General features: G+C 39.8%; 4 protein-coding genes across 6 annotated transcripts; 1 reads left to right on the top strand and 3 right to left on the bottom strand.

The window, feature by feature from the left end:
• The first annotated feature begins 37,586 nt into the window (after positions 1 to 37,586).
• GADD45GIP1 (GADD45G interacting protein 1) lies at positions 37,587 to 41,422 on the top strand. Its single transcript, XM_070938256.1, has 2 exons — positions 37,587 to 37,945; positions 39,611 to 41,422. The coding sequence occupies exons 1-2, from the start codon at positions 37,623 to 37,625 to the stop codon at positions 39,942 to 39,944; spliced, it is 657 nt and encodes a 218-aa protein (XP_070794357.1). The 5' UTR covers positions 37,587 to 37,622; the 3' UTR covers positions 39,945 to 41,422.
• A 4,626-nt stretch (positions 41,423 to 46,048) lies between these two features.
• On the bottom strand, positions 46,049 to 87,767 carry LOC139310300 (tetratricopeptide repeat protein 39A-like). Its single transcript, XM_070934459.1, has 18 exons — positions 87,640 to 87,767; positions 84,686 to 84,781; positions 81,502 to 81,633; positions 79,628 to 79,695; positions 78,461 to 78,528; positions 77,297 to 77,361; positions 69,379 to 69,478; positions 57,965 to 58,030; positions 57,150 to 57,258; positions 56,278 to 56,345; positions 54,777 to 54,836; positions 52,937 to 53,098; positions 51,422 to 51,513; positions 50,869 to 50,989; positions 49,017 to 49,128; positions 47,550 to 47,664; positions 47,252 to 47,368; positions 46,049 to 46,166 (listed from the first exon to the last, which is right to left on the bottom strand). Exons 1-18 carry the CDS (start codon positions 87,765 to 87,767, stop codon positions 46,049 to 46,051), a joined length of 1,797 nt encoding a protein of 598 aa, XP_070790560.1.
• A 14,643-nt stretch (positions 87,768 to 102,410) lies between these two features.
• On the bottom strand, positions 102,411 to 116,316 carry RAD23A (RAD23 homolog A, nucleotide excision repair protein). 3 transcript variants are annotated; one of them, XM_070938255.1, is made up of 9 exons: positions 116,118 to 116,316; positions 112,493 to 112,654; positions 112,003 to 112,181; positions 111,537 to 111,592; positions 109,869 to 109,996; positions 108,462 to 108,537; positions 108,106 to 108,236; positions 106,973 to 107,137; positions 102,411 to 105,637 (listed from the first exon to the last, which is right to left on the bottom strand). In XM_070938255.1, exons 1-9 carry the CDS (start codon positions 116,187 to 116,189, stop codon positions 105,524 to 105,526), a joined length of 1,083 nt encoding a protein of 360 aa, XP_070794356.1. In that variant the 5' UTR covers positions 116,190 to 116,316; the 3' UTR covers positions 102,411 to 105,523. The 3 variants fall into 3 exon arrangements, with proteins under 3 accessions (XP_070794356.1, XP_070794354.1, XP_070794355.1); XM_070938253.1 differs by having other exon boundaries at positions 111,537 to 111,571; positions 116,118 to 116,281; XM_070938254.1 differs by lacking the exon at positions 112,493 to 112,654 and having other exon boundaries at positions 116,118 to 116,281.
• Positions 116,317 to 117,366: 1,050 nt separating this feature from the next.
• On the bottom strand, positions 117,367 to 128,308 carry CALR (calreticulin). Its single transcript, XM_070938252.1, has 9 exons — positions 128,119 to 128,308; positions 125,138 to 125,239; positions 124,566 to 124,769; positions 122,842 to 122,936; positions 122,271 to 122,480; positions 121,966 to 122,079; positions 120,746 to 120,889; positions 119,220 to 119,312; positions 117,367 to 118,429 (listed from the first exon to the last, which is right to left on the bottom strand). Exons 1-9 carry the CDS (start codon positions 128,204 to 128,206, stop codon positions 118,229 to 118,231), a joined length of 1,251 nt encoding a protein of 416 aa, XP_070794353.1. The 5' UTR covers positions 128,207 to 128,308; the 3' UTR covers positions 117,367 to 118,228.
• Between the last annotated feature and the right edge of the window lie 15,871 nt (positions 128,309 to 144,179).

Raw genomic sequence — 144,179 nt, 5'->3', positions numbered from 1 at the left:
CACCCTACCAGGCTTCCCTGCCTTCCAGCATCAAGGAGCCAAGGCCTATGCTAGCTAAATAACAACCCACAAAGACTCCATTGTTATTTTAGGGAGAAGCTGTCCACATGCAGCGCCTGGAAAGCCTCATTCAGAGTACTGGGCAAAGATAAAGAAGAAAAACAACCTGATCTGAATCAAGGCTGTGAGGAACATCAGACGGGTCCTGGTATTGCCGCAGACTTTTGTCTGGTATTCTCTTCTCAGAATGGCACAGGAGGCCTCGATGCAGGTCGGGGAAGATGAGCACAGCTGCCTGCCCACATTCCCACCAACTGGAATGGACAGCTTCAAACAGGGACACTGTTGCTGGTAGCCTTGGATAACCTTATCCTGCATGGATTTGTCTCACTCCCTTTTAAAGCTGCCCTGAGAGCGTTGCTTTAGCTCTCAGCAGGAAATTTGATAGCTTAACAATATATGATAGGAAGAAATATTTCCTTTCATCTGTCCTGGCTCTCAGATCTGTGATGAGAATAGGAGGAAAATCTCTCCCTTTTTCTTGCACTGTGTCTTCTTTCATTATGTGTCTGGGTCACGCTCCTCCCCACAGCCCGGCAAGAAATACAAGATGGGGCAGGCAGCCCTTCTGATTCCAAGGGAAGGATTACCCATCCTTATTCCTCCCTTGTTCCTGGAAACCATCACAGTGGCTTATTGTGCCAGGAGAAAAGAGTGAAGAAGGAAGTGTACAGGAGAAGAATGATTTCTGCAGTCTTGGCTGTGTTAGGTTGAGAAAGAATATGGACAAAATCACAACATGCTCTTGCTCTTCTCACCAGAGCCTGTCGGAGACACCAAGCAGGCTGATCAACAGCCAGATTCAAATCTCCTTTTGATTTCTGGTGGGGAGCTCTTTTTGAGCAAAGGCAGATCAGCTCCCTTCACTAGCAACTCATCCAGGTGCAAGTACTACACTACACACCTGCTGCTCTCCCTCCTTCCCTCCCTCTCCCCCTCCACTGTACAGAGAGACACCAATAGAAATACACCCCTGCACATTTGTTTGGGGTGGGGGAGGAAGCAACAAAAATCTCACAAAGCACAAGAGAAATACCATCTGTGCTGGGAGGGATAAGCAAAGCACGCAGCGTTCCTCCAAAAACCTGGAGCTGTGATTCGGTCATGCAGGGAAAGGGGGAGACAGGCTGAACGTATGAAAAGAGGTAAGAGAAGAACCTTTGGCAGTTGTGAATCAGTGAATTATTAAGATCAAATTAGTTCCATTTATCAACTCGTCCAGCTGAGATATTGCTCACAAACGGTGTTTTTCCCTGGCCAGGCATCCTCGCTGCATCTGTGGCTGGTCGTGGTTTAATACAGATGCCAAACTCGTAATTCTAACGAAGGGTGACAGGGTCACCTTGAATCCCAGATGCTCACATTCTGACAGATGGTGCTGGCAAACCTGATTAGCTGCCACTGTGCCAGCGCCAATGCCACCTGCATCCCTCCCCAGCTTCAGCATCCTCTACCTCCATCACATGGCTCACACCCCACCCACTTTGTGCTTTTCCCAGAGTAGTCATTATCTAGCCACTTCAAAGGTAGAGCATTTGACTGGGAAGCAGAGGCTCTCTGTGAATGGAAGTCTTCCAAGGCCATGGGCGAGAAGTGGCTGGGGTAAGTGAAGGAGAAGGCCAGAACCAAAGGCCTCGAATAAAGAAGAGAGATGGACACTGGGAGATTGATAAACCTGAATCACCGAATGAAGAAAAGATCACAAATACATGTAGCGATTTGAGCCACAGGGACACGTCCAAGCAATCTAAAATGAACATTTATTTTGAAAAGCAAACAAAAAGGGACCAAATTATTTTAAAAGTTGCACCTTTACATACACCTATTGCCTATCATAAATTATCAGAAATTTCCCTTCTATGTGGTGCCCTTAGAGAAGGCACAGCAGTAACTAATGAATAATTTGCATAGCAGACTTTCTAAAACAATAAGACAATAGGATTTTAAATCTCCTTTCCCCCAGACATGCACACTATTTCTTCTTCAAAATCTCAATTTATTTCTTCTTTGTGAACATACACATATGATACCAGATCCTTGTGATAGAAATATGTATCTGAAGCCTGGCAAGAGCAGGGAGCAAATGAGGACAAATGATTACAAGTCTATAATATGTGAATTTTCCAACTCTCATTTTTATTTAAAGTAAAAATGGTCTAATTTTATATATAACAAATAGTTACTGCAAATATCAGAAATACTACTGAAATGTTTTTATTCGTAATGTCTGTTTTTTTACTTTGTTTAGGATACAGAAAAGGAAGAAAGAAAATAATGAATTCATAAATCACAAATAAATATTTTACTAATTTACTAATTTAAAATATCAAACAATAATGAATAATCCATAAAGGAATGTTGATAGTGGCATCTAGATTGGGTTGCTTAGTATAGCATCTTTTGGTTTTTATGGCATCATTTTAATATATTGGGTTCATTCTGACTTTTAACATGTGGAATACAGGCTTTTCAGTGGATGCCAAAATCTTCTTCCCATGTTTATGTATGTACATTCATACGTGAGCCTGTCTTGTCTGTCTGTCTGTCTGTCTAGCTATCTAGCTGTTATCACCTATAAGCCGTGGTGGCGCAGTGGTTAGAATACAGTACTGCAGACTACTTCTGCTGACTGCCGGCTGCAGTTCAATTCTCACTGGCTCAAGATTGACTCAGCCTTCCATCCTTCCGAGGTTGGTAGAATGAGGACCCAGATTGTTGAAGTCAATATGCTGACCCTGTAAGCCGCTTAGAGAGGGCTGTAAAGCACTGTGAAGCAGTATATAAGTACTATTGTTACTGCCATTACTATTTATCTATCTCTATAGCTATCTATTTAATCTATCATCTGTCTATCTATCTCTATCACTATCGGATAGCCTGGGGTTTTGAGCTGACCCACAAAGTTCTTTGGTATGACACCTAGTGACTAGCACTGTGGTTAGGAGCATGAGCTATGTGCTCTTGCAGTAGGGCCCGTATACTTCCAGTTAGTTTTACATGAACTTCTAATTCCATAATATGAAGCCAGTGTCCCACTTCATAGTTGGCTTTAAGAATTATTGTGGTTATTCAGATTTAGAATTTTATAATGTGCAATACTTACTTAGGTTTTTTTACATTGCTTTTCTTGTTGTGTGCTAATTTAACAGTATGCATTCGATTTATGTATAATATACAGTCAGCCATGTCAACACAAAGTTTGGCAAAAAGTCTACAATGCTAGTAAAATGTCAAAGATGCAATACAAGGAAGGAAAGCATACAAGAACATAGAATAACAGAGTTGGAAGGGACCTTGGAGGTCTTCTAGTCCAACCCCCTACACAAGCAGGAGACCCTGTGTATCAATCCAGACAAATGGCTGTTCAGTCTCTACTTGAAAACTTCCAGTGAAGGGAACAGCATCTTGGCCAGAATGTGATGGCACAAGAAAGATGTGACAAAAAGAAATATAATGCTATCACGGGTAAGCTGTGTTTCATGCCACTTCAGTCCCAAGTCGCAACCTACTTGTCAGCCTAGGTTTATATCATTTTGAGAACTGGAGCAGAGCAATTTTTCATAGTGATTGACTTTGGGTACACAGTTTTAAAAAGCTGCCTCTCTTATCACCAAGAATTTTATAATTCAGTCCCATCTCGCACATTTGCATTAAGGAAATAGTGACCCTTACCATGCAAAAGGGACCCATACTTCCAATAGGGAGATGGGCAGTGTGATTCAGTTCTCTGGGCTTAGATTATAGTGCTGGGGGGGGGATTGGTTGATGAGAACAACAGCCAAATGACACTGTGCAAAACCAACCTGAGTTCCCATGATATACAGAACCAGAATTGTTGTAATGCCTAAACTTCTTTGCCTAGGACTTTCAAAGGCACTTTGTCTCGGGATACAAACAGCCAAAAGCCTCCTGTAATCCAACATGAGTCCCATAGGCATCAATAGAAGACCTGTCATCCATTATCTCCACTTCATCTTGTTACAATGAGATAGTATCAACATCACGTGAAGAGTTAGTACCACTTTATACTGCTTTGGCAAGACCCCTCTTGGAATACTGCATCTGTTGTGGCCCACCAGCAGCCAGCAGAGCTGGCAGCAGAGTCGGACAGTGAGGAGCTTGGGAAGGAGCTTGGGCCAGTCTTGGGGGCTGGGTAAACTCGGACGAGGGCTCTTCGTCGGAGGCAAAGAGGGAGCTAGACAGCAGTGAGACAGAGGAACAGCTGGAGCCTGTTTCCAGTGTGCGCATGTGCAGAGATGCCAGAAGACAAGAACAACTCAGAAAGCAGGGTTGACTTGGGAGTAAAGCCACACCTTGGAGGTGATTCGCCCTTCCCTTAGGAAACAAAAGAGGAGCGAACAGGGAGTGGGCTTTTGCAGAAAACATTTTGTTCATTCCGTGACTCTGAGAGACTCTGTGCCAAGTTTTGCCTTGTACTGCGTTTGGAAACACATAGTGTTTCATGGCAGCTTGCCAAGTGAGATAAGGTGTGTTGATAAATATTCCTCTGAAAGACTGTTTGGACAGGACTCTACTGACTCTGAATGAAAGTAATTCACAGTTGTGTAAAGCGACCAAGACTCTGCTTCCTGCTTTAAGGGAGCCTAGGTCAGAACAGCATCCAGTTTTGCTCACCATAATACAAAAAGAAGTTGAGACTGTAGAAAGAGTGCAGAGAAAAGCAACAAAGATGATTAGGGGGTTGGAGGCCAAAATAGATGAAGAACAGTTGCAGGAATTGGATATGTCTAGTCTAGTAAAAAGAAAAACTGGGATTACATGATAGCAGTGTTCCAATATTTGAGGGGCTGTCACAAAGAAGAGGGCAAAGACTCTGCTCCAAAGACTCTGATGGCAGGATAAAAAGCAATAGGTGGAAACTTATCAAGGAGAGAGCCAATCTAGAACTAAGGACAAATCACCTAACAGTGAGAACAATTATTTAATGGAACAGCTTGCTTTCCAGAAGTTGTGGGAGTTCAATCACTGGAATTTTTAAGATGGGATTGGACAGCCATTTGTCCAGAAGAGAACAGAGTGTCCAGCTCAAGCAGGAGGTTGGACTAGAAGATCTCCAAGGTCCCTTTTAACTTTGTTATTGTTTGTTGCAGGTAACTGTGATGACTTGTTGCATGGTGTTGATGTCTGCAGGGAGCAATTGATATTGGGAAGGGATAAACTTTCTTCTGCAGGCAAGTTGTGGCTGGCAAAAGTTGGAAACTATTCCATCTTATGTCAAAGATTCAGGCCATGGCACTTCTGCTTTGCTTAGTGCAGACAGGAGAACAAGCTATGTCATGATAACTGCAGGTTTTTCCACTTCTCCAGTAGGAGTCCAGATTCAGCAGGCATCTCAGAAGTCTTCATAATCTGTTCCGTCTCTCACAAATCTGCACCCATCTAGCCATGGCAGAGTCATCCCACACTTCGTGTCACACTTTAATTTTAATTATTAGGTTCACCTGAGTTTGTATGGAGATACTCTAACCCCCAGAACCCACAGGAATTAAATATATTGCAATCTATTTAATTCCTGCCTCTTGTGGATGAATGCTCTGTTCACAATAGTGGACCCTTGGTATTAACTGTTCATTAAAAGATCTATTTTCCCCCAGATGGGCCTTGAATTCATTTCAGGTGATGGGTGCTTTCTACAGACCTTCAGCCAAGTGAGCTATGTGGTTGCTGTTTTGTTTGCATGGGCTGTTCCTTGTCTCTTCCGTGCGTTGCATTCCAAAGCAGGATTTGTGAAAGGTACAAAGAGGTTCTAATCCCTGCCTGCTCTTGGGAAGGATTGGCAATGCACTGGGCTCTTGATATCTGAGCCACCAGGGCTGATGGACTGGGAAGCTCTGACTTTGCTGTGCCAACTGTCAGACAGGGTTCTCCCTGTGGTTCTGAGATCATTGCTCCCTTCCATCTTTGGGCTGCATTGGGGTGTTAGCACTGGCATAATCCTTGACTGATTCATGGGTGAAATGTTTCATATTTCATATTTCTGCTGAGTTCAATTCTTATTCAGGCTGAAAATTCACAGATAATGTTGGCAGTTTCATTGGCCTAGTAGTTATGTATCTCCCTACCTCCCTAGTGAAACCAGAGAATTTGCCTATACATACAAAAATCCATACATCCATAAAAATCAATTCTTCATCTCAGTAGTTTCGTAGCCAGGATAACCAAGATACCCATGAACTGAAGTTAGCATATCAGTTTATCTGGCTAGAATCCTTTGGATTATGAGGCTGAGTTTCCACCTGTGGTGCTTAGCTGAAATAGAACTTTTTTTCAGAATACACACAGTGGTTGACTCCTATACTATGATCATGTGCATTAATCTTCATTGGCTTCTGTACTGAAGCCATGCTCAGAGAAGGGCCTCCGGGTCCACCATCAGACTGGAAAAGAAAGTATAATCCTCTGCCACCAAAATAGTCTGTTGAAAGAAAGACCAGCTGCTTTACTCCTAGATTGGCAAAGGTTTCCTGGTCCATCTCCGAAAACATCTCATTATATGATAGGGGATGAGATGGGAACAGGAGCAGGTTTTGGCTCCCTGGCATCACTTAGCAGATGTCTTACATGCAACATTATTATTAGTAGACATCAAAGCTAGCACTCAGGGAGATTAATGGATCAAACAGTCACATCAGCTGCTACTCCAAACAGTTGGCTTCACTGGGTGGAGTTGTGGGACGTGGCAAGCCTGAGAATGCTTCCAAAGGGCAACTTATGGCCTGAATGGAGCCAGACACCCACCTTTGCTACAATGACTTAACAACTGCCAGGAGTCTTGGGCAAAACAGAAAAGTTACTGTTTTCTCCTGGGTGCAGATCAAACCTTGTTCTTGGTGCACTCATAAACAGAAATAATATTATTTACAACTTGGCTATGCATAGGATTATATAATACCTTTCAGTTTTGTCTTCTTATATCAAGGATGTTAAGCATTCATCTTTATAGGTAAAAGCAGTCTTTACCTATATAGCCAGTCTGGCTATATAGTCAGTCTTTATAGCCAGTCTGACCACCGGAATCCACATTTCCATCAAAGTAATCAACTTTCAAATAAAACAGAAAATGGCATCTTCCAAACGTTTAAGAAACCGCACAGCTTCCTAATCTCTTTCTTTTTCAGACAAAATGTAACATGTGTTTAGGAGTAAATATTTTGAAATATTTGTGAGCTCCTAGATCCAGCTTCTTACTAAAATACCATTAAACATGTAGAATCCAATTCATGAAGAATACTTTAGATAGTATGAGAGCTTTAAATAATATTGCTAAGCAGCATCACTGAATGAATTTTGGACTTCTTTATGTCACCTTCTACAATAAAAAAAAGTTATTTGTATAAATACTTCACGTATGGTGGGGAATTTTTTTAAAAAATCTCAAGTAGCTCAGTAGTGCCCCCTTGAGTATCTGATGAATTGACACTACAACTATGAAAACTGAATAAACCAAGTCGCTACAGAATACAGAACAACAGAGTTGAAAGGGACTTTGGAGGTCTTCTAGTCCAACCCCCTGCTCAAGCAGGAGACCCTATACCATTTCAGACAAATGGCTGTCCAGTCTTTTCTTTAAACCCTCCAGTGATGGAACACCCACAAATTTTGGAAGCCAGCCATTCCACTGGTTGATTGTTCTCATTGTCAGGAAATTTCTCCTTAGTTCTAGGCTGGATCTCTCTTTGATAGGTTTCCATCCATTCTTGTCTTGTCCTCAGATGTAAATAGGTTGTTCCCCGCCTCTCAAATATTGGAAGACTGCTATCATACTCCTTCTGTCACCTGACACCTTCTCTTTGTTAGACTAGACATATCTAGTTCCTGCAACCCATTCATATGTTTAACCGTTGCACTCCTTCTATAGTCTCAACATTTTTTTGTATCATGGTGACCAGAATTGGATCAGTATTCCAAATGTGGTTTCACCAAGACAATGTAAAGCAGTACTAGTACTTCATGTGATCTTGATACTATTCCTCTATTGATGCAGCCCAAGACCGCATTGGCTATTTTGGCACCTGCAACACACTGCTGGCTCATATTTAAGTGGTTGTCCACTTAGACTCTTAGATCTCTTAGACTCTCACAGTTACTGTTGTTGAACCAGGTACCAACTAGTCTATAACTGTGCATTTAGTTTTTCATGACTTAAGTGTAAAACCTTACTTTTATCTACATTGAATTTCATTTTGTTGCTAGGGCCCAGTGCTCGTCAAGATCTTTCTGGATCTTGAGTATCTTCCAAAATGTTGCCTATCCCCCCCCCAGGTTGATGCCATCTGCAAATTTCATGACTTTCCCTTCTATCCCCTCATCTAAATCGTTTATGAAGAGATTGAAGAGTCCTGGGCCTAAGACGGAATCTCGGGGGTACCCCACTGGTTACTTCCGTAGCTCCATTGAGGACTATACACTGAGTGCAGTTTGTCAGCTAGGTAGAAATCCATCCAGTGGTGATGCGTCCATCCCATATTTTTCTAGCTTACCAAGAAGTTGTGGTCTTTTATAGTCCAGTAGAAATCTCCAAATTCTTTGCTAATTTTTACATGAAATCACATAACTTTTTATCATTCCAGTGCAGAATAATTAAGAAAATGAGCTTAACTATTAAGTAATTTTTTTTTAAGTATCATAAATCCTGATCTAGAAATGACATGTATTTACAGCTAGACAAAATTCAGCCTTCATTAGCATTCTTGGCTGTCAGGTCAGAAGTACTCCCAGGGAATTCCACTGTAAGGTAAAAGTAAAGGTTCCCCTTGCACATATGTGCTAATTGTTCCCGACTCCAGGGGGTGGTGCTCATCTGATTTGAACCGCTGAACTGCCAACCTTTCTATCAACAAGCTCAGTATCTTAGCCACTGAGCCCCCCTAACAACTGAGCCACGGTGGCGCAATGGTTAGAGTGCAGTACTGCAGGCTACTTCTGCTGATCACCAGTTGCCAGCAGTTTGGCAGATCAAATCTCACCAGGTTCAAGGTTGACTCAGCCTTCCATCCTTCCAAGGTCGGTAAAATGAGGACCCAGATTGTTGGGGGCAATAGGTTGACTCTATAAACCACTTAGAGAGGGCTGGAAAGTACTATGAAGTGGTATATAAGTCTAAGTGCTATTGCTAATCGCTAAATGACCTAAGGAGTACCTGCCTAGACTAAGCCATGGCCCACTCTGCTTTCATGCTGCTTGATCTCCTCCAGACAGCTCCAGTTTGCATTTATTTCACTTCCCAGTTGCTGAATCTACTACAAATCACTGAATCTTGGTGGCAAGATTTTTAAGGCATTTTGAAAAATAAGGGCTATAAGAAATGATCTTCAAGGAGGGTGGTAGCCCCATATTTGCTGAAAAAGTTCATATCTCTCCAAAAGACATTTTTCTAATGAAAACCTCTCTCTCTTTACACGCACGCACACACACACACACTTATTCACACCCCTATTAAAGCTTTCAAAATCAAGCAAATCTTTCTTCTTCCTCCGATTCAACAATTATGGGCGCCATCATTTCAAGAACTTTTATTGAACTTTTTTTTTTTCACTTTCCTTGCCAACTGCATATTCTTTCACATGTCCAGACACTTAAAAAGAAACCATCTGTAGTTCTGCTCCATCATCAGTCAGTTATATGGGGCAAATATAAAAAAGAACATAACTGTAAATCACAATCCAGTAAGTCCAGGAGAAACAACACAGATGCCAGACAAAGAGCAAAAGTAAAACATTAGCCTTTCTTGGAATTGCAGATCCCATGTAACTTTAAATCAGAATTACAGAGTTGGAAGTGACTCTGGAGGTCTTCTAGTCCAAGCTCCTGCTCACGCAGGAGACCCTATACCATTTCAGACAAATGGTTGTCCAATCTCTTCTTAAAAGCTTCCAGTGTTGCAGCACCCACAACTTCTGAGGCATGTCATTGCACTGATTAATTGTTCCATCTATCAGGAAATTTCTCCTTAGTTCTAGGTTGCTTCTCTCAGTTTTCCATCCTTTGTTTCTTGTCTTCTCTCCTGGTGCTTTGAAAAATAGGTAGACCCCCTCTTCTTTGTGGCAGCCTCTCAAATATTGGAACACTGCTATCATGTCACCCCTAGTCCTGCAACCATTCTTCATATGTTTTAGTCTCCATGCCTTTAATCATCTTTGCTGCTCTTCTCTGCACTCTGCACTCTTTCTAGACTCTCAAAATCTTTTTTATATTGACCAAAACTGGATGCAACATTCCAAATGTGGACTTACCAAGGCTTTATAAAGTGGTATTAACATTTCACATGATCTTGATTCTATCCTTCTATTAATGCAGCCTAGGACTACGTTGGCTTTTTGGCAGCTGCAACACACTTCTGGCTCATTTTTAATTGATTCTCCTATAGGACTCCAAGATCCCTCTTGCAATTACTGCTATTGAGCCAAGTACCACCTATTCTATACCTGTGCATTTGTTTTTTCTTGCATTAATGTAAAACCTTACTTTTTTCACCACTGAATTTCATTTTCTTAGATAGGGCCCAGTGTTCAAATCTGTTGAGATCCTTCTGGATCTTGAAACTATCTTCTGGGGTGTTGGTTATTCCTGTCAGTTTAGTGTCATCAGCAAATCTGATTTCCCTTCTAGCCCCTCATCTAAGTCTATCCCCATCATCTAAATCTTTCAAAAACCTACTAGCTTCTTCACAGAAGGTCTTAGCATTGACAAAACTAAATCCTCCTGTACTGTATAAAGAGGGATCCTCACTGAACCCTGGCCTAGTTCTAAGGATTTCATTAGAACTTTTTATTAATTGCTTTTAAAATGAGAACAGTAAAGAGGGGAAAAACAAAAGGAACAAAATACCATGATACATACATACATTGTCAAAAAAGACATAACAAGTGCTTCAAAAAACTAAGGAAAAATAAGGGTGAAAATAATATATAAAGCATAATATGTTGTTCCAACAGTAGACAGTTACAATTATATATAATTATCAAACACAAGCATTATGCAAGTAGAGATAGATGAATAGATATATATATAGATGATAGATGGATACATCATCATTATTATTTTAGCCATTGCCTATCCACTATAGAATGAAGGCCTCTTCTACATGTTTTCAACCAATACAGTCCTGAGCTTTCTTTTGCCAATTGAGCCCACAATACTTGCCATCTTGTTTTAGGTCTCTTTCGTGTATGCTTTTTATCAAGTGGGATCCATTCTATGACTGTCTTGGTCCACCTGCCATCACTTCCTTTTGCTATGTGACCAGCCCATTTCCACTTCAATTCTTTTACTCTCTTGATGATATTGTATACTTTCGTTTGTTCTCTAATCTATGTGCAGGTCTTTCTCTCTTGTCTTGTACAGCCAAGCATGTATCTTTCCATGGCTCTTCGTGCCACTTGTAGTTTTTGTATCGATTGTGAGGTTAGTGTGCATGTTTCACTGGTATATCTTAGAGGAGGGAGCATACACTAATCAAAAACTTTACTCTTCAGGCATAGGGAGAGGTTGTTCTTGAAAATTATGCTTAGCTTGCCAAATGCCTGCCAACCACATTTAACCAGCCATTCAGTTTCCTTTATTGTATCACCTACCATTGAGATCTGTTGGCCAAGATGGACTTCCGTGAAGATGGCCAACTGAATCACGGTCAGGGAGGGATGCAATTTGTTCATGGTTGAAGAAGCCGCCGTTTCAAAATTTATCTTTCAAATGGACAGTAAGTTGTGCCTTTCACTTCTTTTCTACGTTAAATTAAAAGAGGCTCTCTTTAGTCACAGCTTGTTATGCCTTTTTGAAGACTTGCACGATTTTAGGGATTTCTTTTCTGTTAAATAACATAGAAGAAGGCTCCTAAGGCAAGCCAAACTAAGTAAGTATAGAGCAAAAAAAAAAAAAAGCTGACAGAGAAACATAAAAACTGAAAGCTGTGATTTTAGTTTATTATTGTAGTAACTTGTAGCTTGGTCTTCTTTGCTGTGGGTGGCTAAAATATTCTGATCCTGATTAAAGATGAAGCCAAGATGGAGGAGCAAAATATTAGAGATATATTTGAAAGGTCTCTAAATAAAGTCCATCAATTTGTTGACCAGCTGTGCTCCAAGGATGATATGTATATATATGTAGGTATGTAGGTATGTATGTTTTTCTTTCTTTTTCATAGGTTTTATGTGTATTTCTCTTTAGCCAGGTTCTACCTACGTAAACCAAGATATTATGCAGCCCTAGTTCAGTGAAATCACAATTCACTAATTTCTGGGCTTTTTTTCTTCTGGCAGCCAGCAGCAGCCAGTCTCCCAATGGGCAGCAAAGGGTCTGCTGGCTGCCAGAAGAAAAAAAGCCCAGAAACTAGTGAATTGTGATTTCATTGAATTAGGGCTGCATAATATCTTGGTTTACGTAGGTAGAACCTGGCTAAAGAGAAATACATACATACATACATATATTTATGTAAGTTTTCACGGGTATATATGTGTGTACGGTTAATATCTCGGGTTTCTTCCTGTGTAATTGTAAACATATCCTTAAAAGGGTAGTAGCAACATTTCGACAAAATCACATTCGTCATCTTCTGGCTGAACTTCTCAGTTTGGTGCTTATGGGCAAAATAACATTTTATTAACATTTTATTTAAATAACATTTGCACACTTTAAGAATTACCTTTATATATATATACATATACACACACACACATACACACACACACGTGTGTATTGTTTAAGTAATTCTTAAAATGTGCAAATGTTATTGAAAATGTATTTGAGAGTACCTGTATTAAGAGAAAGTTAAAGAAAATGATGTACTAGTTGAAAGAAAAAGTTTGTGTTTTAAAAAGGATGTTTATAAAAGAAAATATATATTATTCTATAAGGATAGTTTGGAGGGAGGGATCTGAATTTAATACTGAAGTTGAAAGCCTGTATGTTAAGAAGTTAAAGAAGAAGATGCATTAGAAAGTTTAGTTTAGCATTTTTTTTAAAGGGGGGAGGTGAAAAAAAGTTTTTTTTTCCCTGGTAAGGTCAAAGAATTTGAAAGAAGACAATGAATCTTATAAATAAAAATGGCAACAGTTCACAAAGATTACTAGGTGCAAATAGAAATATATACTATTTCCATAGCAAGGACGATAAAGCAGGAATGGTTAAATTGATTATTTTATTCAAAGAAGAAAATATACTGTATTTAAGTACGTTTTTCACTTGGATATCACTTTTGGATTTTGTGCTTGTGATGAAAAAAAAATGAAACTTTGACTTTGGTTTTGATAGATTTGTCGTTCTGATCTGATAGATTTGTCGTTCTAGAAATGGCTAGTTATATATTAATGTGTAAAAGCAAAAAGTTGAGGTTGGAATATTTTTATCTTGTACTGCGCTAAGAAGAGCTGGAAGTCAATGGCTTTTTTCCTTTGTATCTCACATCTTCTTTTCCCTCTTCTTTTCCTTCCCTTAATTTCCTATTTCTTTGTATTTTGTATAATCAATCAAATAAATAAATAAATAAATAAATAAATAAATAAATAAATATTGACATCTGTTGGCCAAGGTACTATATGTAGTGCTCTACCACGTCTAGTTCTAGTGAGAGAGGGGGGAGGGAGATATGATAGGTAGATAAATAATTGGTATTATACTTACATAACTATTGTTCCCTTTCATGGATCACTGCCTTGTCGTGGCGAAGAGGCTTGTTCAGTGCAATGAAGCTATGAGCTATGCATTGCAGGCAGTGGTGGGATTCAGCCAGTTTGCACCACTTCAGGAGAACCGGTTGTTAACTTTCTGAGCAGTTTGGCAAACTGTTTGTTGGAAGAAATCATTAGGGCAGAGAACCGGTTGTTAAATTGCTTGAATCCCACCACTGCGTCCACCCAAGATGGACAGGTCATAGCAGAGAGCTCTGACAAAATGTGATCCTCTAGAGAAGGAAATGGCAACCCACTCCAGTATCTTTGCCATGAAAACCCCATGGACAATACCAAAAGGCAAAAAGAAATGACGCTGGAAGATGAGCTTGTCAGCGTTCCAGAAAACCCCAACTCCAATTAAAAACTCAGAAGCAAGCATTTTCTCAAAGTTCCATTTTATTGAAGTAGGTATACTGGCACATCTGGGAAAACCCGAATCTGAGCATTCCGGGTTTTCCCTCAGTAAAATTGAAATTGATTGGTTCTATGAAGACCTACAAATCTTCTAGAATTAACACCAAAAAATGATGTCCTTATCATCATGGTGGATTGGAATGCTAAAGTAGGAAGCCAAAAGATAACAGGAATAACAGGCAGGTTTGGTCTTGGAGTACAAAATGAGGCAGGGCACAGGCTGGTAGAATTCTGTCAAGAGAATATGATGGTCAGAGCAAACACTGTTTTCCAACAACCCAAGAGACGACTCTACATATGGACATCACCAGACGGTCAACACAGAAATCAGATTGACTATGTGCTCTGCGGCCAAAGATGGAGAAGCTCTATACAGTCAGTAAAAACAAGACCAGGAGCTGACTGTGGCTCAGATCATGAGTTTCTCGTGGCAAAATTTAGGCTTAAATTGAAGAAAGTAGGGAAAAGCACTAGGCCATTCAGGTATGAACTAAATCATATCCCTGATGAATATACAGTAGAGATGACAAATAGATTTAAGGAATTAAATCTGATAGACAGAATGCCTGAAGAACTATGGATGGAGGTTCGCAACATTGTACAAGAGGTAACAACTAAAATCATCCCAAAAGGAAAAAATGCAAGCAAAATGGCTGTCTGAGGAAGCCTTACAAATAGCTGAGGAAAGAAGGGAAGTGAAAGGCAAGGGAGAAAGAGAAAGATACACCCAATTAAATGCAGAATTCCAGAGAATAGCTAGGAGAGATAAGAATGCCTTCTTAAATGAACAGTGCAAAGAAATAGAAGAAAACAATAGAATAGGGAGGACCAGAGATCTCTTCAAGAAAATTGGAGATATGAAGGGAACTTTTTTTGCAAAGATGGGCATGATAAAGAACCAAAATGGCAGGGACCTAACAGAGGCAGAAGAGATTAAGAAGAGGTGGCAAAATTACACAGAAGAACTATACAAAAAGGAGCTTAATGTCCCTGATAAATACGATGGGGTGGCCACTGACCTGGAATGCGAAGTCAAATGGGCCTTAGGAAGTCTGAGCAACAACACTGCTAGTGGAGGTGACAGTATTCCAGCTGAGCTATTCAAAATCTCAAAAGACGATGCAGTAAAAGTACTATACTCAATATGCCAGCAAATTTTGAAAACTCAACAGTGGCCACAGGATTGGAAAAGTTCCATTTACATTCCAATTCCAAAGAAGGGCAATGCCAAAGAATGCTCAAATTACTGCACCATTGCACTCATTTCACATGCTAGCAAAGTTATGTTTAAAGTCCTACAAGCTAGGCTCCAGCAGCATGTGGACTGAGAACTACCAGAGGGGCAGGCAAGGTTTCGAAGAGGCAGAGGAACTAGAGATCAAATTGCCAACATATATTGGATCATGGAGAAAGCTAGGGAATTCCAGAAAAACATCTACTTCTGCTTCATTGACTATGCTAAAGTCTTTGATTGTGTGGATCACAATAAATTGTGGCAAGTTCTCAAAGAGATGGGAGTACCAAACCATCTTATTTGTCTCTTGAGAAACCTATACATGGGTCAAGAAGCAACAGTGAGAACTGGACACGGAACCACTGATTGTTTCAAAACAGGAGTAGGTTCTACTTACCTTTACTACCGGTTTGCAACGCGGCATGCGCATAAGCGTTCTGATGATGTCGGGGTCGGTGGGCAGAGCCTCCCGCTGGTTTTACTACCAGTTCTATAGAACCGGTGCGAACCGGGGGCAACCCACCACTGGTTCAAAGTTGAGAAAGGAGTTCGACAAGGCTGTATACTGTCACCCTATCTATTTAATTTATATGCAGACCACATCATGAGAAATGTGGGGCTAGATGAATCACAAATTGGAATTAAGATTGCCAGGAGAAATATCAGCAACCTCAGATATGCAGATGATACTACTCTAATGGCCTGCCAACAAAAGTGCGTATAGTCAAGGCTATGGTTCTCCTAGTTGCAATGTTTGGCTGTGAAAGTTGGACAATAGGAAGGCTGAGTGTCAAAGAATTGAGGCCTTTGAACTATGGTGCTGGAGAAGACTCCTGCAAGTTGCTTGGACTGCAAGGTGATTAAACCGGTCAGTCCTAGAGGAGATCAACTCTGACTGCTCTTTAGAAGGCCAGATCCTGAAGATGAAACTGAAATACTTTGGCCACTTAATGAGAAGGAAGGACTCACTGGAGAAGAGCCTAATGCTGGGAACTATTGAGGGCAAAAGAAGAACGGGACGACAGAGAACGAGGTGGCTGGATGGAGTCACTGAAGCAGTCAGCATGAGCTTAAATGGTCTCTGGAGGATGGCAGAGGACAGGAAGGCCTGGAAGAAAGTTGTCCATGGGATCGCGATCAGTGGTGGGTTCCTCCCGGTTCCACCCGGTTCCACCAAGCCAGTAGCGGTGACAATATGATGTCACCGAACTGGTTCTCTTTGTTCGGGAGCTGGGCCCTCCCGCCCCACCCGTGTTCTTACCTTTTATTTGGCCCCGCCCCCAATCTATTCGCTGCCTCCCAAGTCCCAGCTGATGGCTAGAAGGAAAAAAACTGTTTACACTCTTGCCTCGGGGCTTCAAAGGGCCGCCCTACAGCTGATCAGTGTTAAAAGGCAGTGTGATGGTAGACCGGTGCCTCCAAAAACAAATGGGTAGACCGGGACACTCGAAAAACAAATGGGTAGACCAGGACGCTCCAAGAACAAATGGGTAGACCAGGATGCTCCAAAAACAAATGGCTAGACCAATACAGCTCTGCAAGCAGTTAAAAGCCTGGTAGACCAGTACCTCTGCTAAATCCTAAAGAATTGTCACATGACCATCAAGCCACACCCACAACATAAGCCACACCCACAGAACTGATAGTAAAAAATTTTAGAACCCACCCCTGGTCACAATGGGTCGGACACGACGTCGCAACTAACAACAACAACTATCGTTATGAGTCGTGGTGGCGCAGTGGTTAGAATGCAGTACTGTAGGCTACCTCCACTGACTGCCGGCTGCCAGCAGTTCAGCAGTTCAAGTCTCACAATTAACTTAGCCTTCCATCCTTCTGAGGTTGGTAAAATGAGAACCCAGATTGTTGGGGGCAATATGCTGACTTTGTAAGCTGCTTAGAAGGGGATGTAAAGCACTGTGAAGTGATATATAAGTCTAAGTGCTATTGCTATCATGCTTATTACTTACTTACTTTCTTAACTTATTTACTTACTTACAATAATTACTTACTTATTGCTATTGCTATCATGCTTATTTATTTTGTATGTGTCCCATATTTTATTATACTTATCCATTCAAAGTTTACACATACACAGGCAATCCACCAGTCATTTCAAGAAAAAGATGGGTGGCATATAAATTTAACAAATAAATAAGAAAATCTACTCACAAATATAAATGTAAGAAGGTCTTCAATCCATAAAGTAAACAGGACTTACATTTACCTTTCCAATCCTGCAGTGTGTCAGTATTTTGGCTATTGTAAGGGCACAGAGAATCCATTTACATTATCCAGTTGTCAAATTCCATGTACTTGGTATGTAATTCAAAAGAATATTACCCTTTGAAAATTGTAGTTTTTGTCACATAGTTACATTTATATAGTTCAGTACAAAAATTTGTAAGTATAGATTATAAAACAGAGGTTTTAAAGAACCGTTGTTCTTATTAGATTTCTAGTAAAATGCTATCCCTAGACAATCATTTCTGTACAAATATAATGGAGTCCAATAAATTCTAAATACTACTTTTTGTTGTATAAATCAGGATTGCATTAGAACTTGATAATGTAATCATTTTGATGGAAAGAGGCAAAGTCGGAGGACTAAGTCCTATAAGACACAAGCCCTGGCATTGCCCTCTGCAAGAGAATGTATGGGGAGCCATAGGCCTTTAACAATTCAATGAATTGCTTTCCTGTGTCACATTAACTCCTCTCATTCATATTGCATGCTTTTCATCCATTCTTTCAGACTGAGTGGGTCTGCATAATTGAGAGAAGGGTAAGTATGGCTTTGTCCTTGCAGAATGAAAGGTCTGCTGGTACCCATGGCAGATTTTGCAACAGCCATCAGAATTACAGAGTTAGATATTCTAAGACACCAGAAGTTTCCCTGATTCTGTTTGTTGTTGACAGAGAGAAATGTACTGCAAATGTTGACTATTTTCATTCTTATCATTTCCATGTATCTTAATCTGGAATTTATAGCCAACCCTAGTTTGTTATAGCTTACAAATTCAATGATAACAACCATCAGTTTTTCTGATGGCCCCACTTTTACGTTTACATGGAAAAGCCAGGATCCTCACTATACATACTATTGCAGTGAAAGTGATGCATGAATGGAACAATGGAACATGCCAACCTCTTCCCACTACTGGCCCACTGAAATGCATCCTACAACCATGTTTTCCAGCTTCAGTTCAGGGCCATGGCTGGGAGGGGAGATCAAAATGTGTGTGCATCAGGCGCAATGGCATAGCTCCATGACACCGTTTGAAGGATGAAGGTTAGACTCCTATGTACCTACACTGCAGTCACGATCACACATCGCCAAACAGGCCCTCCCCATATGCCTCTCTGCCCGCCCCAATACATCTCTTCATTCAGAAACCACCCCTCCTTTTATTTTCCACATCCCAAACATCTCTTGCACTTATTTTTCCTTGTGCTGTGAAGTTCTTTGCGTATGGGGCTGGGGGGATCTTGAAAGCTGCCTTGAAAAAAGGGGTGAAGAGTAAGGTGCTGGATCTCCATCCCAAATTTTTTTCTTCTTGCCCCCAACCCAACAAAACTTCACAAGACAAACAAGCATGCAAAGCTAAATGCATCATTATTTAAAGACACAGCATAGGTGCCAAATGAGAGAGATCTATAGACCTCAGGAAGCCGGGACAAGCATTTCCATGATTCTTTGATACTGCCCAGGTAGAAGAAGAAGAAAAAATGCATTTGAGAAGTGGCAAGGAAGGGGGGGAGAAAGAGGGGACCAATTGACAGGGCACCCTTGTGCTAAATCACTCCGTTAAAAGCAGAGTGGGGTGGCATCAGCAGGAAGGCAGCCACAGCTCAAAAAATCTGAGGAGCCTTGGTAGTACAGTGGTCTAAAGCACCCTGTTATTAAGACCAGCTGCCAGCAATTACTGCAGGTTCGAATCTCGCCAGGCTCAAGGTTGACTCAGCCTTCCATCCTTTCTAAGGTAGGTAAATTGAGGACCCAGTTGTGGGGGCAATAAGCTGACTTTGTATAAATATACAAAAGGATGAAGGCTATTGCTTAGCGCACTGTAAGCCGCCCTAAGTCTCCGGAGAAGGGCGGCATATAAATCAAATTAAAAAAAAAAAAAAGGAGTGGTGGTGTCCATCCCAGTTGCTTGGCTACCAGCATCCAACAGATTGACGTTGTCACAGTTGCTGAACCTTTGACAAAAAGAAAGCTAGAAAGGGGAAAAAATGGGAAATTGGAAATAATTTTAAAGTAAGCCAGCAACAACCTGAAACCTACCTTTCCAGCAAGAGACGCACACACCCCTTCTGTGGCCAACCCCAAAGTTCATCCCAGCCGAACCAATGAATTAAGACATGATTAAACCTTAACGTTATTTTTTCTAAGATAGTTAATGTTTAATCGTCTTTCAGTTCATTGGTTCAGCTGGAATGAATTTTGGAGTTGGCCACAAAAGGGATGCGCATGTTTGTGCATGTCTCTTTCTGGAAAGGTAGGTTACAGATCCTGGTAATAAGAACAATACATTTCAGCCACTCCTTTTGCCTTCCCCCTCCCCCAGTCCTCAAATGCTGCTGGCCAAGCCGGCCTGTCATCCCACCCCTTGCCATCCAAATGCTGCTGGGGAATGTGACACCGAGGGGGCCCCACTGCCACCTATACCGCCGCTGCCAGAAGCACCAGAGGTGTGTTTAATCATGCCACAGAGGGAATCATCTGTGAAGATGTGGGTCGTGATGCATTGGTCACCACAGCAGCCTCTGAGAAGCAGCGTAGCAGCAGTATATCACCATTGGAGGACCAGCCATGGACAAAGGCCCCTGTGGGTTAGCCAGGCTGAAATGGGCAAGGTCATGTGGCTGTGATGAATTGCCCTAGACCCCTAACACTTCTTTTAAGTAAGATAACTGTACAAACGTAGCCCATAATTTTTCAAACTTAAACTATTTAGTTCATATTCTCCATATTCTGTCCTGTCTCTTGCTTCCTCATCCTACAAATTCTTCAACAGGCAGATCAGGTGTACCAATATACCCATGTTTTTAAGAGTTACCCACAATTTGCTATAGTCTACAAAATCTTAATAAAATCAATAAAGCAAAAAGAGTTATTTGGGGACATGGACACCTTTGCCCTTTCCATTATCCTCCAAATAATAACCCTAGCACCCACTCTGTAGGCTGTAACTGCCTTGACTCAGTGACCAAACCTTTGTACGTGCCATTGATTTGGGGGTCCTTTTGTAGAGTTCTTCTGTATACTTGTGTCATGTTTTCTTTACATCTTCTTTCTCCAGAAGATCTTTGCCTTTTTTATCTTTTAGCATGCTCATCTTTGTATAGAGGTTTTCCTTGGTTTCTATGATTTTCTTAAATAAATATCTTGATTGTTGCTTTGACTTTCTATGTACATGATGCAAGAGTATTGGCAATGACAGTGGCACAAGAGGTACCTTTTATATTTAATGTTACTCATCTGGGTCCAATCCTACCCCAAATTGTCATCTCAAATGGTTTGGGTTGTGCCATTTTGTTTGAGGGCATCTCCCATGTCTGCCTGTCCTGCTTGCAAAAGCTATGCTATATTAGATCAAATTGTTTGGCAAGGGGATTTTCATTCTGCCAAATCTGGATGGGGGGTATGAAGGACCTTTTAAAGAAAACTAAACAAAAAAGCCAAAACTGGTTAAACCAGAGACAAGTGAGTTGTGCTGTCTAGAAAGGGATTCCAGTGCCACTAATATTGCCCAACTAAAATATAGCAACTCTGCAGTGGTCCAGAATCCAAGCTGGCGAGAGCTACAATTTTGTAACTGTTCCAGTTTCCCAACTATTGTTCTCAGCTGCCTTCCCTAGCCTTAATCAATGCATGTTGGGTTTAATACAAGTCAGTAAAAATACTGTCTGGTGAATGGACAGTGAGCAAGAATTGACCAGTCAAAGAGACAGAGTTTCTCCCTGGGTCTATCTTCTCAAAGCCAGAAATTCTTCCTCCAGCACTTCTCAGGCATCAAGGTCAGGGAAGCTGTTGCTACAATTTTCCCTGGTGGTTGAAGCCAACGTATGCCTGCCCAGCAAGTGCAAGATTGCAAAACTGGCCCTGTCTTTGGGAATGACTAGGGAACAGCGGGATTGCCCCCAAAGTCAGTGTGAGTAACAGGTCCCCAGGGGACAAAGGCTTCCTCGCCTTTCTGGAAACGTTAGCGAGGAACAGAGATCAGAGGAGATTGGCTGGTTATTGCAAGTCAGATGGGTTTAGGGTATTTAAGCACCTGAGTCTCATGTCTGTAGCAAATGGGAAGCCAAGCAAGTTGTAATATAAAAGAAGGCCGACATCTTCACCAGATGGGTGCAAACAGATTGCATGTAAATATGGATCTATCTTCCAGCCAGATCTTTAGAGAGTGGCAGCCAAGGCAGGAGGGGGAATAAGGAGAAGGAGTCCTTTAGTATTGTGCCCTCTTTATAAAAAGCTTTAATTCTGGGAGAGAAAATGCTTCGGAATTAATGCTGGAGGGAGCACAATCCCTTCGATGGTTGATATGAGATAAACAACGGAGAAAAAGGTGGCGAGGGGCCAAGTCCCATCTTTTAAAACAGGCAAGTTTTGTTTACTGGGAATTCGACTCTTGCATTCCCTCTGGCAGAAAAGCACACAGATGCACAGCCCTGAAGAGGTTACCCCAGACTTCTCAAAGAATGACACCCTCACCAGTGATAGTGCACCAGGTCAGCAATGATAAAGTTGGAAGATCTTCTGAGGGTACTTCTCAATGGACAGCAGTTTCTAGGGGAAAGGGACCGACCGTTGCTCTTGTTTTGAGGCCAATGAATGGCTACCACATTGGAGCCCTTATCGAAGGGGCTGCATTTCAGCCCATCTGCCTCTCCCATTGCAACTTGTTCTGCTAACACGCAACTCCCAAGTGACATCCAGCGGCCAATTCCATGCATTGCAAGATACCCTCCCCAGAATGGTTGTTCCCAGGGGACCTCGCTCCTCTTTGTGCATCTGTGGTGTCTCTTGCCTCCTTTTCTGCCAGGGTGTCAGCAGGGATGCAGGGTAGGAAGCTGAAAAGGGCAGGAGCAGCATGGCAGAGAGGATGAGCGGGTTGATGGTTGTCCTTTGGACAAAGAGGGATCCCTGGGAAGGAGGAGTGATGTCACTGAAAAAGGACTTCTTCCAGGTAAGCCAACTTATTTCCCTTTTAGCATGGGATTAACTAGAAGGGTGCCTTAATATGAGAAAGATTTTTATAAGAAGAAAGGAAGGAAAAGTCATACTTATTCTTAGTTATGCTCATTACAAAATAAAACAAATCCACTCTTGCTATAAAACATACAGACGTCTCTGCTTCAAACTGTTAGTTCACACTTATAAGTGTCGGGATGCTGTAAAAAAATCACATTCCGGTGCACTTAAATACATACATATAGATAACTTGTTGGGTGACAACAGGGAGGGATAGAAAAATTAGGAGGAATATTATCTGGATCTTAGATCTGGCCAAAACATTGCCAAAATATCACTGCCAGTATCAGGAAAATTCAAGAAATAGTTGATTGATTTGATTTGATTTGATTTGATTTGATTTGATTTGATTTGATTTGATTTGATTTGATTTGATTTATATATGTGCCCATCTTGAACAACAAAATTCTGGGCAGCTCACAACAACAATAAAACCAGAAAACAATAACACCAAAAGCTGGCATCTCTACTCTCCTTCTCCAATGCATCTACTGAGGCTCCAACATTATCCTATCCTAAAGTTTGGAATTCATTAAGTCCCAGATGGACTTAAACTTCTAGAAGAGTAAAGAGCAGGAACAGACTCCTAGGAATGGAAAAATGGAGGTAGATAATTCTGTACCCACCTTTCTGTTGATGTCATTAGTAGCCTTATTTTAGCTCTCAAACATAAAATCACAGCCAACATACAGTAGTTTATGACACCCCCCACCCCCCCAGCAGCTTAACAGTTGCCCACCCACCTGTGTATTTCTAGAAAGAAATGTAGCTGTGGTTAAGCAGAGATGGACTGGTCAATCGTTTAAATTTAGAAATCCCTATGAACCATGAAGAAAATCAGAACGTAAGCCCAATAAACAAGTATAAACTTAAAATGAGAAAAAGTAAAGATTGTCTTCACGTAGCAAACACAACTGGGACCAACAACCTGGTCATTAAGCAAAGCAGTCAATAAGTGAAACCACTTATTGGTTTTCTATTGGGGGCAAAACCTTTGAATGTTAAATCAGATATATGGTTCTTGTTGATTCACATTATTACTGCAGCAAGATTAGCATATGCGCAGGAGTGGAAAAATCAATACTTACTGATGGATTTGAAAATAATATATAAAATTAATGAGTGTGCGGAATCAGATAGATTAACTAGATTGATCAATGGTAAAAAAGATTCAGAATTTTATAACAGTTGGAAACTATGGTACGATTGGGTCCAGAAAAGGTGGGATAGAATAGATATATGATGATGTATATATATGATGGCAAACATGTATGTATAAAGGAATGACTTTATATTTATGGACAATGTAATCACATTATACCATGGTGGCAGGATTGTATATTTTATTTGTGTATTGGTGTATAGAATATATTAATAAAAATTATAATAAAAAAAAATAAGTGAAACCACTTGTGTTTATGATCTTACTTCAGCTTTCTTCTGCTTTATAAAGATTATAAATCTGAGGACTGGTTGTAAGTTTACTTTTTCATCTCCACCATAACTGCAAGCAGTTGCTAAGCAAGGGAGTTGCTAAATGAGGCATACTTTTTTTTTTTTAATTTGATTTATATGCCGCCCTTCTCCGGAGACTCAGGGCGGCTTACAATGCGTTAAGCAATAGCCTTCATACTTTTGTATATTTATACAAAGTCAGCTTATTGCCCCCACAAACTGAGTCCTCAATATACCTACCTTAGAAAGGATGGAAGGCTGAGTCAACCTTGAGCCTGGTGAGATTCGAACTTACAGTAATTGCAGGCAGCTGGTGTTAATCACAATGTTATCAGTCTGCTGAGCCACCAGGCTCAGAATTCAAATACTTTAGACTTAATTAAGAGAGATCACCTAGATCAGTGGTGGGTTGCCCCTGGTTTGGACCAGTTCTACAGAACCGGTAGTAAAATTGGTGGGAGGCTCCGCCCACTGACCCTGACGTCATCAGAAGCAATCTACGCATGCGTTTGCTCGCGCAATCCCGTTGCAAACCGGTAGTAAAGGTAAATAGAACCCACCCCTGGCCTAGATCATTTGGAAATCAACAGAGGAAACCTATTGGACAATATGAATCCTTGGCCATGGCATCATGTTCTTCTTGCACTCAAATGCCAGAGGGCAACCATTAAAAGGTCGAGAAGAGTGATCTCCTGTTTTCCAGGTAGTAAATCCACACATGAGAAATTAAACCATTAGAGTTTAAAACTGAGCTAAGTACACCGTGGGATTGCTGCTGAAAACCCAGGACATTGGGTCTCCCAGATTTTGGCTTCCCAACAAAACTCAACAAGGCTGTAAATCGAGTTTGGAAGATCAGAATGAAAATAAAATACCATACAAGAGAGTCTGCAGCTGAGAAAACCTATAAAGGTCTTTCCAAAGAAGCAGGAGAAACCCTTCCCTTTCCCTGTCTACCATTCCAGACATTCAGAAGCCAAGGGTGCTGCAACCCTATTCACCTCCGTCCCACACCCACCTTGGACAGTAGGAGAGAGCTAGCACCCATGTGCAAGCACAGTGGCAGCTTGGCTGGGCCATGCCAGCCTCCTGTTTTCAAGGCTGACCCGAGGACTCTCTATCCTGTAGGACAAGATGAAAGTGCCCAGGTAACAGAGTGCCAGCTTGTGCCATCTGCCATGGTGGCAGACGTAGAGAGGATTCCACCCATCTGTTCCCCCACTTGGATTGCACAGGAGGCAGCCTTGGACCTGCTTTGGAGATGAGCTCTCTGGGTGGAATCAGCCCACCCTTCTTTCCTCAAAGAAAGAGGCCTCAGAAATGACTTAACCCACCCTGCTTGACTGGACTCAAAAGGGAAAAAAATGCAGTTGCAGAACAGGCTGGGGCAGCAAGGAAATTAACAAGAGTCACACATTTCCCTGCTTTGTGGGGTGGGCGTGGGGGGTAGTGGGAGGAGGAGGAGGGTTGGGCCTACTTCTCATGTTTCCGTCTGGCAGCCCCAGTTCCAGACTGCAAAGCAGCACGTGCCACCAACAGGGAGCAGAAGGGCAGAGGGAAATTATTACACACAGACACACACACACACCACTCCAAGGAGTCTGGGATTATGCCACTTTTCTAGGGCACTATAAATCCTCTCTCATCTTGGCAGCTTCAAGGCTTCATCATCTGAAGTGCAAAGGGCAGCTGTTTGTGTTCCAGAGATGAGGGGGCAGGTTGACCATGGAGCCTCCCCCACCCAGCTCCCAGCCTAGCTTTTCCCCCATGGCATTGGAAATGCCTGTGCCCTTCCTCCCCTGAGGGTCCTGGGCCAGCAGAGCAGCTCCCACTCCCCAGATGCCTCACAAAACTAAAGCCATCTCCACTTGGAACTCAGTATCCATCTTTCCAGGCCACTGGCACTTGTGAAAAAGGTCTCTGAACAGCTGGCGCACACCCGTCCTTCAACGCTGCTCTGCCTGCCACGCTAAATGGCACAGAAGAACCCAGCCCTCCTTTTTTTCCTTTCAACAATTGTGCAGGCAGGCAGCCTCTTAAAAACTTCATGGGGAGGAAATGAAGGCTGCAGGGTTGGTTAAAAGAGAAATACAAAAACTTGGCATAAGAACTGGTTGCTATTCTTAAGGCCCAATTTCTTCTTCCTCCCTAATCAATTCCCAGATGTGCAGCTGTAATAATTCTTACCCCCCCCCAAATTCCCCAGTTTTGGTTCCATCTCCTCCTTCTGTCACCCAAGTTGAACCAAAGTTATTTAATTCAGGTGCTCAGAGGCGACGCCCAAATCCTTTGGAGGATTACCAGCTTTCTTCATATATCTTGTTTTCCATAACGTAAGATGTTTCAAATATGCAGCTAAGAGGTCAATGGTGACTATTGGGATCAAAGTCTGTACCAAAGGTCACAGTTTGCCTCCATGGATATGTCAGTTTATCCATAAAACCAGAGTAAATGCTATGTTGAGCCGTGTCTGACTGAACTGCACTAACTACAGCTGCTGTGGGGCAGCTACAAACCCATTGTTCCCTTTCCTCCAATAGGTTAGTGCAAACAAAATAGAACAGAGCAGACAACTTCAGCACACTAGCAAAGGGCGAATGTGTGGGGCCAATGAGCCAGCCGTTCTGCTCAGGGCAGCATCAGCTGGACAACCTTAGTCAGGCCAAAAATGAGATCCATCCTTCCACACTAAATCAGTCCTCCTCACTTCCCAACCAGTAGAACAAATCAGGCTAGTTCCAGGAAGAAGCGGATGGCCCATTGTCCTGGGCTGCCTTTGTGTGCACCTCATGGGTAGGGAGGAGACTCAGCCAATGTTCCCCTGTGACCAAGCTTGCTGGCCAATTCCCACACTGCCCACAGCCCCTTAGTGACCTGCAGTCATCTCTGTTTGGTGGCCTCCTGACATCTGACTAGCAAGAACTCACGGAATGGGAGGTATTCATAATTAGTCATACTTGTGTAATGAGTGATCTACCTTTCTACATTCAGTGTAAACACCTCAGACATTGGGAATGGAGGCCTACAAGTAAACAAACTGGGCTTGCATCCCATTTATGAGCTGAATTGAGCAAATGATGCCGACCCTCTGCATGGAAAGATTTGTCTACTTCTAACGAGGCCAAGAGGATGCATTCACCAACAGGGACAAAGATAGTAGTACATTGTTAATGGTGCAGGCAGGATGCCATAATGCCCAGCACATATTCCCTCCCCCCTCCAATGTACACTGAATTCTGTGTTCCACAGTGAACAGTCATGATAATCCAGAAAAGGCAGCAGCATGACAAATCCATTCTAGTTCTGTGTACTTGGCAAATGAAGACTGGGCCTGCTCTGATGCCATTTCTTTTTTTGGGACTTCAGATTCCTACCTACACAGATGTTCTTTCCCTTTGTTACCCTTCCATTGATTGCTTTGGAAACTGCATTTCCTTCTTGTGTTTGGGGGAAGCTGATCTAAGTGCACTCATTTGACGTTAGCTTACTGCTGAATTACAGTTCAGTGGGGGGAAGGGGTCAAGTCTTAATGGACTCCACAAGCTCAGTTTGCTTTGATGTGATTAAGGATTTTTCAGCTGAATGTTTTTCCTAGGCGTACACAGGTCAGAAAACCTCTCTCCCTATTTTCAGTCCGGCTAGTAAACTGGACTCCGAAAATAAACAGCTGGCTGCTTTCTATCCATGACTGAGCTGCAGGCTTAGAAAATAAATCCTCTCAGTGGGATCTCTGTGCCCATTCTCAAGCTACTCTTTATGGAGGACCACCAGATGCTCTCTGAACTTGGTGGCATCAATTAGCCTGGGTAGACCCAGACTAGAGATTTCCTTCAAGTAAAGCATGAAAATAAAGTAGCTGCTTAGTGGCAGGTCAAGTGGAAGGAAGGAAATCTGTCCTCCTGCTGCCAAGTACAATTTACTATGTGGAAGAACACATACCACTCTATCCTGGACTGTACTATCGGTCTTTCCTATCAGTTTTCTCAAAGCCTGCTGGATATCATTGCAGTCTCCATGCATCTGGAAGTCTCCAGGTTGGGGAAGAAAACTTTAAATTATTGGATGGATGGCCCAAAGCTCCTTCTGTCAAGGATCTCACCATCTGTTCTCACAGATGTATCCTGCATGAAAAAAAGAAAATGCAGCTATTTTGGATGCTGTTAAGGACAGCATAGGAGGCGGCACAAGAACTGACCCTGGTGTGCAGTGCTGCTTCTCAAAAGCCTATTTGTTTCAATGGGGACTTTCATGGGAAAATGTCCTTACTGGTTGCACTTTCCTTGCAACTCTCACTCAAACACCAAGGATGTGGCTCACCTTGACCCTGACACCATAATCCACTGTAGGTCAGGTAGCTCTGACCTTCAGCATGTATGTCTGCCAGGGGTGGGTGAGGTGGAGAAAGTGTGTGCGCGCACTGGTGCAAATTTGTCTAAATCAGTCCTGCTTTCTCTTGCTCAAAATCTATTTCCTTTCCATAATTTTGCTGGTGAGATACAAAAACAGGTGGAAGAGTCCATTTCCACTGGTCCCATTTCTGTTGGCAGAGGCATCTGTCAGATGTCCAAGTTATACAAAACAACTTGACAGACTGAATTTAAAAGAGACAGGTGAAGATGATCGTTCTCCTGCAGGGGGGAGTCTTTCTACCATAGATTTGGGGCAGACAGTAACCTGCCCCCTTGCTATGGATGTTAACAGTCTTGCCCATCTTCAGGATGCAAGTCAATTCAGGTCCTACCAAACTACTTCCAAAGCAGGCATTCTGGGTGTGGAGTGACACATTTTTTGGAGCTGCCCCTCTTCAGAAAAGTAATGCTCCTTTTCCCTCCATCTCTTGGGAGGACCTCAGTATGTCTAGATAGCAGCAGCTGGATAGGTTGAGAAGATGGTGTTCTTCTGCATGGCTGGAGGACATGAGGACAACGCCGTGTATGTGTGCATGTAGCACAGCCCAAAAACAGCAATATTACCAAATGGCCAGGCTAAGATGCCAGACTTAACCATCTGTCATGCCTGGGTCTGTTCTCCACCTGGCAGAATTAGCAGCTCCCACTCAGCTTCAGCCTTGCCAAAGCCTCTGAATATAACATATAAAGCAAGAATTAGGAGAGAGAAAGAAGTCCCTTAATTAAAAAGGGAGGGAGAAAAAACCCTCTGCAAGCAACTATAAATGACTCTGTAACCTCTACATCTATTACAAATGGCAACATAACATAAAGGCTGTCTTATTCCTTCATATAGCACACACCTTGGTCCAGCCTTCCTTTTATTATCTGAGCTTAAGAACTGGGGAAGTAGGAACTGGGAGCCCTGAATTTCTATAAGTCATGATGTTTGTAAGTTCAGGCACCCATGTGATCGGATCTAACTTTATATCTTGTTTTGTTTGTTAAGCAAATTAACCGAATTCATATATTCCTACAGGCATTTTTGGTTGGAAACCAGCAAATATATATATATAAATCACAATAATATATATATATGTATATGTGTGTGTGTGTGTGTATATATATATATATATATATAGGGCATTATATACCAAAATAACTACCATAGACAGAGTTTATTCCCTTGTGCCATCACTCTGCTGAACACCTAATTCTCACAGTGCTGCTGCCTAATGTCTATGTATGCTTACACATGTAGTGTGCATTAATTATCCTTATTATCTTCTTTACTCACCATCTTTTATTGATATTATTATTCTGTTGCTTTGCATGTACACTGAAAGCCTCTATACCAGACACAAATTCCTTGTGTGTCTAATCACACTTGGCCAAATATTCAGTTCAATTCAGTTCAACATTGTAAATTGTGGTTCATGTGACTGTGCAACATTACCACCAGCCATAAAGATGAGCCAAGCACCCAAAATGCAGTAATATAACGGGGTGGGGTGGGGGGAGCCATTGGAACTCTGGAAATGGGTTATAAGTAACTTTTGGGGGTGTTCATTGTAACTTCAAACAGACACCAAGTGATGAGTCATTAAGTGAGGACCATCTCTATCATTGGGATGATGCATGGAAAGCTCTTAACGGGCCCCACATAAAAGTGCTAAACATACATTTCTAAGCCTTATTCACTTTATTCATATGTTTTCATCTTAAAAACATTCCAAACAAGGACCAGGGCACTAAAATTATGCAGAATTCTGATCTACTCCCTGAATAAAGGGAGATAAAACTTGTTATCATTCTTATCTTCCATCATTCACTGTCAGTACTTCAGTACTGCATCATGGCACCAGTTGAGATATTTTCAAATAAAGTTGGATGGAAGCAGAACACCAGGTACAAGAAGTTGGCTAACTGACTGATTTACCTCAAGCCAAGTAGTTGTTTTTAGATTTTTGGCCCTATTTTGCCAAATGAAATTACTAAGAGCTAAAAAGTGGCAAGTGAATTCCTTTTAACCACATTGGTTCAGGCAGAGGCTGGTCAGCCCTCTTTGGGGGAAATTCTCATTGGATTCCTGTCCTGAAGAATGGGCTGGGTGTGATGCTAAATGTTATATGGTGGGGTCAGGGATCCAGAGTGGGTAGGAATCTCTCACTTAGGCAAAGAGGGCTAAGTTAAGCTGTAAAGGAATACATCCTTCAGTTCATTACTTGTTCTCTGGTGATAGAAATCATGAAGACACTGAAGAAAGTGAAGGGTGTTGTCTCCAAAGAGAAATATTAATGACAAACTAATAGGCTTACAGAGAAAGAGGAAAATCAAGAGATGAGACAATGAGGTGTGGGAGAGGAAATCCTAGCCAGTTGTGTTCTCGCCATTGACTAATTTGTTCAGCTGAACTGAAGCATTTAATTAGCTTTTTTTTTTAAAGGAAAGTTGGATTCCCTTAAATTAGACTGGCTGGGCTGACTTTGGGGGTGTTGAGATGGGAAGAGTGGAGAGGATGATGTGAGCTGGTAATGGTGAAGAAGTAAAGAAAAGCCATTTGCCCTCCTTTTTCCTCCCTCGCCAGCAATTCCCCAGGGGACCGCAGGTTATTAGTAAGGCTTTTAAGCTTTCCTATCTCACTCCCTCTTTGGGGAACAGGAAAGGAGATGCCAGCTAAACAATTAAGTAAAAGGCAGTTTAAAGTTGGCGAATGCTACTAGGGGAAATGCTGCTTTTTAGACTGCAAATTCTGGCTGATGTGAAGCTACTGCCAATGGCTGGCAGCTGAAGGAAAGACAGAGACAAGGATCGTGAATGACAAAGCAAAGAAAACGGATTGCAATAAAAATGATGATGGGCAGTATTGAAGTTGGTGGGAAGTGTGAGTTCTACAGTATTCAGCACTAGGTTCAAGAGAAGTACTGCAAGGCCTGAAATAAGCAAAACTCTAGATTAGTTTCACAATATTCACTTCAGTGACTGAACAGCCTCCAAACAGTGATAGGGTTTCTTGCCTCCAACCACAGGGAAAACATTTCATTTATTTCATTTCATTTATTCGAATTTCTATATCGCCCTTCTCCTTTCGGACTCAGGGCGGTGAACAGCCAGATAAAAAACATCTATACAAACATCACAGTTAAAAAATAAAGTTAAAATAATTTATAAATTTGTTTATAAACATGTTTATAAACATGTTCTGGCACTTCTCTTTTAGTTTGGTCTCCATGACTTGATTTCATCTCATCCCCAGGTCATAAATAAGAAAAGCTTAAGCTGCCCTTTGTGGAATGCTGGCTGGGGAATTCTGGGAGTTGACGTCCATGGTGCTTAAAGCTGCCAAGGTTAAGAAACATAGATCTAAATACCTACTTTTTATAGATGAGACAGTGATTCCTACTGTGTTAACCAAGTAAGCTTTATTTAAAGTCCAGTAAGGATGGTTGTTTCTTATGTTCTATAATCTAAGAACATCATGAACTTTATAGAAAATATAAGCCATTATTATTATTATTATAACAACTATATTTACTATATTATTAAGCCATCTGTTTAACTTGGATTAGGACTATATTAGAATTGTGATTGGACGACTAGATTCATTGAAATAACAAAAAAAATTGCTAGAAAATGTGGATAGAACAAGACTCTCAGAAAGTTGGTGTAAGTACCTTTGATAAAAAGAGGATAATCTATAACAGATTAATCATTTATAAACAACATACTATAAATATGAGAAAAATATAGAAAAAGATTAAAACCAAATTATCATTCCTTGCTTCAATATTAAACATCTATTTTTATAGCGTACAAAAAATTTGATCAATGGAAAAATAACAATTCATATAGCCTGCAAGACTAAGTTTATATATTTTATTGTTAAGGATTAAAACAAAGATGAAATCTCTGAAATAAAATCTCTGAAATAAGCAGCTTAGTTAAAAAGAGATTACAAAACTAAAACTTAATACTTGGGTTTAAGCAAATTTTGAGGGAAAAAAGTTATAATAATACAAAATTCAGAACATCAGCCTTATCCACAAGCTGTTACTGAAGTATGATTTAGAATCCAAATAAGTTAAAAACCGTATGATTGAATGGATGCAAAATCCAAACAGAACAATTTATATACCACAATGGGAATATCAATGGACGATAAAATATTCAATTTACTGTTAATATTATACTTAGAGAAGACAAATACAGAACATCTTGCTGTATATATTGTTTCATTGCTGTCAGCCTTACAGGTAGACGAGACCAAAAAACAGATGCTGTGTGGACCTAAAACTACTTTGATTCAGATTTACTATAGTACAGAATCTTAGGTCTGCACATTTCCCCTTTCCTCTTTTATGTATCATGGGAAGGGCGGCATGTGCCTGTCCGAGATGTTCTTGTAACCTTCCCCTCTCATCTGAGTTTAAGCAATGTTTATCTACATATTACCCTGGTAACAAATCTTCCTCTCTCCATAAAAGTCACCCTCTTTATTTTCCACAACTGCTGATTGTCAAAATGGACAATTCATATTCCATCTGGAAACACAATAATTAGGCCAGATCATTATTAAAGGTAAAGGTTCCCCCGCACATGCGTGCTAGTCGTTTCCGGCTCTAAAGGCAGTGCTCATCTCCATTTCTAAGCCAAGGAGCCAGCGCTGTCTGAAGAAATCTCCGTGGTCATGTGGCCGGCATGACTAAATGCCGAAGACACACGGAGTACTGTAGCTTCCCACCAAAGGTGGTCCCTATTTTTCTACTTGCATTTTTTTACCTGCTTTCGAACTGCAAGGCTGGCAGAACATTGGAAAAGTATCAGCGCACTCCGTTACACGACGCTAGGGATTTGAACCGCTGAACTGCCGACCTGATCGACCAGCTCAGTGTCTTACCCACTGAGCCACCACAGAAATAAGGAAGTTACTTATTTGCAAATTCAAATTTAATTTTGCATGTGTTTACATTTCTTTCAACTTGATTTTTAATGTCAATTCCCAATTTGCTTTTTTTACACATAGGAGTTTATTCTCTACCATTTTGCTGTCGTAAAATGACCTTTTTTAGCCATAAAAATATACATTGTGCAACTCCTTCCCTGTTATTAGGCCTACCTTATTAATGATTTATTCTGACTGATAAGTCTTATTATATTGCCTTATGCTAATAACTAGAAACTGACTTGATCAAGAATGTTTCTAAAATGCCAAACTGATTTGAAAAACTACCTGATAAGTAAAACATTATCCCAAAATAAAAGAAAAACCAACTGGTAAAGAACTTAAAAAATAAGAAACAAATGACAAAAAACTAAGTAAGAATTTGTTCAAAAGAAAGTTGTAAACAGATCATGTATTTGGAATATTAGGACTTTTGCTAAGATTTTTGAAGAATTAAGAAAATAATTGTTCCACAGGAACATAAATTGTTTAGTCTATCAGGAAAGACATTACTGACTGAAAGTTGAAAACAAAGCAACAAAGAAACTGAGACTTTTTGAGTATAGAATTATGCCACTAGAGGGGACTCAAGTTCCAGGCAGGAAAAGCGAAATTTATAAAATGACAGATAAAAGTATGGCATTTCAAAGGTTTTTGAAGAATTGGGACAAATCTGCCAGCAATAATCTCTGCACCTGTAAATGTATTTTTTAAAGAAGAGATGAAAAATGTGAGTAATGACAATGTGGAAAAATTTATGTAAAACAGGATGGTATCCAATACCATAGACAGCAAAACAAAAAAAAAACAAAAAAAACCCCACCAAATAGATCTGTGATGGCGAACCTATGGCACGGAAAACCATCACTCCAGGCACGCCAGCCGTCAGCCATTGCTCTTCCAGGTTCTGGTGTGCATGTGCACTGGCCAGCTGGTATTTGCGCGCATGGAAACACAGGAAACCGGAAGAGCAGCTCCCTGGCAAACAGGCAGGCGCCAAGAAGCTGAGCTTCCTGTTTCAGCGCATGCATGCGCACATATCAGCTGGTCTTCACACACATGCGCGCCAGAAACTGGAAGACCAGGTGACTGGAGCGCATATGCATGCTGGAAACTGGAAGTTCAGCTTCCCGGCCTGGGCATGTGTACCAGGGAACTGCTCTTTTGATTTCCGGCGCTCCCACCCACACCCACGCTTTTTAAAAAGTTTTTCTGTCCTTTTTTTTACTTTTTTCTGCTATTATTTTTATAAGAATGTTTTTTCAAATATTTAATAAAAGGAAAAGAAAAAAGTGGGTTCTAAGCACTTAGAAAGGAACAGGAATTACTGGAAGATAAAAAAGTTTATACTAGACACTTTTTTTTTGACAAGTGACTAGAAGACCAAGGAACTTTTATTAGATGCATGTAGTGTACCTAGATTTCAGTGGAGGCATTTAATAAATTTGACCACTTACTTGATAAAAGAGAACAATGAGGAATGGATTCTGTTAATGGGCAGGTTTGCAGTTGATTGTAACAGTCATATCCACTGGCCCTTAATGCATCTAGGTGTGCATAGAGGGTGGGAGAGAGGAGGCACACACCTCAGGATATTGTTCTAAGTGAACTGTTCTCTTCAACATTTTCATAAATGATTTAGATGAGGGAAAAGAAAAAATGCTTAACAAAAATGCAGGTGATAATTGTGAATGCAGAATAGATTTAACCTGTAATCCCGAAGACAATTAGACTTTGTTTTTCCTTGAAGACGTTTCACTTCTCATCCAAGAAGCTTCTTCAGTTCCGACTGAACGGTGGACAATGGAAGGATTTATATTTCTTGCAATCTGGTTGTTAGAACTCATTTCTGAGAGTCATTGAGGCCACTTGGAGGTTTATCTGTGCCCTCAGGATCTCCTGAATAGTTCCACACCACCCATTTGCCCTATTTAGGTAACCCTGAGGGCACTAGATTCCAATTCATTCAATTTTCTGGATAAAAATTTAATTTACAACTGGAACCTCAGTTGTTGCTAAATTGAGTTTTAAACCAGTCCATTTCTCTGACTAAGTCAGAAGACAGGGAAGGAAGGTTTTAAGAAACGGGACACAATGTGTCAGAATACTGTTGATTTAAAGATTTCATCAAATTTCTCCCAATGGACCTCCTGTTTTTTCACTTAATGTTACTTTTTCTTTTAGTCCAGTAAGATGTAGGATGCTCAGTACTACTACCGAAATATTATTTCTGATATATCCTGAAACTATTGATTACTTTTGTCCTAGAAGTGTACATTCATAGTCAGACTTATAGAAATATACTTCATCATGCAGTTCCAGAATAAGGTTTTAATCATACAGTAGTATCTTGGATACATGAAGTTAATGTATGGAAGTCATGGTATGGAAGTCATGGTCTTTGATTGTGACTGAGCACTCATTAACAAATGGAATGATGCAATTTGTGACACAAATTATTTTTTAATTTTTCTTTTAATTAAAAGGTGGGGGGGTTTTTTTACTTTATTCTCCCAGCCTTTTCCAGGTGATTGATAAAGGATAAGATTTCTGATGGAGGATTAAATAATACATTTCATTAATAGAGATGATCATTATCAGAGAGATTATTGTTTGACGTAAAAATACTGGAGATGTCAGAAAATAGTCTATGCTACTGTCCATGCCATTAGATATTTTTCACTGTAGTATCCTCCTATAAATGTACTGTATATACTTGTATATAAAACTCATCTGTGGATGACTCTCAAATTTTTAACCAAAATACCATAAAAATGCAATTAGCCGACATGCCCTTTTCATAGTATTTTGCTTAATAATTTGAGGATTTATTTATACATGGATGGGTTTATATACAATTATATATATTCCATTATATGTGGGAAGCATTTAAAAAATATTTAAAGAAACTATTATCATGATCCACTTTCTATTATTGTACTGTATTTTATTGTATTTCACTGTATACTGTATTTCACTGTATCTATACTGTAGTTCATTGTCCACCCAAGGCCTTCATTTCTATGGCATCCTGCTTGTAATCCACAGATCTGCATTAACATTAAATTGTTAAATCCCCATGATGATGTTAAAACTGCTTTTGATAACTTGCAATAAAATGAAACCACTTGTAACTTTAGGGACATTAAGGGAAAAGAGGATTGAAAACAAGGAAAGTCTGAGGAAAAAAAACGTCTACAACAGATTTGCTGCCCCATCCTATTTGCTAAAAAAAAAAAAAAAAACACCCTCATCTGGTCAATTTCAAGACATTAGATTTTTTTCATAGTGGCGGAATACATTACGCGCCAGCTCTCCCCAGAGGCCGAGGTACCCGCATTACTCCAAGTTGCAGCTAAGGATAGAGTAGCCGTAATAGGATACCCAAATATTTCACATTGAAAGCCAAATCTGGCCCTAGGTTCTGCCTCAGTTTACCTTCCCAATAAGCAACTGAGGCGGAAGATTATTTAAAAGGAGTTTATTAGGGTACTCTCATAAAATGGGATCTCTCTCTGACAAAGGAGAACACCCCCCCCAGCCCCACGTTTCTCTCTCTATAGTTTAACACAACAAGGAAAATGCAAAATGTTACAAGAGAGAAAATAAATCAAATTAAAATACAAAGTAACTATGTTAACAAATTACAAAACCCATGTCATTTGCCTCTCACACGAATTAGTTTCTCAGACAAAAAGCCTGTTTCTCGGACTGCAGTGGCGCTGCAATTGAGGAACCTTAGCAGGAGATTCCAGAAAAAAATTAGCGCTGTGCAAATCCTCACGTAAACAAATCTCGTTAAGATGCATCGCTCCTCTGAAGCCTTCCAAATCCTAATTTCGATTTAACGAAGCCACGTTGTGTCGTAAAGCACTTGCGTAAAGATGCATTGCAACTTTTAGAAACATAATGCAAAGATAAAAAATATGACATCGGAATCAAGCTCAACTTTGTGTTAGGGCTTCGCTGTTTCTATGACGAAATACTTTCACCGCCACACAGCAAACCTCCATGACCGTTCGGAAAGTTCCAAAGATGGAGGCGCCCGCGGCGAGGAATAAACTTCAAAATGGCGGCCGCCATGCGCTGGCATCCAAGATGGCCCCGCCCACGAGAGGGGGGAGCTAATTCCAAGATGGCGCCCTCTATAGTTCCGGTCACCTGCTAAGCGCGTTGCAACATGGCGGCCCGCGGAAGTCGGCTGCTGCTGGGTGGCGTCCGGCTATATAACGCCAAGCCGCTTAAGTTACAACTGAAGGGAATCTATCGGGCGGACTCTGCCGATCCCTGTACTCCGGCCTGGCAACTGACGCCCGAATATGAGGCCAAGCTGTTTGGGCGGCACGGGAAAGCCTCCGGGGTGGACCCGACCCGGTTGTGGCCGTCGCTGGAGAAGCTGCAGGAAATGGAAGCTGAGGAGAGAGCCTGGTACCCGTCCTTGAAGGAGATGCAGCAGTCGCTGGATGCCAAAGAGAGCGAGGCCGAAGCCAAGCAGCGACAGAAGTGAGGAAGGCAGAAGGAGGGAGGTTGCGGGTGGCCGCCTTTCGCGAGACCCGAGGGCAGCCACGCGGGGAAGCCTCTCCCTGGGCGAGCGCCCTTCCAGCGATGCAATTTCAGCCTTCGGGCTTTGCTGGGTCGTTTCAGAAGGGAAGGACCGTTCTTCACATAAATCCAATCCAGGATTTCTTAAACCTTTTGCTTCGGGAGGACCTCAAAAGATCTTTTGCTTTCAAGGGTTGTATTTCAACATAGGCTGGCAAATAATTTTGATTTCGCGGACCCCTGAGAAGATCTTCAGGAACCTCCCAGGCTCTGGAGCCACACTTTAAGAAACGCTGGTCTCATCAAAGGAGCTGTGTAAAATGCTTGGTTCCAGGGGCCCATTTGCCACTGAGCCAACAAACCACGCCACAAGGGAATGGCCCTTGAGTTGGCCTTACTTGAGGCCCAATTGCACACCCTTGGTTCCGAAACCCCATCAGAGAGGTTGTTGCAGAATAATGGGACTAAACAGAGGAAGGACTCCTGCAGCAACACGAAATGAAAATTATATACCTCTGATACTCTTGGTGTGGGGATAAGGATTTGTGAGTTGCAAAGGGTGGATTAGCAGATCTCCCACAGCAGAGCAGCATCCATAAGCATTTGTTCAGTGTCCATCTTTTGGGCAATTATTTCTGCACCAACAGAAATCCTTTTGTTTTGGTTTTTTCATTTTGCATGTTTAAATGTAGTTTGCTTTGTAGATGTTTTTACTTTGGGTAATTTCAACAGTATTTGAAGGATGCTGGTAGAGCTGTCCTCAGAGGCATTATTTGGTGTACCATGAGTTTGAAGCAAAACACCTGATAAAATTTAGAGCAAACAATCTTTGTATTAATAAAAACTAAGCAAAACTGAGATTGCCATGCTATGGTTTAGTGTTGTTGCTCTTGTCTGGTAGATCAGATCCAGAGCAACATGCTGGAGGATTGGTTTGCTTAGGCAACTTCTTTTCAGGTGCTGTCTGAGTTTTTATTCTTTCTTCCCTCTCATGAAGTGGTGGAAGTGCCAAATGAATCAGGGCATGGTATAGTAATCTAGACAAAATGAAAGTAGTATTGATAGATGACTTTTTTTGTAGAGCAGTGTTTCTCAACCTTGACAAACAAGAAGTGTAGATTTTAAATCCCAGCTGGCTAGGGACTTCTGGGAGTTGAAATTCACACATCTTAAAGTTGAAAAATACTGCTGTAGAGAAATATGATATTCTATATGAAATTGCAGGCTCTTTTAAGGAGCACATTTGCAATTTGAGTAACATGCTCATGTTAGATGGCAGGTAAGATGGCATTTATGTGAAGTTTCCACTGATTGTAACTTTGGGATTTTTTTACATTACTTTGAGGACTCAAGTGGCATAAAATGCAATTTGTAGATTGCTGGTTTAACAGGTTAAATTGAACACCTCTCAATATTTTAGATCAGTGTCATGGTATCTCTATGAACACTATCCAAAATGAATATTTTAAATTGTAAAGCTATAATAGACTTGGGTGTTAGAATAACTATTTAGTATGAACCTATTCACCCATTAAAGTGAAAATGCTGAAAATAAATTGAAAACATACTTTCTATGTCTAGAGCTGTATAATGTTTTGTTTCATAGTTTTGTCTTTTGCTTTATAGAGAGGAGGCAATTGCTGCCAAAATGGCCAAAATGCCACAGATGATAGAAAACTGGCAGAAGGAAAAAGAGAAACGCAAGCTCAAAGAACAACAAGAAAAAGAACGACGGCGGTTGTTACTGGCTGAGGCCCGGGAACAATATGGCTATCACCTGGATCATCACAGTGCTGAATTCCAAGAGATGGTGTTAGAAAGGGAGAAGATTAAACGGATGGAGCAGAAGGAGGAGAAAAAACGTATGAGGGGGATTCTGGCCAAAAAAGCAATGGAAAGCAAAATTCTTTCCTCAACTCCAGATAACAAGGAGGAGATGGCTGAACAAAAGGATACCTAAAATACTGTATTATCAGTCTTTAAAATAAATCTGCCTACAGATTGTGACATGTAATTCTCAGAGGCCCGATCAATTTACTGCACTTCTCATTATGCATTAAAGGCCAACTTAGAATTCTTATGGAATGTGGAATGCTTCACTGTACAGAACAATCTAAAGTCCTTTCTCTGCTGTGCCGTGACCATTTGGAACTTCAACAATAGATTTTTTAATAGCAAATGCATTCTCTGAATTTCTCTTCTCTCTCAAAAAAGCAAGTTCTGTTTGCACCATGTAGCTCAGGGGTCCCCAACCCTCGGGCCACTATTGGGCCGTTGCCTATTCAAAATAGGGCCGTGAAGCTGCTTACTCCCAATGCTCCAAAAGTGGAACAGTGGGAGCAGAAGCTGAGTGGGACGAACATGCCCTGCTCAGCTTTTTTGACTCACCAAGGCTGCCTGCGCAGGGCACCCGATCTGCTTTTCAAATATCGGGCAGCCTCCATGAGTCTGAAGGAGCATGAGACTGCGCTCCCAAAGGCTTCTATTCTCTGCGCCAAAAGCTTTTGCGAAGCTTCGGGAGAGCAGTCTCGTGCTGTTTCAAGCCTTCTGTCCCTTTGCAAAAGCTTTTGGCATGGAGAAGCCTGAAGGAAACAGTGCTCCAAAGGCTTCTTTTCTCTCTTGTGTGAGTGGAGCTGCATGTGTGCATGCCAGCACACTGCTTGTGCAGCCTGGTTCCCCCCTACCCCTACCACCCCCACCAGCCCCCACCAAGTCAGACTGCAAAGTTTGGGAACTACTGAGCTGATTGCCATATTCAATTTGTTGAATAAATATAGCTGGAGTTTTAAGTTAAAAAATATTTACTTTTAATCAAATGGCAGGATGTGGTTAAATACACACACACACACACACACACACACACACACATTAGGCATCTAAAAATAAGTCAGGTTGTGTAAAGATAATGGAGTCCACTGACTATAGGGGCTGGCACTCCTCTCCATTTCAAGGTCATTGAGCCTGCGCTGTCCAAAGACATTTATGTGGTCATGTGGGCAGCATGACATAACCATCCTACCAAAGTGGTACCTATTTTCTCACATTTGTATGCTTTCAAACTGCTAGCTTGGCAGGAGCTAGGGCAAGGATGGGAGCCTCCTCCACAATGCTCAGGTGTCAAAACTGGGCTGTTGGCTTTCCAGACAAGAAACCCAGTGTCTTAATCACTGAGCCATAGCACCACCCTAAATGATTATTGCCTAGAATTTTGGCTGGATGTTGTTTGGTACATTTCCTAATGATAACATTACGAAATTTAACTTGAAACATTGTCATCAGTAATAGCCACAAAGGAGGAATGTCTCTGACATTATTCCTTCAGCCTCTTGTTAAAGGTAAAAGAATGTAAAGTATTGAATCTACTATAGTTGTATATGGCGACAAAAATATCAGATGAATGGGCCAAGCAATAAACTTGATATTTTTCCCATTCCTTGATCAAGTTCACTCTTCTCTGTGTGTGTAGGATTCACACTAAGGATGTATGTAAATAGACATGGACTTGTTCTATGAAAGTCTGCTCTGAATTTTGGCATATTTGCCCTGCTCCATTCACAATTCTATACCAGCCTTTCAGCATTATACCTTTATTTGGCTGAATTCATGTTGAGAATCTGGATTGAATGCCATTACGCTTCTAGCAACATTCTATATAGCTGGGATAATTGAGCCCATCAAATAAGATGGATTTGCTGCATCCAAGCAAAACAATTATTTTGGCTTGATGCCTCCATCTTTTACAGATGTTCATCGGTTTTAAATTTTTCCTTACAATAATTATGAAAGGGACAATCCACCAAAACTGAAAAAAAAGGGGGGGAGTTATCCACTGAACACTTTTTGCACTAAATAGCTGTGCCTGAGCAGAGGAATTTTGAAAACACTGTACACATAACCCATTCAGCCTTAACCCCCCTATGCACACTGTAGCTGAGGAGAGGCTGATGCTTAGTGTGGCATTGTGTAAAAAGCAGATGGTAGGCTGCCTTCACTACAAACTGGTTAGCTGAGAAGATTTTTAGTCCAGGTACACAGTGGCAGATTGAAAAAGATTTGTATCAGTACCTGTAATTTAATACTCTGGTTCCCTCTAGTGGTAAAACTAGCGCAGACTCATTCAATCTCGGAACAGCTTTTATTTTGATAGTGCTCTTAATGAGTGTATTAAAAGTAGGGAACCAAAGAGAAACTATTCAAAGTAGATCAAAGTTCTTGCCATCTAACAATATTTTAAATAAAAGGTTTGTTTTTTTCTGTTGTGATTAATTAGGTCCTCAAAATGGCACATACATGCAGAATCATTTAAAGGTCTCTTGGGGTCCTTATTTTCTACAGGATTTTGGGAAACTGATGGTGATACTAGTTCAAATCTAAATGACATATATTCTCCAACCTACTGTTGCTATTTCCTTTGGAAGAACTATTGATACAATGTATATGAACAATTATTTAGAGGAAGCTTGTTTTGTGTATTTATAAATAATCCTTTCTGTTTTAAAGGAAATATTAAAAATGAAAGATAGTGAATACATAGCTTAACTCATAGCTTTCGTTAAGCATGAAGCAAATGTATTTAAGATTAATCAGTACTAGAACCAAGATTCTTCTCATTACTAAATTATATTCATTTTTCAAATTATAATTCAAAAATATTTTTGAGCTATGAATTTTCACATGCTTTATTTTGCTATTTCTTATTTTGATGGAAGTAGTATTTTGTGTGCCTCTGTTTTCTTACATGGTGTATTGTCATAGCTTCTTACTATTATATCATGGGAAGTAGTAATTTACAGTAATTTGTAATCAGCTTGCAGTAAATTAGGTCTGAATTCCCTGTTCCTCGTGACAATTGGATTGAGATGTCTGTAAAAATACTGTATATGTAAATGGATGCATCATCCTGAAGATAAGGATTAACTGGGCTCATCTTTGGCTGGTGCTATTCAACCTCAACCTACAGGATGGACTGAAAAAGGTAATCAGATTTGCAGATGAAACAAGCTGGAAGGAATGGCTAATACTTCATAGCAATCTTAGCTACTTTAAGATATCTGGACATCTTAAAGACACCAAGATTGAGAAACATGGATTACGATGAAACTGACCGTGACAGGTTTGTGTGTGGGACAATGCCAGCAGAGTGATATTGGGCAATGACAAATACACCGCCTTGTATGGGAGTAGGAAAATTCATATAGAAAAGGGTACAGGAATAATGACAGGGATAATTAGGTATACTACTGTGTCATCAACTGAACTTGAGTAAGCAATGTGAGACAGCATCTAAAAGGGCAAATGCAATCTTCAGCTACATTAATAGAAGCATCCAGATCACAGGACGTAATCATTTCATTGTAGTCTCTGCTGGCCAGACCACTTGGGATATTGTGTCCTGTTTTGAGGATCCACTTTGAGATGTTGGTTTAAGGTTAGACAAAAGCTATTAAGATGTTAACGGATCTGTAAACCAAGCACTTCATGCAATGCCTGGGCATGTTTTGTTCGCAAAGGAGAAAATGATATAATAATCAACCAATCCAAAAAGCTGTTGTGCAAGAGTGGGTCAATGTGTTCTCTGATGAAGGTGAAAGCAAGACAAGAGTCAGTAAATTAAAAAGAAAATATTAGAAGTAATTTCACGATGCCCAGTGCTATTAAGCAGTGCTTAATTCTCCCTTGCTGGAAGTTTTCAAATGAGGATTGGATTGTCACTTGTCAGAGCAGTTTAGAGGATTCCAGGACTAGATTCAACCCCTGGACTGGATGATCTTTGAAATAATATTTACTCCTGGCAACTTCATGGACAGGTCCATGCAGTTTTCTTGGCAACATTACAGAAGTGATTGGTCATTGCTGCCTTCTAGGATATTTTAACTTTCCAGTTAAAATATCCCAGAACTGAGAGTCATTGAGTCAAGATCATCCAGCTAGTTTCTGTGCCTAAGCGGGGCCTAGAACCTGGGTCTTACTGCTATTTGTCTAGCACTCTAAATACTGGGTCACCTTGGTTTTCAAGGTGGTTTATAAGATCCCATGCACTCATACTTCTATGATTTTTATTATTCCTTTAGGAGCATAATGATGAAACATGACAAAGAACCAACATCAAACAAAGGATAACTCAAGTAACAATAAAGATAAGTGTTTTAGCAATAAATCTACAACACAACAGAAGTAGAATTGATTTCATTTATATTCAGTCATTGAAGAATATGCCAAATTCTATATTTACATATTTTCAAATGTGCTTTTCTGTGCCTAATTATGTTAATATGCTCACATTATGTGATATAACATCATCTAATTGAAGTTTGCTCTTAGATTGGACAAGAATTAATATGATCCACATTGGGCAAACAAATCTTATGTTTAATGTATTTGGAGGTAATCATGCAAGTCAGGGTTTCCCCAAAGGTGCTTTTCTAAAAGGCAACTGGACTTCCTTGGTTTTTGGAAAACATTTTGCTTCTCATCCAAGAAGCTTCTTCAATTTTGTAGTTCAGGAAAAAAAAACCAAGAAAGGCCAGTTGCTTTTTGGAAAAGTACATTTGGGACAAATCTTATGCTATAATGTTTCAGGAACACAAGGGTATGAAATGTATTGGTCAGTAGGATTAACCCACATCCTATCTTCAGAATGTCATTGGATTCTATTTTGGCTAATAAATGAACTGTTAACTGTTTCTGTTACTAGATGTAAGTGCTACTGTAGCAAGAACTGACAATTTAAATACCACTTAACATAATAGACTTTACTCATTCCATGAAAATTGTTCTTAGGAAAAGGAATACTAACAACAAAGGTAAGGGAAGCCAGAAGAGCAAGTAAAAACAATGAAAGATAGTATGTTCAAATGTCCTGACCACACAATAAAAGAAGAGATGCCAAAATGTCCCCTTTTTGCCTTTCCATCATTGTTAATGCTAATTACACCAAATATAATTTTAAAATAAGGACTGCAAACAAGTACAACAAAAACCACATCGGCTTATTGGCTTAACTGTATGTCTAATAAGCAAGTCCTGAGTAATAGTATGGCAAGAAGTGTCCTGGGTGGATGAGACAACCAACAAAGGCATTGAAACTGCTTTTAAAAAAAGAAAAAAAACATATTTCAATATCCCAGTGAATCTGTGGAACCAATCTTAGTTGTTAATACAATAATCAGATTGAAAACTGATAAGATCCATCAACTGTTTTTGACAAATTGATCAGCAAAGAAAATACTGGGCCGAGTATTGATGTGAACAGAATTCTGGAAGTAGTTTTGAAAATGTCTAAGTCCAGTTACTATTCTTCATTCTGCAATATAAACCGCTTCCTGATTTAAGGGATTTTGGTCAGATTGTTTGCACCCATCCCCAATGCTGTAAACATTTTAAATCACTTTCCAACATTTAGAAATGTTCTTAAATAGAGATTGAGCTGATTAAGTTTCGTTTAAAAAAAAAACATTCTCTGTTCTTTTGAAAAAGAGAAAGGCCACTGTAGAGAGTTGAGGTTCTATTATGTTTCCAGCCAAAACTGGAAGTCTTTGCTAAATTAATTGCACTATTAAGCTAACTCCCAATGTGACAGGAAGGACCATCTGATGTGCCTTGCTGATTAAGGAGCACAGACTGAGAAAGAAAGTGGGTGAGGATTTCACATGAAATTTAAAAAAAAAAACATTAGGAGGCTGGAACATCCATGTTATTTCAAAGTTATGATGAGATTGAACAGAACAGAAAATAGGACAAATGTAGCCCTCATTTGGGTTGACTCTAACAGAATATATCATGGAATATTGAAGATTGGCTGCTCCTGTCAGCTTCATTAATTAGCAAGCAGCATTTTCATAGCTACTCCCTGATTTTGGAAGCTGAAATCCAGTAAGGTAAGACCCATCCGTGCTCATCATAAGACATCAAACACTAGGCCAGAAGCCCAGTGGTATAATTACAATACACTCCTTCAAATAGGCCCACCCCAGGAGGTAGACGGCATCCCAAGCCCTCATATTTTGGCAGTTCTTTCTTTGGTCCAAGCATCCCTAACAACACTTTGTGAGGAAACCTGTTGCCTTAGGAAGGACTGGTTCCATCTGCATCATTTTCTTCCTGGTTGGCTTTAAGTTTGGACAATACAGCATGGATCCGGAACAGTGTTCGTGACTCCATTGAATAATTTTTGTAGTTGTTCCTGGTGGGAAAAGCATTCAACAATTGTGATATCCCTTATATCAAACCTGTATGTATTCTGTACACCAAAAACTATTTCAGGAATCCAGGTATTATCTTACAGGATAATATTTGATATTTTGTAGAAGAGTCCTAAGGTAGATGTCCAAAGGACAACTAAGCATCCTACTGGGTCAGATAGGGTGGACACACTCCTAGTTCCTTCCCCAAATGTTGTCCTCTGTTGGGATCTAGGAATTGTGCCTTTTCCCTGGCAGCCCCTGTCCTATGGAACACTTGCCTTTTGAAATTTGGCAGGACTCCATTTTTTTCAGCCTTCTCTAAGGCTTTGAAGACCTGGCTTTTCCCCCAAGGATCAGGAGAAGATTAGATGATGGTACATTAGCATATATGGCTGCCAGGTGTTTGTAATTTCTAATATTTTATGTTTTAATTGGTTGGTTTATAGTTTTTAAAATGATTTTATATGGGGTTTTTTTTCATTTTTGATTGGGGTCTACCAGAGGTGGGTTTCAGCAGGTTCTGACCAGTTCTGGAGAACCAGTAGCGAAAAGTTTGAGTAGTTCGAAGAACCAGTAGTAAAAATTCTGACTGGCCCCGCCCCCATCTATTCTCTGATAGGGAGGGAATGGGATTTTGCAGTATCCTTCTCCTGCTATGCGCAGCAAGCCACGCCCACAGAACCAGTAGTAAAAAATTTTGAAACCCACCACTGGGGTCTACCCAGAGATGGTTGAAAAATGGGCAGCTATGTAAATGTTTAAATAAATAAATGTCTAGATCAGATGAATGTAATCTAATAAAAAGAAATGCAATGAGCAACACTGGGAAATACACACTTGCTTATTAAATTACTAATCAAGTGGTTTGACTCAGAGTAACTAAGCTGAGAACTTGCTAGTTCTTAGTCCTACTTAAATTTACTAAGAACTTGGGGAACAGAGGAAACCGTAACTAGGTAGCTAGCAAGCACCTTTGGGCCCTTCTCTCCATGAGATTATAAAACTGTCTCAAATGCTGTTAAGCTACAAAGTAACTATATCTTCCAGGGAAAAATATTATGAGATATGCTGAGTGTTTACTTACTTGGCTCTCCGGAGCAACTGCACAGCCTCTTCATTTTGGCCTTGTGCCACATACAGCAGACTCAATTCCAATAGTGCATTAGGTACCAAGTAATGATCATACTTGATCTTCTTCTCACTGTAAGCAGATAGAAGGCTGGAAGCTTTCTAAGGTTTGCTGTAGTGCAGCTTTCCCTGATATCAGCCCTCCAGATAGGTTGGAATTAAGTTCCCAGAACAGTCAATAATGCCTCACACTCCCCACCCCCAATTTTCCCCCCAATTTTTCTATTTTTTTATCAAAGAGACCTGCATCGTACCTGCTATGGATAGCACTGAAGCACGCCTCGGCCTCCGTCAAACTGTGCAAATGCTTGAAGACTAGACCTTTGAGAAGTAACACGAGACACTGGTCATCTACCTGGTACTCACTGGCTGAGGAAATTGTGGGAAGAGAAATGTAAAGAGCAGAAGAAAAGTTAACCAGGCTAAGCAGTTACTGCATATTCTACTTTGCAGAAAGGCTAATTGGCAATATTTCTATTCATATTATTCACGTAGCAGGCAGGTTACTCACTGCTTGTACAGGTAAAAACGGAGCCCATACATCTCCCTGCACATCTATAACAGCTTGTTTGTGATGCCAAAGAGCTAAACTACAAAAACAGATTCCCCTTCCAAAATGTACAAGGAGATGTTTATTATTTTTAAAAATCAGATGAATATCCCACTTTTCCTCCAAGACTTTAGATTCATACATAAAACAGAATTATAGAGCTGGATGGGCCCATAAACATTATCTAGTTGATTCTTTTGTACAATGCAGGAAAAATCCAATTTTCCCTACAGCCAGTGATGGAATTCAAGTAATTTAACAACCGGTTCTCTGCCCTAATGATTTCTTCCAACAAACAGTTTGCCAAACTGCTCAGAAAGTTAACAACTGGTTCTCCCAAACTGGCTGAATCCCACCACTGCCTACAGCAGTCCAGTGGAATAGGCTGATCTGAGAGAATGATTAACCAAAAGTCACCCAAGCTAATTCAACCTTATTTTCAGGGACAAAGTATTTGCTAAACTACTCTTACCAAAAGCACCATAATTTAGTGTCAGGGTAAATAAGAATGCCCAGCAAAGAGGATGGGGTTCTAGATGGCAGGGATTCACAAAAAGTATTCCCAAAGCCTGTGGGCAGTTTCTACCAAAAAACTGGAAAAAAAAAGTTGAGGGAGGGGAGAGTTGCTATGAAAAATAGCTCCCTGACTTTAACATAGACTTTTGTCCCTGCTGCTTGATTTAATATATCTAATTCTCCATTTCTCCCAAAATATCCCCAAGACTTTAATATGCATGATTTCCTTTTTGAGTTGATAGACTTATTTAAAATGTTAAAATCATGTTTGACACTCATGCGAAATGGATGCTGGGGAGGGAAATTTGCCTATTCATTAAAAAAAAGTCACAAAGAGGGACAAAACCACTTAAAACACTTATTGATCAGAATATAACCCATCACTTATTCCAGGTGTTTCTTATAGAATGATTCTTTTCCTAAACATGGGTTTCAGTTGTTAACCATTTCTTATTTTCTGAGAAAGCATGGCTGTAAACCAGAGTCATTTTTGGAAATAAAGATTATGCCAATGGTTTTGCAGCCTGCTGATTCCTGTATTTAAATTGAAAGATGAGGTGGGTCAAGGAGCCTGATGATGTCTCTGTTGCTAAGCTGGGGAACTTCTGCCTGTTGACACCAACTTTGCTCTACGTGTAGGAAGCCAGCGTGCTACCTGGTGCTTCTTGTAGCTGCTTCTCAGCCTGTATCAGAGTGTCTAAAGTTCCTTCCAACAACTCTTGCTGCTTGCCCAGCACTGTAAATCCATTCCACATGTACATCATTTCCTGAAAAAAAGATAAAACCAACACAGAAAGTGAAGAAGAAGTGAAAAGAAAGGAGTAGGTCAAAAGGACTATGGATAGCAGTGTTCCAATATTTGAGGAGCTGCCACAAAGAAGAGGGGGTTCATCCTATTTTCCAAAGCAGCAGAAGGCAAGACAAGAAACAATGGTTGGAAATTAATCAAGGAGAGAAGCAATGTAGAACTAAGGAGAAATTTCCTAACAGAACAATGTAGAACTAACCAGTGGAACATCTTGCCTTCAGAGATTGTGGATGCTCCATCACTGGAGACTTTTAAGAAGAGCCTGGATAGCCACTTGTCTGGAGTGGTATGGGGTCTCCTGCTTGAACAGGGGGTTCAACTAGAAGACCTCAAAGATCCCTTCTAGCTCTATTATTCAGTTACTTAGAATTGTGGCAGCAGCTATAAATAGAGGGGGCATATTTTGTCATTCTGCATCAGGGAAGAACCAGTTTGGCATAGTAGTGAAGGCACCAGGCTAGAAACCAGGAGACTATGGGTTCTAGTTCTATCTTTAGATATGAAACCAACTTAGTGACCTTGGGCCAGTCATTCTATTTCAGCCTTAGGAAGGAGGCAATAGAAATATTGCCAAGAAAATTGCAGGGACTTGACCAGATAGTCACAGGAGTCAACATTGATTTGAAGGCATACTAGGGAACCAAAAATTTCATTCCTGAGCTCCCCAACATGTGAGCCAAGCTATACTGTATACTTACACATTGCTTGCAGATTGTTTAAGATTATTAATTTTATTTTGAAGGAATCAGTTGGTGGAGGATCCACAAGCGAGGCCTCACAACAGTCCCCTACTAATTTCCATTTTAACTACTAACTGCCTTCAAAAGATGGTGACTGCATTCCCCTGCACATTCACAGCCAGTTATGGATACTTTTAGCAGGAAACAAACCTAGTTCCTTCTTTTAAATGTGTTATTAGTTTTAAGGTGACCTGGATCTCTTTATCTTCTGAGCCAAAAATCCAGGTTCCATGATAGTCAAGGCACTAGTGTTAAAGTAGAGCTTTTTTTCCCTTACTGATTCTGAAGATCTTTTAGGATGCAGTTATACAATCTAGATATGGGTTTGAAATTAAGCTCTGTGCATACAAAAGGCAGAGAACTCAATCTAGTGTGGCAAATGTGCTTTATTCCTATAATTTTCTACTTCTTTAAAAAAAAACATTATAATTTTACTGAGATTAGTTCTTCACCTATAGATAAAATGCTATCTGGGAAAGAGTAATAAGTTGGTTTCTGTTCTGTAAAAATCCTGCCATTTGGAGCATGAATATCCATTGTTGGCAGGCATTTCTCTGACAACTCTCAATTAAGTAGAATCACAATAGATCTTAGCATCTTGTTTCTTGTTATATTATAGTTTTGCAAGGCAAAAAGATGAAAAAAAACCCATTACTTTTGTATATATGCATCTGGTACATGAAATAAGTGCGCGCGCACACACACATGGTACGTACACAAACACATATATATGAATGGGAGAATGTGCCCAAGAGTATGTTTCTCAGTTGTGTATATATACAGTATGCAAACAGGCTTGCCAGATAATTTAGGAAGAACATCCATTCCAGATTTCACTTTTGACCTGCAGTTCATGGATCAAATATAAAGACTGTCAGCTTAGCATAACTGTGAAGAAACCTTCTCCTGCTTTGAGACTCTGTGCTGCGAAATAGTAGAGATCAACTTTCTATCCTTACCAGGGCTGGCACAGGTAAGGGAACAGGGTCACGCGATTTGTAGCGCCTTGCTTTGCGAATGGCAAATTTCTCTGTGGGTGGTGATTTCCCAGCAATTCTCTGTTTGAAAGAGGAAACCTGCCTGTAGGGTAAAAGTATGGAAATTACTGAAGTTTCACAAAGGCAGGTATGTGGAAATTAAAAATCCTAAGAAAGTTTAGAAAGAGTTTAATCCAGTTCTGTCACATCAGACTTTAAATCACAGTTTTCAGTCCTTTACAATTAGTCCTTTAAGTAAGACATCGATTGTGCTTCTGCCTTTTGATAACATTCATTCACAAGGAATTCATTCATTCACTATGCAAAAATGTCGGTGGCAAATCCATTATAAATCTGCAGATTCCTAACCTTGAGAATTTGTAGTCAGTTTTACCATTGGAACAAGGGAAAATTCTTTAAATCTGCCTGGGGAATTTTGGGAGTTGAAGTCCACACATCTTAAAGTTCCTGAAGCTGAGAAACAATGTTTTAGAACATTCATCTTAAATTGCTCCCAACTTTTAAAATCTCTTACCTAAAAAGTTCAACCTCTGCTTCACCAAAGGGCCGTGGCTCATTAGCAGGCAGCATGCTAAGGAAGGCAGCTTTCATGTATACATACATTGCCTGCAACAAAGTAGAACATTACAGGATTCTGACAGGGGCCAACTTATTTATTTACTCATTTAAAACATTTATGTAGCTGCCCATCTTATGCCAAACTCTGGGCAGCTCCCAAGAATTAAAACAACATAAAAACCTGTGCCCATCTTATCTGGCATTCTTCTTTCCCAGCAGCCAGCATTGTCATCTCTACAAGATAGACCAGGCTAAGAAACCAATGCCAAGAAGATGGACTATTTTTATTGTAATAGTCATAGTAATGGAATGTTGCAAGTCTGAATGCAGTTCCCCCTTCCTCTCTTTATCTTCATGTGAACTAGGAAGAACGTGTCTGAGACGTTTACTGAAATTAGTTTCTTGGCCTGGGCTCAAACCCTGTTTATCTGACTGTTGTCTGAGTGGCAGCTCTTCCTCCTGTCCTTCAAAGCCATTGCCTATGTCCTCTATAAGCATGGAAAGAGGCACAATCATCCTCTTCCATTACAGCTCCCCAGGCAGCTATTAGTTGTTAAAATATGATGACTGATATACAAGGTAGTAAACAAGGAATAATCACAGATAATACAGAATTTTATGAATTGTTCAGCCCCATTTTAAAACTATTTAAATTAATGGTCATTGGCCTTGCCACATCTCATGGAAGCACCTGGCATAATTTAACAATATGTTGTATAATGAAATACTAGCTTTTTTCAACCCTGAGTCTCTTTTCACTTCAATGAGTAATCCAAATTTCTGATATTGTAGGATAGGGGAAATCTGCCATATTTTCTGTCTCAAGGCAATTTAATAATTTTCTTCATGCTTACTTTTACCCACTTCCACTTCAAAGTAAAAAATCCTAAATATTCCCCTTGCTAGAGAGTTAATCTAATCCTCTAAATATTATGGTTGCTCTTTAAAAAAAATTTTTTTACAATATTCTCTTTAAGGTATGGTAACCATACATAATGTTCAAAGTATAATCTTACCATCTGTCATAATGCTGTGGTTACATTGACAGTTTTATATTTAATTCCCTTCCAATGAATCAAGCATAGAATTTGTGCATTCTCTCTTTTTATAACAGTTGTTTTGAGCCATGCACTATGACCCCACAGCCCCATTCATGATCACATGTTGCTACCTCTTAATAGATAAAGGGAGTATGAGACCTCAGCACCAAGGTTATGGTACATCACTTCTGAAAGTGTGAACACACAGTTGACTTTGATGCCAGGCTTCAAAACCGGAAGAATTGGTGCTGAGTGACTAAAGGTGGAATCAACAGGAAAGGGCCAACAAACTGCCAAGGTTTCAATAGCTTTGATGTACTTTGCCTTTTTTTTTAGGAAGAGATTTTCAGTTTCCATAATTTGGTATAATGTTTGAATATTTTGCTCAAATACACCTGGATTGCTCTTTAATTGCTGTACACCTTTCTAACCTTAGACCAGCGGTTCTCCTTGCTCAGCAAATCTGCGTAGAAGTACGCCATCTTCCACATTCCTTTGTAGGCAAAGCACCACATCAGTTCCCAGTAGCACATGTGATGAAACTGCTTCCAAGCTTGCTGTGCTGAGCAGCCCTCTTCAAATTTCTTGATGGCCTGGCCAGGGAGGGAAAAGTCCAAAAGGAAAAGTATGAAATGTTAGAAAAGTTAACATTTTTACTGGCAAGGAGGAAACAGGGTTCATATCAGTGGTGGGTTGCTACTGGTTCTCCCCAGTTCTTGCAAACTGGTAGTGGAAATTTTGAGTACTTTGGAGAACCGGTAAATACCTTTGCCTGGCCCCACCCCCAATCTATTTGCTGCCTCCCAGTCCCAATTCATCGGCTAGAAGGAAAAAAATCAGGGCTCACTTGACAAAGAAGAGGAAAAAAAAACAAGACACCTTAGCTTTAAATTGAGAAGCCAAAAAGCCTCCCAACTGATTGGCTAGAACCGATCCGCTCCTTGTAAACCGCTCGGTGGTGGTAGATTGGCAATTGAGGCCAAGCTGCCTGAAAGTGGTTTCCGATGCTTTCGGTGGTGGCAAAGCGGCAAAAGCGCCGCGGCGCTTCAAAGGGCCACCCTACAGCTGATCAGCGGTAAAAGGCAGTGTGGTAGTAGACCAGTGCACTCCCAAAACAAATGTGTAGACCGGTGTGCTCCAAAAACAAATAGGTAGACTGGAACGCTCCAAAAACAAATGGGTAGACTGGTACGACTCTGCAAGCAGTAAAAGCCTGGTAGACCAGTACCTCTGCTAAATCCTAAATAATTGTTTGTCACATGACCATCAAACCACGCCCACAAAGTAAGCCACACCCACAGAACCGGTAGTAAAAAAATTTAGAACCCACCCCTGGTTCATACAATACTGGAGGTAAGTTTCTTCTTAAATTCAACTTCCTAAAAAAAACAACATAGCTTCCTTTTTAAAAATAAGCAATCACAAAGCAATGAGGCCTAGATGTTTGTTAAAATAGATTTGAAATTTGGGATATTATGATAATTCAGAAATACAGCGATACCCAGTGATTGTCTATGTGTCATTACTCTGAATTTAGAGTTGAAATAATTAGATGAAAATTTCTCTTTGATGAATAGTAATTGAGATGTGTGGGACACAAAATTAAATCCTGTATTCTGAACTATGTATGCTGCAACCTTCTTCATCTTCCATCCCAGCAAGTGGTGGGTCTGAGAACAGGATGTGCTAAGATGACGATTGTTATCATGAAAGGCAGAAGCTTAAAATTTTCAACATAGTAATATATCAGACCTAAAAATAATTTGTAGGATGATTCAGGCATACTGTCAGAACTGCCATCTTCATCTTAGCGTTTTGCTTGCATCTGCCATGAATTGTTAGGCGATGGGGGAAAGAGGAAATAGGCAACTGGCATGACAGAAACCAGAGATGTGAGAACCAGCCCTTTCCAGTCTTCAAGGCCACGGAGCCTTGAAGAAAGGAATGCAATTTGCAACAAGTGGTACCAAACATCTGAGCGGTTCCCAAAACACCTATGCGGCATGCCGCTAGATGAAGCAAAGCGGCCAAAGGAGGAGGGCTGGGGAGAAGGGGAAAGTAACTTTTTGTTACTTTAGTTTAGAACTTTAGTTCTAGCCTGCTTCTATTGCAACTATGAATCCTTAGTAAAAGAACCTATCACTTCAACCAAATGGAGTTGAGGGTCTTTCTTTTCTAGGGACTTAGTTGGGCATGCCTGACACATACCCTCCACGATGGTAGAATACATATTAGTTAAATTCCTGTTCTGATCCTACTAAAGCACCTCACCTCATTGATGTTCCCTTTGATTTCCTCTATCCTCCCAGCAAAGAACAAGAAAATGGCACTCTGTAAAATTAAAGAAAAGGATACTCAGGTATGGGGAAACAGCTATAAGCAATATGACAAACCCTATGTTTGTGGATTGATCCACTGTATCCCTCCACATTATCCATTCAAAGCCATCTTTACTGGGATAAGAAATCCCAGAAGGTGATAGCAAAAAAACTAGCCTGAGTCCCAGAGTCCTCATGGTGCATATATCTCATAGTGGGGAAAGATCATCTCAAATATTTCTATACCACTTTAGATAGATTAGTTCCACTTTTATCTGCCCCCCCATCCTTTAGAACCTTCTGAAGCTTTTAGTGCATGGGTGACAAACTTTATTATTTATTATTTATTTATTAGTTCAATGTATATGCCGCCCTTCTCCGAAGACTCAGGGCGGCTTACAATGCACTTATAGCAATATCCTTCATTCTTTTGTATATACCTGCTTATTAGGGCTTTTGGCCCCCCATAAGCGGTGTTTCTACAAAGTCAGTTTATTGCCCCCACAATCTGGGTCCTCAATTTACCTACCTTGGAAGGATGGAAGGCTGAGTCAACCTTGAGCCTGGTGAGATTTGAACTCGCACTAATTGCAGGCAGCTGGCAGCTAAGTGCTACATAACAGCACTTAGTCTGCTGTACCACCAAGGCTCCTAAAACTTGCGGCGTCACGTTGCTATCACGTGATGTTTCGTGATGTTTTTTCCTTTGCGGAGCTGGGGTGGGTGTGACCTACACATAACACATCTGGCCCATGGACCGCCAGTTTGACACCTGTTTTTTAGTGCATCAATCAGTGTTTAACCACATTACCTGCCATATCAAATTAACAGATTTTGCCTTAAAAGGAATGCCTAGCAAATCTTTTAAGCATTGCTACACAGAAGGTAAGAGTTTGAGTTTAAATGTACCACATTTTTTTTACTGAAGCTCTAAATGTAAAAAGGCTGCTTGGATCTTCAAAAAACTCTCTTACTGTACGTTAAAAAAATGACATCATTTTTTTAAAAAAACCAAGAGTGAAGGAACTGAAATATTCAGAGCCTTTCAGAAATCTAAGGAAGCCTAAGATACTTTCAGCTTTTGACGCCCTTTACTGTAAAAAAAATTTAAAAACTGGAAGCAAAGTAAAGCACCAAAAGAGAGAAATGTTATTTGATTATCTTTAGCAAAAGAAAATAAATATGAATCTAAATCTGAGTTTCCTTTTGGGCTCAAGGCTCAGGTTAAAAGTCCCAAACTCCTCTCCACTGCAGGGTAGCCACCCCATTGGCCTCCTAGATGCAAAATGTAAAACATCATGCCTTCTCCCACATCTAGCTCTGTTGCAACTCAAACATTTCCTTACAACCCTAAGTAGGAAAAGAAAAATCTAACTGATCCTTCGGTTAGACACAAACACAGGCAGAAATTGAGTGACCTGAAGGACAGGGCAGTCATTTGGATACCATTTTACCTGTGGATAGCGGGAGAGGTATGGCTTCAGTAGGGCCTCAGCCTCTGTGAAATCATCTTCACCAATCCCTGGGGACAACACAGAGTGATAAAGGTGCATAGCATGAATAAGGATAAGACAGTCATAAGTTCATGATCCCCAGACAGACCTTGAAATATCTGATTAAAGACTGAAGATATTCTTAAGTAAACCATACTTTATGGTTATCCCTGAGAATATTGCTTTCTTGGGTTGCTTGAGTTTCCAGCTGGGTCAGGCAGCCAATCCTGACGATTTCTACTACAAGTCCCTAAAATTGTAGCATTTTAGTCCCATTTCCTAGCTTTCTCTCAACCTCTTAAGTAATCAGCCAGAGAAACAACACAGATTGTCACTGTTTGCACTGAAACCTTCTTGACATTAAACTGCAGAAGGTAGCCCTCTTTTTTGAACTGATTAATAAACATTTATAAAAACACATTTCATGAGCTTGCTGAATTCCAATTATCTCACTAAGTCTTAATGTGAATCATACCGGATAGGGAAATATAATTATATTACTGTATTTGCAAGAACAAAAGCCTACTTGCTTTCTTGCAGAAATCCATCCCACTATGACTGAATACTGAGCAGACTTATACCTATTAGGTTAGACCAGATTTCTTCTTCTTTTTAGTTCAGCCATAGCTATGCTGATGCCTCCCATTAGAATTTATTTTAGTTAATTGCATCAAAAAATGTACCGTATATATCCCCATTAATTGACCTTATTCAAAATAAGAAAGCCACCCCCCCTCCCAAAGCAGCGATCCGTTGGGGGAAAGAGACCCAGTTCCTTGATCATGCTGCTGCCACATCCCCAATGCTTCTCTCCAGTGGAGGGATTCACTTACCTAAGATGAAGGTAAGGAAAGTATAGTAGCAGAGAAGCAACATTGTACAAAGTAGAGCCCGCAGGTTGGCTGTCGTGGCTCCCTGATGTAGTTTTTGCAAACCAAAATCCTGAATGGAAATTAGAAATAATATTCAGAAAACTGAGAGAACCCGTGGAAAGAAAGAGAAGTAATGTTGTACCCATTTGCAGATAAATTCAGCAAAGGTGACAAAAAAACAATTTCCCCAGATACAGAAAAGTATTCTGGATAGTGCACTGGTTTTGGTGACCTTTATGGGATTTCAAATTGACCATATGGAGGAACCTGGCAATTAGTGCCCTCACCCACTAATGCATTTCTGAGTTTATACATAATACTAAGTTATAAAGTACTCTGGCTTTGTTTTGTATTAGCATGGAATTCATACTCATCCAATTTAATTATATTACAAATTACATCTCACTATTGGTTCAATAAACCATGAGTTTAAAATTTCCAAGCTAAGGGTTACATATTACCATAACTATTGCTTCATTACTATCTCTAAAAATATTGCAATTATTTGGATTGTTTCAGCCCAGTTAGGTTAACCGCTTTTAATCTGTTGCTCTCTAGCATTCTATTGATCATGGTAGTGGGAGGACAGGAAATTCTTGTCTAATGCATTGAGAAGACACCGTACTAAGGAAACCCAGAGAAATATGTTTTTGAGGGTTTAAATTACTGTACCCTCAAAATTAAATTAGTGTCCTCTCACAAAGCAGTTATATGTCACCAGATACCTTCTGCAAACCCAAATAATGCATTCATAGCCTTCAAACTGGCACTTGTACCTTGTCCCCTGAAAACCCAGCAAATTCCAGAAGTCTCAAAATCCGGGGTGGAAAGAGGGAGAGAGTCTGTGGAAAACACATAACATAAAAGATAACAAAGACACCTGTAAGGAGTACATCCTCTTCCCAAATCTTCAATGTGTCCTTCAAAGTGAAAGACCTTTTTCAATATAATCAACTCGGAACCATTTGTTGACATTGTCCACTACAAAGCCCTCCACATCCTCTTCCCCACAGTTTTCTTCCATTGGCATCATCTTTTTCCAGGAAGGGATTCTGGCTTGCTTCTCTCTTAATAGTAAGCACCCATGCTGTATTACTTCAGGCGCTGTACTACTCAGAGCCTATACAAATAAATGTTCCTCCACAGCAACATTTGATTCTATTAAAAAAAAAGCTCTGTCTAAAGAAAAGTAGAATCATAGCAAAGGTTTCAAACCTATATTTATCCTTCTCATAATACTTTTTCTTCTAATGGAGTGACATTTCAACATATGTCTCCAAGTGAATTACTTCACTAGGAACAGCCTGAATTATGGGAAAGTCTGAGCTGCTGATCACATTTTGTCCACTGGACTCAAATCATTCTATAACAGAAAAAGATTACATCTGGAAATGTACTAGCTGATCCCAAATAAACACAAGAAGAATGTGCTAGAAGTAAAATTGGGATTAGAGACATTTTAATTTATTCTGAACCCAGAACAAATCATTGCATTCCAGACGTTTTACTATGCTTCAAATCCAAATATATGTTTGGTTCAGGCACAGACTACCTGGAAATAGCTGTTCAGTGCATGCAATAGTTTATGCACAGTGTTTTACGCATGCATAATTGGGATGTATACAGTAGTCAGAGCAATGATGCCGTAGATGAAGTTAGATCCTTGGCTTAATGGTACTCCTTCAACTGTAGACTACATGGGTACATCCATAGTGCTTCATTTTTACAGCTCTTAAATTCCTGATGTATTAAAGCAAAAAAGGCAAAATAAAAATTCCAAGTTCTGACACGGAAGAAAAGTGCTGGAATGTGACCAATTCCACATTTTAAATTCATTTAGTCATAGCATTATATTGGCCTCAGAAATATGATAGAGCTTGCTTTTGCTACCAAATACATTTACTTGGAAATAAACACCATTTTATTGTAGTGATCAAGTAGAAGTTATAAAATGAACATTTCTAACCACACATACCTCTCCTTGATTGAATAACAATAATACTTGATCAAGTGTTGTACAAAATCACATTGCATTAAACTGTATGCAAAGTGCAAATCAAATTGGCCCAAATTTGCTTCTATGTTGCTGTCTATAAAAATAGTGTAAGATGGGAAGATGGGCAGAACAAGAAATGAAGCCAGAAGAGTCCTCCCTGGGCTTCACAGGGCTTCACAGAAGAGAACACCCTGTGTTCCCTGGGCAAAGGAAAGAAATCTCATGAAGACCCCTGCTTGAGCTATGCCCATGTCCACACGGAATATAACACAGCCCCTAAAGCTGACTTCTTGGCGCCTTTGGGGAGAAAAGTTGCTGGGCAAGGCTTAGCTTTCTTCTTAACAATTAAGACAGTGATGGGTTGCTAGCAATTCACCCTGGATCGGGCGAACCGGTAGCGGCAGCGGGAGGCTTCGGCCACCCGCCTGGATGCTTCTGCACATGCGCAGAAGCATTGCGTGTGAGCTCGCACGCGCCCACGAGCGAACCGGTAGCGACGGGTTTTGAAACCCGCCCCTGAATTAAGAGTAACAATCTTGTGGAAGGCTACATTTAATCTTTCATGAATATATTTCTCTGACAGATGAAGCAAAAGAAGAAAAGTACAGCAGTAATAATTGTGAGATGTAAATGCCTTATTCCCTAATGTGTAAATAATGTATATATGGGACATCGGGGGTTAACTTATTCTTTGGTTCCTAATGTATTCATAATTCACCACTCCCATTCTTGGCTCCACCCCTTGTATATATAAGGAGCCACCTTCACCATTTTCCTTGCTTCTATCTGTGAATATTCAGTGAATATAGAATGCCTGTTATAATTAAAGAGAAATATATTTAAACCTCTAACTCTTATTATCATTATTGAGTCTGATCCTGAAAATATTGCAACAAGCTGGTAGCAGAGGATGGTTGATTGACTCAATAAATACTTAAAGATGTCTAAGAAAGATAGGCCCAACACCAGGGCCTACAGCAAAGAAATAGAAACTGAACAAGAAATAATCAACGAATCCACAAACGCGATTTCGAGAGAATCCGAAGAATACACCACTGAAGAAGAAGAACTAATAAATGAAAATAATGACCAGGAGGAAATCGAAATAGAAAATAACGAACTCAGGTCAGAGATATTAAAACTATTAAAAAGCCAGAAGAATGATGAAAGTCTCATCGCGAATCTCCAAGAAATGCTGAAAAACAGCGGAGCAGCGAGAGAGAAAAACATTGCTAAAGAGAAACCCAAAGACCAAAAAACTGTGAGTGATATGACTACAGAGAAAGTCGTTATGAAAAAGAAAAGATGTGATCCCGCGCGAAATTTTGAATGGCAGCCATCTTGGTTCCAACAAGCCTCCAAAGTGAGCGAAGCAGAGCCAATCAAAATGCTCAGTTCAAAATTTCTGGCGCGAAAAACGTTATCAGACAACGAAAGCGAAAAGGAAGATTCAAACTCTTCAGAAGAACCAGAATCAGAAAGCGAAGACGACTTAACGAAATCCCAAGTAAAGTCAGCAATGAAGACGCTTTTTGCTGCATTTGGGCCAAAATTAAAAATTTCCAAAGCGACAACGAAGAAGCTAGAGAACAAGCCGATACCTCAAGACCTGCACGCTCCCATCCTGACTTCGAGAGCGACGACGCCCGAGCCCAGAGAGCCATGTCGATTTCGCCCTACACCGCAGACCGGATCAAGTACCAACGCACACAAAAGAAAGAAAAGAGCAGTCGCCGCCATCAAAACTCCTAAAACCGAGCCAGAAACCGACTCGTCTGAAGAGGAGCGGAGCGAGCGAGCTGCAATGGAGAGAACCTTCCACGACGACGCCAAAGAAGAAATGAGCAACGCGCATGTGCGAAACTACGTAGACGGTCCGGAAAGACTTGAACTGGCCAGAGAACCGCGCAGACTCGTTGCGAGCATCCCCATGCCGTTTTGCAATTTCCTGCACTTGCGAGACCACGGACTACCTCAGGTTGTAAGTAATGAACAAAATAATGTGGGAAACTTACCCAGTGACTTCCCAAAACTTAGAGTTGATGGCATTAATTTGCAAGAATGGTATCAACAGCTCCAGGTTGTCTTTATGAAAGAAAATTTGCTATTCTTTATCACTAGTCCTCCAAGAAGACCTTGGACTTTAAAAATAGATTGTTTACATCATAGAGCATTTTTCTTAATAATATCTAGCATGTCTCCTACAATGTATCATAGCATCAAACCAAACCTAACTGTTTCAGAAATAATTCAATGCATGTTTAATCTGTTTCACAGCGATAGTGTAGCTACCACTACAAGAATGTCTAAGGATTTCTTTTCTTCCAGAGTAAAACCAGGGGTTTCCATAAGTGAGCATTTGATATCTCTAAACAAAATAAGAGCTGAGCTGCATTTGAGGGGGGAAGTGATTTCAGATCAAACAATGAAAAGTGTTATTATCAATTCACTTGATTCATCATGGGATAGTTTTATGTCACACTTAGACACCATCAATCTAGGATATTTATCCATAGAAAGTCTATCTAACAAATTGATAGCAGAAGACAATTCAAGAAAAAATCGTTCCAGCAATCACACAGAACACAAATCTTTTAGGAAGGTAGCTTTCCAGGAAAAATACAATGAAGCTTTTAAATGCCATAATTGTGGGTCCAGGGAACACAATAGAAGAGACTGTCCCAAAATCTCAAAGGAGAGACATAGGTCAGAGTATAGGAGCAAATACAATTATAGACAGTCTTCCACAGATAGACATAAATATAGAAGCCCACCAAATTACAGAGATAGTAGAGGGGGTAGAGAAAATTCAAAAGAGAGAAAATCTGGTTCACTGAATGGACTAAATAAACAAGACAGCACTAAAACACAACAAAATGAGAACAATAATTGGCTTATTGATTCTGGGGCAACCAACCACACCACTAATAACAAAAATATATTGTCTTCATTTACAGAAGATAAATTTGTAATAAAGGTAGCTAATCAAGAAAAGGTTCAAGTATTAGGCAGAGGAAATGTGACCTTGCCTGGCCTAGGAAAAATAGAGGGGGTATTGTTAATTCCAGAAATACCTCATAACATACTAAGTGCCATAAAACTAAGCAGAGATTCTGACATCAATATAGTTTTCTCAAAGGGGAAAGCAACTTTAGAGAAGGACAAAACAAATGTAGGCACTGTGATGATTAAAGGAGGCCTACCCTATCTAATAACAAAAGAAAGATGGTTACATAACATTGATTCAAATATGGAAGATTGTATTGAGGCAGATGATGAAAATGTTAGTAACAGTGACAATGATGAATGTAAAATATCTCATGATCACGCAAATACACACAATGAGAAGAAACCAAGAATAGGTAAACCAATTCATGATGAGTGTGCTCACATCTTGCATAGGAAGTTAGGACATGCAAGTTTTCCTGTAGTACAAAAAATGACTGAACACGCAGAAGGTGTCAAAATAAAAAATTGTGAAAATTATTTGGAATGCTCAGTATGTAAATCCACTAAACTAAAAACTAGTCCCAGACCAAAAAAATCCAACAGATCAACTAACAAAATTTTTGACTTAGTACATATGGACCTAGTTGGTCCATTAACTCCATCAATCACTTATAGAAAACGTTACTTCCTAACAATAGTAGACGATTACAGTCGCTATGGTTTTGTTTACACATTAAAACACAAGGATGAAACCTTTCAGAAATTTAAGGAATTCTACAAACGCATAGAAACACAACATAATATCAGAATAAAACAAATTATGACAGATAGGGGATGTGAATTCATGTCTAAAGAATTCTCCCAATGGTTAAAGGATAGAGGAATGCTACATTTCACGTCTAGTCCATTTTCTGCGTTCCAAAACGGGATTGCAGAGAGAAAGAATTCCACACTACAAACCATGATTAGGTGCACATTAGAGGATGCTGGTTTAGGCAAACAATTTTGGTCAGAGGCCTTACATTATTCAAATTACACTCAAAATAGAACCTGGTCCAGTATTGTGAATAAAACACCATATGAGGTGATGTATAATAGGAAACCCAAATTAGCACACATGCACATATTTGGAGTCACTGCAGACGTACACATACCTAAGCAGTTGAGAAGAAAGGGAGAAAACGTATCCAGAAGATTAAGATTTATGGGATATGAAACTGGCACCAAAGGGTACAGATTCATTGATAATAATAACAAATTTATAGTCTCCAGAACAGCTGTGTTCCATGAACAGGCCAATTGGTCTAAATTACATCTTAATGAAATATTTCCAAATAAATGCAAAGATACAAAATCTTGTGAGGAAGGGACAATAGAAAATCAAAATATCAACAAAAATAAAAACAAAACCAAAACTTGGACAAATAGTCAGCACAAAATAAAGACAGACACATTAACAAAAAAGGAAGCAAGATATTTGCATGATAACCATAGCAAACCCGAAAGAGCTATTAGAAACAATAGAAATCAAGTACCAAATAAATACAGAGATTACATAATGCATATGGATGGTGAACAAATGACACCTAATACATATGAGGAAGTATTAAAACTCCCTCGTGAAGAAAAAGAAAAATGGGAACTAGCTATGAAAAAAGAGATGGAAAGTTTGCAAGGATTAAATGTGTTTACACCTGCGATTGCACCTAAAGATAAAACGATTATAGGTACCAGGTGGATTTATAAAATTAAGAATCTAGAAGGAGGCAATACTCTATACAAAGCTAGATTGGTTGCACAAGGTTATGCACAAAAATATCCGGAGGACTACACTGACACATACTCCCCCACAGTGAGAACAGAGAGTGTTAAAACAGCTCTAGTAGTGGCATCTGCACTCAATCTTGATGTATTTCAATATGACATACAAACTGCGTATTTACACGCAAAACTAGATAAGGAAATATATGTAAGAGCACCACACAGTCAATACACTAATAAGAATGAAATTTGGCTATTGAACAAGAGTCTATACGGATTAAAGCAATCTGGCAAAAGATGGTACGATTGCTTGGTAAAAGTACTTAAGACCATGGATTTCAACGCTACCACTGCTGATAACTGTTTCTTTGTAAAAAAGAGTGATGATCATATTGAATTTGTATTAATTTATGTAGATGATATTTTATATATAGGAAAACACAAGGAGAGAAGAGAAACCTTTGTAAATAAGCTAAACGAACATTTCTCGTTGAAATCTCTAGGTAAAGTAAACAAATACCTTGGTGTACAAATTAACAAAACTAGAAGGGGATTCAAACTTACTCAGAAAGATAAAATCATTGAACTTCTGAACAAATGCAATTTAAACAATGCCAAACCCTGTGACACTCCTATGCAAACTGATTTCCTTAGAAACACTGATGAATCTTCCCCTGAATTCAAGGATAATACATTTTATAGATCAGTCATAGGTTCACTTCTTTATATATCTAATTGGACCAGGCCAGATATTGCATTACCACTCAACTTATTGTCAAGATATGTTAGCAAACCAACAATGTATCATTGGGAAGCAGTCAAAAGAATTCTAAGATATCTGAAAAGTACATTAGACTTTTGCTTAGTATTAGAACCTAGTAATGGTAAAGAACCAAAACTTACATGTTACGCAGATGCGGATTGGGCTGGAGATATATCATGCAGAAAGAGCACTTCTGGTTATATTTTTCTATTAAATGACTGTCCAGTTTACTGGTACACTGGTAAACAAGAACTGGTAGCCACTTCGACCACAGAAGCGGAATATGTTTGTTTGTCCAAAGCTGCAAATAACCTTGTATGGTTTAATGATTTGATTTCAGATGTTTGGAAAAAACCTGCTTTGCCTTTTGTTATGCATGAAGATAATAAAGCAGCCATTGAAATATCCAGATCCGATGCCATTGGACAAAGGTCCAGGCATATAGATATAAAATTTAAGCATGTGAGACAATTGTCTCAAGATGGATTTATCAAAGCGGTGCATTGCGATACCTCTGAACAATTAGCTGACATATTGACGAAGCCTTTACCTTCTAAACAGCACAAATATTTAACATCAAAATTATATGTCTTATATTGTCCTGAATCTGAATGTAATTGGTGTTGTATAGCGAACCGGCATTTAGAGGGGGATTTGTGAGATGTAAATGCCTTATTCCCTAATGTGTAAATAATGTATATATGGGACATCGGGGGTTAACTTATTCTTTGGTTCCTAATGTATTCATAATTCACCACTCCCATTCTTGGCTCCACCCCTTGTATATATAAGGAGCCACCTTCACCATTTTCCTTGCTTCTATCTGTGAATATTCAGTGAATATAGAATGCCTGTTATAATTAAAGAGAAATATATTTAAACCTCTAACTCTTATTATCATTATTGAGTCTGATCCTGAAAATATTGCAACAATAATTATGCAAGTATTTCCGGAAACCACAGCACAAATGGCTACGGAGACCCAGAATCCAGCAGCCAGACTGAAGTGGGTGTCCTGCAGTGAACCAGCCAAACTTTGAGATCCCTCCTCTATGCAACCTCTGACATTTCGTCTTTATGCAAGCTAAAATGTCAGTTTGCCTTGAACGAGCTTCACCTTGAATGAGCTTCAAAGAGGGTTCTCTTGTAAGGGTATGGCTTCAGCAAATACGAAGGGGGAGGAGCATCTTCACACCATGGTAAGCAGCCTGTATGTATGAACCTGCCTCATCTAGGTAAAAGAAGTTAGCAGAGAGTTGTTGCTAAAAGATTAGCCAAACTTTGGAAGCTGGTTGTATGACAAAGAGAAAAAGACAGGGGAGGGCCTTCTCTGTGGGGGCACCTACCCTCTGGAATCAGCTGCCCCCAGAGATAAGGAGAATCCAAGACCTCGGTGCCTTCCGCCGTGCCCTTAAAACCTTCTTTTTCCAGCAAGCTGGGCTGGCCTAACACTTTTTAAAATGTTTTTAATTGTCTGTTATTGTTTTTAATCATGGGGCCAAATTTATATATATCTTTTTAATTGTATTTTAATGTTTGTAGTTTATGTTTTTATTGGCTGTTCAGCACCCTGAGTCCTCAGGGAGAAGGGCGGTATACAAATTTAAAAATAAAATTTTTTTTAAAAAAAAATAATTAAAGGCACTTTTCTAATCGAATTGCCATAATTGTGGTCTGTTGTCATTTTAAACCAAAGGGGAAAGGACTGGCAGTTGTTTCATTTGCTTCTCTGAATGCTTACTATTGGACACAGATGAACTGAAAGTAGGAACAGCAAGAATGGCATGAATAATATTAAGAATATGAATGGAGCATACAGTTGTGATTTTATGTTTCGTCATTAACAGTGACAACCTTTCAGAAATGAAGGACAGCTTATGTTAAAATAAATTATTAGATAAAAATGCAATAATATTTGCTAGCTTGAGCATATCCTTGAGAAGTCACATTCCTATGAACATAAAACCCTGTAAACCAGCTTAGGCTGGTCATACAAGACCAAGTTGTTGGGCAAGCTAGTGAAGCTAAATGCTAGAGTTCATCAAAAGAATTTACTGCAAAATGCTGTAAAAATGTTAAATTTTATGCAACTCAGCTAATAAGAGACTAGTAACAAAGCTGCCCAGACCTAGCTGCCAATTATGTATCTGACTAAATGGTTTATTTGAAGGATATGTGAATTCCATTCCCAATAATTCCTTATTGCCACAAACAAGATGAGGTCACCCTATTCTCCAAAGAACCTGAAGGATACTAACCAAGGAAAGAACCAATCTAGAACTAAGGAGAAATTTCCTGACAGTGAGGACAATTAATCAGTGGAACAGTTGCCAGCATAGCTTGTGGGGGCTCCATCGCTGGAAGTTTTTAAGAAAAGATTGGACAGCCATTTGTCTGAAATGGTGCAGGGTCTCCTGCTTGATTAGGGAACTGAACTAGAAGACTTCCAAGGTTGCTTCCAACTCTGTTATTCTGTTAATATTAACCATTATCCTGCATTTTAGACTTTATTGCCCAAATAAATATTGTGGTGACGTCAGAAGCCACAAGGTGGACTTCCGATACTCTCTTGCGATCCCCATTCTCTCATTCTCTTCTTTAATGTAGTTTCTATGCCTTTTTGCCTCTCTGAATCCTCTTCAGTTCTTTTTCTCTACTACTTATTGTTTCCTGTTTTTACAGACAGTGACTGTTTTAGCTGCTCCATAAATTCCTCTTCCCTTTCTAAAATCAACCTTTTCCTGATCCCAAGTATTGTGAGTTTGCTACACCAGCACCATCATAACACCACTTCAATGTTGTCTAATTCTGCTTCTCATGTCTTACAGCATTATTTCTCTAATTATCCTTTCTTCAATTCCTCTTTCTGTTCACAAGCAATTCTCTTTGCCACAGGGTTGTGTCCAGTACAAGCCAGAATCATATCATGTGCATCATGATGTCATTGTATAAATCATGCATATACATAACATCATTTGCCCCCTTGTCCCCTCACCTTTGCCTATGGATTCCTCTTCCCCATTCTTGAAGTAGTTCCTTGTTGAGCACAATTTTCTTTTTACATAAATATGTGTAATTTACTAACCAAATGAATAATTTATCAGCCACACTATTCTTGGTCAATCAATCTATATCATAAAGGTCTTGGTTTTCTGTATTGGTAGGCTAGCTGCTCTCCCTCTGTACAAATCCATCACATCAAATTTTTGGACGTGACTATGGTCAGCATAAATATTATGCTTAAAGAAAAAGAGATATTTCTAATAATTTTTCACCACTCATTTCTGATATCACATCCCAAACCATAGAACAGACAGAAAACAAGGAATGAATTTAGCACAAGATCAGTATACTTAAACCATGAGAAAAAATCTGACATTTTGGTTGGCAAGCCTCAATGGAGTGGGGTTGGCCAATAAGGATAGTTATGCTATGGTGTAGCTCCATCAATTTTCCATCACTCCAGAAATCCTTTTAGTTCTGGAGTAATTTATTTTTCTCAAATCTCTCGAATCCCTTTTTAAAGCCATCTATAAATTTGTGAATTTTACCCCACTGTATGAAGTGAATATCACAGATCACCTAAGTGCTCTATGAAATATTGTCCCATTCTGCATCATTGGATAATCCATCATTTGTTTGTGTTTTAGTTTTATAAGAGATGGAGAAGAGCTTCTCTATCTTTAGGAGTTAAACTAAGAGCCAGATTTTCTCAGATCAGATCTATCAACAAGCAACAGCTACACACTTTCGAAACTAAAAAGCACAAGGCAAAAGTTTGATTAAATCATGGGAAAAGAATTAAAAATAAGTGCAGGAATTAAACTACAATAAAAACAGGCAACCCAATCAACTGTAGTAAACGGCTACTGTACATCCTAGTATGCAATACTGTAAAGATTCTTCACTACATCATATGTTATAGTTTGAGCTGAAGAGTGTAGTCCACCAATGCCAACTCAAGAACTACTGTCATTCTTATAGAGAGCCTGATGGTGTTTAACTTTTTTACACAATGCATAATTTTATGAACTTCTATGACATCCTGCTTTTTCTCAGTTAAAATACCCCATGCAATGTAACCTTTACTCATAGGAGAGTTTTTTCAGCCCTTTGAGGTTTTCTTCCTGCCAGCCCTGTTGGCTAAGGCTCTCTGATATATGATAGCACAGATAAATACCTGCTGTGAAAAAGAAATTAGAACCAATTATCCCAGACACAGGAATGAAGAAAGGGGAAATAACCTGGGGTGCTGATCTTCAAAGCTTTCAAGCAATTTTAGCTGGCAATATCTTAATACAGTACCTACTTAATACCCACAATAAGTGCTGTTCTCTCCACATATTTGTATATCTTTCTCAACCTGTACATTTGCAACTACAGAACAGCATCATAATGCCCAAGTGAAAACTAAGTGGGTTACTTCTGGAAAAATTAATGGATTGTCTCTTGGAGTTCAGTTTTTGTCATAAACACAATTTTCTATGCCCCTTAAGAAGCTGTGGAAGTTTTAAAGTATCAATTTTCGCCTAGAGAAAGTACAAACTTCCATTAAGCCAACTCATCAAAAGAAAGAAAAGTTTAAAACTCTATATGTATTATATTACTCTCTGCAATTCTATCCATATTATTATATTTTTTTTCTGTATTTTTTAATAATTTTCAATAAAAATTAAAAAAAATAAAAAGAAGAAGCAGCTGTGGAAGCATACTCAACTCACCAAATTGAAGGCACCAATGCCAAGAGCAATCCCCCCCTCCAGATGGATACGAACAGAGTTTGCAGGCAAGCAACTAGGTTGGATGAAAGCATTCAGCTCTCTGCCAATATAAAAAAGGTTACAAAATTCCATTGCCAATTTATCTGCCTGAAATTACATAAAAAGAAAAGGGGTTCTATTTCATAGACCTTTTTCACTCTAAACCTGGCTTTTAGTAATACAGGGAATTCAATTCATTCCCTAAGACACTCTACAGATGTCCAAATTTAAACCTCTAATCCAGAATAGAATAATGCTTGTCTGGAAGATAAACATATATAGATCAATAAAGATGGAATTGATACCTACCAGTATTCCAGCATTTCAATTACTTAATTATTTTGCACTGTTGCATGAAGTTATATATATATATATATATATATAAGTCAGGGTTTTTTTTTTCCTATGTAACTCAAGATGTTTATGTAGCCATAGTGGGGTGATATCTCAAATCACCACTTTCAGGCTTTATCAGACATTTTGTGTTGTCTGTTCTGAGACTTATGACAGACATAGGAAGAAAAAAAAACCCTGACTAAAAAAAGTATTATACATTTGAACCTATGAATTAAAAAGAACAATATATATATATATATATATATATATATATATATATATATATATGTATGTATGTATGTATGTATGTATGTATGTATGTATGTATGTATAAATATATATGTTTTTCTTTCTTTTTCGTAGGTTTTATGTGTATGTCTCTTTAACCAGGTTCTACCTACGTAAACCAAGATATTATGCAACCCTAGTACATATATATATATGCCATAGACTCAAAAGATAACACAAAGGATAGTAGCTGACATTCTTTTGCACTACTATATCTCCATTCATTTTAGAAAGAATCACCAAAAGCCCCCCACAAAAAAAAATTTTTTTAATTTTTTATTAAGCAAAAACATAAGACAAAAATACTTACAAACATGTATACATAAAGACAATACAAAAAAAAGAGAAACAAACTAACTAACTAACAACTAACATTGTTTCAGCCTATCAGCTGACTTCTAGAAAACTGTTGCATCGGTGATTATTTTCTGTTTCACCTCTATTTCTCTATTAGAGATCTATTTTATGTGCTTACTTATTTTTACTTTTTTACATGTCCAAAACTTAACTTTATACTCTATTTTTAAAATTTTCTCTATGAGTAAGTATCTATTACTTCTATACATCCTTCTAATAACAGTTCTAACTATTTATACATACAGTCATGTGATCTACCTCCTATGTGATTCTCTGTGTTTCTTGGTTAGGTTTTGTATAAGTATTATTTTATCAATCCTATCTTTCCCTCTAGCCAGGAATACCATCTTTGCCAGACTGCATAATAATCAGTGTTCTCTTTCTCTTGTAGCTCTTTTGTGAGTCTATCCATTTCTGCACATTCTGTTATTTTTGCAATTATTTTTTCTTCTGTTGATAATAGTTCTGATTTCCAATTTTGAGCATATACTATACATGCTGCTGTTAAGATGTGAATAATGAGATATTTTATCTCTTTAGTCTGTTGTGGTGTGGTCATTCCGAATAAAAAAAAATCCGGTTTCATATCGACCTTCTGTTTCATTATTTCTTCAATCATTATCTTGATTTCTTGCCAGTAATGTTGTGCTCTTCTACAAGACCACCAGAGATGATAATATGACCCCTTTTGTGACTTGCATTTACAACACATTGGTGACACATTTGGAAACATTTTCGCCAGACGTGCCGGTGGGAGGTGCCATCTGTAAAATATCTTGTAGAGGTTTTCTTTATATGGTATTGACATTGTCAGTTTGAGATTTTCTGTCCATAATTTGTCCCATTTTTCCAATTCTATGTTGTGGCCTATATTTTTTGCCCATGTTATCATATTTTCTTTGACCGTTTCCTCCTCCAATTTATAGTTTATTAAATATCTGTAAATTTTGGTTATCATTTTCTCCTCTGTACTTTTTAATATCTTGTCTAGTTCATTTGGTTCAGTCTGAAATCCATATTGTGTCCGGTCTGCTATATATCTTGACTTCATTTGACGGCCACCAATCGATAACTATTCCCTGGCTTTCCAATTCTTGCCTCATGTCTAAGTCTCCTTCACTACTCAATAATTCTTGGTAATTCCTCATTTTTCCTATTTCTATGGTGTTTGGGTAGATTAAGGCTTCCATGGTCGACAACCAACGCGGAATCTTAGTGTAGTGTTGTTTTCTGATTTCTTGCCACATTTTGTATAGTGAGCCTCTGATAATGTGCCGCTGAAAATACCTGTGTTGCTTATCTATGCTGTCCCATAAGACGGCGTGTCAGCCCCGATTCAGATCAAATCCCTCTAGGTATAACATTCTCTTGTTTTTTAAGTCTATCCATTCCCTAATCCAATTTAACGACGATGCTTTATAATATAACTCCCAGTCCGGTAAACCGAGGCCTCCCTTCTCACGGGTATCCTGTAAGCATTTTATTTTAATTCTGGCCTTCTTTCCTTGCCAGATGTATTTCATTATTATCTTATTGAGATCTTTGAAGAAATCTTTTCCTGGGCCGATTGGTATCACTTGAAAGAGGTAAAGTAAACTCGGTAATATGTGCATTTTTACTGATGCTATTCTGCCCAAAAGTGACAACTGTAATTTGTTCCATATTTCCAGATCCTTTTTATTTTTTTCATCAATTTAATATAGTTATCCTCTCTAATTATTGTTGCTTTTGTAGTGATCCAAATTCCCAGGTATTTTACTTTCTTTACAATCTGTACTCCTAATTCTTCTTCCAATTTTGTCTCTTGTGTCTTAATCAGATTTTTTGTCAAGACTTTAGTTTTTTGTCTGTTAATTTTGAGTCCCGCTACTTTGCCGTATTCTTCTTTCTTCGCCAGTAATTTAGTTCCTGCTATTTCTGGTTGTTCTACTATGAACACCATGTCGTCGGTGAAGGCCTGTAATTTATATTCCTCATTTCGTATCCATAGTCCCTTTATGTCCTCTTCCTTCCTTACCTCATTTAGTAAGGCTTCCAGCAATATTATGAATAGTAAGGGAGATAATGGGCACCCTTGCCTCACCCCTTTTTGTATGTCCAGTCTTTCTGTCATGTCCCCATTAATTGTGATTCTCGCAGTCTGGGAGGAGTATACTTTCTTAATCATTTTTAAAAATTTGTCGCCAACATCCATTAACTCTAATTGTGCTATGAAGAACTTCCAATTCAAATTGTTGAATGCCTTTTGCGCATCGAGAAAGATTAAGGCTATTGTTTATCAATTTGTTGTTCATAATATTCTAGAACGTTTATGATTGTTCTCGTGTTATTTTTTATCTGCCTCCTTGGGACAAAGCCGTTTTGATCAAAATGTATATAGTTGTGTATAATTGTTTTCAATCTTTGTGCTATAACTGTCATGAATAATTTATAATCAACATTTAGTAGCGAAATCGGTCTGTAGTTCTTAACCTGTGTCCGGTCTGTGTCTTCTTTGGGGATAAGTGAAATAATGGTTTCGTTCCAAGATTTAGGAGTTTCTGCTTCTAGTAATGCGTCATTGAGGACTTGGAGGAGTATTTCATCTATCGCTGACTGGCAGTTTTTATAAAATTCAGTTGGAATTCCGTCTGGGCCTGGTACCTTGTTGTTCTTCTGTTTCTTCTGGGTTTCCATCAACTCTGTCATCGTAATTGGTTTATTTACTATGTCTCTATGGGTTTCCTTCAATTTTGAGATATTTGTTTCGCATAAGTATTCCTTGATATCTCGGTCTTGGATCTTCTCTTGTGAGTAAAGTTTTTGATAGAATTCTTTAACTATACATTTTTTATCTGAATTCGTGTTACATATTTGTCCCGTTTCATCTTGTAGTTGATATATTATTCTCTTCTCCCTCTCTTTTTTCAGTCTGTACGCTAACCAGCGACCTGTTTTATTTGCGTATTGAAAACATTTCTGTTTTGCCATTTTCATTTTCTGTGCGATTTCTGTTTGCATGATTAAATTCAGTTTATGTTTGGTGAGGTTCAGGTTTGCCTTTATTGTTTTATCATCAGGTTGTTTTTGTAACTGTGATTCATATATGTTGAGTTCTTCTAGTAAATTATTCCTTTTTAGATGTTTGTCCTTATTTTTTTTAGTTGTGTATGCTATGGTGAGGCCTCTTATGTAGGCTTTTGTAGTGTCCCATAGATTCTGTAGCGAGGTCTGTTCCTTTGTACAGTATTTAATTGGAAGAATATTTTGAGTTCCATCTCGATCATCCTTATATATTCTTTATCTTTTATTATTCCAGTATCCATCATCCACCTCTTTTCCTTGTGATAACCTTTCCATATTATTTTTATAGGATTGTGATCGGCCTAGGTATTTGGTACAATTTCGATATCTTGTATTTCTTTTCTAAGATCTGGTGTCACCCAGACCATGTCAATCCTAGACCATGACTGGTGGGGGCTTGAGTAGTATGTGTATTGTTTAATTTGTTTATTTGCCTCTCTCCACCCATCGTATAGATGGAATTCTTTGGCCATATCTTCAAATGTTTCCGGTAGGGTTCTCTTTCTAGTTTTATTTTTCCTGTTACTACGATAATTGTCTTGTAGATTCGCAACTGTGTTAAAATCCCCAATAATGCAAATGTTCTCATATTCCAGGTCTTTAATTATGTCATGCAGTTTCTTGTAAAAATCCCTCTGGTTTCCGTTGGGTGCATATATGGATACTAGTAATATTATTTTTGTTTCTGTTTGTATTTCGATTATTAAGATGCGTCCTTCCGTATGAGTATATATCTGTTTGGTTTTCAGGTGATTTTTAATGTACATTACTACCCCTCTCTTTTTACAGTCTCCTAGGGATGTATATAATCTTCCTAACTGTTTATTTTGCAACAATTTTTGTTGCTGTCTTTTAATATGTACTTCTTGTAATGTTATGATATCAATATCAAGTTTTTGTAATTTTGTAAATATGTATTTCCTTTTCATTGGTGAGTTGAGTCCGTTTATGTTGATCGAAATAATTTTTAATTCTCCTTCCATCTTTATTTGGGTTTATCTATTTGTTATTTTCAACTTTGTTGTGTTTCTGGTAACTCTTTGTATCTTTTCCCTCGTTCCCTCTCTCTCCATTCTTTCTTTCTCCATTCTCCTTTTATCTTCTTGGTCTTTTTCTTCTCTTTCTATTCACTGTACCTCTTGCCTCCTGTGTTCCGTTTCTTCCCTCCTCTCTTGTTCTTCTTCACATGTGAAATGTTGTTCAAAGAAATCTTGAGCCTTCTCTAGATTATCGATCCTATACTTTCTGCCCTCCCAGGAGATAAGTAGACCTTCTGGCATTAGCCAGTGAAATTTTATTTTGAATTTATTTAACTGTGTAGCTAGAAAATTGTAATTTCTTCTTTGGTCTCTTGTTCTTCTCGGTACTTGTTTGAGAGTTAAAATTTCTCTTCCCTTGTACATGGTTGTCTCCTCTCTCATTTTCCTATAAATCTCTTCCTTTATAGATTTCTTCGTGAATCTTATGTGGATTTCCTTGGGTAACTTATTCTGTCTTGCGTAGTTCGTATGAACCCTATATATTTCGTCTATTCTGATTCGGAGTTCTTCCTTATCCCTCTGGGTTGCCTTTGCCAGTATCTCAATCATTGTTTCCCCTATATCTTCATCCTTTTGCTCTTCTACATTTTGGAATCGTAGATAAAAAGATGCCTTCTCCATTTCAAGATAAGTTAATGCGTCTTCCGTTTCCTTGTTAAACACCCCTTGGTCCTGTTCCATCCTTTCCATTCTATTAGTTGTATATTCTATCCCCCCCAAAAAAATTTTAGTCAGTTTATATATTTTACAGAAGGACATAGGCACTACAATAATTTTTAAAAATGGGTAAAATATCCAAAGGAGATTACTTAAAAATTTGGCTATGTTAATTTTAAAGTTATATATACTTTTTCATCTTGGAATTCAGTATAATAAAGCACAATACTGTGCTGAAGGAGCCACATTGCTATTCCCAGTGTTAAATAATACAAGTTGAGACTAATTCAAATTCTACTTTTCCATGAAATTCATTGAGTAATTTTGGACTCATCGACCCCACATGCACACCACTAGGATAAAATGGTCCAAGGAAAATCAAAGCTATCGTTTCAAACTCAACAGAAGAAAAGCAAGATCTAAAGAAAAACTAGGAATAAATACATATGAGTTGATTTGGCAATATGTGGGCCAATATTCATCTTCTCATCGTTCCCATCACCCATCTCCTCCCACTTATGACTTTATGACTGTAACTTTGATGCTGGTATCCTTATGATTTATATTGATATTGTTTCCTGATTGTTTATTTGTAACCTATGACTATCATTAAGTGTTGGAGCTTATGATTCTTGATGAACGTATCTTTTATTTTATGTACACTGAGAGCATATGCACCAAGACAAATTCCTTGTGTGTTCAATCACACTTGGCCAATAAAAAAAAAAATTCTATTCTATTCTGTTCTGTTCTGTTCTGTTCTGTTCTGTTCTGTTCTGTTCTACTCTACTCTACTCTACTCTACTCTACTCTACTCTACTCTGTGATTAAAGCATCATGCTTTATGTCAGCAGTTCGGTGGTTCTCCTTGGTTCTGCCAGTTATGTGTGGAACCATCCCCTCTAGTCTCAGTTCCTCTTCTCTGTTCCTCAATCCCCTTTTGGCTAGGATGGGTATTGGATGAAGGAGTGCCCACAGCCTTTCCCCCTGTTGATTAGGCAGTTATTCAATCAACATGCAAGAACAAGCACATAACTAAGAACAAACTTAACCAAGGCGTTCCTGATTATAGAACACTATGGAAAACACAACTGAAAAACTCAGTTCTTTGGGTTGCTGATTGTTCTTGTTTCTTTGTTGTTCACTGTGCAGTTGACCTGTTGACCTAATAAATGTGCTAGCAAATAGTTAAACAATGCTGCCATCTAGTGGTCCAATGGTCCAATTGTCCATTGGAGGATCAAGAGGTAGCAAAATACTGAAACTGATTAACTCATTTTAGATTTAAGGCATGTAAATAAAAGGATTCAACTCTTGTATTTCAGATGAGACATTCGTTGGCAGTGGTTGATGCTTCCAGGGAGTTCTGGGTCATTTCTTCTTGTCATCTTGTTTTACAACTTCCTCATTGATTCCCAGAGCTAAACCTCTTTCTTAAACTCCAGCTATTCAAAAACATGACAATCAGAGATTGTCATGGTCACATTGGTCCAGATAACCATCAGAGAAAAGCCAAGAATGACTGCATAAACAATATAACTCTTTGCTGCCACTTAGTGGTTGAAAGATTGTATAATCGATCCATAGTTTTAAAAAATCAGATGTTGATGGAAAAAAACAAAGGAAACAGTTGCAACATACAAAGGAACTAGGGTATTGTACATGACAAGAGGCTTTTAATATGAAGGATGATGTTGGATGGGGCTGGAATTTTAGTTGAGGGGTCACCAATTTTTGCCATAGGAATGTTGTGCTTAACATGTATGGACAGCAGCAGAGCATGGATCCCTTCTGGATGCATTGTAAGGGTTACACTGTGAAGGCACCATGATTGAAGGAAGCATGATTTTCCTTCAGCTTTAGGATGGGAAACATCTTTGTTGCTATAGCCTATATCTCATCAATCTACAGAGTTTAAATAGAGGGTAAGATTTAAACATTGTAATGCTTCCTCTTTACAGAGCAGTCTTGTGCCTCTGGTCATCACCTAAATATGCCTGTCTGTGACAAGTTGACCAAAGACTTTCCCATTCCAAAATGTGGCACGTGGAGTGTTTCATACCCCTCACTAATGCTCTTTCTCATTCCTACTTGTGACTTTACCCCTTCATTTACCCAGACCTGCCTTCCCAACTCACCTGTAGATGAGGTAGCTGTTACGCACCTTGATTCCTCCTTTTATGAAATTAACCATGTTTTCATCCTGTAAGAAGCAAAAAGTCTCCATGAATAAAACAACCTCCATTTGCTGGATGTATATCTAGGCAATGCCACTCCTAGTCACAAAGCACTTCATCAAAGGCATTCATCACACTTGGCTACCAGCAGGATGACTGCTGAAGTGTTGAGGCTTTATCCCCCGAGCTTGCTTTCATCAAAAGAAATTAATCTCAAGATAAGCGGGGAAAACTGAATCTCTAAACAGTTATCTACATCTGACTCCCTTGCCTGGTTTGTTTCATAGCATGTCTCAAGCATTTTGCACTCTGGTTCTGTTTTCCACCAAGCAAGCTAATACAGTTCTCATACATGGGTGCAAGCTGTGTCTATGGAGGTGTCAAAGATGGCAGGAGTGCAGCTCCGCTCCTTTTAAAGATGCAGGTGACACTGATGCCTGTACAAAAGGAGCTTGCATTGTGGACATTGCATTGTGATACTCACCAACCATCTTGCTGATTTTGATATACACACACAGACATCACTGAGCTACAGCCTTCAAGTGAATAGTAATTTCAGGGTTAGAAGTTCCTAACACTGAAATTACAAGGACTAAAAGGAAAATTGGAAAGTCAAAAGAGCAGTAGTTAGGAAAAAAGAGTGCTTTTGCTCCACTTGTCCTGCAATTTCCATAGTTAGCATAGGTATTTGTTTAACTGAGACTGAAACTTTCCAGTCTAGCGTAGTGGTGAAGGTGCTGGCCTAGAAAACAGGAGACTGTGAGTTCTAGTTCCCCATTAGACATGAAAGTCAGGTGGGTGACTTTGAGCCAGTCACTCTCTCTCAGCTCAACCTACTTCACAGGTTTGTTGTTGGGGGGGGGGAAAGAGGAGGAGAAAGGAGGATTATGAACGTTCGACATTTTCAGTTACTTATAAAATAATAAAGGTAAACTAAAATTCTGATGAACAAACTCAATGCACAAGCTCTAATACAGGAAGAAAAATGCTGAAATATATTTCTTGGATTCTGTCTTCCAGGTTTCTTGTACCTCTCTATCATAGAATTCTCTCTCAGAGTTGGGAACTACTGTAATAATGGGATAGAATTTGCGATTAAGTTTGAAGGGAGAAGAATTTTCTTACCTGGAGGAAGATGAGGGCTGCCCGGTGCAATAAGCATTCTGCATAACATACTTCAGCATGCAGTTCCTCTGTAACAGGGAAACATGGATTTAGGGAGTATGTGCAGTATTTCAAATATTGTCTTTATTATTCATCATAGTAACTCATACTTCTGTTATGTCCTACTTGAACTATCATAATACGCTCTCAGAAGCTTCAATTGGTCCAAAGTGCAACAACCTGTATGTTAGTCAGTGGGAGCACATTACACACTAGTCAACATGTATGGATTATAATTGGGACCAGAAACTTTGTTTCTAAGTGCTGTAGCACATATGGGTAGTTTGGTGGAAAGAAGCAGGAGTCCCAAGTAAGGAACTCAGGGGAGCATGGGAGAGGTGAGCAGGTGCCATAACGGGTGGGGAACTGCCAAGGGCAGCTGCCAGGGAACACGGGCAGGTTGGCATGGGATCCAGAAAGGCCAGCAGAAGGTGCAGGCAGATCAAAAGAGGCCTTGGGTGGGCTGGCAGAGATCGCAGGAAAGTAAGGGGGTGCTGCAGGTGGGCACACACTGCAGAAGGTAAGAGGGCCAGGAGTGCCACAGAAGTTCCTTGGGAATACTCCATAATAGGCTTCTCAGGAGAAAAACAGCAGGAGTGACTTACTGGGGTGACTTATAACTTCCCTGCAAAATTGCCCATTAACTTTGCTTGTGGGAAGCCAGCAGGGAATATCACGAATTGTGATCACCTGATGAGATTCTCTGTGACATTGTAATCATGAGCTGGGCACCCAAATGCTATAAGTTATCTAAAACACCAGATCTAGAGATGGCCTTTTATGGGGTGGAGTGGACAATATCTTTCTTGCAATTAGATGTTGACATCCTCCCACATTTAGGAAACTATCCCTCCCTCATCAGTTACTTAAAAGAATCAAGAAAGACAAAGATCCAGTCCACAGGCAGCAGAGGATACCCTAAAGAGGCTCCATTTCCTCGGAGGACACAAGAATCCCAGATAATGCAGTACCACCTTTCACTAGATCCTGCTCATCTGGAATCAAGCAAGACCTGAGTGGATTTATGCAACTTTACACATACTCCCTCCTATCCTCCAGCTTTTCCTACATTAAGACAATTAAAATATTGTCTTGACTCTCAGCACTTTGAATTTTAACTCTTCTCACCTTCCGTACAAGCATCTCCACCTTGCCGACTAGAGAAGGTACCAGTCACAGTGGTTTTCCTCCGAAATCTGTCAGGGGAACCAAAAGCAGTTGAATTACTAGGTTCTTCATCCACCTTTTCCAACCCCTCACCCTAGGAAAGGGGTGTCTAACCATCCTGGAAACTGTAAGGGTCTGGCCCGCATCACTTTGGCCCGGCCATCCCAGTGGACGTGCGCGCGCACAGACCCAGTTCTCCATCGCCGCATGCAGAGCAACTAAAATAGTCTGTGGGACTATGGTAAAAAAATAGTTCAGACCTTCCAACCTCGCGAGATCTTTTTTTTTTGTGAGAAGTTGAAAGGTCCGAATTATTTTTTTTACTGTAGTCTCACAGACTACTTTAGTTGCTCTGCACGTGGCGGCTGTGAAAGGAGCTGGAAAGGTTAGTGACAGGATGTGGCTGACCTGGGTGGTGGGGGGGGGGGGGTTTGAGCGTTTAGCCTGGCTGGCTTGGCTGAAGGACCCTCAGGTAAGCCGGGGCGGGGCAAGTGGGACAGTTCTGCACCCCCTGCCTTGTTTCGTCCTCCACACACCCCTTGCTTCGTTCTTCACCACTTCTTCTCCTTGCTTGCCACTGTAACCTAGCAGGAGGCTAACTAATGCACTGGTGCGACGGCCACAAAGCAAGGCGGAGGGTGCGGAGCTGCCCCCCCCCATGCCCCGCACCAGCTTACCTGAGTGCCCTGCCAGCCTGGCACTGAAGCTCCACAACTGCTGCTGCAGCAAGACAGAGAGAGGGAGAGAGAGAGAAGGGGGGGCTCTCCAAACTCTGTGTGTGTGTGTCTGAGAGAGAGAGAGAGAGAGAGGGAGGGAGGGAGGGAGGGAGGGAGGGAGGGAGGGAGAGGGAGAGAGCAATCCCTGCTTTAGTTGGGGCACCCAAGCTGCTGGCAGCAGCACAGGCAACAGGAGCCACCTGAGCAGTGAAGTGGGGGGGTGGAGTACGAAGCAAGGAAGGGGAGGTGCGGAACTGCCCCACCACCACCACACACTGTGTCAGCTTCCCTGAGCGCAAGAGAGCAAGGAAGGAAAAAGAAGGAAAGAGGAGAAGGAAGAAGAAAGAAAGAAGGAAGAGGGAAGGAAAAAGAAGGGAGGGAGGGAGGTTATAATGAGAGTGAGTGAGGGTAAATCCTGCCTTAGCACTTGGCCACCAGCAGCCCTGCTGCCTTATGCCATCCCCTTGTCCCCTCCTGACCTCTCCTGGTGGTCTCCCATCCTATCATTGAGGATGCTTTGGTTACAAGGCCAGGTCTCCTCATAAGGAGATGGAGTGGGCCTCCCTCTGACCCCTACACTTCCCCCCCCACCGCACACACCATGAGCAACCTGGCCAGGGAGAGCAAGCACAGCAGCAGTGGGAGCTGGCCATGCCCTACCATGGCCACACACCCCCTTCCACCACCCCAAAGTCAACCACAATCCTGATGTGGCCCTCAATGAAGTTGAGTTTGACACCCCTGCCCTAGGAGATCACTTTCCACCAGAAGCCATTAAGCCTTGTACTCCAGCAGCACCTTTAAGCAATCCTCTACTATTTCTCCAGGTTACATTCATTCCCCAATCATTTGTCTTTTTGCACCCACATTTTCATCCCATTTTTAAACTGAGAAGGGAATAAGCATTTAGAATTGCAGATCTCCTGCCTTGTTCAAGGAAGAATTAAATATCCACCAACTAATGCAGCAATCAAGCCAGACTTTGGGGAAATACTGGTTATTTAGAAGCAACATTTATGAGCTGAACAACTTGCCATCCTCTCTGCAGCAGTCCCAGACCATGGCTGCAGAAACAAATCTTCCTATGCTCCATTTCAACAGTGTGTGTGAACTACACACCTCTGACAGATCTCCTGGGCTTCTTTCATGGTATGCCCTGCATGGATAATATCTTCATGTTCAAAGGTCATCATGGCTTGCATCTCCAGGATGGTGGCATAAATTAAGGCATGGTACATGCTCTCTCCAGTCCTGCCAAAAGGGGTCAACAACAAAAGACAAAAGATATGGTTCAAGGCAATACAAGGCTTTGCTGATTATATTTATATGATACACACACACACACACATGGCATAAGGCATTAACAAAGGAGGTGGCTTAATATTTGGAACACAGAACATCATCAGAGTAGGAAGGGACCTTGGAGGTCTTCTAGTCAAGCCCCTGCTCAAGCAGGAGACCCTATACCATTTCAGATAACTGGCTGTCTCTTTTTAAAAGCCTCCAGTGTTGGAGCTCTCACAATTTCTGAAGGCAAGCTGTTTCATTGGTTGATTGTTCTATCAGGAAATTTCTCCTTAATTCTAGGTTGTTTCTCTCCTTGATTAGTTTCCATCCATAGTTTCTTGTCCTGCCCTCTGGTGATTTGGAGAGTAATTTGACTCCCCCCTTCTTTGTGGAAGTCCCTCAAATATTGGAACACTGCTATCATGTCATCCTTAGTCTGTCTTTTCACTAAACTGGCTATGCTCAATTCCTGCAACCATTCTTCGTATGTTTTAGCCTCCAGGCCACTTTTGTTGCTCTTTTCTGCACTCTTTCCAGAGTCTCCACATCTTTTTTATACTGTGTTGACCAAACTGGATGCAGTATTCCAAGTGTGGCTTTAGCAAGATGTTACAAAGTGGTACTAACACTTCATGTGGTCTTGATTTTATCCCTCTGTTAATGCAGAGGTCTAGGATTGCATTGGCTTTTTTGGTGGTTGCAGCACACAGCAGGCTCATATGTAAATGATTGTCTATTAGGAATTCAAGGTTCCTCTCCCAGTTACTGCTATTGAACCAAGTTTCACCTAATCTGTATCTGTACATTTGGGTTTTTTTGCCTAAGTGTAAACCTTGCTTTTCTCTACAATGAATTTCATTTTGTTAGATAGGGTGCAAGTTAAAGTCTGTCAAGAAGTTTAAGAATATCCAATCAAACTAAAACTCTTCCACTGAAACCTACAAAGTCTAATTACCAATTAAATTCAATCTGGGAATCAAATCAATCTGGGAATCAAATCAATGCAGTTTTATCAATACCAGCACAGAAATCTACAAATGTAGCTTTTTTAGCGTAGTAAAGTGATCCAGAAAAAGTCAACCGTAATAACACAAGGGCTATCAATAGATTCAAACTCATTGTAATTCGTTCTAATCTTGATTGTAGGAAATATGACTTCTGCAATAGAGTAGTAAATGTCTGGAACACTCTACCTGATCCTGTTGTTAGTCTCTCTAATCCCCATATCTTTTACCTTAAACTGTCTACCATGGACCTTTCACGTTTCTTAAGAGGTCCCTAAGGGGGCGAGCATAAGCGCACCAGCATGCCTACTGTCCCTGTCCTACTCTCCCCATTTATATGTAATCATTCTGTGTGTTTACGGCTATGTTTTGCCTATTTATATCCTTTTATTTGTGCCAAATTTTTTTCATGTGTCCATGTCTATGTCTACACTGTTACTTGTTTCCTTGTACTTGTTGACAAATAAATAAATAATAAAGTCATTTTTGAATTGTGCATGGATTTCAACTATTTCTCCTAATGTTTTTTCTACTCTCCCTGCCCATCTGCCCTAGTGCTTTTGCAATTGGTACCCCGTTATGTACTTTCACAGTTGATTTATCTATGGATTATCATATTTTGGGTAATCTAGCCATGGTCTATTAACATACTGTGTTAACAGGCTAATCCATAATATGATTCGTCTGATGTAACTTGGGTTTAGGGTTTAGCATTCATTAAATGAATGCAGCTTTGCCATCAGCTTTTGCTAATGAAGAGGAAAGAGTTACTGCTTACAAGGGTGGCTTCAGATTTCATCAGAATCAGTTTTGTAACACAGGCTTAAACTAGAATGGACGGCAAAAATCAAATGCCTCTAGTTAAGGCATTTGTATGTATGTTACTTTTTCTAAGCTCAAAACTTAGACAAAAATAAAGTACATTTATTTTATATATACAGTAAAAAGTATCTTTCATTTTAACAAAATGTATTTTGTTAAATGTACAAAATACATAATGTATTTTGTTAAAAGTATTAAGAAGTGAATCAACATAACAATTAAAGTTATCCAATATGACCATTGTATTCATTTTACCTTGTAAAGACCATCTGAAATACATACATTTAGCAATCCTTTCAGAATACATAACAGTAAAAAGGGCATGCTTTCCGTAAATGTTTCACTTCATAGAATGACAGCTGCAGTAAAACAGTTTCCACACTGATTTCCCTAACGTTGTTTTAAATTATAGGAGACATAAACACTGTGTTCCTAAACTGCATCACTGCACAATCTTTATATACTTTGGGCTTGAATAAGACCTATTGCTAAATAAATACCTCTTCCTTCTTTTCCCTACACACAGGATGCATAACTTTCTCCATCCTTACAAAGAGCAGCTAAAGAAATGCCATGGGGGTGCTGAAGATCATGCAGCAAAGAGCTGCTCTTACTAGTAACAGCCATGTGACCTTCAATAACATTTAATTCTAGATTTTGCCACCCGACCTACCAGCACAAACCTGGCCTCTCTGTAATAAGCCTCTTAAAACACCAACTTCCAATATATTTTTAGAATACCGAAGCATATATCCTGCTACCTTCCCCACAAGCTACATGAAATACTTATGAGCTGAGTCCCTGGCAGGGGAACTAGACAGCTGCTTGCATATGAGCATTATGGAACACTAAGCACTGACTTTTCTGGAGAAGCTAGAGGGACATAGTTTGTCTTATTTCAGACTTGAAAAAAGACTCTAGCAAACCAGGCTAATTATTCCCCCTTCCCCATTTGAGTTTATTCAAGCTCAGTGTCTGAGAAGCAATTCTCCTTCCATTGCATCCCACAGATTTGCTTCATCCCTATAGTTGTGAGCACTGTAATTGGGGTTCTCTAGTTGGAAAGCGCTGGAGGAGGATTTACTTCAACAGAACAGCTGGAAACCTTGGTAATAGTGGGGGGACAGGAAGCTGATATCCTGCACTTGTCCTGTGTGCAGGATGAATCAGCTTGGGCACTTCTGATTTACCTGGGCTGCAGCATTTCCAAGCTCTTACTGAACTGGTTATGCAGGAAACAATTCAGTGCCTCCATGCACTCAGCTAAGGCAGTCTCCAGGGAAGTGCTGCGAGTAAGAAGAGAGGGCTGGTTATCACAGACGTTCTTCTAAGATTTGGAATTACACACATTTTCTAGTAACTCCTGTCCATTTAATTATTAGTTTTTAGCCAGGACCTTCCCTTAAATTGAACATCTGATTTGGATGAGACAATATTAAGGCAAAGGCACAGATAAAAGATCTTTTGTGGACTTCCCTAAGTTTTTACTATTACTGAAAAATGTGGTCTAAGACATCAAAAGAGGCATTGATTTACCTGTATGGGAGAAACCGCTCTATGAGTTTTAAGAGCAAACTGCAGCATTTAATTGTAGCGATACTCCCCCCACCCCTGAAACCATTCCCTACCATTAAAGATGTTATATTTCAATAGAAACAAATAATATCCTCATTTAATTAGCCTCACATGAGCTGCAGAAGGTGCCCAAATAGATAGGAAAGCAATAACTTTCTCACTGACTGATAAAAATAAGTGTAAATGTGCCCTGCTTCTTTTCTAAAACTGTAAGAGAAACTTCCCAGATCTGAGGGCTTCCCTCCCTCCTATAGGGATCAGGAAATGCCCTTCCTCTGGGGTTCTTGAAGGAAGTGGTTGGCTACTTGTCACAATTGTTTAGCTTAGGTGTCCTCCCAAAGACAGAATTCTTACCTCTGACAATACTAAGCAAACACGGTCTTTGCCAGCATAGTTACCCCACCTTACTCAAACAGGACTGGCCTTTCAACAAACTCTCCAACTGTTAAACTAGCACTTAGACTTATATACTGCTTCACAGTGCTTTTACAGCCCTCTCTAAGCAGTTTACAGAGTCAGCCTATTTTCCCCAACAATCTGGGTCCTCATTTTACTCACCTCAGAAGGATGGAAGGCTGAGACAACCTTGAGCCTGGTGAGATTTGAACTGCTGAACTGCAGGCAGCCAGCAGTCAGCAGACGTAACCTGCAGTACTGCACTCTAACCACTGTGCCACCACAGCTCTTAAATTAGGTTTTAGGCTGCCACCCCTTTCTAAAAAATTTTAGAAAACTTTTCCTGTAAATGTAGCAATACAGAGTTATATATTGGTGTTGACTTGGTTTACGTGATAATTTATCTAGCTTAGTTTCCTCTGCATTAATCTATTGTAGCTCTTCAAGATTCAAGACAAGGGTTTTCCCCAAATATAGCTAAACATGTCAGGAATTCAATGTGCAATTCTTCTTAAAAAGAGGACACTAGAAATACAATCACACACCATTTCAGTTTTAAAAAACGGGGGAGCACTTAGGAAACTATAGTAGATTTATTTTGACTAAGCTCAAAATTATAAAGGGTCATGAGTAGGAAATAGGAGATGGTTATAATTATCAAGAAAGTGCACCAGCAAATAGCTAATATATGTAGAAAGTTACTAGGGTGAACAGAATGTAAACCGGCAAAGGAAGCAAAAAGAAACAAGGCACATGTTTGTGGACATGAGAACCAGTTTGTTCTAGTGGTTAAAGCACCAGGCTAGAAACTATGAGACTGTGACTTCTAATTCCACCTTAGGCATGAAAGCCAACTGGGTGACTTTGGATCAGTCACTCTCTCTCAGCCCACAACATCATAGAATGGAGGAGTCACCAGAAACTCTGACGTGGTGCTCTGTGGTCTTTCCCACAAAGATGCATTGGGGGACGTTTTCCTGGAATGTTTTTCTCAGCAGCCCCAACTGGATCTAGCCTATTTTTGAACCTGATCTTTCTTTTTCTAGTTTCTCTCCCATACCATATTTGGTTCTGCTCTGTTCCAGTTTTGAAGAATTATTCTGCTGACAGAGAGACGTAGCCTCCCCCACCCACCCACCCCAGTCCTTTGCATAAAGAGTGTTTTTGACTCTGCTGAATGTAAAAAGAAAAAGAAAAAACAAAGGATTACACAGTATCATCTTTGCATTGTTCTTCTCCCCAAAAAGGAATGATGTCCAAAAGAAATTAAGCGGAACAAACTGACACCAAGAGAAAATGGCAACTCAAGATATGGGAAGACATAGCAAATTTGGCTATCAAGAATACGTTTAAATGCTCTTACTGTATGCATGGAAACATTAAAGTGCTGCTTTTCAAGACTGGCTAAAAATGATGCCAGTTGCAGGAACAGCTGGCTGCATTTTTAGTCCTTGTTCTACCTCAGCAGTGAAACAGAGCAGAGGTTCTGATGGTAGCATCTGAGAAAGGGAGAAACCATGATAGAAAATGCTTTCTTTATGCCAATTACTGGCAGGAGTCTGAGCATTGGAGAAACAGCAGCAAAACAGTGGTTCTCCTGCGGGAAGAGAAATTAGGAAAATAGGTCTTCAACTGCCATTCCATGGGAGAAGTAGGTATTTCGAGTGCCAGGGAAATTTATCCCCCAAAGACCTGTTCCCCAACCTTCTCTTCGCCCACTGCTCCTATTACCCAAGCCACATTCCTGCAGAAAAGCTGCCCATGAGTGCCAGCTGAAGAGTTATATGGAGCCAAGAGCCCACCAGAGAAGCAGCTCCATCCATATCTGTCCAACACTACAGGACATGTCACCTGGATATATAACAGCAGCACACAGATGGCACACCTTGAAACAACCATTGCAGGCTCTTATTCACACTGGCCAACAATCCATTTCTGACAAATGCCAACATCATATATTTCTAGTTGTCTATTAGTTCACTATTGGACACCTGGTCTACAGTTCCACAATTTAGGCTCTGAGGCATAAAGGGTGATGGCCAGCCATATCTCAGGGAAGTGCCTTTGCAGATGGCATTCCTGTGGTACAGTGGACTTTCCATAGGGGACTGTGGGACATTTGAATGTCAGAAGAACTTACGCTTAAAAGATTTGCTTCTCCTCCTTGTCTCACCAAAGGTTGTCAGAGCAGTGTGAGAGATGGCTTTTGCTATAGAGGAACATTATCCCATTGCCAAAAAGCAATGGGTGCGCTTCCGGGTGCGCTTCAAGGTGTTGGTTATCACCTTTAAAGCGCTCCATGGCATAGGGCCTAGCTATCTCCGAGACCGCCTGCTGCTACCGACGACCTCCCATCGACCCGTGCGCTCCCATAGAGAGGGCCTCCTCAGGGTGCCATCAGCCAAACAATGTAGGCTGGTGGCCACCAGGGGGAGGGCCTTCTCTGTGGGGGCTCCCACCCTCTGGAATCAGTTGCCCCCGGAGATAAGAAGAATCCATGACCTCAATGCCTTCCGTCGTTCCCTGAAAACCTATCTTTTTCAGCAAGCCGGGTTGGCTTAGAAGAAATTTTTAAATTCTTTTAATTAGTTTGTGATTCTTAACTTTCGGGCCAAAATTTATATATATTTTTAAATGTTTTAATATTTGTATTCTATGTTTTTTATCTTGGCTGTACACCGCCCTGAGTCCTCAGGGAGAAGGGCGGTATATAAATTGGAAATTAAATTAAATTAAATTAAATTAAATGACTCTAAATGTTAGAGATGGGACATACCTTACATGCTTAGTAGGAAACAGGACAGGTCTCCAACTCTAAATTAATCTTAGAACAACCAGCTGCAGATTAAACCATGAACGCAGCTAACGATGGAAGAACTAGAAAAACACTGTTTGCAGCAGACCAAGAAACTATGAAAGGAAATTTCTTTTGCAGGGATGGGATGAATGGCTGTCTTCACACTGGGACCAGAAGGACATAAATGAGCCCATAGGCCCCAGAACCAAATTATCTGAAATCCTAAAGAGGTTTGGGAAGTTTATCATCTTGGAGCAACTTTTTATAGTGTTTGAGAAAGTATAGAATATGGGCCTAGTGCTAAAAAATTGGAGAATGGGAAATCCTTAACAGGAGGAAAAAAGAAGATCTAGACTAGTCAACTTAATGTCAGTTACCAGACAAAACTCTGAAACAGATAAATAAGCATCTGATCATTGAGTATTTGGAGAAGAATGTATTGTTGGCAAGAGCCATAGGTTTGTTGAGACTAAGTCATGCCAGACCAACATTTCTTTTTTGGGACAGAGTTTAGTTTATTGTTAGAGTGAATGAGCATAATGTAACTTCATTTTAGCAAAATATTTAACAGTTTTTTTAGAAGCCTGCAATTTCTGCAGGTTCGAATCTTACCAGGCTCAAGGTTGACTCAGCCTTCCATCCTTTCTAAGGTAGGTTAAATAGGGACCTAGTTTGTGGGGGCAATAAGCTGACTTTGTATAAATATACAAAAGTATGAAGGCTATTGCTTAACGCATTGTAAGCCGCCCTGAGTCTCCGGAGAAGGGCAGCATATAAATCAAATTTAAAAAAAAAAAGGGGGGGGGGGGGAGATGACAAACAGTGAAATGGAAAACATTACTATTAGATTAGTACAGAACCAAGAAAATAATTATACCCAACAACGTAAATGACTGGCTCTGCATCAAGCTGAATACATCATTGAAAGCATATTTCAGGGATCCAATCTAATACCTATGCTCTTCAACATATTTATAAAAATTTGTCGTAAGTCGAGAACTATCAGTATGTCCATAGCACCAGTCTCAAGATGATAAGAGATCTGGAAGATAAACTTACAAGGGATGCTTGGAGGCACTATTCATGTTTTGCCTGGACAAAAGAAGACTGGGGTAAGATGTAAATTAGACCACAACAAGTTTCTGCCAGTTAAGTGGCAGAGCAATTTAGTAGTGGGAAGCAGAGTTGATGAGACCCGTGTGCCCAGAGATAGCTTCACAAGTGTGAGGGGAGGTGGTATCTTTGTATCTTCCCTTTAAAGAAATCCAATGAATTCCACAATGTAAGAATTCCTCAATATTTCAAAGGATTCTAAAATAGCCTTACTGTTAGGTAACAAAACTGAGAGCTTAAGAAAGGTTCTGTCCATCACACTACCAGGCACAATAATCAATATCAGTTTAATGGACTTTGCAGTTTCTCATGACTATAATGTTAGGTACTAATATTAGGACTATTAACTAATAACCAATTAATGACAATTCCACATCAGTCTACAAACTTATTTTGCAATGTGGTAACTGCAGCAGAGTTCTGCATCGATATCAATTTAACTTATTCAAGAAAAATGCATACCACTAAATTAAGAGGTAGTTATCTATCATATCTGCTTTGTGGATAGTGCACCTAGTTGTGAGAAACACAGAAGAATATAGATAGCTTTGTGTTTTTGTATAGAATAGCAGGTCTAAATAAAGAGTGTACCAACTCAGTGAGTGAGGTGGTTTATCAGTTACTAGTAAACAATGGGAGCAAACAACAGGAACAAAATAGGACTACCACTGGAACCGAGTCCTGACAAAAATGGAGATGATCATTAGATGGAAGCAAAGGGATACAGAAAGGTTGTCATGTATGATTTCTGCAGCCCAGATATAGTAGTACTCCCACTAAAAGGTGGTCACCATCCAGTGGTGGGTTTCAAAATATTAAACTACCGGTTCTGTGGGTGTGGCTTGGTGGGCATGGCATGACTTGGTGGGCGTAGCTTGGTGAGTGTGGCAGGGGAAGGATACTGCAAAATCCTCATTTCCTCCCAATCAGCTGGGACTTGGGAGGCAGAGAATAGATGGGGGCAGGACCAGTCAGAATTTTTACTACCGGTTCTCCGAACTACTCAAAATTTCCGCTACCAGTTCTCCAGAACTGGTCAGAACCTGCTGAAACTCACCTCTGTCACCATCCCAGTAATTAGCAAAATGCAGCATGTACAAAGCCAGGCCATCCTTCAGCTCACACACAGGGCATAATCCAGTTCTTTCTGAAGGTGTCTATGCAAGAACCCAGAACTATAGAAAACTTTTATCTCCCTGCCACTTTAAAAATCTCGTGTTTTCATTTCATTTTCATCAGCAGGTTTGAATGCATTTGTACCTTCATTAGATACATTTTTATGTGGGTATTAGGCAGTGGTGGAATTCAATTTTTTTTACTACCGGTTCTGTCGGCGTGGCTTAGTGGGCATGTCTTGGTGGACGTGGCAGGGGAAGGATACTGCAAAATCCCCATTTCCTCCCCACTCCTGGGGGGAGGATATTACAAAATCTTCATTCCCACTCCACTCTGGGGCCAGCCAGAGATGGTATTTGCCGGTTCTCCGAACTATTCAAAATTTCCACTACCAGTTCTCCAGAACCTGTCAGAACCTGCTGAATAGCACCCCTGGTATTAGGGGACCAGAAGAAGTGCTTAGATATATAATCTATAACTTAATTACCCAAGTACATGATGCACAACAAATTCAGTTTGAAAGCTATAAAAATTGTCTGTTAAAAACAAAAATTCATGCTATATCTCTTCAGCGTAAAGGTTAAGCCTGGGAAACTCTGATTCAAATCCATTCTCACCAATATAAATTGATCAGGTGAACTTTTGTTCAGTCACTCTATCTCTCAGTCTAACCTACTTCACAGAGGAGTTATTAATGGGTTTTAAATAACTATAGAATCAGTAAGATTCAAGGCAGGTAATTGTGAGATAAAAGTGGAGGAGAAAAAGAGGTGTGAATACTGATTTGTGTTCCTGGAGAAAAGTTGGCACATAAATCTAACTAAGCAACAGCAACTCGCTTTACGAAGGATTGTAATTTTAAGATAGTAATTTTAAAAAGTAGGATTTCAATTGCCTTGATTCCCCCAACAAATATTGTAGAAATTGTAGGCCTAAAGAATTAGGGACACTGGGTTTTCTAAACAAGGGTTAACTGATATATCCTATAACGAAATCCTTTAACTTTTTTCAATTTATTTGTTTTGCTTTAATTTGGAGAAGTTAAAATTAGTAACAGTGGAATGCTAGCTGCAATAGAATAACAGAGTTGCTATCCCCCATGCTGCATCTCTGTGATAAATTATTTATCCAGATGAATTTAGTAACAAGTTATTATAGCAGTAGTATCATAAATCCACCTAATCAACACTGATTCAAGCGAAAATAAATTAATGCCAATCACTTCCTTATTCAGAGGTTGAGCACTATCTTTTTCATAACCACAGCTCCAGAAGAAGAAGCTTACTCCAAACTTGGGTGGTACCTTATTTCCTGATTTTTTTTTCTGTAGGTTAATTTTTAATTCTATTAAAAAGCAATTTAAATTGGGATAGGGACCCATCTGAGAGTTCTGCCTTGAGAGTTCTACTTACAGCCCTGCACTGGCACAATTGACTTGGGCAGTTGCTGGGACATCTGGGTGACTGTTATTAGAACTAGAATGCTAATTTAAATAGGTCTCTGGCACACTCCATGTAAGAGCGGCTGTTCTAGTTCAGAAGGGTGACAATACCTGTGTATCACAAGCAGGGAAATGGATCTGCCTCTAACAATTTCTACTATGCTGATGCCAATGTGGCAGAGTGGATAAAGGGTTGGGCTAGAGATAAAAAGACTTAGGTTCACAGCTATTGACTTTGATAGATTTTGGGCCAGTTACTCTTCTTTAACTCAATTGCCTCTCAAATTGTTATTGTGGGGATAAATGGAAGGAAATAACCGGTGCTTTAAAATTCAACTTTCAATTTTAGATTTCAGCAGGCAAATTTTCAATTTTGCCTAATGTATTGTATTGCTTAAATTGAACTTCTATTGGGGATGCAGATATGACAAGACAGACACCTTCGATTATATGATTAGAATTTTCAGAATGGAGAGCTTATAGGTAATAATTATTTGCAAACTCCTCAGGAGCATAACTGAAGCAGATTTCACTTGGGTTTGGGAAAAGTTAGAAATAAGCTCGATATTTAACTGCTGAAACGTCTGTGGTCTGGATTGGTTAAATCCCTATCGCAGTTCCCACCACCCCGCCTCGGAACGGGATAGACAGGGAAAGGAAGGAAACCGAGATGAAAGATCCTGAAAAGCTGGATGGGGACGAAGTCAGCAAGTGGGCTTCCCTGGCGGCTCCCGGACAGCTTCTTCCGGCGTCCCCTCCCAAGGACCCCCTACATCTCTCCCAGCCATCTCCCGCCCCGATCCTACTCCGTCCCAAACCTGCCATCCCCGGTGGTTAGGGATCCTACATCTAGTCAACTGCCAGCTGTTAGGAATGGAGTAGCGCCCATTTTGGAAACTTTCTACCGGCTTAATAAATCCTTCTCTCTGTATGGTTGTCAGACTTTTGTTTCTCTCGCGGGGAACGTGGCTGTGTTTCTTTTCCGAAGAGCAGGCGCTGGTAGGGAAGAGGAGCGGCACTGGTGGGCTCCTCTGTCTTCGGGGCTAGCCTCGGCTTGGGAAGTGGGGGGTCTCCCCTTGGAGGGAGAGGGGCAGGCGCAGGATGCTTCGTGGCCTCAGGCTGCCCAGCGTCTCGAGCCGGAGCCATCTTCGCAAGACGGGCCTGGCTCAGCGGGAGGGGCCCGGAAATCCGCACCTCACCCCCTCCGTCCTCGGCCGCTTAGAGCCGCGTTCGTGCCTCCGGTGGGAGAGCGCGCTTTCCTCGGGTTCGTTGCTCTCGTCGCCCGCCCGCCCGCCCGCCCGGGAGCGACTGCATTGCGGATACCTGAAGCGGGCGAAGCAAAGCGCTCCCCTCGCCAGGAGGAAGAAAAAGAAGCGGGGGACGGAAGAAGGGATGGAGCCGAGCCGACGGCTTTCTGCACCCGGGGCCGGCGCTGCAGGCCAGCCGCTTCGCCCACCGCCACCCGCTTCGCCCACCGCCTTACCTCGTCCTCCTGTGGTTGCTTTCCAGAGCCATGCTGGAGGCATGAACCAACCAACCAACGAACCCGGTCAAGAAGCGAGACTCGCGGCTGTCGCTCCGAAGCCTGTGAGACGACACGCAGGCGAAGCGGCCGGTCCGGCCTGGGCAGACTCCGCCCCGCAGGTGCCTCGCTGCCCCTACCTGAGCCGCGCTGCGTAGGTGACACCGCTGCTCTGCCACCGTCTCTTTTCTCGCCCCATCGCGGAGTTTCCTTTCAAGTTTGGTGGAAGGTGAAAGCCGACAGCGCCACACAATCGCCTTTGCCCTTCCCTATTCCTCTTTCCCAGCGATTGCTACTTTCTCTATTTGTTTTTCCTGGGGGTGGGGGGGGCTCTTAAAACCGCTTCCCTGTAGGAAGGATTTTGCCTGCCCTCTGGCTAGTCAAGCCAAAGGAAAAGGTCTATCTGGATCCCATCAACTCTTAAGGAGGGGAAGGGAAGCCCTTGCAGCAACTCTACTGAATTAAGCAGGTCACTATTACTACATACAAGATGCAAGTGGCAAGGCTGAGACTGAAAGATTACAGGTGGTCCTCCTTTAACAACAGTTGGGATCTCCATGGCTTGCTAAGTGAAACCACAACTGTGGCTATGATCTCACTTCAGCTTTTCTTTGCTTTACAGATCTGCAAAGAACAAAAATGCAAGATTTTGTCATAAAGTTACTTTGTCATCACTGTCAGAGTAAAGAGTTGGAAGGGACCTTGAAGGTCTTCTAGCTGCTCAAGCAGGAGATACCATTCCAGACAAATGGGTTGTTCAAGGACTAAACAAGATTATTCTACTATAATATAGTGGAAGTTTACAATTAGTCTTTTATGACCATTTAACATCTATTAAAAGTTACAGCAGTGAAACAAGTGATATACAACCAGTCCTTGCAGTTATGACTCACACAGTGTCTTTGAGACACGTGATCAAAATTTGGGCACTTGGTATCTTGCATGTATTTATGACAGATACAGCCATTTACAATCTTCTCAAGGAGTTTCAGACAAAGTCAATAGAGAAAGCCAGATTCACAATGACCATGTGATTTAATTGCTATGGTAAAAAAATATAACATTGGGCATGACTCACTCAACTGCATCACTTAGTTCTGGTCCCAGTTGTGGTTATAAATCAAGGACTATCTGTATAGTAGAACTCTGTTTCAAATCAAGGATGTTTTACTATATTAATTGATGTCAGTTAGTTAGACCAACTCAGAAAACAGAAACTACCTCTTCCTCAAGTCAGAGCACTGAGATCATCCTTTCACAAGCGATTCAATAATTAAACCTGGATACCCAATTTAAGACCTTTTGATGATATTCAGCTAAAGCTTCTGTGTATATTGTAAAAGTATCCAGGCAGAGCTATTCTAAGATGTTTTGCTGCCTAAACCCTAGAACAAAAGTTAAGATAGTTTCTCTCTTCTCTGGGTTTATCCCACATCCTAGGGCGGCAGACTAATTTAGAAGGTGTAGACAAGCCATATAATCTACTCTCTCCTGACTTCCAGCTTCATCACTCGGACGGGCTGTTGTTTCCAGCCCCAAAGATATAGCTATTATTGAACCAACAGCCATCATAGCAATTATTTTCATGGGGAGAACCCAGGGCTCATTGGACTAGCATATAGAAAATGATTAAAATAAATGAAAAAAATCAAAACTACTATGCAACTAGGAAAGTGACCATGAATGGAAGTACTAGATTCCAAATAGATAGCATTAGACAACCTATTTCTGATTCTCATTTTTCTATTTATAATTATGTTCTCCTTGTAACCCTAATCCATAATAAATATAAAGCAAGAGAAAAGCTATATATTATTGGCTTATTTATAATGTGGCTTCTTAAAATTATACAACTTCCATTTTCTTTCAGGTTTTTATTTCACTTATAAGGAAAAAATAAGCATCATTAGGAGTGGCGGGGTGATGGTGGGCAGTGAAAGCACCGTAAATTGGCCCAGCTGTTCCCTCTGCTATCAACTTTGTTAAAGGCCATATAGTGAATACATCAGCCGCTGCTTTAGGGTAACAGGATGCCATGGAGTGAAATGAAAGTATCACCTGGCTACCAAAAGAAATGCCAGCCTCAACTGCTTCCCTGAAATGTGTTTCACAAATAATAAGAGTCTTTTTATGTGTATCTCCTGTAAGAAACAGGGTAGCTTCACTATCTCCCATTGATCTGTTCAATTCATAATGTGGTCAAACCTGCTTTTTTTTTTTTTTTTAAGAAAAAAAAGTGTTGGTGAACAGGGAGATGGTATGAGGAAGTCCAAAGGGGAAATACTTTAAGAAGCTGGTTATCTGTTTAATAGCAAAGAATTACATAATTTTTCATATAACTCAAGAACTATGTTTTGTATAATCAGATTTATGTGCACGAATAAGAAAGAATCCTACATTCTGAAATAAAGATGCAGCTCAGCTCCCAGTAAATTAAATTAAGAATGCAAATTCTTCATAATTTTTGAAGTTTTTTTTAAAAAAAATGGATATGGAGTATACAAATTTTGCAGCATTTGGTAATTGCCATGTGATGTTTTTCTAGTGCAGAACAAAGAGGCTTATGGTTTTAAATTTCCAGGGAAAAAATTCAAGTCAGTAGTTGCGCATTGCAAAAGATTTATGGCAAGTTCTACTATCATACTTCTAATTGACATGAGTTAGTGTTGGTCAATATAACTGACAATGTATTTACTAAGTATACTGTACACTCATTATAGTTAGTACATAGCAATATCAGTAGTAATAGCAAAACTTTCTATAAAATCCAGATCAATGTTTCAAAGAAGCCATAGCTTTTCAGATTTGGAAGTTATGGATAGGCCATATTGTTCATTTTATTAATGCCTTTGAGTCAATATTGACTCTTGACAACTGCTTGGACTAGTTCCGGCAGTTTTCTTCACAAGAGTTTGGAAATGGTTTGCCTTGCCTACTTCTTAGGGCTAAGGGATTGACTGGCCCAAAATCTCCAAGCTGGCTATGTACCTAACGCAGGACTGGAACTCATAATCTCCCAGTTTCTAGCATAGTGCCTTAACCACTACACCAAACTGGCTCTCTATATTGTTTATTACGGAGGCATATATTTTACACCAAATTAGACAGTACATTCATTTAAAAAACAGAACTTCATCTATAAAATGTACAATAATTAGGAGAAATCTGATATGTTATTTGAAGCTGTAAAATAAAAAAATGGCAAAGTCTTTAAAAAAATTTAAAATTTCAAGATAATTTAGATAAAGATATATGTTTAAGATAGAGATATTTAGAAGTAGAATTTGTGTAAAGAGGTTTAATAGGTTAGCGATACCGATGCAGAAAAGTTATTAGTATTGAAATTTTGATATGTTTGTTTTTGGTTGTTTATATTTTTTGTTTTTTGTATGTGTGTTTTTTTCTTGCTTTGTGTGTTATGTTTCTTTTTGTACTGTGTATTTTAATCTTTGGAAATTTAATAAATATTTTTTAAAATAAATTTAAATTTAAATTTAATCAGACATTCTCATAAATAATTGATTTGGAAAACTCATTGACATTTTGTGTTCACACCTACATTCTTTTACGGTCACTTTTTAAAAAAAAATAGAGCTTTCTTAATTCAGAAACAAATGCACCTCAGCCAATAATTGTAGAAATTATGGTGCTGGAGCTTCTAAATCATATTCCACTATAATAGACATATTTCAAATAGCTGCCTTTTTCCCCTTGATCATTCACATCCAGATCTCATTTACTCCCCAAATCTTCAAGTACAGCCAGCTATTAATAGAAAGAATGAAAAAAAAAAAAAAACCCACAATGGTTCCCCAGAAATGAAGGAAGATCCAGATACTTTAAAAGAGGTGGCTATCAGAAAAAGAGATTTCATTCCAACAGTAGGATTGCAAGATGTAATCAGTCCACCTGAAGGGATACAGCAAAACCTCTTCCATGATACTTCCACAAAAGCCAAGAGCTGTTGTTTCATCTCATAGCAGCAATCTGGCCTTTCCACTGCCAGCCCAGTGATGCCTCAAGAGGAGGTTCCTTAGCAACTGCAATGCAAAGCCCCAGCAACAATATTCCAGAGACCTGTCTTCTGCCATCCGCCCCTGGGGAAACTGTGGCAAGTCACTCTCCTTTGCCACTATCTAGTGACTTGCCAACAAAGCTTTAAGCCCTGAGGGAAATGGACAGCCTAAACTGGGATTGGGAAGGGACAAAATAGATTCAGAAAAACAATATCCTTCTGTGAAAAGGGCTATCTCTCACAGGAAAAAAAAACATTGGAACACAGCTAATTCAGATCTAGCTAAGAGCTACCTGAGTTGTTGCAAGCAGATTCCACGAGGGCAGGAAAATTCTGATCCTTTTCAGAAGGCTTCAGTTCAACCTTGAGACTCTCTACAGCTGATCTTAGGAAAACTCTTTTTTCAAGTAGTTTAGGCACTTAAAAATGCTAACCAGACTTTCCAGTTCAAGGCAATTTTATTTCTGCAATTTTCTTTGCTCAAATCACGTTACACATCTACAGAGAGCAGCCTAGGGGTTTTGAGTCACCATTTCTTGAAGAGCCCCATATCCTTTTACACTTTTCTCAGGCTGAATCCACAAATCACCATGCTTCTTTATTTTACATCCTCCACTTTAAATTCATGAGAATTTCATTATCATTACCTCAATGATAATTTAGGGCTTCGTGCCCTAAATCAGCTTTTGCCAATTTGGAGTGCTGTGGTTGTGTAGTTAGCTACACAACTCCCAAATCATCAGCATCAAATCTATCCATAGAACACCAAACAGGGCAAGGGATCCTACAGGTAAAGAATGGTAATATTAGTGCAAGATGATACATGCCATTAATGTACCTCACTCTCAGTAGGCAATGCTTTTAAATTGATTATGCAGCATCAGGGAGTCTTAATGTGATTGTGTTTCAGGTCATTTCTTTAAATTATAGCTATGCTAATTTCACATGGAAAGGAAAAGGAGCATTTTAGGACAGGGGTGTCAAACTCATGTCATCATCACGTGATGTATCAGAACTTTTTTCCCCTTCACTAAATGGGTGTGGGTGTGGCCAGCATGTGACGCATCCGGCCCACGGACCAGGAATTTGACAGCCCTGTTTTAAGACATTTGCTGATTTTACCATGCCCATCAACTTTTCCTGTGAGGGTTTTTTTTAGTATTCTACATCAAACAGCTTATCATCAGCAAATATGTTCTTAAATAGAACAGATATCAACATGGCACACTCAGTGCTTATATTCTGTACCCATGCCCCACTACAATGATTTAAAAATATGTTCTAATCTTATGACTTGAATAATGGATTAAATCTAAACCCTGTATATTGTCCATTTTCTAACAAGTTATCCCTAACCATGTAACCATTTTTCAAAAACATTTCATATGAATTTCTTCAACTTTCACCTTTGGATCATTCCTACATAGGATTTACTAGGGGGGGGGGAAACCTCTCCATAATAGACAAGCCAATAAGAAGAAAACAGGTAAGATTGAAGAAGCTGTTGGAGACAAAAATAGTCAAGTATTATAGTAGCTTCATTAAGTGCTAATAGCCATTTGCAGGTTTTCAACTTTGAAAACCAACACTACTTTTTAAATATATACCATATATACATTCCTACATTATATCCTTTCCCATAAACAGTTCCTTCCATTTGAACCTCCTTTCAATAAAGTTCCAAGCCTTTGCCTCTCTATGTAGATGGTACTCTTATTCCTATACCTTAAAGCTATAGCCAGGGTCAAATTAAACAGAATCCAGACATTGGCAAATAATAACAGGTCTCATACAGGAGAGCAGATGGTGCTAGAAGAGAGGGAACTGCTGTTTCTGAGTGTTAATCTCATGTAATTAGCCAATTTGGGAAGAGGCAGCCAAAAGACAGCTGATAAATTTGTGTGTTTGCCCATACAAATGCAAACATGCTTCCTCCCTTTGCTACACAGTCAGCAGGCAGTGAGCAAAAATGAGCAAGTCAGATTTGAATTACTATTCAGAGGACACCTGCCATTAATCATAATCTTGCTTGGACAGGCCACCCAATTTGAGAATCCAGCTCTCAGCCAAAATTATCTGGGCACTGATAGCACCCATTTTACTGAGCCAGTTCTACACATGAGATACTCAGGACATCAAAAGCCTGTAAGAAGAGAGAGGCATCCAGCCTGACAAGAGCAATCTTTGTGTAATTGAGCAAAGGCCCCAGGTGGTACTGACCAAAAGAGACCATTATGCAGCAAATAACCACCAATGTGATTGAAAATTGCCTTCAAGCAGGGAACATCATATCAGATGAGCCAGGCTTTTTCTTCCTGTCTGTAGAGAATAAAAGATGAGTACTTTATAGTTCTGGATAGGCAGAATTGTCAGTTACTAAAAATTGGACACAAACTGAATCCTTAATTTTACTATATAGGTAGTCCTCAACTTACAACCATTTGAAGTGATAACACTGAAGTGACTTATGACTGGTCCTCACACATTACCATCACAACATCCCTGCAGTCACCTGATCAAAATTCAACAACTGGCATGTATGTATCATGATTGCAACATTGCAGGGCCATGTGATCACCATTTGGAACCTTCCCACGGGGCTTTTTGACAAGCAGAGTCAATGGGGGAAGTTGGATTTAGTTAATGTGATTCACTTAATGATCACAGCAGAAAAGGTAAAAAAATTGAGCACAACTCACTTAATGACCACATCACTTATTGACAGGAATTCTGGTCCCAGTTCTGCTCACAAGTCAAGAACTATCTGTATGACTCAAGGCAATAAATGTAGCTGAGATCACACATCAAATTGAGCCATAATTGAGTTGGCTACCTTTGGATTAAGATATTAAGTGAATCCATCTATTGTGTGTGTAAACTGTGGCTCATGGTTTAGAGCAGGGGTCCTCAAACTATGGCCTCCGGGCCAGATATGGCCCGCCAAAGCAATTTATCTAGCCCGTGTGTCATTCAGAACCACACAGGTGGAGGACACACGGCGAGGCTCACCGCCTTTTGGGCCCAGCTCTCGGCTTCTACGCAGCCTCCAGGCGGGAAGCCCAGAAAAAGTGCCTGATCCGGGCACATAGCCTTCCAGGAACCTTTTTTGGGGTCCTTCTCATGTTTTGGAGCAGCTTTGTGGTCGATTTGAGTGAAGGAAAAAAAAGACAGGCAGACTCACAGTGGCCTGCTGACGTCAGTGGGGAAGTCGGTTCCAGACTCCAGAGTTCTAGTGACAGGACTGGGCCATTGATCGTGCGGGAGCAGCTCCTTCATCCGGGTGCGCCTGCCTGCTGGGGAGCTGCTGGGCAGCTCATGATGAAGCTAGAGATCTCTGCTGTAGAGGGTGGTACAAGAAGTGGTGCAGAGTAGCGCAGCCCGTGCCAGCCAGAGTGAAGTAATGGCACTGTTGCAGCAAGGTAGGGTGGCACAGGTGGGCTGAAGCGGCAGTGGTGATGGCCGGAGCTTTAGTGTGGGAGCAAAGCACCCCTGACTTTGCACGGCAACAGCATTCCACCTTCATCAGGGTACATTTGCGCTCAAGGCAGCCCTTGCCTCCCACCGCTTTTGGGCTCCGAGCTGTAAGCCACATCCGGAAAGCACTGCAGCAGAGAGAAGTGGCCAGGGATGATTCTCCACCACCTCATCTCTTGCTGTGTCTGACGGGAGCTTCTTCTAGCCCTTGTTGGTGCTGGGTGCGCCTCGGTTGCTTGGGGAGATGCGCGACCTGCTCTCCGCCCTGAGACATTGGCCTGACCCGGTCGCAGCTGCTGCTGCTGCTGCCACCTCCATGGCCTGCCTGCTACTCTCGCAGCGCCTTGCACAGCACAGTGAAATTTAGTGCGCTTAACAATGGGGGAGATGGGGTCTCCCCTTCCTCTTGGAGTCCATCACAACGCAAAGCCACAATGTGACCCTACCCCACTTCCCCTGGCAATAGCAGTGGCATCGGCTGCAGCGCAGATCGAGCCGGTGTCTCAGGGCAGAGAGCAGGTTGCGTGTCTCCCCGAGCAACCAAGGCACGTCCAGCACCAACAAAGGCTGGAAGTAGCCGCCCACTCTTTCCTGCTGCAGTGTGGCAGCAAGACCCAGCTAGAGATGAGGTGCCAGAGAATCAGAATCAGAATCAGAGAGCGAGACGAACGAGAGAGAGAGAGAGAGAGAGAGAGAGAGAGAGAGAGAGAGAACAGTCAGAGATAAAGAGAAAGGGAAAGAGAAAGAGAAAAAAGAGACAGAGACAAAGAGAGACACACAAACAGAGATAGAGTTAGACACAGAGACAGAGACAGAGAGACAAGAGACACAGAGAGACAGAGAGAGAGAAACAGAGACAGAGAAATTATATTTATTTCATGTTTTTTTTTGCACTACAAATAAGGTATGTGCAGTGTGCATAGGAATTTGTTCGTGTTTTTTTCAAACTATAGTCCAGCCCCTCAACAGTCTGAGGAACCGTGAATTGGCTCCATTTAAAAAGTTTGAGGTTTAGAATTTTGTGTGAAGACAGTTACTTTTAAAAAAACCAAGTAAACCATAGACTAGCATGATGTGTGACACCACTATCCTTCATTCTTCAATTTCCCTTGCACAAAGGTTTGCAAATTCTCTTTCTAAGGCAGCAATGCATGATTTAGCAAGTTAGCAGCCAAAATACAGAGTGAATATCCACTAATTTCCATCCAGTGCAATGCTTTGGACTGTTTCAAACACATGCTTCAGAGGAAACAGATCATGAAAGTTATACTTGTTTTCAACTCTTTAAAGCAGTCATGCAACCCAGGAAAAGACACAACTGCTTTAAAAAGTTATAGAGAAGTACAAATTTTACACTATCGTACCTTTAGTAACTTGAGAAATCCAGTTTCTTCCAAAACACAATTGCTTTGCTGAGAACTCTTCCCATCCAAATAATTCCCTTGAGAAATAAAGAACCAGACACATTCACTGAAGGAGCATCACACTCCTGCCACTGAGCAGCCTCAACAACTTGTTTATTTCACACTCCATTCACAGTGCCTAGAACATTTCAACCAGAGACAGAAAGGAGGCATAGACAGAGTTCTCCAAGCCAAATTAGACCAAAATGAAAGTTGACAAACATAACAAAACAACAGGACTTTCACTCAAGAAGAACCTGCAAACTGAAGTTGTAACATTTCCCGTTTTATGAAGAGCCTTGGCAGAAATCTCTTACCTGGTACTTATCAGATAAACTTTTCAAAACATTTTTGTTTCATTGTTTTTCAAAGTCTTCTATTTCCAGTTCTTTCTAACTTTAGCAAAACAAGCAGCAGTTAAGTTTTTCTTTCTCATCAAGGCCTCAGTATCAAAAACATTTCATGCTGGTATGCACGTGCTTTCAAATCAAAATTTTGAGTTTAGTACCTGAATTTTTGTTGCAAGTACATCAGCCATCCCCAATCTGGTATATGTAAGATATGTTAAGTCTGTAACTTCTATCCACTATATTCACTCTGGTTAAGTGATTTAGAGGGTTATAGTCCTACATTTCTGGAGTACCAGATTGGACAAGGCCAATCTACATATTTTGCTAGTTGCGTGTTCCAGTTTTTTGATTTTACATACTTTATCCTGGGGGGTGGGGGGATGTGTTTGTTTGTTTTGGTTCATCATGAAAAGGGACAAGGAGCAATGAGTACTACTGAAAGCTCTCCCTTAAATCCCAGGCTCTCAGGCACAAATAAAGCATTCAAATCCCACTTTGGGGCAACACACTCTCATCAACTCATTCCAATATTCAGCCATCTACTTTGAAGAAAGCTATAATTCAGCACGAATGTTCTTGCTTGCTGATAAGGAAGTTGGAAATTAAGAGTCTGGAGCAAGCAGTTAAGGTTGAGCATGCATGCAGACACCTTTCACTGCCATTTTGAAAAGTATTTCTAGGCCAAATACGAAGTCAGAAGCAGCTTTTCAAATTTCTTTAGTACCCAAAGAAACCATGATGCAATCTAAAATTTTGATCAAGTAAAATTTCCACCTCAAATAGCACTCATAGGTTATAGCCTAATTCATTGGATGCTATTTAAAAACAATTCTTCAGTGAACAACATAGTAGAACTGGTCTAATTCCAGCACAATCAGGATAACTTCCTTTCCACACAATATAGACTATATCCTTTTAGGCCTTACGTAGAGTGCCTAACTCTACGTAAGTGCATTTCAGTGCCCTCTGGATGTGATAAACTTCAACTTCTAGAATCCCTAGCTAAAATAAATGAAGTCCAAGACATACAGAGGGCATGTGGTTGGGGAAAAATACTGTGAACACTGGACACTTTTTCAAACTTAAGAATTAAATTTCTGCTTTCCTCCATGCCTGCCCACCAGCTTTGAAATCAAATCAAACTTATAAACAATATATTGCACACTGTCAGTCATAGTCACACAACCATGTCACACAAATTAGCAGTAACATATGGCTTCAGAATTTATTATTGGAGGCATAGAGGCAATACTCTGGTTCTCTTTGCAATGGGCACCTGCAGAGGAAAGAATGGGATTCCCAGGCTTCTTAGGGGGATAGTGGGGAAAGGCAGCTTAGTTTATCAAAGGAAGCTGGGGATTTAACATGTGATAACTGACAGGTTTATTGAGGTTCAAACCAGAAACAGCTTTGACTAACATCCCCACAGAAAAGTAAATGATGATCTAAAGTTTCTATAGTTTTGTATCTACAATCTATGTATTAAAGCCAATTTCCCTAGCTATCGAGAATTTTTTTCTCAGAAGTCAGTTCAGTTCGTTTCAAAGGTATAAATAAAACAGGCTCTTTCTTTACATATTTTTCTATTAAAATATTCAGGAAAATGTCAATTTGATCATTTTTCAAAACTAAAAAAGGAAAACATATCAAATATCTAATACACAACTATTTTGTATTAGTTTTGTATCCCCAACTATTAATGGATTCTCTTTTGGGGAATCTTTAGATTAAAAATATTTTGAACAAGTAAAATCAGAATACTAGGGAGGAAAAACTTCTTTAAAATTCCCACAACACAGAAATAGAGAAACAAACATGTGTTTCAAACTATCTCAAGATACTCAGTTATTACTGGGGTTTGTAAAATCCTTTTTTTCCCTACTATATTAAAGTTTGTGGCTCCAAATTCCTAATGTTAAAATGATGGATAATAAAAGTATACATGAATGTTATACAGGCAATCCCCAGGAGCTAGACTTCAAAGCTAGGTGTCTGCAGAACAGACTAAAACCATGAGATGCCCTTAAAAAGAGAAAGAACAAACAAAAAGTTTAAAAAAAACCATAGTGTTTGAAGTTGGATGAGTATAGGGAAACTGTTTCCTTGATATTCTTTGGGAATGATTTTAAGAGCAGTGTCAGAAAACCATAGATGAAGGTAGATAGTTGCCTTATTGAACGATGGCAAAAAATACAGGACAGAAAAAAAAAACATGGGATCTTTGTGCATAGAATTACAAGATATTCCATAACTCTGGCACAGCCTCTCCAGCACAGGAACAAATATCAAACAGATCATCAGAAAACATATCACTTACCTAACATAAGCCACCCTTTTGAATGGGGTGAACAACTAAACTGATTTCAAAATGACATTGAAGGAAAGCAAAGGGGAGAGTACCAGCAACAGAATTAATTGATGGGCAATAAGTTCCGCATTGTAGCAATGTGCACTGGCATGAAGGGGAGATTTTTTCAAACAAAAGAGCAATTTGTTTGCACACATGCAATCATGTGAGATGGGAGAAGGTCCAACAGCACCCATCTGCTGTGTCAACCTTTCCCTAAACACCTTGCCTGTCAGTCTAAGGATTGTTGTAAGATGCAGCTGGGCTCAAATGCCACCCTTGTTTTTGAGAAGAGAACAGAAGGTCCATTTGTTCTGCTTTTCCCCCAACTGCCCCATTTCCAAGGTAGAGTATTTTCTTCTAGCCAGCAATTCATCAGGGACATTCTCAAATCATACCATCACCACCCAACCCAGTAGTGCCCCTTTAAATAAACGAATATTTATATAGAGAATTTTATATAAAACTCTTTTTCTTTATCACTCGTCATCAAAGTTCTGACTCAGCAGGAAGTTGGCTGCCAGATTTTCATTCTTCTCACAAGCAAAATATGCCTGGATCACCAGACTCTCAGGAAAGCCCAGGGCCTTTAACTGAGAGAGGGGAGAAGAAGGGAGAGGGGGAAAGGGGAGGTACAAAAAAAAAGAAAGAGAATGTTAAATGTTACTAATGGCAACAATTTACTTTTTCAGCAAGGAACCAATTGTCAGTAATTTTGTCATAGCATATTGAAATTAAAAAATTAACATAATTGCCTTTTGAAATTCTACATAGATACGGTAAATTTATGACTGCCTGCTTTTTTTGTAACTTTGCCCTAGGAAGGGGCAAAGAGCATTCCATAATATTTCTCTTAAAAAAAGACACAATGGAAGAATGTAAATTATCATTTGTAGGCTTAATACAAATCTCAGGGTCTCATGCTTTTTGCACACATGACACATTTTTCTTTTGTTTTAAATTAAGAGTTCTCTTGAAAATGTGGAAGGTTTAACTGAGCTGATTTTTCATCTCTTGCCATGCTAGCTTAGCCCCATTTCTCCAATTCTCCTCATGCCAGTAGGTATAGCTTCTTTCCAAAAAATCCCTCCAAATCCAAGAAGAATCTAATAGTGGTTTTAGAACAAAACATACATGCAATTAATTATATTTATGCAAAACAGAATGTTAATTTTAATTATGCACTTTAAGTATAAATATGTTTTTCTTGCTGTTGCAAATGATTATGTAGTATTCTGACATGGAGCCTTCTCCATTCAACTGAACTACAACAGATCAGAAAGAATCTCCACTACAGGAAAAAAAAGCAGGGTCAAAATCCATATTTCAAATTTTTTCTTAGAGAAATATAAGAATAAAAAACAACAGCATTGCAATTTCAGAGCTCACATTCCAATCAGCATATTCCACACAGTTGATTCTCGCAGTCATTATCATCAGAATCTAGTCCATACTCCAGAATAACAGAAGGTGATTAGACTTTAATGCTGAGCAAAATCCATAAGTAATATTGCAAGCTCAATCCCTTCTGTACTGGTTGGACTAATGTTTCTCTAAAGAACAAAAAGAATGATCCCTATTTTAGCTGTTATGTCAGAAGTGCATGCCTTGAGACTAGGAATGATTCGTAAAGGTCCCTAAAAATTGCAACCAAGCTCTATCAGCTACATTTGATTTAAATTGTGTTTTTAGTTTTTGTTTAACTCACTATTTTTTGAGTGCAATCCTAGCATGCCACTGAAAGGTCCAAGTATACCTTCAACCCCAAATTAGCTATGCATGCCTTTATTAAATTGTTCTTTATGTCAAGAAGGAAATTCTTAGAAGCAAACCCCCTACTGAAAAAGTCAAGCCAAGAAAGACCAAGAATACTCTGAGGTCCTTTTTTCCTTGCCACTGCCCCTTCTTCCCTAGTTCAACACATTTACCCTTTCTATGGCTTCTTTTTCCTGAGGCGTAACTTGGATGTAGTTCATCTGGGGAGCTTCTTCCCCAATAGCACCCATCTCTCCCTCAATGTCTGCGATGTCAGCCATTTCACCCAGAGGTTCGTTGAGCATCTGAATGAACTGCTCCTGATGCTGACTAATTTGCTGCGGAGGAAGAACGCTCACTGTTATCAAACACTCTCTGTATGTACATCTGTGCAACTGGCACAACATATAGTACATGTTGATGTAACACACCCACATAATTGTCTCCAATGCTGGGACTTTGATAGAACAGCTGAAGGGAACACACAGGAATACATGCCCTGCTGATCTGTCTTCCTTCATCTACTTTTCCCATTCTTAGCCCTCTTTTTTCTCAAGTATCGTGAACTTGCATCTGCTTTTCAAGCTACCCATATATAATTAAAAGCCATATTAAACTGCTGATTCATCAATGACAAGCAAGGCAGCCCTTGCTGCAATTGTTCAAATTTACAATGGCACTGGAAAAGTAAGTTTATGACCGGTGCTCGTACTTATGACTGTAGCATAAACCTGTGATTGCAATTTGCACACTTCAAGCCAGCTTCGACAAGCAGAGCCAATGGAGAAGCTAGCAAGTCAGTCATGTGATATCTCACATAATGACTGAGGTGATTAGCTTAATAACCATAGTGGAAGTAAGATAAAAAAATTGTGATAGTCATATGAAGTCTCGCTTAACAATCATTTCACTTAGCAACAGAGTTGCTGGTCCCAATTGTCACTAAGAAAGGACTAACTATAGCTAAATCTTCAGAACCAGAAAGAAACTAAGGCAAGATTGGAAAAAACATAATGAAATGATCCCCCAAAACAAACATCCATCTCAACATAGGGTATAATTCTCATAATCAAAGCCACAAGAAGAATTGAGAACATAACTGAACATGTGGCACTGATTAGCAGATGAAGCAGGGAAACATTATGTGCTTTGTCTCTTAGATTATTACGATTACCCCCTCCTCCCCACTGAGAATCAAAGAGACTTATGTAGAATCTCCAAAAGCTAGAATTTCCTTTCACAGTAGCTTACATTTGCTGCAATGTTCCCAGGAAGAGGGAAACAAAGAAAGTCCAAAGAAAGTTACCTGGAGCAGCTGAGGGTTCTCTTGGCCTAACTGCTGCAGTAAAGCTGGGAGCAAAGCTGGATTCTGCTGTATCACCTGCCTCATATTCTGAAACTGGGGCTGATCTCGCAGAAATTCCAGAGGGTTCTCTCCTGTAGGTCCAAGGAGTATTAATGCCATGCATCCAACCACAATGATAACAATCAGGGAGAGGGTATTAGAATGTCTGAGGATTGTGCAGAAAGGAATGAGCCACTGTGCCTTCTAGAGTGAACAGCTATTCCCACCACACCAACTGCTTGAATTTCCTTATATGTCCTAATTAGAATTTCTACTCAGAAAATGTTCTATGTGGGCATGAGAAAAAGACAACTCACCTTCTGGTGCAGGCTGATCTTGGGGCTGGCTCTCCTGGATGGGAGCTCTCTCAGGTTCTGGACTACCCGGTATGCCCTGCAAAGTTAAGAAAAAAGTAGAATTACAAAACTATTCCCAGACTGGTTTGATTGATAAGTTGTCTAGAGTGGCTGGGAAACTAGCCATGAGCACACAATTATAAGGGCAGAGATTGCAATCTTCTCTAAATTGCAGAATCAGCCGTGGGTGGAAACGGTGTAGAAAATTTACTAACACTGTATAATGTTTCTATTATTGGCTCAAAAACCAGGAAAACTTTCAGAGAAGAGAGAAAACATTTTCATTTTTCAAATCTCTCTGTCCTAAAATTATAACCCATTAACAGCTACTACCTGCTTGTGCTGCATTCAGTTAATTCCATTTACTCTTCACTATTTCAATTTTCACGACTTAGATAACTTAATTTTTTTTTGTATGAACAACGAATGTAAGACCACAGGATCAGTTAGGTTCATGTGGCTTTAGAATTCAGTTGCATAAAATTTGCTTTGCCTTTCCATCCTGAGTATGTTCAGTTAGATATTTGTAAAACAACGACTTCTGGTAAAAATATGCAAGGAGACATCCACAGAGAGACATTAGCTATCATGGAAGTCATTCACTTCAATGTCTCACAATACTGTATATTGTATGACAAAAGATCTCCAACGCTCATTTTCAAATTTGTTTTCTTAGCAAGTACAGAGTCAATATTGGTGATATGTGGCTATCACTGAGATCACCACAAGAGATTAGTTGAAGGGAGAGAAGAACTTTCTTCAGATTCCTATTAGATGTGGCAGAAGATATATTTACAAAAACAGAGATTGATTCACTGTATTGTGTGTGCAAATGTCATCCCACAAATGAAGATATAACAACTAAGTTAAACAGGAATATACTGTCCTGTTCCAGTTGCTTTGAGGTACATCTGACCCCTAGCCACGCTTGTTAAAGCTTGCGAGAGGCATACTTCAAAATATCCAGAGAATCAAAGATTACCTACTTGACAGCAATTTATTCTGAGACACACCTATCACTCATGCAAGCCTGTTGTTCAGCCAGTGGCCAACTAAGCCATATATCTGTTTAGATAATCAAGTCCTTGGCAGGCAGCACATTTTGATTGTCCCCTGCATTATACACTGGCAAGCATCGTGTGCAGAGCAGAAGCCTCTGATTTGATCACACTTTAAGAGGACCTGCTTGGTTAAAAACTAGTGTTGCTATAACTTCTCAAGATAGTAGACTAATGGAATGAGGGAAAGGGAAACCAACAAAGAGTTTGGCATACAAAAAATATGATTCCTTTGAAGAAAGGAAGAAACCTCCCAGGCATTTCAGCAGAATAAATTATTGAGTAGACTAAATTCAGTAGTTCTCCTCACCGTCAGCAGGTATTCCACAGCTCGGTGTGGGTTGTTGTAGCTCGCCCGTAGCGCTGCTACTACCCGCTCTCGCTCATAGCCCATTGACATGATTTCAGTCAGCATTGTCTCATATTCTGAGCCAGTAACTGAAAGCACAAACAAAATATAGCATTGTATTATTGGGAAAGCCTGCTGTTACTTTCTTGACTAAAAGAAATCCAAGCCTTCCCTTCCTCTCCAAAGAGCAAAAGCAGACAAGCTTGCCTTATTGCGTTACTGAACAATAATACAAGCACCAACTCCCTATTTCGGGGCCTCAAATATTTTTGAAAGCTAGAGGCAGAATGGAGGTTTCCAGTCTCTCCCCACCCACAAAAATCCTTAGTAAATCATTGTGCTTGGATTTCAGCTACAATGCTATTTCTTTCACAGAGATGTAGGTTCAATATTCAGGATTCCTGGCTTTTAATCACCAGTTAGCTTTCTTCCAGAAATGAGAACTGAAGTTCAGAATTCTTAGTTTTCAAAGCCAATGCTCCATGCTGTTTTGCTCTGGTTATAACAGCCAGCAAGAGGCAAGTAGGCTGAATTACAGATGAATTACCCAAGACATTTGAATCTGGATGAAGAGAATTAAACTTCCAAAGCATCATTTGTTGATTCTTGGGAGTGTGGAATGAGAGCCACTTCAACAGTGAAACAAATTTCATCCTCATCAATTTTCATCTACACTAATAGTTCTTAACATTTCCAGACTGGAGATAATCTGGGCTTAAGTAATTAATGTTTTATTAAAAAAAGAAGAACTGAATTCTACTAATCAATGTGTGCTAGATCTAGGTATAGCAGTAAGGTGGAAACGTTCATTCCATTGAGGCTGATGAGCACATTTGATATTTTGAAAATACGTATTCTCATAAAATGATTTCATAGTGGACCCAACCAGTTAGAAGGATCAGTTTATCAAAGTATCACCTACTACTGTCTCAGTTCTTTCTTCCTGCAAGATACTTCCTGCCACCTCTACCTGTCAGGGTTCATTTTCTGGAAAGGTAGGCAGACGTCATAATAAAGTAATAGGCTAATCTAATTAATGTTTATTTTTATTTTTTTAAAAAAATATGGGATCTATTTAAGAACCACATGCATTGTTCAATTAAGGCAATTAGGCTTTTTTTTTTTTTTTGCAACATGTCAGTTTTTTTAAAAATGAATCTAATGGAGCAGAGATTCTGTTGAATACCCGTGTTAAAGTTAACAGTGGCTCAAGACACATTTTAGAGCTAAAGGGAAAAGATGTTAACCAGCAATGGCCATCAGAGGGCAGTAGATTCAAATTGAATTCTTTCTTTCAAGAAGCTAGCTATGATTCTCTGATGTAAGAATGTAGTAGTTGAGAAAGAAGATGCTATAGCCCAGTGGCCCCCAACCTTTTGGCCACCAGGGACCGGTTCCATGGAGAGAGGATTTTTCGTGGACTGGAGGGGGGTGGTTCGCATGCTGCCTGCATCCCACTGATGGGGCTTCACTTGTTTGCACGGCCAATTTCTGGCATGCAGCAGCCCGGTATTGGTCCATGGACTGGGAGTTGGGGACCCCTGCCATAGCTCCAATCACAAAACAGCTAGTTACAGTGAAGCTGTTAAAAATTGATTTCTTTCTTGGTAAATGAAAGTATTCACCTACCTAAAGTGGAAGCTGCATCATCTTCACGTCCCATGCTACCTGAAGAGGGAACAGAGCTGCAAATTTAAGAGAGAGAAATAGTAGCTGCGTCCTTCCAGATAACTGGACAAGAAAGTTGAAAATCCAAAAATAATTCTAAGCAAAAGAATGGCTGAATAAAATCTCTCTTGTATGCCTAGCTATGACCAACAATCATCCAACTACTGCTATGTGTAAAGATTTTGATCACGTCCGCCTTTGACAACTGGGGTCATCAACAATTAATCATTTTTTTAAAAGGGATAGGATGAAACTAGCAAACCCTAGTGATTAGGTTAGGAGTCAAAAATTAGCACTGAGGCTTTCCAAAACATACGAAGTACAAATAATACTGAGTTTTCAGAGCTATTCTTTCATTCTGAAAAATCATTCTAAAATTACTCTAATCTAGTAAGAGTTATGGGATGATAAGATAAGCCAAACTTACCCAACTGTAGATTCCAGGGGAGAAACAGTCACTGACTCTTCAGGAGGCTTTTCCTCACTTGATGGGGATGCTTGAAGGGGTGAAACGGTAGCTGCCGTAGGCCCAGAAGAGGGTGTGGGTTCTGAGGTGGCTGCTGCATCAGTGGGTGAAGAAACAGGAGCTCCTGAGCCTGTTTTGTTCTTAACAGAAAACCAAAAGGAGCGTCTCAGGTAAGGAGGTGAAGCTCTTCCACTCTAAATTGCTATATCATGAAGAAGGGTGAACCTAAAAAACTGCTCTTCATGTACTGATTAGTATTGAAAACAATGTCTATAATATCTTTTGACTACCCACCCCCAATCCTGAAGTACCTAACAGACTAGTACCAGTACCCCATTTCCTAATAAAAATGATTTTAGCACTATTCATACAAAGGGGAACTGCGGAAACACAGTAGCCCTTTGAAACAAGAAAATCATTATCATGAAGCAAAGGAGATGCTCAACCATACCTTGGTGACCATCACCACTACGAAGTTCTTCTCATCAATCTTGTATTCCTTGATGGGGACATCATCACTCAGGATCTTGCCAGCATATATAAGCTTCTGGCCTGACACGGGGAAAGCTTCCTTGCCCTTTTCAGCCTCAATCTTCTCCTTAAGTACTCGGACCTGTGGGTCAAGACCAAGCTGGCTCCACCATCCACCTTGTACTGAATGCTTAAAGGCCAATTCTTTCTATCCCAACAATGTTGAACTATAGATGCAAGTGCCAGATGGAGAAACGTGGCATGGAGAAGCTGCTGAATGCAAAGAGTGGGTGATGCATTCGGGGGTAGAAACTGAGAAATGGCCTGAGTGCAAGAACTTTAAATGACACATCACTATAACTAATGCTTTTTGAGAATCCATTCCTATTCATTAGGAATGGCAATGGTTTCTATAAATTGTTAGGAAAGATAATCCTATTGTCTTGAATCCCATCACTCCCAATCTCCAAACCAAATACAAGGATATCTGGAATTAATGTTTTTATTTTGCTTCCAAAAGCCCTAGTTACCTTGGCTAGGTACTGTTCTCTTAAAATGATATTCATTCCTTATGCAATACACTACCTGAGAACTGTCTTCTAACAACCAGTATTCCATTTGTTGAAATATTGCACTCTATAATCTGGGCAAAGAAACTATTTTGTCACAAATGAAGGCAAATATACATGTCCCAGGGTAATGTTGCAGGATCCATTCTGAGCTGATCACCGGGACCAGAGATTTTGTCTTCCAAGCTTCAAGACTCATGCTAGAACCCATCTTCAGGGAACTGCTAGAGAGAGGTTCCCTGAAGATGGGCTCTGAAAGCTTGGAAGACAAAACCTCTGGTCCCAGTGATCAACCCAGATTGGATCCTGCAAACTATTTTGTCCACGAAAACCAATAAAAGGTGAAAAGGTGAAGACTCGCCTTATTGATGAGATGGGCAGCATATAAATTTAATAATATATATCAGAAATAAATAGTTTTTGTTCCAAACAGGAAAATGCTACTGACAAATAAAAAGTAATAGTTATGTTACATTATCCTTCAAGGTTATATGGAATATTAATAATTGTTTCCTTCACTGTTCCAATTCATCCCAAAGATATGAAAGATGAGGCCAAAGCAGTTTTAACCTGACCTAATGTTTTTGGGGTTTTTTCCAAATGTGTTGACTCAACTCTTGGAACCTCCAACAAGCATGATCAATTTCCAAAATATCTAGAAAACTCCAGATTATGATTGGTAATTTTTTTCGTACAACATAAGTACTGTGAAATGGAACAAAGACTAAATTTTATTACATCATTATTCTGAGACATACTGAAAAATATAGATTCAGAGTGTACAGTTATTTCTGTTACTTCAGATTAATCAGGTCATTACATAGAAACACCTCCCACTTACGCAAAGGAAAATCCTCCAGTTATTGAATTGCTTAACGGCATATTGAGAAGTGTTGCACACTACAATTCTATCTCACAATTAAACTCTTGAGTACAAATTTCATTTGCTGTGATACTAAAGGACATGGAGGGCTGTTCATTAAATGTAATACAATAGTATTCATCATGAATACACTCTCTGCTGCAAAATTGAAAAACTATGTGCAATGATAGATAATCCAAGCATTACAATCTTGAATTTAAAAACTCTTTAAAAGAAGGTTTTAAAGTAGTACTCTTCTGATAATATACTCAAAGTGTGAACTCCCAGTTTTAAATCTTTCAGGGCCATATTGAGGGGGATTAGCATCTATGGCTAAACGGTAGTGTAGAATGTTTGGGGCATATTCCAATTTTACTGATCAGTTTACTAAGGTGCAGAAATCCTTATATACCCTGTTTTCCCCAAAATAAGACATCCCCTGATAATAAGCCCAATCGGGCTTTTGAGTGCATGGCAATAAGGCCAAGCGCTTATTTCAAGGTTCAAAAAAATATAAGACAGGGTTTTATTTCCGGGGAAACACTGTACATACACAGACATAAGTCTAATGTAAAATTCTAAAGAGGACTTCTCTTTTCAAAAATTTAAAATAAAAACAATTACTCTGTGGACATTCTTGGTATTGTTAAAAACCTGGCAAAATGTGAAGATGACAATATGGAAGCTCTGAGCTAATATACCTATTCTCTCTGATGTATTCTAACTTTTAAAATTCCTTACACTGGCAGGACTCTTGTGAGCAAGGACTAAACATTCAATTCTCACTCTTCCTGGAGTGAACAGCAATTGCTAGCTATGTTCCAAACGGTGAGGGAGAACTTTGCTTAATATTAAAGGCACTTTCTGAACTGAAATAGGTGCTCTTACAGCAAAAGCATCCAAATGAAAAGGATGTTGTGTGTGTATGAATATGAATATTCAAGTTTTACAACAATTTTATAACTCGAATGTAGAGACACAATTAAGACCAAACTAGAAATTGAATAAATATAAGTCTCATTTGCAACAACAGATGTTTCCCATAATCACTGAGTTTAAGGACTAGAAGGGACTTAGAGATCATCTAGTCCAAACTCCTGCCCAGTTCAACCATTGTTTTGTAGCTCAAAGCATTGTGTTTAGTAGAAAAAAAGTCATAATGATTCTTGACTCAATTATTTTCTGATATGTATTGTTTTAATATCGAGTCATTTCAACATTATTTCATTAAAATAGATTTAAATCTGACAAATCACTATAATGCTGCAACAAAAAGGTCAGAAAAGAAAGCCACGGGATTCATTGAAATAATGTTTTCACAATTGAAGAAAAGTTGATAAATAGGAATGCCATCGGCCAAGACCATACTAAGTAGAATAGAAACACAAATGCTTTAGGAAAGAGGGATATCAAGAAAGGTGTGATTGGATGGAAATTAAGACTCTCTGAGGTGAAAAAAAGAGAATGTTAAAAAACAGAAAATATATGGGCATGGTGATAAGGATGATAAGAAGTATAATTATCTCGGTTAGACTTTTTTATTGTACCTTTAATTTCTTTTGGTTATTAATTATTACTGTATGTAGTTTCCTGGCACTTTGCACAATACAGCGCAACCCGAAAAAGGAATAGCACGATGAGTATATATAACCCGCGGACAACGTATCATTTCATTTCAGGATTGGAAATGAAGGCTAAATATCAAGGAAATAATGGAACAGCGTGTAGCTATCCGGCTCCTTCGCGGAAGGAAGCCGCATGAAAACCGGAACAACGGCACGCTGTTCCCGTGTGGGACTTCAAGAGGAAATGAAGAAAAAAAGCAGGATTGTTAAATATAGCAGAAACACAACGGAGGAGGAGGAGGAGGAGGAGGAGGAGGTGTCAGGAGTTATTAAAAGGGAGAAAAGGAACCTTTTCCTGGCTGGTTGCGATGTTCTCTTTTTAAAAGAGTGACATCAGGAGAGGCAGATTAGAGGCAGATTCCAGATCGGGGAAAGTAGAGCAGGGCGATATAAATCCCCTCCCAAATGAAACACCGGGAGCGAAATTCACTGAGAAGCAAGAGGCGCTTGTTCAAAGATGATTTCGGGAGGACGCCTAACGGGGCGAAGCCACGCACAGACGGGAGGAGGGCCGGAAGGGGAGAGGACCAAAGACCCGCCGCCCCTCACCGTCTCGTCAGGCTCCATCCGGATCTTGAATGTCTGCTGCTGCAGAGTCTTCAGGGTGACGGTCACCGCCATGGCGAGGGTTGGCGGAGGGAGGCTGCGGCGAAAACTGGCGGTTCCTCCCAACGGACTCAGCGGAGGCCCCCCACAACATGCAACTTCACGACGCCGCCATTTTACGCGCACTTCCGCTCCCAGCCTGACTATTCCCACGTGATGAGAGACAGGAAAGAAGCTTTCAACCATAGAGACGGAGAGGAGCTACGGGCCGCTTCTCCCCATTGCTTGGCTTCCGGTTTGTCTTGGGATTCTAGTGTTCCGAGGCGTAGGGCTCCCGGAGGGATCGGCGGGCGGATCGGCGACGTTCGACTGACGCTTTAGTTAGGAGGGAGAGGGACGGTAGCTGGTAAAGCGGGGGACAGAGCAGGCTCGGGTTTTGGGGGAAAGGCTTTTTGTTTTGCTAGAAATCAATCGATCCAGGGCTTATTTCCAAACATTAACAGAATCGACACCCTGAATACCACATGAATTAAAATTTGCTGCGTAGCCAAAACTTTCCGACTCTTGCTCAAAGCGGAGCTTTTACTTGTATACACAAGATTACCTGTACTGCAGTATCGAACTATTGTGGTCAACTTCTCCGCAAATTTACAATTAAATCTTGCAGCTAGCTTGCCAATATCCCATTCCAATTTCCAGAGGATAGCCATCCCACGAGGGAAAAAAGGGGTCCACTTGGTATTTTGTTTACTGACCTGACCAAATCAAGAGGACTGCGGTCAAGTACATAAAATGAATGCCCTCATCAAATATTCCTCTTTAATAGAAGCTTGTCTTCCATCTTGCCATGCTTTACTTCTCAGAAGTCTGAAGGGGTCACTCAATATTCTCAAAATTCCACAAGGATCTAACTGTTCTCAGAATATGAACTACTATAAGGGTCATATACTACTGTATATTTTTCCATTCCATTGTATCCATTTCTCAGACTGCAGTTTTCTTGGCAAGGCTTTCAAGTGGTTTGTTATCTCCTTCCTAGGGCTGAAAGCAACTGGCCCAAGATTATGCAGCCAGCTTTGTGCCTAAAGCAGAATTAGAACTGAATCTCCCAGTTTCTAGCCGGATGCCTTAACCACCACACCCAACTGGGTCTCCAAGTATCTGGTATCACCATACATTATAATACCAAAAATGTTTGTTAAACTGCTATTCCCATCTAGCCCCAAGCAATAAAGACAACAAAAGATCAGCATATGGGCCAGACGTGAAGTTTAATTTAATAGAAATTTTCTTCAATCTTCCATACATTCAAGTGTGAACAAGTGGGATGACCCATCTGATACTGTTCTTTCCACCTCCAGAAACCCCTCCCACCCTTCCTCTCTACCTGAAGAGAGACCTTTTAAATGTGAACACCCACCCCAATTCCTATTCTTACCTTCCTGCTGGGGCTCTACAAACAGCTCCCTGAACAACCCAACACCCAAGGAAATAGGCTAAAAGCTAGAATTCAGAATTAAAAATTAAATTTGCTCAGAACACTCTGCTTTTGAAGCACCTAATCTGTATAGTAGGCACCAAAGGACGGTGCCTATTCCCTGACTGGAGTCAGGATCTCTCGATATCAATACCACTGGCCTTACACATGGTATAATACTGGTTGTCTCAACTTAATGTCTTTGAAATCTCGAGCTACCAAGCCCTCCCACCGCCCCACCCAACACTCCCCTGTACCTTCAAAGGATAAAGGCAAACTTTAGATGGACACAAGAGTTTTGCTTTTTACATCCATTGAGAAGGGCTAGTAGAGGCAAATTTTTACTGAATAAGTGGCCACAAAGAGGGGGAAGGGTCAATGGTATAATCCCCTTTCCAAGGGCTGTATTCCTACAATTAGCCTTCTTCTGATGCAGGTTCTAGTCCCCCCCCCCCTACACACATGAATGAGTAATTGATGATATTTGGGAAGGAGTTAAGACAAACACACCAATAAAAAAGAAAGTTCTTGTGTCTCATAGAGACATTACTGTTATCCCCTCTCCTTAGTTGGGTTCAACTGCATGGTACAAGTCCAGGGCAAGGCTCAACCAACAAGTATACCCAACAACCCCCAATCACAGCTCGTCCTTCAATGGGCCCTCTGTTTCCTCTTCATCCTCTTCCTTTTCTTCCTCTTCCTCCTCCTCTTCTTCCTCTTCATTATCTTCACCCTCGGGTTCCTCTTCTCCTTCCTCTTCTTTCTTCTTCTTATCTTCTTCTTCCTGCTTCTTCCGCTGCTCCTCATCCTGCTGCTCTTTCATTTTCTTTTCAGCATCCTAATGAGAATTTAAAAGGAAATACATTATTGAATCAGGACTTGCTGAAGAAAGCATCACAGCAAACAGGGCCAGGCAAGATTTTTTTGTTTTATTTTATAAGGATTTAGTGAGATAGATTGGACAAGAGAGAAAAACTGGCTCCAAGTTACCTTGCTTGGCTGAGGCTTAAAATTGCATTTCCTTAGCCAAAAGTATCCTGACAATACACAAAGAGATTTTAAACCAGTACTTTCCAACTTCTGCAATCTTGAATGTGTGGACTTCAACTCTCAGAACTGGCTGGGCCATTGCAAAGAATCCTAAGAGAATGATCTCAAAGTTGCAAAGGCTGGGAAACAATGTTTAGACAAACAGATTGACATCTGACAGAATTTGGAGAAAAATGTAACTGGCTGCTGTGGGAACAAACAGGACACAAACTCAAACTGGTCCACAATGGCGTTTTTTACAGACTTATATCCCATGCTGTGCCTAACATATTTCAAGGACAATTCACAAATAGAAAAAGCTTTTAAAAGGTTTTTTGTAAATGTAATTTGCTATTAATCAAAATGCAAAATACTTTTCTGCAGAAACATGAGAACTTTAATCTCAGCCTTTAAAATATCAAATCTCTCCCGCATTCATATGTGCTTTCATACAAGGAATGGGATTTGGGGCAAGTCACTAGATGGTTCACATCCCTTTCCAAAGTTCAAAATCTTAAACATTTGAGAACAAGGTACAAGTTTCCCAAGCTTTATAAAAGCCAAATATTATTTCTTCTCTATGAAGAAACATTTCCCACCTTAGTAGCACCCCATGTTTCATTGCCAACTTCTTCAGCAAACTTCTCATCATCAGTGATCAGGAAGTTGTCAAAAATTGTGCCAGATTTCACCTAAAACACAAGAAAGAACTGTTAAATGTTATAGCTAAAGCTTGCCAACATTTTTTTTATTTATTTTTTTATTTATTTTTTTATTTTTTTATTTATTTATTTATTTATTTATTTATTTATTTGTCATATTTCTATGCCGCCCACTCTCAGAGGACTCTGGGAGGTTTACACCAAAGACAGTATACTAAATAGCATATTGCCCTCTAACAATCTGGGTCCTCATTTTACCCACCTCGGACAGATGGAAGGCTGAGTCAATCTTGAGCCGGTGAGATTTGGTCAGCTGAAGTAGCTGCAGTACTGGACTCTAACCACTGCGCCACCTCGGCTCTTTTTGACAATTTGTCAAGACATTACTCAGCATAACATCCATTCCTATTGGTTTCTGACCACCATTCAAAGTGCTTCTGATGGCAGTTGCCAAGCATTTGAATTTTGATCATGTGACCATCGGTATGCTGCAATGGCCATGCGAAAACAATCATAAGTCACTTTTTTCAGTGACATAACTCTGAACGGTCATTAAATGAATTGTTGTAAACTGAGGACTACCTATATAGACTAAAGGGGAATATTTATTTCACAAGTACAACTACAATAAGTCTTTATTTAGTGACTTTTCAGTTTTAAGGGTTGCCAGTCACTAAATAAGGACTACCTGTATAGCAAATTGTAGATTTAGAAATATATGATTTGTTGTTTAATGTACTGAAGTTTCAAACGTACTTTTGTTGTATTTTACATTAATTTTCTTCTTTAGAATAACATCTTAAAATATCTTAAGTCTCCCAGAATAATATAGGAACTAGAAAAAAAATTCAGAATAATTTGTAGTAGTCAGTTACCAGGACAAAAGGTTTATTCTTTCAAGCTTTCAGGCTTGTGCTGGAGCCCGTGCTCAGGAAACTTCTCTCTCCTGAATGTGTGCTCTGGGCTGTTCTGCTGGCTATATTTATATAATGCCTGATTGCATGTGGCTTTTAGTTGTTAATTAGGGCATTGACAACTAGCCCCGCTCCTTAAGTATCTGGTAAGCTTTTGGTAAATCAGCATTCCTATTGACTGACAATGAGCAGACTTCAATCATTTCTCTGGCTATTTTTGTCCCTGCTCAGCCATCAATCTTACAATGTGCTATTGCTTAGCACATTGTAAGCCGCCCTGAGTCTCCGGAGAAGGGCGGCATATAAATCAAAATTTAAATTTAAAAAAAAAATTTTTAAAAAAAAATCTTAGTAGCTGTAAATTGAATGTATATCCTTGTTTATTGCAATGTAAGGCTATCAGTAAATGTTGATCTCATATAACCGCTAATAATAGAAATATAATTCGTAGTTTTTATAAGATACAATCCTCAATCATCAGAACAGCTACTGGAGTCATTTGGCTTCCCCCTTTTTAAAAGATTTATTGGAAAACAAGCAAGAACTTACCTGCCACAAGTCCAAACCAATAACACCAAAGTTCTCATAAAAGTACAGATTTGGATCAGGGGTATATTCAGGATTATCTATCTCGGGATGAATCCATTTCCCTTTGTAGTTGGGGTTGTCTATTTGACGAGGTTTCCATTCTCCCTGTGAAACATTGAATGTTTTGAAATGGAAAATTCAGAGTACATCAAATTCTATAACTTATTATTATTATTATTATTATTATTATTATTATTATTATTATTATTATTATTATTATTATTATTTATTGAATTTGTATACCGCCCTACTCCCGAAGGACTCAGGGATATAGGGATAGCAATATCCAGCATTTGGTATTTAAGCATGTGTGTATAAGATCAAACAGCCATTCCCCTTCTGTGGTCTGCCCCAAATGTCTTACACATCCAATTGGCTTCCAGTAAGTGCTTCAAAAATTTCCAGAGATCACAGAGCTACTCAACTAAGACCCTAACTCTGAAACATTAACCTGGGCCACTCTGGGTTATGAGACATTAAGGAGTCTCTTTGACTTGTGAGCAACTTTCCAAACACCGAGAAAAAAATATGTTCATATTCATACCAAGCTAGATACCAGACACAAAAGGTCTCATGAAAAGGCAGAGGTAATGCACCATGAGATAATGCAAGATTCTTTCAATCCTGCAACATCTAAGGAAATGAGGGAATCTTCTGAAAATGAGCTCAGTACTTTATATTTACATCCCTGCCCCTGGATAATACAAGCAGCCAGAAAGATCACACCACCAGGAACCCAGCAAGTGATAAATGCATCAACAGGTAAAGGGTTAATACCAACTGCCTAAAGAAGCAAGGTTATGAAAGAATAGATGGAGCCATACGTAGTATTCTCAGCAATAGACTCCTGAGGCCAGGATAGCCCTTATCCTTTATGAAAACAGATGCAAATCTTCCTCTGCCACAGGGCTTTGGGAAGTGAGCTTTACAGAAGACAGCATATTTTAACGATTTTAATATTTATGGTTTCAAATAGTATTGCTGCAAGCTGCTTACAAGTCAGATAGCATACAAGCGACTAACAAATTTTTATATAATCCATATTTTAAGAATAAAATGCTTTCTTTTAAAATAAAATATTAGTGGGTGCATCCCTTTCTGACAAAAAGGAGAAATCTTTTATAAATATCTCTTTTAAAAGGCCACTTCCTAGTCACCTACACATTACAAACTATTATTACCTTGTATTCTGGATTCTGGATTACTGGTGGTTCCCACTCCCCATCCATCTCTTCATCCCAGTCCTCGGGTTTCTTGGCATCAGGATCAGGAATATGTTCTGCTTTATCCCAGTCCTGTAATATAGATGGAAAAAAATCCCTGTACAAATTTTATGTAATTTTTTAACTCTACCCTCTCCATTGGTCTTCAATAAAATAACACAATCCATTTCTTGACTCTTCTTGTAGTAAAACAGGTTTGTTTGTTTTTTGTTTAGATTATTGAGTAAGAAACACATGGTTATAAGCCATTAGCACCTACTGACCTCTGGTTTTGTATCTTCAGGATCATCTATCTTTGCTCTTTCATCCCAGTCATCTGGTTTCTTTGCATCTGGATCCTTAATTTTCTTTGGTGGCAAAAAATCCCAGTCATCCTCCAAGCTGCCAGACTCTACTTTATTGTTGTCAATCTTAACCTCATATGTATTATCAGGTCGAACAATAAGGGTATATAGATGGCTGAACTCATCATCCTATCAAGGAAATTATACTGTTAGCAAATTCTCCTCTCTAGCCCATTTAGTTTTCCTCCATGCTCAAAGTTAGTTTCATCAGAGCTACCATCCTGTACTGCAATAGCTCTTCTTCATAGAATTTATCACCTTTGTCACTCTACTCTTGAACATTTATATGTTTTCTTTATCAAATTAATATGTCACCCATCTCACTATTCAAAGCAACTCGGTTGGTGCACAATAAATCATAAACATAAAAATGAACAAGAATTAGATAAAAAATTAGAAAAACAATTATATGGCTAACTTTCCTAAACATTAAAGTGCCATCATGGAAAGGAATTCCTATTCTCACCACCTCCCAATTCCAAATACTCACTTTACAGCGAATATCTTTATTGATCAGAACATTTTTGCCTTTGTAGTTGAAAATCACATGTACTTTCTTAGTACCTGGACCACAGATATCAGGACCTAAATTGGAAACAAAACATCCAGCTGAGTCTGTATTGAGAGAATCCTGTATCATCTCTCAGAAATACATCCATCATTCCATCAGCCTTTCCCATTATCAATCTTCATGCATTTAAAATGTGGGGCATGGTGAAGGTGACAGCCTAAAATGCCTATGAAGCTGTAAACATTAAATGTGCTTTTTTTAATAATGCCTAATTGCTATGAGAAAGAAAGAAAACAGAGTATTTAGATTTTCTCTTTCTGGAGATGTTGTGGGGGTGGGGGCATGAGGCAAAAGGGATACATCAGACCAATATGAAGATGGCATAGAATTATGATACATGGATCATAGCCATTTTAGCAGTAAATGAAAATTTGTATTACTTCCATAATTAATGTACATTAGAATTCTAGGCTCTATGAATATACTAATAACTCTAATGATCAATAAAAATGAGTCAAATATAGTTAAAACTGAATACCTAATCATAAATTCAATCCAATTTATCTGAAACTTATGAAAACTAATATTTCCTGCAAGTTTTATGAACTGCCAATAGAAAAGGAAGCAATGTTACTGAGAGACTATAATCCATAAATAGCATTTGTAAATATATTTGCTCTTAACAGATGACAATATTTATTTGTGAATCAGTCTCGACTCCTGGTGACTGTCTGGACAAGTTCCTAAATTTTCCTGGTAAGATTTTAGAACTGGCTTGCCCCGCCTTCTTCCTAGGGTTGCAAGAATGATTAGCCCAAAGTTGCCCAGTTATTTCATGCCTACATCAGGGCTGGAACTTAGTTTCCTGGTTTCTAGCCTAGTATCTTAAACCACTACACCAACTGGCTTTCTTGACAGTATTAGGAAAATTATTCTCAGAAGATTATAGAATAAGCATGCTTTCAACAATAGAAAACACATGCTTTGAACCTGGCTTCTTGTTCATTGTTTAGACCATTACCAGTGTTATTTACACCATGAATGGGTTCTTCCTTGTACATCAGAAACTATTAAGTGCTGAGAGGTATAACCCCACAGGAACCCAGACCAGCTTTAGCTAACATTAGAAACAGCTATCCATAGTCTAGCCTCTACTTACAGTGTAACAGTGTGAAGATGCACTGCATACTATGAATAGTGCTATCTATGTGCTTGTGAAAGGGATAAGAAGTGAAACTGGATGAACAGGCTTGTCTATTTGTGTAAAGGTTGTAGAGGAGCTCCGATTCCCCTCACAAGTACTATTGATTTGGACTACTTATCTGAAAGGGAAAGTTGGTTGGGAGGAAATTCACTATTCTACAACCTAATTTATTATCAAGGAAAGATGTCATTCCCTAAAATATGTGCTGTTTTAGGAACATATTTCATTAACCAAACTAGATTATTGCTCAATACAACACATCATGCAAGATTGGCAGTTATTCCCCACTCTGTTTAATAGACATTCCCATGATTACCTATAGATTCTTACAAGGACATTTAGTAATCTTCAATTTGCTCCATGAGCTCAGTGGTTGCCCATTTTACAAATTATCATTAAATAAAAAGCAACTATTTCTTGTGCTAATTAACGACTGCATAAAATTAAAGATTAAATGACCAAGCAACTATCTTTCCTCAGTTCCCAAGGAGGCACGCACCAAACATGATGTTGTATTCAGAATCTCCATGCATGTCTTCTTGCTTCAGGATTGAAGGGAAGAGTTTTACATATCCACCTCCACAATCAATATTTTGCTCATGTTTTACTGTGAACTGCACCACCAGAGTCTTGTCCTTGTTGCTAAAGGAATCAAAGCTAGCAGAAATGGCATAGAATCGAGCATCTTGGCTTGTTTGAAGTCCTGGTAAGATTAAAAACAGAGTTAAGCCCTTTGCCTGGAATAGGGGTACTATATTGATTACAGATAACTCTTAAGACAAAAAACTGCAATTTGATTTCAAAGATACAATCAGTCCTCTATATTAACAATCAAGATGCATCAAAAAGCAATTTCAGGTACAAAGTAGTGCATCAAAGATTAACCAAGTAAGCTTCAACATATTTGCTATCAAATATTATTCTGCTATGAAACAGCAGAGGCAACATGAACAGTTAAGCTTCTTAAGTAACTGAAATCATTGACCAGTTTAATGATGCATAGCACTATAATCAAAGCCTCAAGACCAACTGTGACTTATTCATGATCACACAATTACATCATCTTCTTACCTTTGTCCTTCTCTGCATCTCCGTAGAATTTGCCAGAAGTAAGTATGAATTTTCCATAGTCTGATTTATGCTTTGATTCTACCCAACGGCTTGTCCAAGCATCTAAAAGGAGAATAAGGCCACACAATTTGAATCTGAAGCGTTATAAAGATTCAAAGTATCGTATTTTTCGGACTATAAGACACATCGGACTAGAAGACACACCTAAATTTACAGGAGGAAAACAAGGAAAAAAATAGTTTTTGGCCTCTGCGCGTCAGATTTTCGCCCTCCCTGGCCCCTAGAAGCATTCTCCAGTGTTCCGCACGGCCCATTTTTGCCAAAAACACACCTGATTTTGGCCTGCAGACTGCTTCTGGGGGCCGGGGAGGGAAAAAACATGACATGCGGAGGGCTTGGGAACCCAAAAATGGGCCCATTTTTTTGTGAAAATGGCCCATGCAGAGCACTGCAGAGTGCTTCTGGGGGCCTGGGACGGTGAAAATGCGACGCACAGAGGGCTTGGGAGCCCAAAAATGGGCCTGTTTTTGATGAAAACTGGCCATGTGGAGCACTGCAGAGTGCTTCTGGGGGCCAGGGAAGGCGAAAATGTGAGCACAGAGGGTTCAGCAGGCCAAAAACGCCCATATTCGGTCTATAAGATGCACCTAAATTTTCACCCACTTCTCATGGGAAAAAAGGTGCGTCTTATACTCCAAAAAATATGGTACATTATTTGTGTAATGCTGGAATACTAACATTCCCCCAAAGTTTAAATGCAAGGCAAAGATTTCTTCCTAAACAATGACCTTTGCCATTCCTGCAGTTTCAAAGAGCATGATTTTTGCAACAAGTTTACCTTTTTCCTCAGTTAGTTTCTACTTTGTTTTGGAAATGCCAAACTACAGGAATACTTTGTATCTGTAAGGTATTACTAATGGAGAAAAAAGGCCCACATTTCTGACTAGTCTTAAACTATTCACTAGAAGAATTTTAATATCATTCTATGGATAGGTTTATTCATCAGTCCCAACAAGTACAGTGGAGTTTATCTTGGGAACATGGCATACACTGCAGCTTAAGTCATCAAATGGCATTATTGGGCCTTGTTTTGAAAGATAGTACATTCAAATATTTTAAAGTAAAACAATATGGCACAAGAGGCACCCAATTCTTACAAAAGTTTTATCTCAAACATCACCAATTCAGGTTTATTCCAGTGCAGCACATTTGGTTCTGTACCAGATACATAATCAAAAATCAATGCTACTAACTGCCATATAAACTGCAGGTCACCCTTGACTTACAACCACAATTGAGCCCAAAATTTCTGTTGCTAAGCAAGACAGTTGTTAAATGAGTTTTCTCCATTTTATGACTTTCTTGTCATAGTGGTTATGTGAATCACTGCAGTTAAGTTAGTAACATAGTTGTTAAATGAATTTGGCTTGTCCATTTGCTTGTCAGGTTGGAAAAGGCAATCACATGACCCCAGGACACTGCTATCATCAAAAATTCATGCCAGTTGTGCCAAGGGTCCAACTTTTGATCACATGACAATGGAGCTGCTGCAAAGTCACTTTTTTCAGTGTAGTAGTAAGTTGAGGACAGCCTATATTATGATTCTCGATGTTATATACTTTAGGCTACAATGCAATAGAATGACAATGCAGGACTACTCAATGTATTAAGTTATTTATTTAACAGAAGTTTACACTTGCCATTTTCAGTATTCAACAATGGGCGGTTTGTGTGTTCTAGAGATATCCCATGGTGATCTATTTAGTCCATGTTCTATGTCCCCATGGCCCCTTTTGATTATGGTTTAATTATCAAGTCCCCAATGGATCCCTGATCTAGACTACACACAACAAGTTATCACATCTGCTAAATTTCCCTCGACAAATTTTCAACATCTGATAGCACTTCCCCAAAGTATTTTTAAGAACTACAATCAAACTCATTCCCTCTTGACATATTTGTCTAAAATGGCTGTGACATGATCACTTCACCCTTCACCAGAATTGCTACATTAATATAAAATCCTTGGCATAAACTCAGGGTAGATATTTAGATCTCTATTCCAATAGATCAATTAAGATACTGAGCTGAAACAGAAAATATAGAAATTAAAATATGGTAATCTGTATCTACAATTTACTTCACAAAGAGTTGATAGAGGATAAAGCACATATACGGTCTTGAGCTTCCAAAGGAAACCTGGGAAATAGAGTTGAGTAAAATTTTAAGCCACTGTATACAATATATATGGATCTATATTCAGATTTTTTTTTAAAAAAAAAAATCCGATCATACCACATTACAACCCCGAGCCACCTATGAATACTTTTCCTCTTTTAAGGTCATTTCACCCTCCTCTTGTCAATCCAACGAGGAGCCAAGTGTTTTGAAAGCTCGCCTCCTTCACAAAATCCCACAACCCCGCCTGCTCCCGCGTGCACCTGACTAGATGCAATATGGCCATGCTCTTAATCTACCCGCCGAGTTAGATCAGGGAGATATTAATCTGCCGCCGGCCGTTAAGACCTGCTAAAAATTATGCTGTTCTAATTAGCACATCATCCTCGAGAACCTGCAGGAACAGCACAACTTCCTGAGCCAAAAAAGAAAAAGAAATACGGACAATCTAAGATGGCCGGGAATGGGTGGGGGGTGGGTGGGTGCACGCAAAGGCGAGAAACAGAAACCGACAGTCCTCGCAGCACGTAGGCATCTGCCTTCAATCTGGCGGCACTCCCAAAGCCACCCAATCTCTGCCCATATGCCTCCACTACCACCCCGGGCCCGTAGTGAGTTGCTCGGATTAGAAACCCAAAGGGCCCCGGGATTATTCTCCCTTAATTTCAATGCTCTAAAAAAATAAGCCGACCAACCAATCCTCGACCAGATACTCCTCATTTGCATGTTGTTAAATTCCTCTCCCCATCCTAGAACCACTGCACCGCCACCTCCGCCCCTGTCAACGCTGGACGGCGTCTCACCTCCATCCCCGAATTCCTCCCTGAAGTACTGGCTAGGTCCGGCCGACACCAGAGCCAGCAGAGAACAGAAGGCTAGAATGGGATTCATTTTGTCTCCGCTAGAGGAGAGGCGCCTGGCCCTTTAAGAAGCACGACCTTCACCGAGCTACCTGACAGCGATGACCGAACAACTGCAACCGGCTAGGTGCTTTCGCCACGCTTTTATAGCGCACTCAGTGGAACGCCTGCCCTCGCCGTGTTCTGATTGCGCGTGCTGATCCGGACGGGCATTACCATTGGCCTGCCGGCTGTACGGCGGGTTGGACTGCTCCTCCGAACGTTGGCGTCCCAGATGTCTGCTTCCTATTGGATACTGGACCTGGCCAATGAGGCACGACCACGCGTTCGGGGAGAGACCTCCCCCCCCTCCGCCGCGTGTGCGTCACCGTTTTTTTTGCACAACCCCAAGTGTGGCTAACCACTTTTAAAGGGCCAGATCAAGAAACCTTTCTTCGCACCTAGGTCTTACAGCAATCTTATTCCAGCCTGGTCAAGTAGCAAGAAAATCAGCAATCGAACAAAGTCAGTTCCAGCTTTGAAAAAAATTACACGAACAAAAGCTTAACCCTTGCTTTCCATTTGGTCACGTCCTGGGTTGATTTAACTCAGCATAGAAAAAACCAATTGTTGTTAGTGGCTCAACAAAAACTCAGGTCAAATGGATTGTCAGCTATCTTTAATGGGTGCAGATGTTGTCCTCGAGTTTTTGCTGCTTTGGACAGAGTAGCAAATAGTATCTCAAGTCATCTAAGGGTGTCTGTGTTATTTTAGTCCCTGAAATAAAAACCCTACAAGCACCTCTCCCTGGAATTATAAAGACATCTGTAATAATTTGTTGCAATTTCATGCACTGTGGCATCTAATAGCAAGAGTTGGCTTTATAGAAGAGGCTTACAGAGCAGGTGTTCTTGCCAAATACATTCTGTAGAAACTATATATTGTATCTGATACTGAAATATCTGACAAAAAGAGAATCTGAAAGGAATATAGTACTGAAATTTTGCAGTGTGGTTATTTTAAAACATTTTCAGAAGGACATTTTTCAAAAGCTACTTTCAGTGGTGACCGAAAAGGGTGAGTCTGATTGTGCTTGGTCTTTTGCTAAAATACTAAAAAAAAAACGGGGGGGGGGGAAAGAACCGCCAGTTATACTGCTAAAGTATTGAGTCACAAATTCTCAACTGTGTACCATTCTTTTTCTTCCTTGACCCTTAAAATTATAAACCTTCTCCTTGAATAAAAAAGAATTTCATTTGGCTTAAAACTGGCAAGAAAATGTTACATATGGGATTATACAGGTCAAGTGAGGAGAGCTGATAGCATTCTGTTTTGCCAAAAAAAAAAAAAAATTGCAACTCCAAGAACCCTTTGGTTAAGCTATTGCTTTTCTACTTGTGAGCTTCTGTAATACATCTGGCTGGCCACTATTCTAAACTATATGGGTACATGAACGAGATGGACACTAAATTTAGAGGGATGTTATGTCCAGAATGTCTTTTCTTATGTTCTTACAAAATAACAGCCAAGTAATAGATTTTGAGACTTTGCACATGCACAGTAGTCACTGGAATTTATAGGACTTCTACTTTATAGCCACTACAGACCAAACCAAGGGATTTCCACAAGGAAGTGAGCATTTCAAACAAAGGTATGTGAACTAGCTAGAAACTGAAAAACCAGTCATCAAACTGCTTGTTTTCAAACTAATGACCAACTGAATTTGTAATGTTTCATTAAAAATTTACTGAAATTGAATTAGAAAAATAATTACATTTCAACAGATATTGTGTATTCTTCAATGAAGTCAGGAATATAGCACATTCCTCTCATTTCACTGTCAAACCATCCAATAGCTGAAATATTCCAGATGATGGGCAAGTCAATAAAAACAAACGTAAAACAACAATAAAACAGCTTATTATAAAACCAGGTACTGTCATTTACTGGGGTAAATTTAATGTTATGCATGAGGCATAGACTAGCACTGAGGATGTTACCCAGTTTGAGTAATGAAATGTATGCAAGAAAACAAGCAAGTTCAGAGAGCACCTAGGGTTGACACCAGTGGTGGGTTGCCCCCAGTTCGCACCAGTTCTATAGAACCGGTAGTAAAACTGGTGGGAGGCTCCACTCACCAACCCCAACATCATCAAAACACTTCTGTGCACGCGCACAGCCCCGCTGCGAACCGGTAGTAAAGGTCAGTAGAAGCCACCCTTGGTTGACACCTCATGTCAATCCTAAACTACAAATATTCTCCTTTATGTTATGAATGCTCTCTCTTAAGAGTTTTATTTGACACAACATGTTCCTAATATTGATGCCAACATGAGCATCTTCAGGAAATATATTCCTGGTACATTCCTGAATATCCTCCTTTTTTTGTGACCATCTGCCTTGTCTTTTCTACATACTTAAAATACCTTGGACAACAACCTGGATAGGTAAATGTGAAAAAGTCCTTCAGATAACCTATCCCAATGCTGTTGAATGTTCCAATTCTTTCAACTGGCTCTACTGGCAAGCGGATGTTCAGTAGCTGAGGCTTTCATTGAAAATTGGCATCCTTCATTGAAAAAGGCACAGAACTCCCAATGCAAAGTAGGGCACTAGAAATAATGAAAGCTTTATCAGAAAAATCTATCCAAGTTTTGCAAAATCATGAGTTGGAGAGTCTCTAATTAAACAGCCTCCAAAGCAAATCTAAATGTTCTGGAACTGCAGTTGAAACTGAGTTACTAAGTCTTGTTCAAAGTCATAATAAATTTCTCTGTCAATCTTTAGTTCTTTCAGTAGTGATCAGAGCCCATTGATGTCTGGGTACTGTTAGTGAGTAAAGTTAAAACCTTGGCAAAACAAATTGGTATTGAAATTACTCTCAGTAATACATACTGTATCAACCTTGAGGCTCCAGTTCACCAGTCTTCTATACCACTGCCAAATCCCAAGCATTGATTAGGATATTTATTTATTTATTTATTTATTTATTTATTTATTTATTTATTTATTTGTCAAACATTTACAAGATAGCAGGTATGAATATGAACATGGACATGAATGAAGGAAATGAATACAAATGAATGGGGACAGTAGGACAGGGATAGTAGGCACACTGCTGCGCTTATGCACACCCCCTTTACAGACCTCTTAGGAATGGGGTGAGGTCCACGGTAGACAGTTTAAGGTTGAAGCTGTGAGGGTTTGAGGATGTAATAACGGAGTCGGGTAGAGCATTACAGGCATTGACCACTCTGTTGCTGAAGTCGTATTTTCTGCAATCGAGTTAGGAGCGGTTTACCTTGAGTTTGTATCAATTGTTCCTCATAACTACTGGTTCCTGTTAGGGTGCTGATCCTGTGCCAGGTATGATGCCAGAAACGATGCAGTGTCCTTCTTTAGGTGTACAGAAGAACTTAAAGACAGAGACAGTTGGTTTTCCCTGGTTTTGTTTCCCATCCACATCTCCAAACATCAACAGTGAGCAAAGAACCCACCTCTACCAACTATTCTTCTTAATGGGGGCTGAGCTTTGGGAGGAGGCAAATATTGAAAGATAACAAAACTTATACTGGTTTTGTGCAACACTTAAGCAAATGTTTTACTTAGGTGCCTTTAAAGTGGGGTCTAATTATCAGCTGAAAATCAGATTTGTTTTGGACATAGATACAGCACTATTTCAGAAGAATATTAAACTTGTGTTCAAAAGCATCCAGAACAGTGGACAAATGTGATGAGGGTCATCTTGAGAAGTGACAATTGCCTCTCCTGCTTCACTGCACAATTCCTCCCACTGTTGCCAGATAGAAGCAGATTCCCCTCCAACCCAAAGAAAAATAAGGGGGGAGGCATGCCCACTTCTGCCTAAAGTGGCCAATAAGAGGTAGAAATATTCCGACTCCCAAGAGTGTAACACTGGGAGACCAGCCAGTGCAATGCACCAGATTGTCCCCACAATATAGCTAGTGTGACCTATTGCCTGTTCCAGAGGGGAAATGTTACTTTGAAATCAAAACACTTAAAAACAACATAATGCTGCCTCAGGTATAGTTTGAGCTCAAAATGAAGCATGAGGCTGTTGGCAATGTTTGTCCTACAGCTAGGTGCAAAGGAGAAACAGATAAATGGTCATATAAAGCCATGAAGTGGTGTCATGGGATTTAAACCTATATTGTTAATGTCACACATCACTTTCCTAATAATTCAATAATTTAGCCTAAGAACAACCACAGGAAGGAGCATGTGATTCAGTGCTTCTCACAACTCACAAGCACTGACGCTGCAACAGGATCTCTATCTGGATAGAAAAGATCATGACATGTGGCACGAGTTGCACTAAAACTACAAAGTCCCAGGTTCAAACCTAAATTCAGTTACGAAAACCCACTGATGACGTATAAACTATAAGGAAGATGATCTTGAGAGAAATATGCAATTGCTATGACCTAGGCAAAAGGGATTGAAACATTTTTAAGTCTAGAACTATGAGATAATATTAAGAAGCATTTTAGGCTTACACATTTCTAATTCCCTGAAGTAAAATGAGGAGGAAGAGGAGGAGGAACATCACAATCTGATTTATGTGATTCTGTTATTAACACCAATCTCAATAAAAGTAATTATAGCAGTGTCACTCAGTCCCTGGCCATTGGTTGGCAGGATCGGAGTTCCCTCGCCACTTTTGGGAACTCGACCTCCACCCACTTCAGCGCTGTTTCTTGGGTCCGCTGAGATGGTTTAGTGGCTTTCCAAGTGGGACTGGGGGTGGGCTTTTTGGTGGATCATCCTGTTTTAAACTCTGCCGCCTGATACCCCTTCTGATCGCACTTGAAGCAAGCAGTGGAATGTGGATGTGAGTTCTGGGGTTTCGCCAGCTCTCTTTTCCCTGAGGGTGATTTCTTCCACCCTCGCCATGAGTGGCACTTGTTGCACACTTCTTTGGTCAAACGTACCAGCCGTGAAGGATCAGAGAGGTCTCCCTTGAAATGCAGATGTTGTAAATGTCATTGTTCTTTGAAACAGCTGATAAGGATGTCTTTATTTTTATTTTTTTTATTTTGTCAAACATGTATTAGATAACAGATATAGGTATAAACATGGTTATTAATACATGAAATGGATATGAATAAGAGGGGACATTAGGACAGGGATGGTAGGCGCGTTGGTGTGCTTATGCATGCCCCTTACAGACTTCTTCGGAATGGGGTGAGGTCAACAATAGACAGTCTAAGGTTAAAGTTTTGGGGAAGAAACCACAGAGTCAGGTACTGCATTCCAGGCATTGATCACTCTGTTGCTGAAGTTGTATTTCCTGCAATCAAGTTTGGTGCGGTTTACCTTAAGTTTGTATCTATTGTGTGCTTGTGTATTGTTGTGGTTGAAGCTGAAGTAGTCATTGACAGGTAGCAGATGATTTTATGAGCTATACTTAGGTCAGACCGAAGGTGGCATAGTTCTAAATTGCCTAAGCCCAAAATTTCAAGTCTGGTGGCATAAAGTATTTTGTTACGAGCAGAGGAGTGGAGGACACTTCTTGTGAAATATTTCTGGACGCACTCAATTGTATTAATGTCCGATATGCAGCACGGGTTCCAGACAGATGAGCTGTATTCAATAATTGGTCTAGCAAATGTTTTGTATGCTCTGGTTAGTAGTGTAATATTACCAGAGAAGAAGCTACGCAAGTTTAGGTTTACAACCCTTAATGCCTTTTTGGCGATGTTGTTACAGTGGGCTTTGGCACTTAGGTCATTAGATATGAGTACTCCAAGATCCTTGACGAGTGAGGGTCATCTACAAGGTCATGTCCACTTAGCTTGTATTTAGTGTTCTGATTCTTTTCGCCAATGTGTAAGACAGAGCATTTGTTGGTTGAGATTTGGAGTTGCCAATTTTTTTACCATTCCGACACAAAGTCAAGGTCTTTTTGAAGGGTAGCAGCATTGTTGGTAGTGTTAAATAGTAGGGTGTATTCAAATCTGTTTAGGCTTTGTAACCTTAAATCTTAAAGAAAAACCAAGTGACTGAAATAAGGGTAATGAAGACAAGATATGTACCACTAATGTCAGCCAACGTCATGATCATATAGTGTCAAATAGGATATGTGGGGAGTCCTACACTTCAGCAGTGGGAAAAGGCCCGTTCTGTGTCTACTCAATTTGCCTTACAGTGTTATGGAGATTAAAAGAGAAGCTCTCAAAGAAGTAGAATATAAATCTAATAAATAATTTTACAAGAAGACAACTACAGGTTGAAATTTGGGTACAGCCACACATCAGCAAGATTAAAATGCAATGGAAGCATCATTCCTATTGGCACACCTGCTTCAATCAGGAGACAATTATAAGAACCAACAGTTTTCTGTTCTCCAGTTCAGAATCCATATGATCAGTGAAGCCAGCCAGACTTACTGCCCTCCTCCTCCTTTTTCCACTCCCAACTATCTATTTTCTACCTCTGACAGCAGCCTGCTTATGCACCCTGGGAAGTGTGCCTCCTCTTGTTATATCAACTTCTCTTTGAGTCTTGCTGGATGTGGTAATCGGCAGAATTACCAGCCAAGTGAGTGAGAAAATGCCTTTCTGCTCACAATATACCTGGAGGCAATCGGGCTGGGAAAGTTGTGACAGAGCAGCTCAGTAAGCAAAGACAGTAAGCAAAAGAAAAAGATAATAACTGTTATGGAGATTGTTAGGGAGACAGCTGTCTGAAGGATAACAACAGAGGGGTGTGACAACGGCTAAGAGGATAAACTAATATTTCTTTACTGGAAGTATCCAAGGCTAGAGGAGAACACATTACATCAAACCAATTTCAGATAGACTAGAAACCTTATTCCTTTGAAGACTACCAGTAATAGTGTAGTAATGAAATTTAATCTATTCTAGAAGAACTCCTAAGGACAATACTTGCAGCCACATTTCCAAGAGTATTTTATTTTATTATTTTATTTTTATCAAATTTATTGGCCACCATTTCTAAGAAGGCAAATTCTCTACTTTACAGGAGACTAGTTCAATTTTATTTTGGTGTTACCTGTGATGAAAAGAGGACTGTATTTTTCTACAAAGGGACTTAATTGCCAAAAATGCAGAACAGTGACTTACACTGAAATAACTAGCTACCAGAAATAAAAAGGAACAAACAGCAAGGGAAAATCAGCAAGGTCATGATTTCTAAGAAATAATGATGCAGTGTAGGAGTAATGTAATTATTATCATCTGAAGAGAGGCTCTGAAAGACAGTTTCATCTCCCAGCATGGAACATAGAAGAGTTGGAAGGGGACCTTGGAGGTTTTCTACTTCCCTATACCATTTCAGACAAATGGCTGTTCACTCTCTTTTTGAGAGCCTCCAGTGATGGAGCACCCACAACTTCTGAAGGGAAGCTATTCCATTGGTTGATTGCTCTTACCATTAGGAGTTTTCTCCTTAGTTCTAGGTTGTTTCCCGTTGGTTAATTTCAAATCATTGTTTCTTTTCTTGCCTTTTGGTGCTTTGAAAAATAGATTGATCTCCTTATCTTTTTAGGAGCCCTTCAAATATTTGCATACTGCTATCATGTCTCCCCTAGTCCTTCTTTTCATTAGACTAGATATATCATGCCTCATGATCATTTTTGTTGCTCTTTGCACTCTTTTCAGAGTCTCAACATCTTTTTTATATTGTGACCAAGATTGGATCCAGTATTCCAAGTGTGATCTTACTAAAGCAGTACTAATACTTCATATGATCTTTATTCACTATTAATGCAACCTAGGATTGCATTGGCTTTTTGGCGGCGGCAGCACATTGTTGGCTCATATTTAAGTGATTGTCCACTAGGACTCCAAGATCCCTCTCATACAGTAGTTACTGGCATTAAGCCAAACTTTACCTAGTCTGTACCTATACAGTTGGTTTTCTTGCCTAAGTATAAAACCTTACTTCTATCCAGATTAAATTTCATTTTGTTAGATAGGGTCCAGGGTTCAAGTCTGTCAAAATCTTTTTGGATCTTGACCTTGTCTTCTGGCATTTGGCTATTCCTGCCAGTTTAGTGTTGTCTGTAAATTTGATGAGTTCCCCTTCTATTTATTTGTCTAGATTGTTTATAAAGTTTTACTGGGCCTAAAATGGAATTTTGGGGCACTCCAATGCTTACTTCTCTCCGTGTGGATGTAGTTGCATTGAAGACTATACGTTGAATACGATTTGTCATCCAGTTAAAACCCAATTTTGGGGCACTCCAATGCTTACTTCTCTCCGTGTGGATGTAGTTGCATTGAAGACTATACGTTGAATACGATTTGTCATCCAGTTAAAACCCATCTAGTGATGGTGCTGTCTATCCCACATTTTTCCAACATGCCAAGAAGTAGATTCTCATGTACTTTATCAAATGCTTTACCAAAATCTAAGTATACTATGTCCATAGCATTTCACTCATCCACTAAGTTAGTCACTTTATTGAAGAATGAAATAAGATTTGTTAGGCATGATCTATTTTTGGCAAACCCATGTTAGCTTCTGGTTATAACTTGCTTTGCTTCTAAGATATTTACAGATTTGTTGCTTGATTATACTTTCCAAAATCTTCCCAGGTATTGATGTCAGGGTGATTGGTCTATAGTTTCTTGGGTGTTTTTTCTCTTTTCTGAAGATGGGAATCACATCAGCTCTTTTCCAGTCTTCAGGTACGGTAATTCCCCAGTGCTCCAAGAACTTTGAAAGATATATTTCAATGGTGCTGAAATCATATCTGCCAGTTCCTTCAGAAATCGGGGATGTAGCCTGTCAGGACGGATGACTTGGATCTGTCTAGAGCTGACAGGTGTTCTCTTACTTTATTTTTGCATATTTTAATTCACATTTCTAACCTGTCATTTACGATTATGGAATAGAAAGCTGAAGTGGAACCAAAATATAATAAGGAGAAAACTCCATCTGTATCATAAACTAGACTTCATTATGGAGACAGGCAACAGTTAACCAAAAGGCTTATAGAGCCCTTAATAACTTTCTTCCTAACTTTCAGCACAACCAACAAACCTCTGCACCCTAGATGTCTTCAGATCAGCAGCACAGTGTTTGACAAGCATTTCTTATTGTGTACTCAGCTACTCATTCAGAAAGACAGATATTTGAGCTCCTTCCATATTTGACCTCTACAGAGAATGTGAACTCTCCAACTTCACTATATGCCCTTAATACACTCTACAAAATATACAGAGAACAAGGCAAGGCAGATGCTATCATTCTGCTACTTGTTTCAAAGACAGTTCTACATACTGGAGCTATAAAAATTCAGAAGCTTATTTAATGGCAGTAAAGAGGTAGTTTTCTGTGTCTCTCTACTGCCATCTAATAGTCTTCTGGAGTTTCACAGCCCATCTATGATTGCTGTAACAAGAAAGCAGTATAGTTAGGTCTGTTTTCCTTCTCTTGCCTCTCTCAAGTGACATCTGTCTAAATTTATAACATATGCTGTTTGGAATGGGAATATACTCCTTTTGATTTGTTAGTCTACAAAATATCCTGCATATGTGTAATACTAACCCATAGAAATCAATAAAGGACAATGTGGCTATCACCAAGGATTCATGATGACTGAATATATCTGGAGAGTTATTCTCCATTTAATGATTTAAACAGAAATCCAGATCTGAAAGAGAGACAACTACTTACAATTCCTGTGTCATTGTTCATTCGTGCCAGAAAACTATTGATATTTATAAGAAAAACAAGAAGCCCTCCACAGCCTCTTTTCTCCTCAACCCTATCATCCCTCGTGGTATAAATCTAGATGCCTGCTGGATGGCAGTGAAAGAAGTATAGAAATTTGTGGCTTTTAGCTGCCATCTACTGGTTGTCCTAATTTTTAGCCCACATTTGGTAGCTCTCATAAACACAATAATACTCATCAATCTTCAGACCAAGGCATAGGCCTATATCTCTACAATTCAGGGGTGAAACTCTACTAGTTTAGGCCAGTTCACTCGAACTGGTACTAAAAAATGTAAAAAAAAAAGTTACGAAAATTGCACGTCACTCAGCTGATCGTCGGAACTGTTTTTTTTTTTCTTTTTAAGCATTTTTTTCCTACTGGTTCGGGCGAATAGGTAGTAAAAAAATGCTTTAAACAAGTTTTTTTAAAAAGGTTCCGACGATCGCGTGGCACAGCTGTGATCATCGGAACCTTTTTTTTTCTTTTTTAAAGCATTTTTTACCACCTATTCGCCCAAACTGGTAATAAAAAATACTTTTAATAAGTTTTTTAAAAGGTTCCCAAGATCGTGCGCCACAGCTGATTCCTCCCCCTCGCTGCTCTACATACCTTCCCAAGCCTCATCTTGGTGTGTACTACGGATGCGCATGCAGCACACGTTTGGTGCAAACTGCGCAGGCGCGGCTAGCAAACCGGTAAAAAACCGGTTCAGATTTTACCACTGCTACAATTGTTCCAATAAAAGATTTGAACTTGAAAATATATAATGGAGATTTTATATTATGTGGTAGTTATTTTCCTTTTTTGTTCATAACAACCTTTCAAAGGAGATAGGTTGGTTACTAGGACACAGGGTACCAGCACTAGTCAAGATTGGTACAAAGAGTAAGGAAGATAACCTTGACAGAAATATACAATACTTTTTATCTAGACAAAGGGGGCTGAAACACTTTATAAGGTCTGGAAGACAAAATAATATTCAGTAGATTCCTCTATGATTCACCGAGTCATAAGAAGGTGGAAAAGGTATAGTACAATCAGACTTGTTTTATTGTAACCATCCTCAATAAAAGAAATTTTAGCTTTCCTGTGGAGTTAACTTTCTGGTTTGGTCTACCTAGTGGAGCTGACAATTGTTCACATTGATTCAAAATTCACTAATAGAAGATTCACACTAAGGCAGTGAATCTAATCCAACTAAACTGGACAGCTATTTTCTGGATTATCTTCAAGTGCAGCTGCATGTTGAGTAAATAGCAACTACAACATGACCATAACAAGCGCATGAGTCACCGTAATGAGACCCTCCTGATATTTGCTTGCAAATCATCAAAACTTGCTAAAGACCCTTTTGGCCAGTTTCTATCTGCCACTCTAGTAAGAGTTAGGAATCCAGGAGAACCCCCAAAATGCAAACTTCCTCTTTTAGAAAGCAGTCCATACTCATTAGAACTCTAGAACTCTTGTGTTTATAAATAGTAGCTCAAATATTTCTGGGATTTATTCTGAGCTCAATCCCTTTGCTGCCTCCAGGAGCCTACCCAGGAGTTCCATAAATTTTCTGCTTGGATTGAGCTGGTATGAGCATACCTCATTCCAGATTAAGAGATTACTTCCCTCCACTAATTTGTTAAGTATGTAAAAAAGAATGAGGCCGTGCGGATCTGGATGGGGAGGAACAGGCTCAGGCTCAACCCATCCAAGACCGAGTGGCTGTGGTTTCCGATGTCCCAATATAGTCAGTTGATGCCATCGCTGACTATTGGGGGCGAATCACTGGCCCTCACGGAGAGGGCTCGCAACTTGGGCGTCCTCCTGGATTCACGGCTGTCTTTAGAAGAGCACTTGACGGCCGTGACCGGGAGGATCTTTCATCAGGTTTGCCTGATTCGCCAGTTGCATCCCTTTCTGGATCGGGACTCCCTACACACAGTCACTCATGCCCTCGTCACCTCCCGCCTGGACTATTGTAACACTCTCTACATGGGGCTCCCCTTGAGGAGCACCCGGAGGCTCCAACTGGCGCAGAGTGCAGCCGCGCGGGTGGTTATGGGAGCAACATGGCGCTCCCGTGTGACACCTCTCCTGCGCAAGCTGCACTGGCTCCCGGTGGTCTTCCGGGTGCGCTTCAAGGTTTTGGTTACCACCTTTAGAGCACTCCATGGCTTAGGACCTGGCTACTTACGGGACCGCCTACTACCACAAACAGCCTCCCACCGGCCGGTACGCTCTCAGAGAGGGGCTCCTCCTGGTGCCATTGGCCAAACAATGTCGACTGGCGGCCCCTAGGGGGAGGGCCTTCTCTGTGGGGGCACCTACTGTCTGGAACGAGCTCCCCCCGGAGATACAGAGGATCCCGGATCTGCGCACCTTCCGCCGTGCTTTGAAGACACTCCTATTCCAGCAGGCCGGCCTGGCCTAATTTTCTCCCCTTCTTTTAAATTTTTAAATTGAAATTTTAATTTGTTTTAAATTATTGGGAATTTTAATTGTCTCGGGCAAAATTATTTTAATTTGGTTTTAATTATGTTTTTTAACTTTTGTATTTATGTGTTTTATTTCGTGCCTGTTCACCGCCCTGAGTCCTTTGGGAGTAGGGCGGTATACAAATTTAATAAAATGAAATGAAAAATGAAAAAAATGAGAGGGGGGCAAGTCCTGGAGCAACTGACTGAAACTCATTTACAAAGTCCATTTACAAAGGAACAGAACCATTAAAGAAAAATTATTTTGAGGCCTCCAGTCCAGAGGACACTCACTTTCAATGATACTAAATGTTGTTTGAGATCTAGGACAACAGAGCCCTCCTCCTCGAGGTCTTGCCACAAAGTCACCAAAAGAACAATCTTTTTTTTTAATCCCATGTATGCTTGAACCCAGAGTGGACCACTGACTCTTTCAAGGCCTTTGACATTACCCTTTCCCTCTAGGAAATATCCTCCTACCCCCAGCATCCCTTCCCCTTCTCTGGCAACTCTTACCAGCATGAAAGGGGAAGAATATGGAACACAACTAAAAGAGCTCATCGCACAGATAACCTAAAGAATTATTATTTTGTTAAGATGTCATTCCTGTCATTTTATGTGACCCTGCCCATTTGCATCCAACTCTGCATGAATAGGAGCAATTTTATCTGCAAAATGTTTAATGAGAAAGGTCATGACTGTCTGCTCTTCAGTATATCAGAGGTAGTAGGAGGGACACATAAAATGAAGGAAAGTACAGATAGTACAATAAAACAGCCATAAAAGCATTTGAAACAAACAATTCTTCCATGGATGGTTGACAGCCCTTATATGTGACTTTATGGTGATTAGTCCAAATGAAAGTGTTGTTGATAATTGTGAAGTCGTGTCCGACCCATCGCGACCCCATGGACAACGTTCCTCCAGGCCTTCCTGTCCTCAACCATCCTCTGGAGTCAATTTAAGCTCACGCCAACTGCTTCAATGACACTATCCAGCCACCGTGTTCTCTGTCGTCCCCTTCTTTTACCCTCCATCGTTCCCAGCATTAGGCTCTTCTCCAGTGAGTCCTTCCTTCTCATTAGGTGGCCAAAGTGTACATGAAAGTGTATATTTTGCTAATTTTGGAAGAGTGACGATTATCTTCCTTGTATTCCACTCAAGGTAAAACCTTACTAATTCATCCATTAGTAATTATTGAGGTAATTACAAGCAACTGCTCTAAACACACACTTTCTCTATTTCCCTCTCTTATTTTTAACAGTTTAAAGTCGTCTCTTTTAGTCATATTAGGTTATCTTACAAAACATCTAAAAAGTATGGATTTGTAATACAGATCTCAAGGACAATGAGCCCAAAAACTGTTAAACCACAAACACAAAATTAAAGATGCAGTTAGGCAATAGGAACGGCAGTTCTTCAAAACTTGTCTTCTTGATTTAAAAAAAATGAGACATGAGATGGACATTTCAGAATGTATTTGTAATTGTATATTTACTGTTGCTTTTATAAAAAGTTATAAGTTGATAAGCATAAATACAATAGAGGATGATTGTAGTTATCACTTTTAGGGGCAAAGCTATTATTTGGTTTGCTAGCAAGAGTTAAAAAGAAATGAAAACAAACTCCTCTGAGTTTATATGAAAACAGTATGAACAATATTCCTATTATGGTATGTGTTATGCAATTTAGCACAGGCAAATAGTTTTTTGTATTAATTTTTTTAAACAATTTGTCTAGAGAGTAAAAATCATACAAATTTAAAGAAAAAGAAAAGTGATAAATAAGAAATACAAAGGAAAAAAGGAAAAAGATATGAAAATATAAAGAAGCAGCTTTCAATACTGCTGTTATTTTTATCCTCTCTATATATAGTTAGCAAAAGCTCTATAAAGGGTTTCTATTCACTATCAAATATTATTGTCTTTCTCCCTACTCAAACAAGTCAATTTTGTCATCTCTGCAAATTCTGTCATCTTCACCATTCCTCCATTGTAAATATTTCAGAGTCTCTATCTTTTGCATACTGTATAATAATCTCACTGCAATTACTTGGTACAAAAACTTATATAGGTCTTTTCTCATTGTTTATCCATTCATCTAAGCAAAAAAGTTCTGCTTTCAGTTGATTAATATATAAAATTCTATCTGTGTTTTTGAACTCAACATTTTCTAGCTTTTCTACAAGCATGACAAAATGATCTTTCATATTTTCCACATTTCCAACATAAATTAATATATCTGAGAAACAGGGGTGAAATCCAGCAGGTTCTGACAGGTTCTGGAGAACCGGTAGCAGAAATTTGGAGCAGTTTGGAGAACCGGTAGCGGAAATTTTGAGTAGTTCGGAGAACCGGCAAATACCACCTCTGGCTGGCCACAGAGTGGGGTGGGAAAGGAGATTTTGCAATATCTTTCCCCCAGGAGTGGGGAGGGAATGGGGATTTTGTAGTATCCTTCCCCTGCCATCCCCACCAAGCCACACTACACCCACCAAGCCATGCCCACAGAACCAGTAGTAAAAAAAATTAGATTTCACCACTTTTCCTAGTGTCAAACCAAAGGTACATCAATTTATAAACATTTTCTTTTAAACTGTAAAAGGTAAATTTCATCCCTTTCAGCCACATGTTTTTCCATTGATTCATCTATATAACCAAAGTTCGTAGCCCATTTTAAGCACAAGTAGAATTCTTTTTTTATTGTATCAGTTTAGGAAGGTAAATTATGGTAATATTAAAAAATTGGTTGGGAAAATTTACATTGCCAAATTGGAATCTTACACCAGGAAAATTATTTATGAAAAATTGAGAGCTATTTGTTTGGAACCACTCCAAAAAGGCAACCTCTTCTTTGGATTCTTCAACTATTTGTCTTGGCTACATGAAATATGTATTCTTTTACCATTTGGGGTATGGTAAGATGAAAATGCTTGTAACTAAATCAATCTCTCACATTCAGGATCACTGAAAGTGTACTCTTCAGTTATAAGTACCAAATGAGGATTGCCAACTAGTTCACTCTCCTTTTCCTTTATGATTGGGGTGAGATATGAAGAAACTGGGCAGTTTCCATAGCACAGAATAAAATATTCTCATGACCTGCCAACTACTGTTAAACAGATAGCTAAGAAAATCAAGTGATTTGAACTACAGGTAGTCCTCAACTTATGACTGTAATGGAGTCTGGGCAACAGTCATAAAACAGGACACCTATGTGACCAACTTAATTTTATGACCAGTTTTGTGGCAGGCATTAAGCAAATTCTATTGTTCCCATTGTTCAAATTCATTGTTCACTATGAGATGTTTTTGCCAAAACAGTAACTAGTAAATCATGATCACATGACCACAGGGTGCTGCAAATGGCTATAAATGCAGGCCAGTTGCCGAATGTTTGAAATGTGGTCATGCAACTGGGGGGGAGGGACATCAGGACTTTCGAACCAGGTTGTACATAGTGTTTGAAGGGGTCTATAATAACTTTGAACAATCCATGAACAATTGGTCATAGGTCAAGGGATACCTGTAATTGTTCTGAACACTTTGATTGCAAGAATCAGAAACACTGGCTGGATTTGTATATACTATTTACCCATTTTTAAATTTTTATCCTGACTTTATTATTTTTATTGATAACTCAGGGCAGCAAACATAGCTAATACTCCTTCCTCCTTCTGTTTTCCCCACAATAACCACCTTGTGAAGTGAGTTGGGCTGAAAGAGAGTGACTGGCCCAAAGTTACCCAGCTGATTTTCATGCCTAACTTGGGACTAAAACTCAGTCTCCTGGTTTCTGGCCTGGAACCTTAACCTGGCTCTCAAATCATGTGAATAATGATTTATGGTTTAGCA

This window comes from Pituophis catenifer, unplaced genomic scaffold (assembly GCF_029215685.1).
Source record: "Pituophis catenifer annectens isolate HBS135680 unplaced genomic scaffold, rPitCat1.0.hap2 SCAF_2, whole genome shotgun sequence".
Taxonomy (NCBI): Eukaryota; Metazoa; Chordata; class Lepidosauria; order Squamata; family Colubridae; genus Pituophis; species Pituophis catenifer.
The sequence above is the reverse complement of the archived record's forward strand: the minus strand, read 5'-3'. Positions and strand labels throughout refer to the sequence as shown.

Excerpts from the sequence above, each read along its gene's own strand:
- GADD45GIP1 (XM_070938256.1), top strand. The coding sequence starts at position 37,623 with ATGGCGGCCCGCGGAAGTCGGCTGCTGCTGGGTGGCGTCCGGCTATAT. Across the intron at positions 37,946-39,610 it reads GAAGCCAAGCAGCGACAGAA|AGAGGAGGCAATTGCTGCCA; the intron begins GTGAGGAAGGCA and ends TTTGCTTTATAG.
- LOC139310300 (XM_070934459.1), bottom strand. The coding sequence starts at position 87,767 with ATGGAGCGCTTTAAAGGTGATAACCAACACCTTGAAGCGCACCCGGAA. Across the intron at positions 77,362-78,460 it reads CAGCCCTCATCTTCCTCCAG|GATGAAAACATGGTTAATTT; the intron begins GTAAGAAAATTC and ends TGCTTCTTACAG. Across the intron at positions 56,346-57,149 it reads TTTCCTTACCTTCATCTTAG|GGATTGGTGAAGATGATTTC; the intron begins GTAAGTGAATCC and ends TGTTGTCCCCAG.
- RAD23A (XM_070938255.1), bottom strand. The coding sequence starts at position 116,189 with ATGGCGGTGACCGTCACCCTGAAGACTCTGCAGCAGCAGACATTCAAG. Across the intron at positions 108,237-108,461 it reads AGATCAGCCTGCACCAGAAG|GAGAGAACCCTCTGGAATTT; the intron begins GTGAGTTGTCTT and ends TTGGACCTACAG. Across the intron at positions 105,638-106,972 it reads AAAAAGAAGCCATAGAAAGG|TTAAAGGCCCTGGGCTTTCC; the intron begins GTAAATGTGTTG and ends CCCCTCTCTCAG.
- CALR (XM_070938252.1), bottom strand. The coding sequence starts at position 128,206 with ATGAATCCCATTCTAGCCTTCTGTTCTCTGCTGGCTCTGGTGTCGGCC. Across the intron at positions 125,240-128,118 it reads GGAGGAATTCGGGGATGGAG|ATGCTTGGACAAGCCGTTGG; the intron begins GTGAGACGCCGT and ends TTCTCCTTTTAG. Across the intron at positions 122,937-124,565 it reads TGAATACAACATCATGTTTG|GTCCTGATATCTGTGGTCCA; the intron begins GTGCGTGCCTCC and ends TTTCCAATTTAG.